This window comes from Pinus tabuliformis, chromosome 5_2 (assembly GCF_031772625.1).
Source record: "Pinus tabuliformis cultivar Carrire ecotype Pingquan chromosome 5_2, CPIR1, whole genome shotgun sequence".
Lineage (NCBI taxonomy): Eukaryota > Viridiplantae > Streptophyta > Pinopsida > Pinales > Pinaceae > Pinus > Pinus tabuliformis.
The window spans coordinates 1,132,760,034-1,132,903,435 of NC_142306.1; the positions used below are offsets into that span (position 1 = coordinate 1,132,760,034).

At 39.4% G+C, this 143,402-nt stretch overlaps 1 protein-coding gene across 2 annotated transcripts; it reads right to left on the bottom strand.

Moving 5' to 3' along the window:
• Positions 1-50,694: 50,694 nt before the first annotated feature.
• On the bottom strand, positions 50,695-102,758 carry LOC149163182 (uncharacterized). Of its 2 annotated transcripts, none has more exons than XM_089437559.1 (3): positions 98,648-102,758; positions 85,815-85,881; positions 50,695-51,495 (listed from the first exon to the last, which is right to left on the bottom strand). In XM_089437559.1, exons 1-3 carry the CDS (start codon positions 102,717-102,719, stop codon positions 51,042-51,044), a joined length of 4,593 nt encoding a protein of 1,530 aa, XP_089293685.1. In that variant the 5' UTR covers positions 102,720-102,758; the 3' UTR covers positions 50,695-51,041. The 2 variants fall into 2 exon arrangements, with proteins under 2 accessions (XP_089293685.1, XP_089293684.1); XM_089437558.1 differs by having other exon boundaries at positions 85,815-85,890.
• Positions 102,759-143,402: the final 40,644 nt, after the last annotated feature.

Sequence of the window (143,402 nt, forward strand, 5' to 3'; positions counted from 1 at the left end):
AACTCTGGAGTCCACATAATAGGTTTATCGAGCCTACACCTTCCTTGACTGTTTTCTAGCTTCTTGATCCATTCGTACAACTTAGAGGGGGAGGATGCAAAGAAAATTTCATGGATTTCCGTAGCAATCTAACCACTCTTCCTTTGATAACCGCGGATTCTTGTTTTCCTGTGCCGCAAACTCGTGAATCTACCTGTCCAACGACTCTTCAATTCCTTTCTTTGTCGGATTCGAGTGATATGACATCAGACATCTCTTATGCAGATCCTAGTCCCGGCAACAGAACCATTTGTTGGATTATTGGGGCCTGAACCAGGTTCAGAGTTAAGTTAGCCAAACAAATCCCAGTACTAATGGCCCTTTCGGCAATAGTCTGCGGAGTGCGGACTGAGGTCTCAATCGAAGTAGTATGGGAGGGTGCTAGAACTAGGTTTTTGCACCCTGGAGATGTCTGATGAGTTCAATTGGTCTGCGGTTTGACCCTGCGTGCAGGTTTCTTCGCGCACTCTCCCGTACATTGCGACTTGATATACTATCTACATGCAACCCTACTCGGGGGCTGAACATTGCACTTCTACATTATTACCCAATACTTTACTAGTATTCCAATGTTAGTTGATTATCTTAGCCTACTTGCATGCTTTAAGTTATACTTAACAACATAAACCATTCATACAGGCGTACACAGTAAATAAACAGTATATTTGAAAATTATATCAAACATGCATTAACCCAAGAATAGATTCACATAATTATGATAAAACTTCTCTTTATTAATTCCTTCCTCAGTTACAGACTCGACTTCACACAGTTGTAGGGGTCTGCGCACTCAGCTACAGACTACTAGGCCTCTACACACTTAGCTGCAGAGCCTTTTCCTACTCTACGACCCAAAGACACACTTCACTTAGTTACTTCAACTCTTTCTTCTCCTCTCATTCATTATCTCCCTTACACTTAGAGCCTCGCTCTATTTATACAATCCCATGGTCCCCGGACCATGGGTAGGTCTATCCAGCCAACATTACATTACAAAACTAGGGCGGACAACCATGTGACTCTACTATACTTTTGCGCCCCGCGCCCGTAATTCGCGGAGCTTTACAACAAAATTCGGTCAAAACTTAGGCTTTGAGCCCCAAAACATGCATTGGGGGGATTCCATGCCAAACATTTGGGTAATATGAAGAGTTGTGAAGACTCCTTCATATGAAGACAGGTTGTCATGAACATAGCAGTGATGCTATAGGTTGACAGAATTCAGTGAAGAAGATACTGGGAGCAGAGAATTACTATCAAACATATCTAGACAAAATGTAACAGTGAGTTGGAGCCCAGAGGGTTGGTGTCTTGAAGGTTGGAGCCTTGAACAAGACAGGTTTGGTGCCTTGACAAGATAGGGTTGGTTCCCTAGAGGTTGGAGCCTCACAAAAGACCAAGTTGGTGCTTGGAAATGGGTTAGAGCCCTATATATATTGTACGTGATATATTATAAAAATTATATTAATAAAAGCATTTATTCATATTGTTCATTTTGTGTTATAAATATAATTGATTTAATTGGTAAAAATAACAATTGAAAAGAAATATTGATTCACCCCCCCTCTCAGTATTTCCAACAATTGGTATCATAGCCAGTACCTTCACTCAAAGCCTAACAGCTTGAAGGTTGATCAATTAGAACACAAATGGCAAAGCCAGGGAAGAAAGTCTCCAATCCTCCTAAAGATGTGTCTTCCTCAACCATCGAAGTTGAAATCAATCAATTTGTAAAGGCTCCATGGTTCAATGGAAACTTTGATATATGGGAAGCAAGAATGAGGAATTTCTTAAAGACTCAAGGCATTGAAATCTGGAAATCAGTGATTGTTGATAGCATGATGGATGGAGAATCCAAGGAGTATAATGCAAAATCAATAAAGGAAATCTTGAATGGGCTACCAAATTCTATAAAGAACAATTTAGGAAAATGTTCGTCAGCAAAGGGTATATGGGACAAACTTCATGACCTTCACTCAAAAGGAGCATTGACCATGAACAGTAGTTAAGAAGATGATGGAAACCAAGAAGGAAATCCAAAACCCATCATAGAAGCTTAAAATGAGAATGATGACATCAAGGCTAAAGAAGACCTAGAAGATGAAGAGAATGAAAAATATTTTGAAGAAGATCTCCTCACTAAACTTATGGCTGACATGGAAGAGATTATCAGTTTGAAAAAGGAAAACAAGGAACTTAAGAAGAAAGCACTAGCTGGTGACCTAGACCAAACAAGGAAGAAAGTTGACCTTGTCAAGCTTCAAGTACAATAAAGGGATGAAGAGATTACCAAGATTAAGAAGGAATTTCATCCAAAGAAAGCATCATGAAGAAGTCATATCCATTACAAATCAATTGGATAAAGAAAAGAAACAGGAAAATAACTTGTCAAGCCACCTTGAACAAAGGCACAATAGCTTGAACAAACTTGAAGCATAGATTAGTCAATACAAGGAAGAGGTCTCCTCCCTTAGATCACAACTAGAAGAAGAAAGAAAACAAGCACAAGGAATTGAGAAGATAATGGAAGCATTGGTAATCATAGAAGGACAGGTTGATGAAGCATAAAAGGAGAAAAACACCATGATATGCCAACTAAAATCAAAGGATGAAGAAATACTCAAACTAAAATTAGACCTCAACCTTCTCAAGGCTGAAATATGTAAAGCTACAAGGATCATGGAAGAAATGGAGAGAAGTCTAGCTAAGGAAAATGAATAAATCTTGGGAATGAAATCAAATATTATCTCCCTTAAAACAGAAGAAAATGAATCAAAATGTATCAAGGAAGAGTTTGAGAAACAACTTTCTACGAAGAATAATTATTGCGAAAGATTGGAAGAAGAGATTGTCTCCCTCAGGAAAAAGGTTGAAGGGATGGACAATTTTTTGAAGAGCTCTCAAGCCTTGGATGACATGCTCAACCATCAAAGATCCCCATTTGATAAATCGAGTCTTTTCTATGAAGGAGAATCCTCAAGAAAGAATGATAATGCTTCAAACAACAAAGATGTGAGGAAGCCAGAAAGAAATGTTGATGGTCCCAGTTCCAGCGAATGCAAGGATAAGAGTCAAGGCAACAATGAAGGAAATCCTATTCCAAGAATAAATGCAGATGATGTCAAGGATGCAAGAAGCAATGGTTATAATCAAAGGATCTCAAGGAAAAAAGACTTTAGAAGTACATCAAGGAAACCTTCTTCTCCCAGGTACCAAAGTATATTTCTTGGTTATTCTTATTCTTGTACAAACTTTGGACATATGGCAAAATATAGTAGGGCATACCACAAAGATAGACATTATGGTCCCCGACAATCTCCGAGAAGCAATTTTGTAGGAAGAAATCATGAATTCTTATTCATTAGCAACATAGAATGCTTCTAGCATCATAACATTGGTCATATGGCATGTGATTGTAACTTAACTTGGGATCCTACACAAGCTAGAACCATGCCAGAGAAGAGAATTACACAAGTATGGAGAAGAAAGCAAATACAATCCGAAAATCTCTTGAACTCTCCAGCCAACAACACATGTTGTTGACTTGATGAAGATATCCTTGATATTCTGAGTGTTTGATGATGGGATTCCACCAAAAAGAGATCATGCATACAGTTAGGGGGAGATTGTGATTCTTGATCATTATTGCAGAAGCTATCCATGAAAGGGTCCTTATGAAATCCTTGATGAGCTATATTAACAATCATTCTTTGATAGATCATTTCTCATGAACACTCCTTTGAAAGAACATGATCTCCTATATATCCAATGGATTGTTGTTAAAGATATTTTCCACTTGATCTCTAAATAAAAACTGGAGCAGCAGAAGGCCATGTAATGCTAATAAGTGAATAACTATGTTGTTGTTACTACAAAAATTGAATATTTCGACTCAGGGATTTTATGTGAGAACAGGTAAATTATGGACACAAATAGAGGCAACCTTCAAACAAACATATACATCTGGGAATGAAGCTTGAAGCAAGAGCAGTTGGCAGCATCTAACAAAATTGAAGCATTGCAAAAATTTGCAAATCAGTAAAAAGAATTCAAAAGACAGTCACAGATTGGATGTCAAATCTGCTAGTAGAAATAACTTGCAGAAACTTTTACTAGAACACAAGGAAAAATGGCTCATCAAAAGTACTATAGAAAGAAGAATGTTGCACAGTCGAATATAAGCTCAGTTTAATGTTGGTCACTTCATAAAATAGCAACAGTGAGGCACAATCTCTCACCATCTCATACAAATGCAATAATGTTAAAATATTGAATGGAAATGACTTAAGTAAAAGAACATAAATACAGAGGAACTCGGATTGGAAGAAAGATAGCGAGAAAGACAATTTCAGTGGTTTTCTATCTTGTTTCAAACTATGAAGACCTCTTAAGTATGGCTATGGAGACAACAGAATACAGACAACAATCCTTCTATCTTGAGGAATAAGAAGATCACCATGAAAGGGGGAGTAGTTTGACAAGAGGAGCAGTTCGACAGGGGGAGTCCTTGTGCACATATTTTCCATTGATGTCAAAGGGGGAGAAAAGAAGAATATTTCCATCAATGGCAAAGGGGGGATTATTAATCTAGGTTGTCACTGATGTCAATATAGCAGTGTTTCTAATGGAAACTTCTTTGATATACGATGTTTCCTATTGATTCAAATTGATCATAATGCTCATAGTGATGAATATTTGATATATGATGATATGATGAGATGGAAGATCCAAGTGGATTAAATACGTATATAGAAACAGAATAAAAGCAGTAGAGCCATCAGAGAATTTTATCGAAAGCCATCAAAGAAAAGTTATCGGAAGAGAAGCCATAACGAAGGAGTTAACAGTAAAGACCACAAAACACATCGGCGGCTTATATCGGTGCTTTATTGAAAACTTTATTATATGCCACTGCACAAAACCTACGATTGTGATTTGAGTTGCGGACCTGACCATTCCAATAAAACAAGTTTTAAAGGAATTTTGCATCTGTCGCATCGAAAGTTTCATATCGCAAGTCTTAAAGAGTTATCACCATGTAAAACCTCGATTGCGATATCACTGCAAACCCGAAATGGGTTATGGTAACAACCCTATACAATATCGCATCCACCGCATCGCAAGTCTTTAAGCCTTGTTACATTCAAACCCTCTGATTGTGATATGTATTGCGGACCCGACGGTTCCATTGCAATATGCCTTAATACAATATCGCATTTGTCGCAAATCGCAAACCATAAAATTTTATTATGTATCACCACCCCAAATCCGTCGATTGCGATATGTGTATTGCGGACCCGTCAGACCATTACAATACACCGTTATGTTATATCGCGTCCACCTTGTCAGGATTCATATCACAAATATTAATAGTTGACATGGCCAAACCTTCGATTGTGATAGTATTGCGGACCGCCGATTGCGATAAGGGCATGGACCCCGAATCACCGATTGCGATAGACCTGACAGATCACCAATTGCGATGAATTTGTGGACCCAACAAATTTATTAATTGTTGTTTAATATTATATCGCGTTCGTTTCATCGGTAGTATGAATATCGAACATGTTACATCGGCGATGTTAAGAGTTACGATTGCGGGATTTCGGATAATTGCGATTGCGATTAATAACGTGCCATGTGGGACCTCCATATGGGCATTGTGAATATTAAAACGAGCCTCTCTGATGCATTGCATAGTAAGAGACCTCCAAAAAGTTGTGATTGCGATTAGCAGTGACATGGCATATGGGGACCGCCAGACTTCTATTATAATATGGGTATAGACTCTCCTATAATGTGATTTCTGTAAAAAGGCTAAGTTATAATTGATTGAATGTTAACAAAAGGCCCACTGATATATTTTAATATACCACCACATGCACAAGTCAACCCCTCCACCAATAAACGGTTCGTTTTGTTTATTGAAAAAACTCATATATATATATACAAGTTGAAACGCTTCACGTGATGTACGTATTTGGGCATCGATTACAGAGAGAAGAAGTAACAGTTCACAACTAGTGAACTTGAAGGAACAGAGGAAGTCGAATATCGAGAAAGAAGGAAGAAAGCCAAAGGTCCAGTAGGAAAGAAGCCGAAGGACGAGAAATTTTGTTGATTGGGTTAATATTTGAAAGGATCGGACCTATGATGAATTAATCAAGTACAAAACAGTTCTCTGAAGGGAAAATAGAGTTTCATCTGTCATCGTTTGAAGGGAGCAGTAGCAACACCAGCATTGAATCGTTTGTGAGTTTGTTTCTTGGAAGTAAGATATCGCGACAGTAAGAACAGTGAGAAGCATTCACTCCTGAAACAGTTACCACAATAGTAAAGAACAAAGGGTTGAAACAAAGAATTATCTTTATGCAGACATTGAGGGCTTAGCGCAACCTATCAAAGATATCATGTTGAAAAGCATCAGCAAATCTTGGAGACATTGTTGGAAATCATGATGGCTATTTAAAATCATCATGAGGTAACTTCTGCAGACTCTGTTTGGGAAATATGAAGAGTTGTGAAGACTCCTTCATATGAAGACAGGTTGTCATGAATATAGCAGTGATGTTATAGGTTGATAGAATTCAGTGAAGAAGATTTTGGGAGCAGAGAATTACTATCAAACATATCTAGAAAAAATATAGCAATGGGTTGGAGCCCAGAGGGTTGGTTCCCTAAATGTTGGAGCCTCGAACAAGACAGGGTTGGTGCCTTGACAAGATAGGGTTAGAGCCCTTGGGGTTGGTGCCTCATAATAGAAAGGATTGGTGTCCTTGGAGTTGGTGCTCCAAAATCCAAGGTTGGTGCCTTGACAAGACAGGGTTGGTGCCCTAGAGGTTGGAGCCTCACAAAATACCACTTTGGTGCTTGGCAATGGGTTGGAGCCCTATATATATTGTACCTTATTTATTGTAAATATTATATTAATAAAATAAATTATTCCTATTGTTCATTTTGTGTTCTAAATATAATTGATTTAACTAGTAAAAATAACAATTGAAAAGAAATATTGATTCACCCCCCCCCCCCAGTATTTCCAACAAAGGATGCCTTCACACTAGGATTGAGATTTGAAGGACTCTATAGGGCCATTGGAAGACCTATCTTTGCATTGGTTCATAATATCAATCATTTGAGCGAATTATGGCACTACAGACTGGCTTATCTTCACTATGATGCACTTCCTAAATTGAAGAAATTGGTCTTTGTTATTCTTGATGTTCAAATAGATCATGTCAGAGCTTTCCCAAGTTGCACAAGTGGAAAGAAAACAAGGGAACCATTTCCCTCGAGTAAGAACAAGACTCATGACATCCTTCATCTCATTCATTCTGATATATATGGTCTGATGCCCATAAATTCTATTGGTGGTCATCTCTACTACATCACTTTTGTTGACGACTTCTCAAAAAAAACATGGATATATTATCTTAAGCACATGAATGAAGGCTTTGAAACATTCAAGGAATTCAAAGCCTTGATTGAAAATCAATCAGGAAAGAGAATCAAAGTATTCAGGTCCAATAATTGAGGAGAATACATGTCCAAAGAATTCATGCCATTTTGCAAGAAATACAGAATCTAGAAGGAAACAATTGTGCCATATACACCTGAACATAATGGTCTAGCCAAAAGAAAGAACAGGTATATATTAGAAGTTTCCTGTGCTATGCTACATGATAAAAAGGTGCCAAATTTCCTTTGGGCTGAAGCGACATCTATTTTTGTATATGTTCAGAACAGGGTGCCTCATTAAGCATTAGAAAACAAGACTCCTGAAGAAATATTCATAGGCACTAAGCCTAATATCAGTGATCTTCATGTATTTGAATGCCTAGTATATTTTCATGTGCCAAAAGACAAAAGGAACAAACTGGAAGCTACTAGCAGAAAAGGTAGATTTGTAATATATTGTGAAAAATCTAAAGCATATAGAATTTATATTCCTGGTCAGAGAAAGGTCAAAATTAGCAGGGACGTAATATTTGATGAAGATGCAACTCTTTGTAAAGCAAGATATCTTCCTCCATCTCCTCCTCCCAAGGAAGAGAATGATGACTAAGATATTCTGAATGGTTCGTCTGCACCTGAGTCTGATATGGTTGATGATCCCATAGAGCCTATGGATCTGTTAGATCCTCCTCCAAGTGATCCTCCCTCCAAGAAGACACGGCTTTGGCTTCGTGATACTTTACAAGATACTAAAAGAAATGTCCCCATTCGCAGATCATTTAGAGAAAGGAAACAACCATGTAGGTATCAAGGATATGTTGTTGCTATGAGTACTATGATTCTAGCCAAACCATCCTCATTCAAAGAAGTTGTAAAAGAACAAGTTTGGAAGGAATCTACGGTTGAAGAATATGAATCTATTATGAAAAATGATGTATGGGACGTTATACCTAGACCGAAAGGGAAGTCTATCATGACCTCAAAATGGCTATTTAAAATCAAACATGGAATTGATGGAAGCATTGAGAAATATAAAGCAAGGTTTGTGGCTCGAGGCTTCTCTCAGTAAGAGGGAGAAGATTATGATGACATATTTTCTCTTGTATCTCGATATAAAACCATCCATTCTATAATTTCCCTTGCTGCAAGTTAGGGATGGACTCTTCATCAGATGGATGTAAAGATCGCTTTCCTCCATGGCATGTTACAGGAAGGAATATATGTTGAACAACCTCTAGGATTCAAAGTGGAAGATATAAGAACACATGTTTGTAGGTTGAAGAAGGTGTTATATGGTTTGAAGCAAGCTCCCCAAGCTTGTTATGCATGTATTGACAGTTACTTAGTGAGGTTGGGATTCACAAGAAGTAATGTCAATCCCAACCTCTACTTCAAGGTTGTCCAAGGTATGCCATTGATTTTGGTTTTATATGTTAACGATCTATTTTTGACAGGTAGTAAGCCTCTAATGATCGAATGTAAGAGGAATCTAGCCTCAAAGATTGAGATGAAATACCTTGGTCTCATGCATTACTTTTTGGGCCTTGACGTGTGGCAAAATTCTAGTGAGATTTTCCTTTCACAAGGAAAATACATTGTAAAGTTGTTGGAAATATTTGGATTGACTAAATGTAAATCTATGGTCACTCCAATGGAAATGAACTTCAAGAAATTATGTGGAGATGTTGCAGGACCATACTTAGAAAATCCATCTTAGCATAGACAATTGATTGGGGCTCTAATGTTCGTTGTGAACACTCGTCCATATATATATTATGCAGTAAACATTATGATTCAATTCATGACCGAACCCTACCACTCACATTGGATAGTTGCTAAACACATATTGAGATATTTGCATGGGTCAATTACAATTGGCTTGAGGTATTCTGCAGGAAATGTTCAACTGTTAACTTTTGGTATGTTCTATTTTAGGTCAATTTATTTAAATTTTCACAATTAGCAATCACATCAGCATTAAGATAAACTGCAGATAGAACACAAATATAAATCGCAGAAGACAAGCCAAGACAAGAGGACACAAGATGTGGCACGAGCAAGGACAAACCCCACAATGTGTGGGGAAACCCTTGATCAATTCTTCTTTTATGTTCTTCAAAGTTCAACAGAGAAAGAGAGAGAGAGAGATAGTACATTTACAACAGAAGTCAACACTTTGAATTATCTAGATCTAGCATTAGATCATTTCGTATAATGATGAGATCAGTTGAATACATTCTACTTCAATTGATTCTCCAAGGTGACAGCTTCACCTATCGTAGTTTTGCATCTGGTCCTCTTGCTGCATCACTGCATACTGCACCATGTTGCACTAATCATGATAATCATCATGCCCCCCATGTCCATGATCTTATCATGATGCCCTTCATGTTCATGATCTTATCATGCTGCCCATACTAATATGCATCATCATCATGTTGTTGTCCTTACAGATGTGTATTATCATCATGTTGTTGTGCATCATGTCCATGTTCTCATTCAACACTGCCCATGTCCATGTTCTCATGCTCCATGTCATCATGCATCACTATTTCTTTGATGAGAGGATTATACACCTTGACTGTTCCTAGAGGCTGAGATGATCTTAGTACCTTGAGATCATAACGGCACCTTACTGTACTGTAAGATTATGACCTTGTCTCTTACCTATGATGAGAATGACATTATTTGAAAAGGTGATCGCTGCATATTGGTGCATCATTTAATACTTTAAGTCACAGCTGTACAGGATGTATGTTACTGTGATCTATATACCGAGATCTTCTTTTTAACGTTTCATAGCACATCAAGACTGTTCTTAGATGTGCCCAGATTACATATCATGTACAACGTATATAGTTTTCATGATCAACATATAAAGTCCTTTATCTATGTATGTGTCATCATGTACAGCATACATAAGCCTCCATGACCTGCTTATAAATACCATCAAATATCTGTGTATAAAGTCCTTTATGAACAATGTATAAAGACCTTAATGAACAACATATTAAGAAGTCTCCATGATTTTCTTATAAATGTCATCAATGATCTGTAGCTAGGGCTGAGTGTCACCATTGACTGCGTATGATTATTTGCTACTGCGGCTAAGTGCGGCTAGGTGACTTCCTTACTGTGGCTACTGCAGTTAGGGCATTACTGCGGCCTTTATTACCCTTACAGCATCTTCATTACCATGACTGCGGCTTTTACGTGCTTCATTATGTTATCACTGCAGCTTCCATGCTTTGGTTGTGACTTCAAGCCTTGACCCATTACATAGACTACTGCGTGTAAGGATCTCTGCCCTGTGTATAATTAGGGCATCACGTTGACTGTATAAATGTCACCATGAACAGCGTAACCATGAACAGCATATAAGTGAGTTTCCATGAACAGTGTAATAGTCCTCTTCTTAGCAATGAGTTAGAGCATCACTTGACTGTGTATATATGTCTTCATGACTGTGTTGGATGAGTCTTCATTGATTGCGTTGAAGGATTCTCCTTGTCCCTATGTTGGATCAGCATACGTTGGCTAGGGCATCATCAAACTAGGACAGTGTATTCTTTTTGTGACTCTCCTTCTCCAAAAACCCAAGACATGGAGAGGAGATCACATCAAGAATGTGTGCACAAATGTCTTCAAGTCCTTGCCAATTTATACTAAAATGTAGATGATGAATAGACATGAATATTGGGCTTCTGAGCCTACTCAAGTTGCTGGTTGGCTTGATAATAATTCCATAATCAAAATAAATCCATACCTCCATAAATACTTATCGGAATCAGATGATCTTTAGATCAATCCTACACCCCTCGACGAGAGGGATCCAATAAAAATATCAGCTACCATAAATAAGCTAACCCACATGGAGTTTGGCCCTAGTTGCCAATTTTAACATCAACTTCATGGTTACACTGATGTTGATTGGGCAGGTAACGTTATCGACTGAAAGAGTACACTGGATGTTGCTTTAGCCTTGGATCTTCCATGATATCCTGGATGAGCAAGAAACAAAAGTTTGTAGCAATGAGTACAGATGAAGCAGAATACATTGTTGCTAGCATGGCTAGCTACAAATAAGTTTGGTTGAGAAATCTCTTTGGAGAGCTACTTGAGCAGGTCCTGGATACTATAGTGATATACTGTGACAACAAAAGTGGGATCTGTTTGGCAGAAAATCCCGTGTTTCATGACAATTCCAACCATATTGAGATTCGATATCACTTCATTCAAGACTTGATATAGAGAGGAATTATCAAGCTCCATCACATATCGACAAATGAACAGATTGCTGACATTCTCACCAAGGCATTACCTAAAGAAAAGTTCTTGGTCTTAAGAGAGAAGCTTGGACTGACGGATGTGGCCCCTTCGGATAAGAGACAGCACTGATCGAGAACACTGAGCCAATTTTTTCCCCCTGTTTGAGCTCTTAGATTGAGGAATTGGGGGAAAAGGTCTCCTGGGGTTGAGGGAACTCTGGACAATAGGGCACTCCCCATAGGGTTGAGGGTTTTACTCCCTTGTTTGGTCTTTGCAAAGTATACCCCAGTTGGCATCATACCCACAAGCAAGGCTTGTTGGGAATTTTACTCCTCGTTTGGCCAACGAGTTGAGGGTGTGCTTGGGGTGTACAACCCAAGATGATTATGATGCAGGTGTTCTACCACATGACTTCTAAGAGTCATTGTTGGGAAGATCGATAGGCAATAGGATTCTGAGTTGAGGGTAAAGCTCCCCGATGAGATTCCAGGGTTGAGGGTTTACTCCCTTGTATGATGAGTTATCCTATTGCTAGATAAGGGTGGAAGCTATTGCTCCCCGATTATTCTTCTAGATCTGAGAAAGTTTCAGCATATAGAGTTGAGTAAAGACAATGTTGACAAGTTGATCAACTAACAAATATTGAAAGGTGGAATTCTTCCTAGTTGAGAGGGAGTGTTAATTTTTGCAACTAGGGTCAAATTCCACATTGGACAATTTAGATGATCAAGACATTATGTGCATTAAATTCCTCTTTTCAAGAGGACCAAAAACAACCTAAAGATCACCTAATTCGGTTAAATAAAAATTAAGTTTTGAATTATTTTATTCATGCATACATTATGGAATGGGTCGGCCCTAACCACATGAGTAACTGCTTGGGTCAATCTTAACCCCAAGTAAACCCTCAAGAAAAACTATAAAAGGAAGAGACCTCAAGCTCATTTGGACACACTCAATCAAGACATGTTTTGTTCTTCTATTTTGTTTTGGCTCACACAGGTTCATCGACAGAAGTTCGTATTGGGTCTAAAAGTACAGGTGTAAGGTTTTCTCTAGGTTTGGGTAATCTGGATCTCAGTCGTTGTCACAAATCGGAAGTTTTTCATCCATGGTCACAGGCACAAAGTGGTCAAGAGAGTAACTTTGGCTCTCTGGTCGCTTGGACATAGTTCAGAGGGAGTGACTCTGAGTTCTGAAGGGTTCAGTCCCTGGTCGCTCGCACCAGGAAGCCCTAGGAGCAACTCTGACAGTATGGTCATTGGCACAGCTCAGCCAAAGAGTGACTTTGGCCCTTCTGGTCGCTCGCACAACTCCTTAAGGGTGCGACTATGGGTTTTTACAATCTGAGGCCGAGGTCGCACGTACAGTGACCTCCTGAGAGCGACTATGTAGTTATAGTCGCATGCATACAGTGTTCATGAGAGCGACCCTAAAGTTTAAGTCGCCTGCAGACAGTGTTTATGAGGGCAACCCAATCCAAATTTAAGTTTTCGGCATCTCGGCTTGAGTTACCTTCAGTGATCCATTAGATCTGAGTTGTTGTGTTGTTATTACAGATCTGTAGATTTGATCTATTGTTTTCCACTACAAATTATATGTATTGGCTTCATTGTACTCTTTGTTGTAAACGTTTCATGACGATCTACTAAGAAGAAGATTTGAAAGGGTTTCCGCCTAGTGGGGTTTTCCCTGGTCTTGAACCAATCCGTTGTCTATTATGGTTGTGTTGTTGTTTTCTCTATCACTTCCTACGTTGTTCTTTCTCCAGTTATGTTTATGATTAATTATACTGCTAACAAATTGGATGCATTTTTAATGAAAAGATAAATTGGGCGAAAGTAACTGATACAGCATTGAACAATCTGAAATTTAGCAATTTATTAGCGTTGCATCATATCATGGGTCATGTTTGAATAAGTGAATTTTCCTAGATATATTTTTTTGAAATCTTATCTTGATAGTCATCGCATATTGTCCGTTGAAGTTTAAATATCTTGAAGCAATTGTCTCATGCCCTAATTTTCATGCGAAATTATTCTAGAGACCTCCTTGATGAAGTGAAACCATGCCAAACATTGGAATCATCTTGACTCCAATTCTCCCAACGGATTAGGCACTGGTCCTCCATAGATGATCACCCTAAAACATATTTTTCTCCCATTTCTCTCTTTCTTTCTAGGTTTAGCCCACATAGGTCACCTACGGCAATAATTATCTCACAATCTAGCCATTCAAACACTTTGATTTTTGGTCCACACATGCGATTTAGTTTTTTCTATAGATCCTCCAAATTTGAAGCAAATACAATCATGGGATCTCAAGATATTACAGGCCCTATCTCAAGGATTGTTTCCTGCCCTAGGTTTCCCTTGGCTAGTGACCTCATTTGGATCATTGCATTCTATTCCAAGAATATTTATTCATTGATCCTCTTATCTTCCACAATTAGGTCAAGCCCCTCCTTGAGTGACCAATCCCTCTTACCTGACCTAATTTTGGGTCCATTAGGTCTCATGTGGTCCCACAACTTTTTGAAGATAATTTCATAAACACCCTTTAGAGACCAAGCCTTCACAACGGTTTTTAGGACTAGATCCCTCCTTTTCAAACATTATTTGAAAAACCTAGCCCCTAAGACCCTCTTGGCCCTTCTTAGAGAGCCTTTCATCTTGCCTCTTGGGCAAGAATGCCATATATTGAGCCTCTCTTGTAAAAAGGCCTCTTCAGGATTCACTCTTTTATCTTTATTGACACATTTATCTAGGTGATTCCCTTCATATCGGGTCTCTTTCATAAGGATCAATTGGAAATTATTGATTATCCTTTTTGGTAAGACCCTATCTTTGATACCAAAAATGATTAGATTGATAGGGCCCTTGCTCAAAGCTACCTCCCTTGTGATTCTCGAAGTATATTCAAAGAACTTGAGCCCTAGAGCTGTATTTTCAAGAGAAGGATCTCATTGAGAATTCACCTTCACCGTTGCCCTTTTCTATTGTTCATCATCTTGAGTCTTTATCAAATGATTCCCTCACCCCTTTTTATATGATCTCAAAGTAACCATGAGCCCTTTCCCCCTTCCGAGTATAGTGTCAAGGAAGAGCCCCTCATTGAATACAACCTCACGATTATGGTCACTCTATAGCCTCCCCTCTCCAATGTGACCATCACCATGAGAAACCTATTTTTTGCACCCTTTATTTCCCTCACCCTTAGTTCCCCTCTCATCAAAACCTTGTGACATCTACAAAGCATAATATTATAAACAATGATTGTGATAAGGAGTTCTTGAGACTGATCATTCATTCCACCATTGTGTACTTAGAAGGAATGCCTGACACTTCTAGATTGACTTATTTTCTTTCTCCTAGGAGTTCCCTTTACCTCGAATGGAGATTGTGTTTTCCCGCCTCCCACCCACTTAATCTTCCATGTGACTACGTCCACATTAGATTTGGGATTTTCTACATGAGTCATCATACTGGCATGCATGTGTATATTGATGTGATGATATGTTGTTTGCATTATTTCTATGATTACACTTAGTTTTAACCTTATTATATGCATGTTAGGATAGGATGAATTGCATGCTAATTTTCTCATTAGAACTAACATCATATGATATTTCTCATGATAGATTAAATTTCATTTAGGTTAAATTTGCATTTTTTTCCTGTTGATTTTTATGGCCTAATACAATGCATGGGTGATCATAAGACACCAAAAAACATGTTTCCACGTGTGCTTAGTCTTTGTTCGTGCAGGTAACAGTTCTATGGTAACCAAGAGATTTTTGGCATTCTCATGACCTCTTGTTTGAGTAGCTTCACGCACTTTTCTGAGAGCTCATGCCTCAATTGGAGCCATATTTTACCCACCACCTGTGGGTAATGTGTATGGGAGAGATTTTTTATCCTAGATGGTCCTAAACTAGTAGCCAATGGCCCCTTGTAGACACCAAATAAATCGATGAGCTATTTTCTCCACCACCTAAGCTGATCTGATGTCGTCCCTCAAACACTTGTCATGAATGTATGTTTGAAGGTCAGCCTTCCAACCCCAAAGGTATAGGTTTTCATTGGTATAGTTGAATAATTTTCCTTACTTTTCATGGCCACTTTTGGACAGAGATTGGTGGGGGGATTCACTGGAAAGAGTGGGTTATGCTTATATTCTTGTCTCCATTGGCCAATTTCATGGTTATCCTTGTATCCTAGTCATGTGGGGTCTCCGTTACTAACCATTTTGATTTTGGGTTGGCACTACACAGGAAATCCCGATTTTGGTTGCATGGTCCCGCTTCCCGATACCACCTACATCACTCCCCTTCCACTAATTTTACCCCCATTCATCTATTTTCCCATCTGGGTTCACATGTGTCCACTGGGTCCACATAAGGTTATCCCCCCCTCCCCTTGTCCGCAGCTTGGGTCGGGCCTCAAACAATGCCCTGGAGGTTGATGCAGCTAAAAATAAAAGTAAAAGAATAATTTGGCCACTTTCAACAAGAAATGTACCACAAAATGCAAAAGATGGTCAAGACATAGAAATTTATCACGTGGGAAAAAGCCAAACATGAGCTTTACCTCTTACCCATGGTCTTCACTTTGGTTCCCATGGGCCCTAGATGAGCCCCCTCTATCGTTAAGGAACCCATGATTGCCCCAACCCCGGTGGGAAATGAAATGCCCCACCTTAAGGGTGTATTTGCTGCTTCATGTCACACATCATTCTCTCCATCCCCTAGAGCCCCGACCAGTGATGAAGAAAAAATCAATAAAAGGAAAAAGGCATATGAAGAACGGTGGAAAAAAAATGGTTGGGGTAACACATGTACCACGATATGCTCCCTCCTACAATTATATACTCAGGTATGGGCTTCCCCTATTATAGCTACCCTTGCACCTTGACATGTGGCCTAGATGTTTCCCCTGATCCCCCCTCCATTCCATTATTATATCATTTTCCACCTACCACTTGAAGGATACACCATGGACATGTCACCCCCTTTATAGGTTGAAACCACCTAATAGGGTCCTTGCCTAACCCTCTATTGATATTCCAGACACTTATACATACCAAAGCCCACTATGGAAGGGAAAGCCACCATGAAGTGCCCCACTGGGTCCATGACTTGTAAGTTATTTTACTTGATTATTCTAATGATTTGTTGTATTGGAGGGCATGGGGGCACATTGGATCTTATGCAGGATTGCAAGTGGATTTCCATTTGGGGCTTGATCTCCCTATACATGGTCCTAGCCCTCTAGAGGGCCACATTGGCACTTGTAGGGTGAGGTTTGAGAGCCATGTGCCTCCACCATAGCCAAGATTACCTCAAAGATCCCTAGCAGTATTCATTGATTTCTCCTATTCCACTTTTTGGACAAGGATGATGCACCCAATTCACCATGCCCAGCCGACTCTACAGATATACCATACACTTGGAAGATGTTCAACAGTCCAAAGGATTGTTCCCTGCTGCAGAGGCATGGCTTATGTCATCATACCAGCCCTTACACATGGTCTACAGGAATTTTCGATCCATTTGGAGACCCATGATGGTGACCTTGTGCCCCACAACCACTTGGGAGCACCACAGGTTTTTTCTTGGAGAATAAGGGGTCACCCCCTCATCCACTATGATGGGAGTCCATTCCTACATTACCGCACCCTTTGGACTTCGTTAGGCCTCCTCAAAGGCCCAATGACTCACTTAGTTGATCATTCAACCCTCTTGAGAGGCTTACTCGTGTATTATTGAGTTATTTGGTGGGCTTGTCACCAAAAGTTTTTATTATGCACATTATTTTATTCTAGGGGTTAAATTAGGCCTAATTAGCTCAATCGAATTCATTAAGAAGTGTATAAATAGAAGTGAGATTAATCATTTGGATCGTCGTCACTTGGATTGATCATTCTCTCTTAACATATTTTTTATATTCTTTTTGGAGGACGAAATTGGATGGATGGATGAATTTTGATGTTTGGGTCTCTTAATTTTTTCCTTGGAGCTTCTATAGTGGCATATGATAATGATTGGATATACTTGTTCCCACATGTAAGTGTTATTTTAATTCTACTTTATCATTTCCTTATGTCGCATGCATGTTGCAGGGGAATTTCGCTATACTAGGCTGAAATTTGTTTTTTTTCTTGTGTGAAAGAGTGGAAATTTTTCATTTATTAGTGTTGCATCATGTTATGGGCCATGTTTGAATAAGTGAATTTCCCTAGAGATATTTTGTTTAAATATTATCTTGATAGTCATCTCATATTGTCCATTGAAGTATAAATATCTTGAAGCAAATGACTCCTGCCCTAATTTCATTGCGAAATTATTCTAGAGACCTCCTTTACGAATTGAAACCATCCAAAACATTGGAATTGTCTTGACTCCATTTCTCCCAAAGGATTAGGCACAGGTCCTCAAAGTGATCACCATAAAACATATTTTTCTCACATTTCTTTCTTTCTTTCTAGGTTTAGCCAACATGGGTCACCTACGACATCAATTATCTCACAATCTAGCCATCCAAACACTTTGATTTTGGTCCACACCAGTGATATGGTTTGTTCTATTGACCCTCCAAATTTTAAGCAAATCTGATGGTGTGATCTCAATATATTGCAAGCCCTAGATCAAGAATTGTTTCCTGCCTGGGTTTCTCTTGGCTAGTGACCTCATTTCGATCATTGCATTCTATTCCAAGAAGATTTATCTATTGATCCTCTTCTCTTACAAAATTAGTTCAAGCCCCTCCTTGAGTGATCAATCTCTCTTACTTAACCTAATTTTGGGTCCACTTGGTCCCATGTGGGACTACAATGTTTTGAAGATAATATCACAAAGACCATTTGGAAACCAAGTCTTCACAAGGGTTTTTAGGACTAGATACCTCCTTTACCAAGATTATTTGCAAAACCTAGCCCCTAAGACCATCTTGGTCCTTCCTAGAGAGCATTTCATCTTGCCTATTGGGCAAGAAATCCATATATTGAACCCCTCTTGTGAATAGGCCTCTTCAGGAATCACTCGTTTCCCTTTATTAACCCATTTATCTAGGTGATTCCCTTCATACCGAGTCTCCTCCCATCAGTGAAAGTTCGTAAAGAGTAGGGAGATTTAGTTGAGGTGACAGTGGGCTATTGCTCCATTGTTTCCCTTGGCCTATCAGTTTCCCCTCTAGGATCCCCTTCTACAACCCATGTTAGTTTTAGCGGTAACAGGGCCAAAACCTCTACAACTGAGAGGAAAACCCACAAGAATTATTCTCTTATAGAACTTCAATTGACGAATTCTAAGACCTATGACCCTTGACCAAGACCCTCCAAGACCAAGTCAATCCTTTATTCCAACAACTTCTGCAATTTCAACTTTCCCTGTAGATTCTTTTAGAACTTTGACCTGCCCAACACATTCTTCTACAACTTCGACCTGCCCAGCGAATTCTTCTGTCATCAAATGTAGAAACCCTAACATGAGAGAGAGAGAGACCCAAAAAAATCGATCTAGTTCTTCTCCTTCCTTTTCATCCTTTTTCTAGCTTCTACCTTGAGAAGATCGAACTTGCTTGAGTAAGTCACAATGAGGTTGAGTTCCTTTTTATTTATAGGCTTGTGAAGGGTACAAAAATCTCTCTTTAGGTTGACTTGATCGTTGTGCCATAAGGAGGTCTTGGAGGGTCTTTTGATTCTATTTTGACTCAAATAATTTTTTTTACAGTATGTAACATGCCCAAATGGGTCTTCAATACATAAAATTGACTCAATTGACCTTATGACAAACCTAGAAGCACTCAATGGGTGCTTGACCTAAAAAAAAAATTTCCCTTGAGCGTGAAACCCATAATAAATTTATTTTTCTCTTTTCATTAAATATATAAAACCACAATTACATATGCCATTATGAAGACCAAACCTAGTTACATATTTCAACACTCCCTCTTAACTAGTGAGGTATTCATAATCCATACAAGCTACTTGGACATTCTCAATCTGAAGAATTATCGTAAGAAGAGTTGGATTGGTAACCCATCTATATAGCATCATATCATCCAGCATTGTCACATAGAAAGGCCTTGACTAGCAACTCTATCTCTCTACAAGATCGAAACACAATGCTAGCAAGGCCAATGATTTATAGACACCCTCATCATTGTCTCTCTCGGAACATACCCCACCCAAGTTCTCTCATAATATGTTCCACCAAGAAAATTCTTATCTTGGATTCCCAATCCTCAAAGAATATCGGTCCTCTATGAATACTCTTATCTTGGATGCCCTACTACATCCTCAAAGAGTATCAGATGTCATATGCTTACTCAATCCTCCATTCTTTGTCCCCAAGTGAAGACAAGAATGATGTGTCTATATCTCCCTCTCACTATGGAGGATATACCCATTCCCATAAAGGAATGTTCTCAAGCTCCCTCTTATCCAGGGACTTTTCCAAGCTCCCAAGTTAGAAACTTGTTTCCAAGCTCCCTCTTAACTAGGGACTTGTTTTCTAGCATCAACGTTTTATTCATTGGTGGAGATCATGGGACCTTCAATTGCTTGTAGTGCTCCTCCATTCGATGTCATGAAATTTATCTTTAATATCATGGAGCCCTCATCTTGTTGGGCATCAGTGATCCATCACTTTCCTCAAGTCAGTCATGTCATCCTTCTCCTTATTGGAAAATGATTTTCTAGTCCACATATAGCTTTCCTTCATACAGCTACCTCTTCCACATCATGTTTCCTTTAGGATCTTCTATCCCACCACATGAGTGCTAGTTGTAGACAACATCCACAACTCTTTTTCCGGTAGCCCTCCATTAACCCATCCAGATGTCATTCAAAAATAAAATAAAAACATCAAATCAAAATTACCTTTAGTGATGGCCCTTCATCATAACATTTGTTTGCTTGCAATATTAACATCTCGCACATATCTTTGACACATCTCCAAGATATACAATGTCAAGGGTCTCCTTCTTTTCCAGACTTCATCAGGGTCTTCATTGTTGAAGAATTTGTAACTAGGTCGGGTCTTCATATAGATGAAATGTATTTTTGATTCTTGTAAAGTGTAAAATGAAAGAAAAATTATTATTATTATTATTATTGGAGAATGGTTTTCATGTTCAAGGTCTTTTATTTTATAGGTCAGGCACCCATTGAGTGCTTATAGCATTTGTCTTAGGTCAAGAAGTCAAAAGAGTCATTGCCATAAGATGAAAACTCCATCAAGCACATTGTAACTTGTAAATAAAATCATTTTTGTCTTAAAAAGTGTCCAGATATCCTCCAAGACCAAGTCAGCCTGGCAGCTGGCAAGTCAGCCTAAAGGAAGAGCCACGTCCACCCTTGAAGAACCTATAAATATAAGAGAACTCATCCTACTTGAAGTACATTCACTCACCACTCATTCTAGCAAAGGAAGAGGAAGGAGAAGGTAGCGAAGAAGGAGGACGAAGGAAAATTGTGCTTGGGATAATTTTTCTCTCACACGTGCTAAGAAGAACTAGGGTTTCTGCAACAAGACCTAGGAATTTTGTCCTCAAGATCGATCTTGGAGAAAAGGAGACAAGTAGGTCAAGCGAAGGTCACCAGGGGTAATCCTCATGCTCCTAAAGTGATGGAAAGTCAAACAAAAGTCGAAGGAGGGCTCAGAAGGCAAATCGAAACTCATACATGTGAGCGCACAAAATTTTGGGGGTCCAAATTTCAGATCTGCAGTGAAGGCCAAAATTTCTACGGCTGGAGTTTGAAGAAGTGCTACTCGAAGAGATTTGACTGGGTTTGACATAATCATGGTTAGCACATCATCCAGATATGTTGGTCTTGGTCTTGGAGGGTTCTAAAGTCAGTCTTAAGGTCCTGGAATTTGTCAATTGAACAATCTATAAGGAAGACAAGAGATTTGAAGGTTTTCCTCTCAAGTGGAGAGGTTTTGGCCCTGGCTTACAACCTATATTCTATGTTCTTGTTCTTCTTGTTTTGGTAGTTGTTTTATGATTCACACATATAATAATAAGTAACAAAGCTAATAATTAATACAACTTTTACACTTCAATCAATGGTTGAAAGGATTTACGAGAGGAGCTCTGGCACTAGGGTTCTGGTAAACCCTACGACGGCGCAGTCTGCGCGACCTACACACTCTCTGCCCCCTTCAGATCGATTGCCTGCCAAAAAGATACAACCCTCCCTTGGCTTACCAGCGCGGTAATGGAGTTTTCCCGGGGGGGCATCAAAGCCCTCCCCTTCGTCCATTCGTAAGCCACCAGCGCAACCAAGCACTCAGTCCTCTGATCCAGTACAAGAGAATGAGGTCAACATGGATTCTCCACTGCAAAACAAGACAAATGCGACCACGCTCCAGACAGAAGAAAGCAAAGAGATACCAGATGGGAAACCAGAGTCAGAGGAACGGCCTAGGGTCACATCGAAGACATGCAAACCAGTGGCGGTTGAAAGGCCCAAGATAGAACTTCCAAGCCACAGGATCAATGGGCAAATCCAGTTTATGAAGGACCACGCGCTTATTGGAAAATTTGTCGGCTTCTGGCCGACGGAAAGGGCACTGCAAGGTTGGATCTCTGCCAAATGGAAGCCTAAAGGCCATGTTACCCTGCAGCTAGGACCGAAGGGGTTCTTTACTGCGATATTTATTTGCATAGAAGATAGGAATCGAATCATGGATGAAGGACCTTACTTCTTCAACTCAGCGGGCCTGTACTTACGAGAGTGGGTGGAAATATTTAACCCAGACAAGGAGGACCTCAGTTGGGCTCCAGTCTGGATCAGGATGTACTCGCTTCCAGCGGAATACTGGGATGAAGATTCGCTCAAAGACATAGGAAATGGGTTGGGGGAGTTCATAAAATCGGCGGAAGAGACGAAGTTACGTAGATACACCTCCTATGCCCGTATCTGCGTCTTCATGCGGCTGGACAAACCCCTCCCGGATTCGGTAAGTCTTTTCCATGATGACTATGAATGGGTTCAACCTTTGGATTATGAACATGTTCCCTTTCGCTGTCGAAGGTGTCATGCTCTGGGGCACCTCTTTAGAGACTGTCCTCTAAATGCCAAAGCCCAAAATTTTGCTCCCTCAGACAAGCCGGATCAAGACGGCTTCATTAAAGTAGCCAATCGTAAAAGAACGCACAAGAAAACCTCCACAGGGAAGAAACCCCAGCAGGGCGCTGCCTCCTTTCCCTCAACAAGCAATAGTTTTGAAGTCCTTGCTAAAACCTCAGATGACCATACTCTGCATTCGACGCCCAGCCCTAAGCCATCCTCCTCCTCCACCATCCCTCATCTTGTCGGATCCCCTTCCATAACCCGACCCCCTATCACTGCTACTTACACCCCAAAGGAGGCCAGCAAGATCTCGGATGGAAAAGCAAAAGAAATGGATGTTGACGGTGATCCCAGTCAGTCCTTAAGCTTAGCAATCATTGCAGATGAAGAAAACCAGGTACAACAAATGGACGAAGAACCTGAGAGCATTGACCTAAATGGTCTTGACATTCTGGAGCTCGAGCAGGTCTGCAAAAAAAAGGACTATGATAAGATACCAGAGCACCAGATCAGCAAATTGGAAGTCATCTTATCTAGGGCCTACCAGCAACAGCAACTTGGCATCCAACCGGGCAGTCTTTGGGATGGCGGCTTTCCCCCTAAGGACTCCAAAAAGCGAGGGAGAAGAACAGATCTCCAGCGAACTATTGCTTTAGGGAAAATCCTGGTGGATTCAGGCAGGTATGCTAAGTTAACTAAGTACTACAAGCCCTCCCCCAGTAGTGAATCATGAAACTTATTTCATGGAATATAAGAGGGCTCAATAGCCCGGGGAAACTCAGATTAATAAAAAACATGATAAAGCAGGAGCAGCCGCAGATTTTCTTTCTCCAAGAAACGAAGTGTAACAGTACCACTCTTGGGAACATTCTTTCCAAGGCATGGCCAGATTGTCACTCGCTTGCAGTGGATGCCTCAGGGGCCTCGGGCGGACTGGCTATCGCATGGAACACTCAAGCGATAGGACTGACAGACATCCATGCTTCTCATCACATTATTCAAGCCACCTTTCACATTATAGGCACCAACATTCATGGTCATCTAACCAACGTTTATTTCCCACAGGAAGCTAACAACAAAATCACAGTTCTAAACACAATAGAAGCGCTCAATCTCAATAGAGTACACCCTCTTTGGATCATGGGGGGCGATTATAATATGATTACCAGGATAGAAGAAAAGCAAGGAGGGCGAGCTAGGCTGGAGCTGGAAGATGCCCACTTCAAAGATTTCATCCAAAATAATTCTCTAATTGACATGCAATTTTGCAACGGCACGCATACATGGAGTAATCGAAGAACAGGGAGGCAACAAATTGCTTCCAAACTTGATAGATTCCTCATTTCGGACAACGCGGTGCACCTTGGAGGAGACCTCTCTGCATCAATTCTCCCTTACTCAGGCTCGGATCATTGGCCTATCTCCCTCCAGTGGCAAAGACCGGGTAATGTCACTAAGCGACCATTTCGCTTCGAAGCATTTTGGCTCTCCCACCCCGCTTTCAAAGACTTCATCAGATCTACTTGGACCTCCTTCCCTCAACCAGATGGTACAAAAATGTTTCAGTTTCAGCAAAAGCTCAAATTCCTCAAAGCCCAAATCAAGTGTTGGAACAAAGAGACATTCAGCAACATCTTTCAAGTGCAGCAGGATTTAAACAAGGAAATGAAAGAGCTACAGCAACAAATTATAACAGAGGGACACAATGAAGAGACCCTTGCTCAGGAACAACACATTCATAATCAATTGGAGGAGAGAAGGAAGCAGGAGGAAATATTGTGGAAGCAAAAGTCCTGGATTAGGTGGCTGAAAGAAGGCGAGAGGAACACCAAATTCTTCCATCGAACCACAATTCAGCGAAGAATGCACAATACCATTTCTTTCATTCAGAACCCGGAAGGGAAGAGAATAGAAAACCATGCAGAGATTGAGCAGGAGTTCCTAAGACACTTCCAGCAGGTCCATCAAGAGCCCCATGCGGATAGGCGGGCGGCTATAGAAAAAATCATTAAAAATGTGCCTAAAATCATTACAGCAGAGCACAATGAACTCCTTCTACGCCCAACTACGCAACAGGAGGTGGATGTAGCTATGAACCAGCTCAAGGAAGGCAAAGCCCCTGGCCCGGATGGCTTCACCACTACATTCTTCCATACTTTCTGGGAGTTGATAAAAGAAGAGGTATGGCTAGTGGTGGAGGAATCGCGCACTCTTCATTGGCTTTTGCCCTCACTCAACGCTACCTTCATTGCGCTGGTCCCTAAAGAAGAGACCACTAGAACCCCGGACAAGTTTCGTCCAATTGCACTCTGTAATGTAATATACAAAGTGATATCCAAGGTCATCGCCAACAGGTTAAAGCCGCTATTGCCCATGCTCATCTCGCCGGAACAATCGGGCTACGTGGAAGGAAGACAGATTCTGGATGGCATCATCCTCACGCATGAAATCATACACTCCCTCAAGCAGTCCAAACAAGCAGGTATGATTCTCAAGCTCGACCTTTCAAAAGCTTTTGATAAGCTCAACTGGACTTATATACAAAAAATGTTAACAGCTTTTGGTTTCTCGCCTATGTGGGTGCGATGGGTTATGAGCCTTATCTCTTCAACTTTTTTCTCCATCCTCATAAATGGCATCCCTTCCCGTCCTTTCAGCCCTTCTAGAGGAATCAGGCAAGGAGATCCTCTATCCCCTTTCCTTTTTGTGCTAATGGCAGAAGGCCTGGGTCGCCACATCAAGCAAGCCCTCCTCTCCCAGCAACTCAAAGGTTTATCCATTCACAATTTGCCAGCTATCTCTCATCAACAATTCGTGGATGACAATATGCTCTTTGGGTACCCTTCAGTTCAGGAAGCCTCTCTTTTCAAATCCCTGCTGAATGACTTCTCTGAGGCATCAGGCACCAGTATCAATAAGGCTAAATCGCAGATCTTCTTTTTCCACACTCCCCCTGTCACCCAATTTTCCATCGCTCGAATCCTGGGCTTCTCCATAGACTCTCTTCCTTCTAAATACCTCGGAGCCCCCCTCATTGATTCGGCCCTAAAGCATGCTTCTTGGCGAATGCTCCTTGAGAAGCTTGAGTCTCGCCTAAATCTCTGGACTCATAGAACCCTGAATATTGCTAGTCGTCTGGTGCTAATCAAAGCTGTCCTTCAGGCCATGCCGCTCTACCTTTTCTCAATCTTGGCTGCGCCCAAATGGGTTATCAAAAAAATAAAGGCCCTTCAGCGCAACTTCCTTTGGGGTGCAACAGGAACTAATCGCAAATGGGCTTTGGTAAGATGGACCACAGTTTGTAAGCCTAAAGAAAAAGGGGGCATAGGTTTAAGGGACCCCAATCACAGCAACACAATCATGTGCGCGAAAATTTGGTGGCAGTGGCTTACAGCTCCCAACAAGCCTTGGGCATCCATTTGGACTGCTAAATACGCCAACAATAGACCGCAGGAAGACCTGATCAGATACACACCCACTGCAAAAGGTTCTCTTATATGGAACGCTGCTAAACAACATTACCTAATGATCCAGCAACACAGTTTCTGGGAAGTGAGAAACGGTCGATCAGCGCGGTTCTGGATGGATGCATGGAATCAGCTACCGAAGCTCTACAGCACTCTTGAACAGCCTCCAAACCACTACAGGGAAGGGCAGCTACAGGAAGAGGTATGGCAGAATTGGATTCAGGAGGCAGAACAAGGGTATAGACAATGGAAGCATAATAATAGAATAATTGAGAACGCGGCTCACCACACTCAGCAGCATCTGGAGAGGGAGCTCCAAAATCGGAGAATCAGATACTCAGAGGACAAGGACATTCTTCGATGGGGCTACTCACCCAGGGGATCCTTTACCACAAAAGAGGCTTATAAAATCATCTGCACGGATCTGGAGCCCCTGGATCCCATCTGGAATAGAATATGGTCTTCAGGCATTTGGCCCAAAGTCTCCCTTTTCCTTTGGCTGGTCGGGCACCAGAAAATCCTCACTTGGGACAATCTCAGACGTAGGAACTTTCATGGACCCTCTATGTGCGTCAACTGCAAATCCCAGGAGGAAACCATCCAGCACCTCCTTGATTCTTGCTCGCTGGCCAATCAATTGTGGGAAAAGGCTAGCTTTCGGTGTCAAAGAAAATGCAGAAGGTCGGAAGACATCCTCGACTCCTTGCGCCAGTGGCAACAGAACCCTTACAAAAGTGAAATTCTCAACCATTTATGGAGAATAATTCCTGGTCTCCTCCTCTGGACTATATGGAAAGAGAGGAATAAGCGCATATTTAAGGATCAAAGCACTCCGCGGGAGATCATATGGGGCAACCTATGCCATAACCTCAAAGAGACCTTGGCGCTTCGCAGCTGGACTCAGGACGACTTTCCCTCCACCGCAAACGAGAAGGCCATTTGGGCTAACTGGAATCTGCAACTCCCGGAGGGAACTCAAATTCAAGCCCAGTCCGTGCGCAACAACAATAAAAAGGACACCTGGACTCCTCCCCCAAAGAACACAATCAAGCTCAATTTTGATGGCGCTTCTAAGGGTAATCCCGGAAATGCAGGATTTGGAGGTATTTTCAGAAACCATGAAGGCTCACCTCTCCATATTTACTTTGGGAATATAGGCTGGGATACTAACAACTCGGCGGAACTGGAGGGACTCTGGCAAGGGCTTCTCATCTCCAGAGATCTCAATTTTCAGCCCCTGGAAATTGAAGGCGATTCCCAAATCCTTATCAACATGGTCAAACATCTTCAAAATGGTACCCATGCGAGGAAAATAGCCAATAGCTGGAGGCTTGAGGCCAGACTGGAGGCCATAGAACAACTTCTCCATAATAATCCAGCCATTATCTTCAATCATGTCAAGAGGAATGGCAACAAGGTTGCGGATCTTCTTGCCAATTTGGGAGTGGATGCGGAGAGCACAATACTCACAGGAACTATAGACATCATTCAAAATCATGATCAAGCCCAGGAATGCACCATTTTGGTCCAAAAGGATGCAGCTCCCCCAGATGCGGGTGACTGAGGCAGCAATCAATATGAAAAGACTGGGGTGGGGCGAGGCAGCTTGACACCTGCCCACCCAATACGCCGCGTTAAATATTGGCAATCGGGTAAGCGCTTGGCATGCGCACAAGGCAGGTTATAGCAGCGCCCCTTCAAGTGGCCCTGGCTCATTCTCCCTGTCCTCTGCAACGGCTCCTCCCCCCACACGCTACAACCTGCAAGAGATGATGGCGATCATCAATGCAGTAGTAATGGAAGTGGCTTTTCAAGAAAGATCGAGCAAGTATAAGGCGAGGCGCTGCTCTGAGTTTGCAGTGATGTCTTGGGAGTTGTCTCTTTGGGCTCATCCCCTCGCTTCGGCTCAATTTACGGCTCTCTCTGAAGTCTCTTGGCCCCAGAGGCAGCGCTTGCTGTTCCTCCCTCTCCTCTGGGGGGTCCTGGATCATTGTCGGGCGGTTTTCGTGTATGTTTATCATCTCCGGGTCTCTGTTCTTACCTTTGGTTTTCGCGGGTGGTCTCTGTGTAGTTTCCTCTCAGCCTATGTCCCTTCGTTCAAGCGTCTGGTCTTAGGCCTGGTCTCTATTACAAGGGGATGGAAGATTGGTCCCAACAATTCTTCAGTTGCGCATTCTCACTCTGGAATTTTTTGCCCTATGCTCAATTGGCTCCCACTAGCGATAGGACTTTGTAGGATCTCTCTCGGGTCTCTGTGTCTTTGTAGCTCCGCGCGCCACTGTCTTTTTCCCAAGTCAATTGCTCAGCCTGTCTACATCTGTTACATTGATCCCTCAAAGATGGCTCGACTTCGTCAACGTATGGGATGCCGTAGAGGCAACCCTGGCGCGCTCCAATAGGCTCGTCTTCGGATTTTCCCACCCCCTCTAGTGAATTATTCACTGGTCGTTACCCAGGCACTCGAAGCAGGAGAGGGCAGCATTGTGCTTCTAGTCAATACCGTGGGCCTCCTTCCTCGACCAGCTCTGCAATCTTCTCCTTCAACAGTTCCCTGCATCGGCCTCGGATAACGGCTCACATAACTGTGGTTTTCTATGAGACCACTCAGATGGAGGACTCAAACTCTCATCCGGGGGGCTCTGGGGCAGTCTCTGGTCCTACTCCTTCGATTCAGCTTGGTATTGGTATGGCGCCGCAGCATGTTCAGAACGATCTGGGTTGCAGCACTCAGGATGTGGAGATGCTGCCTGTTGATCCTGGCCCCTCTAATCAGGTAGCTGCTCCAACTATGGGTGAGCCAGAATTCGGATGGTGTTGGGTTGTGGAAGAACCACAGGATGATTAGTATGCTCTTGCTGGCGACAGTTTTGTGGGTTAAGCCATGGCTATCATTGGGCAAGTTTACCATGTTAACGCTACTGTGGATTTCTTATGTTTTTGTGAAGTTTTGTCCACTATGAAGATCCCCTGCGTGGGTAATGCTTTGGTTTTGCTTACCTGTTTTGTCCTGGAAACGCTGCCTATCACAGCAGTGTAATGACTTCGGTCACATTGTAAATATTTTTCCTCTTTATTAATAGAATTAGTTTTACTCGGATAAAAAAAAAAAAAACAAACAAACAAACAAATCTAATAATTAAAAGGACATCACAAGAAGTTATCAAGTAAAGATAAATCTATATAATCATTTCCCTTTTGATTTCTCAGCATGGTATCAGAGCTAAGGTTGACTAAGGGCATTATGAACATCATTGAAGAAGCTCATCAAAAAGTGTTCAAAGGTAGCGAGCTATATCAAGAAAAGCTTTAAGGAAGCATGGAATCTCCTATTCACTACAAAGGAGGAAGAAATCAAGGCAAAAGATGAAGGTCTCTTCTCGGCACTCACTGGCACATTCCAAGACGAGAGCATTTGGGTAATTGAAAGTGGTGCATCTAGGCACATGATTGGTCATCATAAACAATTGAAGACATTATCAAAGGGAAAATATTCTTACTCAGTGGAACTTGGAGATAATAAGAGTTATCCCGTAAGAGGAATTGGATCAACCTCCATAGAGCTGGAAAATGGAAGCAACATTCACCTCAACAACATCCTATTTGTTCCAGGTTTGCATAAGAACTTACTTTCCATTTCAAGTCTAGAAGATAAGGGTGATAGAGTAGCTTTCATTCATGGAAAGGTTGTAGTATGGATTAAAGACTCAAGCATAGAGAATATTAGAGTAATTGGTATCCGAAAAGGAAGACTCTACAGGTTGATATCTCCTCTAGCACAAGTTTTGGTTCACAATGAAATCAACCTGTGTGAATTATGGCATAGAAGATTTGGTCATCTTCATTTCAAAATCCTTCCAACTCTAAGCTCCATAGTAGACGGAATCCCTGAATTGAAATAAATCACAAAGGAGTATGTAATGGATTTGCATTTGGTAAGAATACCAAGAGATCATTTGGAAGAAGTACTTCATGGTCAAAAGAAATCTTGGATTTCATTCACTCTAATGTATGTAGACTTATGACTCCTAAATCACTTGGAGATCATCTATATTACGTCACATTTATAGATGATCATTCAATAAAGACCTGTGTTTACTTAATGAAAACCAAGGACGGAGTATTTGCAAAATTTCAGGAATTCAAAGTTGAAGTAAAGAACCTTACAGAAAGAAGAATCAAGATACTAAGATCTGATAATGGAGGAAAGTATACATCCAAGGAAATTATAGCCTTCTGTAAGGAATTTTGGATTAAGAGGGAGTTGATAGTCCTGTTTGCCTTGTTGGCGTTTGGCCCAAAAAATGGATCCAAAACACTCCTAAAATCTTCAAGAGTTGATTAAGATCATCCCAAGATCGAAACAATCATATGCCAAAAGCCCTTAGAAGGGAAAAAATACACTATCATGAGGTTAAAATACTCCAAAATAGTGAAAAAAACAGAGTATTGCAGGCGCGAATAGAACAACGCACAGATGTCGTTAGATCTGGCCAATCAACGACCCAGATCTAACCGGCTAAATCGCAATCGGCCAAGCTAAAGGGATAGTTAATCGATGAGTCACATTGGCAGTGGCAGCGGTGGAGAGAATAATCTATAAAGCCCCGGTGTTGAGTGATCAGCGATTGCGATTAGACCGCGTCGCTACATCGTAGCGGAACATTACCAAGGCTCAGGGGGCCCACATCGCATCGCAAGTTCGAAATCGGCAGGAACATACGCAGTGTTATATGAAGACCGTTGGTTGGAGCGATATGTGATTGCGATTAGATCGCATCGCAAGATCACATCAGAATATTGTGAAGGAGCAGGGCCTCTATACAAGTGGTAACACCGATTGCGATGAGTCCCGGACCCGAAAGGGTTTGGGAATGAAATCCATAAGATTTGAAGTCTAGAGGGAGGCCAATTTTCATGTATTTCCCGTGTTTTTAAGTATTTCAAAATACAAGGGGAACAAAGGGACCAGGCTGGCTACAATAGACGACAGCGACCCAGGGGGCGGAACCGATGAGAGAATAGGCCATGTTTAAAGAATTTTGAGGTCCCAAAAGAACAAAGGAGGGCGGGATTTACACAGTTGCAGCATTTATGTATGAAATAGAAAACATTCATGGTTATCATTTGAAATGGACTGTTGCGAGGATTTCATAGGCCTGATAGCCACTCCATTTGCAAGATCAGGTGGCCAACCATCCTTAGAAGAGTTATGCAGGATGTTTACATGCCAGAAGAGGGATTCGGTCGGGATACAGTGGCCAGCGGACAGATCCCGGAAAGGGAAAGAGAGGGGCCACAGCACACTGCAACCCAAATCAAACGAGATCATGGAGCATCAACGGTCCGGCTAGCGCAACAACCATATTAACAAACATTATGGGGCATCTCTGGCACGAGAGAGCTGCCAGGAATCACAGCAAGCTGCCAAAAATATCTGAATATGGTTAGTCTTATGTCAGAAGAAGAAACCTACGAATCATGCTGCCTGTTGAGGGAATCGAACGGTTAAACAAGACAAAGGGATAGATTAAGAGGCCTAAAGCCTCAAAAGGCTCAGGACCATTGTAAACGAGCTATAAATAGCTGAAAACAAGATGAAATAAGGGTTCAACTTTTGGAGACTGTTCCTCCTCTGTTCCTTCAAGCTTCTCATTTGCATCCTTTAGTAATACATGCTTCTTTTGCTGTTATATGTTCAATATCCATTTCTCTTCTGTTCTACGCTTGCACTTGAACAGTCTGTTCATGTTCTCTGTGTATCTAAGGCCAGATAACTACCATCTTATCTCTGCTTTGATATATTAGATTTGTAAGCTTCTTTGCTGCTGTAGCTAGCCATTTACATGTGTTGTCATATATGGAATCTGCTGGTATAGTTAAGCGTTCTCCATCTATCCATTAAATCTGCAAACTATTGAGCGTTAGTGGTCTAAAGCCTTGTGTTGTTAAGAGTGTTCATGCATGTCTTGAGTGAGAATAGAGCTAAAATGGTCATCTGACTTGTTCCAAATCATCATCCATTCCAATAGTCATGAGAACGATATTGAAGATTATATGTTACCAGGCATCTCTGAGTTGCAACAATAGGAGAGTTTCCTAGAGTGATAACAAGTCCCATATGATTGTTATACAGTAAAATGCCCTCCTCATTAGCTCAAAGGGAAAAGACATGATGACTGAAGCAATGACCAAGTTCACAAGCCTTGTTTCCAAGCTAACGCTGCCTATACACTAGAAACCTGCTTTATAAAGCTTCACAGCAAGCCTAAGGGTGTGTTAGTGACCTAAGTAACTCTACTTGTTACCTCGAGAACAGCGTTAGTAAACCCTAATGAGGATCTAAGGGTCAAAGGAACAGATTGACTAAGAAATTTCCCTATATTCTCTCCTAAATCAACTCAAAAAAGCAAGGAAACATCAAAGTTCGACCTATTTGGGGGATTACTAATCCTAATGGAGTATGCAAATGGGAAAGAACTCAAAATAATGGCAACATCATTGCTTTTACCTAAGGAAACTCATGGAGAAACTTGGAAACCCTGACCTCACATGATACATAGGCAAAGTAGGGCTATTGTGAAAGTGGTCAGATCATTTGAAATGATAGCTTACTTGATTGTTGAGCAGAGTCTCAGACTTAAGCATAAGAAGTTGGTAAGAAGGGAGAGAGAGAGGAGTTGGAGGGGTAAGGGAAGGTTGATGCAACCGATGGTTGTAATCACTCTTTCGACATTAATATAGAACTGCAGTTGTACTGTCCACTCTATGATGTTGGTAATATAATTCATTTATATGGTTATTCAATGTCTTTTAGCATGAGTGGCTTAGTTATGTGCAACTAGATGTTTTTTGTATGTTTATGCATTGATTATCAAGGTTTTATGTTGTGATTACGCTTGTCTTTTCTATGTGTAGGACTTGATTTAGAGCCAGCTCAGGGGACTTCCACCTAGCTGCATTGCACTCTCCAAAAACTCCACACGAAGGCTCGAGGTAATGAATCTATTTCGCTTTGATAGTTATTTGTTGAACAAAAATACATGCATCTCCATGTTCAATAACTAACTAACAAATCGAAACAGATTCATTACCTCGAGCCTTCGTGTGGAGTTGCTGGAGAGCACAATGTAGCTAGGTGGAAGTCCCCTGAGTCGGCTCCAGATCAAGTCCTGCACATAGAAAAGACAAGCATAATCACAAAATAAAACATTTATAATCAATGCATAAACATACAAAAGACATCTAGTTTCACATAACTAAGCCACTCATGCTAAAAGACATTGAATAACCATATAAATGAATTATAGTACCAACCTCACGGAGTGGACAGTACAACTGCAGTTCTATATTAATGTCGAAAGAATGATTACAACCATCGATTGCATCAGCCTTCCCTTACCCCTCCAGCTCCTCTATCTCTCTCCCTTCTTACCAACTTCTTATGCTTAAGTCTGAGACTCTGCTCGACAATCAAGTAAGCTATCCTTTCAAATGATCTGACCACTTTCACAATAGCCTAGCTTTGCTTATGTAGCATGTGAGGTTAGGGTTGCCAAGTTTCTCCATGAGTTTCCTTAGGTAAAAGCAATGAATTTTCCATTATTTTGAGCTCCTTCCCATTTTCATACTCCATTAGGATTAGTAATCCCCCAAATAGGTCGAACTTTAATGTTTCCTTTCTTTTCTGATTTGATTTAGGAGAGAATATAGGGATATTTCTTAGTCAATCCACTCCTTTGACCCTTAGATCCTCATTAGGGTTTACTAATGTTGTTCCTGAGGTAACAAGTAGAGTTACTTAGGTCACTAACGCACCCTTAGTCTTGCTAAGAAGCTTTATAAAGTAGGTTGCTAGTGTATAGGCAATGTTAGCTTGGAAACAAGGCTTGTGAACTTGGTCATTGCTTCAGTCATCATGTCTTTGCCCTCTAAGCTGATGAGGAGGTCATTTTACTATATAACAATCACCTTGAACAAAATGGAGTTGTGGAACAAAAGAACCGAGCCATTGAAGAATGTGTAAAGGAAATGTTACATGATCAAGATCTACCAAAATTCTTGTGGGGTGGAGCCACGAAGATAGCAATATATATTCAAAATCGAAGTCCCCACAAGTCACTGGACAACAGGACTCCCGAAGAAGTATTCACTGGGAGGAAACCAACTGTAGAACATCTCTGTATCTTTGGATGTCTTGTATATATTCATATACCAAAAGACAAAAGAAAGAAGCTATATCCATCAGGCATGAGAGGAACATTTGTTGGCTACAACAACTCCTCTAAGGCTTATAGGATCTACATAAAGGAAGGACACCATATGATGTCATATTTGACGAGAGTATTGCATTCAAGAAATCTAAGGAACTTCCCATGGACTTTGATGACGAAGAACTTCTAGTATTTGAAGAAGAAGTTAACAAAAAAGTAGAAGAATCTCATCATCAAGATGAGGGTCCCATTGAACACATTCAACCTATGGTCCTCGCCGAATCAAGAAAGAGACCTAACTAGTTGAAATCTACACTACTTGGTGCAGAAGTTCAAGGGCAGCGAAAGGCTCATTTAGAGAAAGCAAGAAACCCAAGAGATATTCTGGGTATGTTGCATACATGACAAAACTAGTAGAAGCAGAGTGATCCACTTTTGAAGAGGTTGTCAATCATCAAGAATGAAGGATGCCATGAATGAAGAATAAATCTATAATGAAGAATGGAGTTTGGGAAATCGCACCTAGGCCCGAAGAAAAATATGTGGTAACTTCCAAATGGATCTATAAGATCAAACATGTGGCAGATGGAAGTAGAGATAAGTATAAGGCAAGATTTGTGGCTAGGGGCTTCTCTCAATATGAAGGCATCGACTACGAAGAAACATTTGCTCCAACAGCAAGATATACAACGATTCATTCATTGGTCTCTCTGGAAGCATCAATGGGATGGAACATCCACCAAATGGCTATCAAGACTGCATTTATCAATGGCATAATAGATGAGGAAGTTTATATAGAGAAACCCTTGGGATTTGAAGTTAAATACGGGAAGGCATATGTTTTCAAATTTAAGAAAGCATTATATGGCCTCAAGAAAGCACCAAGGGCATGGTATGCTAGAATGGATGCATACCTACAAAGAATATGCTTCACAAAAAGTTTTGTCAATTTGAACTTTTATATCAAGGTTGTAGAAGGAGAAATTGTAATCATTCTTCTATATGTAGATGATCTTCTCTTAACAAGTGTAGACTGTCAAATTGAATAATGTAAGAAGCAACTAGCAGCATAATTTGACATGAAGTATTTAGGGCTGATGCATTACTATTTGGGACTAGAAGTGTAGCAAGGACCTGATGAAATCTATTTGGGTCAACGAAACTACATGATCAAGATGTTGAAGAGGTTTGACATGATGGACTGCAAACCTATGACTACTTTGATGATCACAAAATTGAAGAGACTAAGGAGTTTTGAATCAAGCCTTGTGGATCCTTGCAAGTATAGACAACTGATTGGCTCACTAATGTACTTGGTGAATACTCAACCAGGCATATGTTTTGCAATAAACATTCTCAATCAATTCCAAGTGGATCCAAAGCATGATCATTGGATAAAAGCAAAACATATATTGAGATATCTAAGGGGAACTATCCACTACTGCCTGAAATATGATAGGGGGAATGATGCCCACCTGATTGGATATACAGATTCCGACGAGGGAGCCAGCATGTAGGATGGAAGAAACACCACTGGAGAATGTTTCAGTGTGGGATCCCTTATGATCTCATGGATGAGCAAAAAGCAAGACACAGTTACTTTGAGTAGTGCTTAGGTTGCGTATCTTGCATCATGTGAAGTGAGTAGAGAAGCAGTCTGGTTAAGGAAGATTCTATCTAACCTATTTGAAGGATCGATGGACCCTATAGTGATACATTGTGACAACACCAGTTATATACGATTGTCTGAAAACCTAGTATTTCATGGAAAGACAAAGCATATGAACAACAAATATCACTATATTCGGGAGCTAGTACAAATTGGTGTGTTGTAGCTACAGTATATCTCCATCGATGAGCAGGTAGTTGACATATTAACGAAATCTCTTCCTAACAAGAAGCTTGTAAACTTGAGAGACAAGCTTGGCTTTGTTGATATATCCTCCCTTGATGAGAGGGAGAGATAGGCACATCATTCTTGCTTTCACTTGGGAAGACAAAATGGAGCATTGGGTAACCATATGGCATTCGATACTCTTTGAGGATGAGGTAGGGCATCCAAGATAAGAGTATTCGTGGACCGATATTCTTTGAGGACTAGCTATCTAGGACAAGAACAGTCCAAAGAAGGTCATACTCAATGAACACATGGGTGGAGTACGAACTTTGAGAGACAATGATGATGGTGTCTATAAATCATTGGTCTCGCCAGCATTGTGCTCTGATCTTGTGGAGAGATAGAGTTGTTAGTCAAGGCCTTGTTATATGACAATGTTGGTTGATATGATGCTAAACAGATGGATTACCAATCCGACTCTTCTTAGGAGATCTCTTCAGATTGAGAAAGTCCATGTACCATATACGAATATCTCCCTAGTTAAGAGGGAGTGTTGAAAAATATGTAACTAGGTTCGGTCTTCATATAGATAAAATATAATTTTGATTATTGTAAAGTTAAAATGAAACAAAATTTATTATTACAAGGAGCTCACTCTCATTTCCCTTGGAGGTCGTGAATGGCATGTGTTCAACACTATTATCCTCAACAATGAAAGGATTCTAGGTTTTGATGAATTGTTGACTAGATGTACTCAAGAGGAGACAAGGATGATAGAGAGAGACATGCCTTCAAATGGGAATGATCCTATTGCATTCTCCGCTTATGCTAAAAAGAAGAAAAATGCAGGTTCAAAGACGCAATGTCAAGGAAGACCGAGATTCAAAGATGGAAGAAAGGGAAGATGCTTCATTTGTAACAAGTTTGGCCATTATGCTAGAAAGTGTCCTAATAGAAGGGATACCCCTTGGGATGATGACAACAACTACTACAACAATTTCAGGGGCAACAACAATCAACAGAATGGCTAATTCAACAACAAACAAAAATGGAATGCTCTTGCTACTCAACATGGAAATGGTCGACCTCCCAAAAGATCAAGAAACTCCAGGTATGATGAATCTAATGTTGTAGATAACAAGCAAAAAGAATTTTACCTTATATCTTCCCTCTCTACTGCCTCTCCTCCGAATACCTTGATAAATTGGTTGATTGATAGTGGTGCCTCAAGGCACTTCACTGGGTATAAGGAAGCTCTTTCAAATCTAATAGAAAAGGATACAAATTTGGAAATCATTCTTGGAGACAATGCCACCTATCCCATGAAAGGAGTTGGGAATGTTACTCTTCAATTAAATCAAGGTAGCACCATTCATCTACAAGAAGTATTATATGTACCTGATCTAAAGAAGAACCTGGTATCCATCTCGGCAATGGAGGACAAAGGATTCAAGGTGGCATTCATTGATGGAAAGGTACGTGTTTGGAAAATAAATTTCAAAGAAGCATTTACTCTTGGATTCAGGGTTGATAGCCTATATCAAGTTGGAGGAATTCCATTGGGAGCTATGTCTTGTGACACATCTCTTCAATCCAAATTATGGCACCAGAGGTTTGCTCATCTACATTATAAAGCCCCACCCGATGCAAGGAAGGTGGTGACAGGTATGCCGGAATTTAAAGTAGAATATGAAGGTGTTTTCCAAGGATGTGTCGAAGGAAAACATACAGGAGGACCATTCCCCTCAAGTGATAGCAAGACTACGACATTTTTCAATTGGTTCATTTTGATCTATCTGGTACGTTTCCTGTGACAACTACAGGAGGATATTTATATTATGTTATCTTTGTGGATGACTTCTCTCGCAAAACTTGGACTTATTTCTTGAAGAAGAAGGACGAAGTGTTCACATGGTTCTGCTCTTTCAAAGCCTTGGTTGAAAATCAAACAAGGAATAAGATCAAAATATTAAGGACCTATAATGGAACTGAATACGAATCAAATGAGTTCAATGACTATTGTAGAGAAGTTGGCATTAAGAGGGAAACTACTATCGCATATACTCCTAAGCAAAATGGTGTTGTTGAAAGGAAGAATCGTTCTATTATAGAAGCCACTCATGCCATGCTTCATGATCAAAGCCTTCTGAATTTCCTATGGGCAGAAGCTTCCAACACTATCGAGTATGTTCAAAATAGATGCTTTCATCAAGCTTTGGACTCCAAAACTCCCGAAGAAGTTTTCACCAGTAAGAAACTTGATGTTTCTCACATTAAAATTTTTGGTAGCCCCGTGTATTTTCATGTGCTAAAAGAAAAGAGAAGAAAATTGGATGCATCTGGGAAGAAAGGAACATTTGTGGTCTACAATGAAACTTCTAAGGCAATAGAATCTATGTGCCTGGTCAAAGAGAAGTGGAGGTAAGTCATGATGTCACCTTCAATGAACATGGTGCCCTTGGGAAGATTAGGAACCTTCCTATTCCAAGGAAGGACAATGAAGAAAATACATGAAACTAGGGAGAACCGCAGGGTGAGTCTATGCCCGATGTTGAAGGACCAATGGATCCCATTGATCCACCTCCTCATGAGCCCTCCTCCTCAAAAAGGAGACCCTCATGGCTTAGGGAAACTCTTGAAGATGTCGAGAGACATATTGCACCAAGTGGAACTTTTCGTGAAAGTATGAACCCAAATAGATACCAAGGGTACTTAGCTACTATAAGCATCATTTTTCAAACTAAACCTTGCACATTCGAAGAAGTTGTGAAGCACCAAGTTTGGAAGGATGCTAGGAACGAAGAGTATGAGTGGATTATGAAGAATGATGTCTAGGATGTGGTCCCTAGACCCAAGGACAAATTTTTTGTCACCTCGAAATGGCTCTACAAGATGAAGCATGGAATTGATGGAAGTGTTGAAAATTTCAAGGCCAGGTTTGTTGCTCGAGGCTTCTCTCAAAAGGAAGGTGTGGACCATGTGAGATATTTGCACCAGTTGTCCGATATTCCACCATCTGTTCAATCATTGCCCTTGTTGCCTCTCAAGGATGGAATTTACATCAAATGGATGTCAATATCACCTTCTTGCATGGTTCACTTAAGGAGGAAGTCTATGTAGAACAACCCGAGGGGTTCGAAGTCCAAGATCGAAAAACACATGTATGCAAGTTGAAGAAAACCCTTTATGGGTTGAAGCAAGCTCCTTGGGCTTGGTATGAGAGAATCGATAGTTATCTGATGAAGCTAGGATTTACAAGAAGTGAAGTTGATCTGAACCTTTACTTTAAGGTTGAAAATGATAGACCTCTCATCTTGGTACTTTATGTGGATGATCTCTTTCTAACAGGTGCATACCCTCGTATTTATCAATGCAAGAGGAAATTGGCTACCGAATTTGACATGAAGGACCTAGGATTGATGCACTACTTCCTAGGCTTTGAGATCTGGCAAAAGTCAAGTGATATTTTCCTTTCTCAAGGAAAATACATTGTGAAGCTACTTGAAAGATTTGGGATGGTGGATTGTAAGTCTGTGACTACTCCAATGGAACTTAACTTCAAGAAGTTATGCAGAGGTGTTGTTGGGCCTGATTTGGGAAATCCTTTTGAGTATCGTCAACTCGTGGGGGCCCTGACGTTCTTGGTGAACTCCAGTACGAACATATGCTTTGCAATGAATACGTTGAGTCAATTTATGGTCGAGCCTCATCACATACATTGGATTGCTGCCAAGAATATCTTCAGATATCTCTGGGGCACAATCACCTATGGACTGAGATACACTGTCGAGAATTTGGGGTTACATGGTTATTCTGATGTTGACTGGGTTGGCAGTGTGGTGGATCGTAAGAGCACGTCTGTATGTTGCTTCTCTCCAGGCTTTTCTTTGATATCCTGGATGAGCGAGAACCAGAAATCGATTGCTTTGAGCACCGTCGAGGCCAAATATCTTGTTGCTAGTATGGCCTCCTGTGAAGTTGTTTGGTGAGAAAGCTCTTTAGTGAATTGTTTGGGCATGTGTTGGATAACATCGTGATCTTCTGCAACAACCAAAGTGGGATTCGTCTTTCTGAAATTCCGTGTTTCATGACTGCTCTAAGCATATTGATATCAGGTACCACCTTATCCAAGATATGGTACAACAAGGAGCAATAAGGCTCTATCACATTGGGATTGATGAACAGATCACATATATTCTTACGAAGCCCCTAGGGAAGGTCAAATTCTTAACCTTCCGTGCAAGACTTGGAGTCATGGAGAGATCCTCTTATGAGGGTCCCGTTTGAGTTGGATATTGAGCTCTGGGAGCTCCGGGGGGCTTGGGGTACTTCTTGGAGCAATGAGCGACCATATGGTGAGTGGTTCACCTTCCCCTAGTGGTGCGTTGTGTACAGGTTGAGTGCTTCACCTTCCCCTGTGACACCCCATGATGGTTGATATATGCATAAGATAAGTGGTTCACTTTCTCCTCTCGATACATCCTACCCATGTAGTTCGGGACTCATGGGAAGTACCTCTCATATGGCTAATGAGTAGGGAAATGAGGATAGGGACCATAGTACTACCAATGAACGCTTCGTGTACTACCATACTCCCTATGCTAGGATGTTTGATATTGATCTGGGATCAATGGAGACTGACTTCAGGTCAGTGGAGAGTGGTATGATACACTCTCAATCATTTCTTCTTCATTATTTCTTCATGGTTCAACAAAGTAGAGCAGAGCAAGGATGACAGGGATGGTACAAATTGTCAGATGGTTTGGCAGGTGGAGTTCTCCCTAGTTGAGAGGGAGTGTTAAATTTGGAAACTAGGGCCAAACTCCACCTTGGACAGCTCATATGATGGGGTTGATATTTTTATTGGATTCCTCTTTTCAAGAGGTGTAGGATTGATCTAAAGATCATCTCATTCTAACATGTATAAATGGAATTATGAATTTATTTCTTCTATGGACAAATTGTCAAGGTCGGCCAGCGATCTAATGTAGGCTCAAGAAGCCCAAAAGGCATGTCTCTTCACCCTTAACGTTGCATATAAATAGAAGGAACATCTACCTCATTTGGACATTCATCATCTCACACATATCTCTCTCTCATCATCTGATTGGGTCGTATGAATTTCAGGGCAGCCTTCTTCTCCTCCACATGTGCGAAGGGTTGATTGCGTTTTCTGTTTTCCTGCATTGACCAAGTTGCAACAAGTTTGACCAGTGTTGACTTGGCAGCGTTTGACCTTGTTTGACTGCACTTTTCTTGGGAGAATCTGTTTGGGCAGGCTGCATTCTATGGCACAAATTTCGAGATTTTATGGGTAGGTTGACCAGTGTTGACCACAGGCCCTTTGACCGCAAGTTTGACTATGTTGACCAAGTTTGACCGATTTCTTCAGGATTGTTTTGGGCTAATGTGGATTGTTTTTGGAGGCCAAATTCACTGCGTTTGACTGAGCTGATTTGGAGGAGTAATTCTGTTGATTTGACCAACATTGACTTTCTAGTTAGGGCATCCTATTGACTACAGTTTGACTTGACAGATTTGACTATGTTTGGGCAAGTAAATTTTGCATATTGTACTCTTTCTCTCTCTACTGAACTTTTGAAGAATAATAGGAAGATTTGATCAAAAGGTTTTCCCCACATTCAGGTTTTTCTCTGGCATCTGCCAAATATTGCATCCTCTTGTCTTGGCTTGTCTTCTGGTTATTGTTTATGTCCTATCTGCATTTACTATTGATGTTAATGTGATTTCTAATCTAGAAATTGATATTGGGTTAATAATAAAAGTTGAATTAAATTGCTCTTAAGCATATAACATACCATTTTTATCTAAAATTAACACTTCAACTATATTTCAAGCTTCCCATGAGCTCTTGCTTTCAATCATATGTTATTATGATGTCATCCCCTAAAATGATGCATCACATCATGCTTCTAATGCTTCCTACCATGATAGTTATATTTACATAAACAGAAAAGAACTAGGTGGAGAAGACTTATCTCAATCATAATGGAGATCTTTTACTCCTTCCTTCTTGGATTTCTTATTTTCAACTTCTTCCACTTCTTCAGTGATATGGGATTTTTCCCTTCCTCTTTTTTGTCGTCCTTCTTGAGCTTAGGACAATCTCTCTTATAGTGCCCATATCCATAGCATTGAACCTTCGCCATAGGACAATCTTACTTTTCTGAAAACCAAATTTCCCAAACTTTCCTTCCCTCTTTGCCATGGCAACATATGCTTGAGTTTGCTCGTTTGATCCTACATCACTTTTGCCTTCAACTCGATTTCTTCAATTTTTCATAATGACCGCAGCTCATTAAATGGAGTAGCTTCCTCCTTCCCATAAATGCTTGTTGTAAATTTACCCCATTCCTTTCATAGTGCATCAAGTACTATAGTAGTTATTTTCTTGTTAGATGTTATCTCTCCCAACTCTTGCAGTTGGTTCCTTATTTTGGACACCCTCATAAAATATCATTCCTTCTTCCTTTGATATCATCATCTTATAGATCTTGGTTCTTAATGATATCACTTCTCCTATAGAATTTACAGAGAGTAATTCCACCAGTTTGTCGTTGATGTCTTCAACTTGATGCCTTTTTTATTTTGATGATGATAGAAGGTGTCTTCCTTCAAAAGTGATCCTTTCTTCCTTGATGATGATGATGATGATTACGCTTCTCCTTGCTTCTCTAGAATGTAGACTTTTAGATGCTTCAATGTGTAGCTCTTTTATGGATGAGCTAGGGTTTTCAGGGCTTCTTACAACTTCGTCCCTTCTTCATATTTTAGGCTTATTGTTACAAGACTGCAATTTCGACTTCTCTTGCATAAACCCTAGGTCACATGTGTGTCTGGAATATGGACAGACTTGCACCTTTTGACTTTGCTTGACCTTGACTCCTCTTGACAATTTGACTTGCTAAACAGTCCTTTAACCCAAACTTCGGCTCCTTTGAGTGACTGTAATTTTCGGCTTCTACTAGTGCAAGATGATGCCCTAACCTTCACACATGTGGAGGAGAATTAGCCCAAAATAGGTCAAGAAATGCTTCGCTCTTCTTTATGCTTATTGGGTATAAGGCTTCTCTCTCTTTCTTGATCCAACTCTTCTTGATGCTTCTTAGATGCTTTTACAGTGCTTCGACCCTTGAGTGTCCTTCTTTAAGTTTTATTTTCCTTGTCTTGACACCTTAGCTCTGATACCATGTTGAGAAATCTAAGGCAGCTAGATTAGGTGATTTCTCTTACTTTGATAACTGCTTGTGATGTATTTTTACTTAACTTGGTTAGCTTCTTCTTACACTTGATTATTATTAGTGTCTTGTAACATCAAACAGCTACCAAACAATAAAAACAAAAAGAATAGGACACAAGATGTAGGCGATCAGTCAGAGCCAAAACCTCTCCAACTGAAAGGAAAACCCACAAGAATTCTTCTCTTCTTATAGAACTTCAATTGATGAATTCCAAGACCTATGACCTTTGACCAAGACCATCCAAGACCAAGTCAAATCTTGATTCTAGCAACTTTTGCAATTTCGACTTGCCCAGCAGATTTTTTTGGAACTTCGACTTGCCCAACACATTCTTCTCCAACTTCGATATCCCTAGCAAACTCTTCTGCAACTTCGAGTTGCCCAACAAATTCTTCTACAACTTTTACCTGCCCAGCAAATTATTTTGTCCAGCAAATTCTTCTACCCATCAAATGTAGAAACCCTAACACGAGAGAGAGAGAGAGGCCCAAAAAATTTGATCTAGTTCTTCTCCTTCCTTTTCATCATTTTTCCAACTTCTATCTTGAGAAGATCGAACTTGCTTGAGTGAGTCACAATGAGGTCGAGTTCCTTCTTATTTATAGGCTTGTGAGGGGTACGAATTGCTCTCTTTAGGTCGACTTGTCCCTTCATGTAGGCCGACTTGATCTTTGTGCCATGACAAGGTCTTGGAGGGTCTTTTGATTCTATTTTGACTCAAATAAATTTTCTTTACAATATGTAACATGCCCAAATGGGTCTTCAATACATGACAATGACTCAATTGACTTTGTGACAAACCTAAAAGCACTCAATGGGTGTTTGAACTAAAAATAAATTTCCCGTGAGTATGAAACCCATGCCGCAAGAATATTAAAAAAAATATTTTTCTCTTTCCTTTAAATACATAAAGTCAGGATTACATATGTCGTTATGAACACTGAACCTAGTTACATATTTCAATAGTGGGGGTCCATTTCTACATCATGGCACCCCTTGGACTTCATTAAGTCTCCTCAAAGGCCCAAGGACTCATTTTATTGATCATTTGGCTCTCTTAAGATGCTTCTTCATGTATTATTGAGCTATTTGGTGGGTTTGTCACCAAAAGTATTATTATTATGCACATTGTTTTATTTTTGGGGTTAAATTAGTCCAATTTAGCTAAATCGAATTCATTAGGGTGTATAAATAGAAGTGAAATGAATCATTTGGATCATCTTCACTTGAATTGGGTCTCTCTCTCTTGTGAGATTTATGTTTTCCTTCTTGGAGGATGAATTTGGATGTAATGGATGAATTTTAATGTTTGAATATCTCTCTCATCTTGGAGCTTCATTATTGGCATAATATGATGATTGGATATACTCTTTTTGCACATGTAAGAAATTTTTTCATGCGTACTCTTGTTATTTACTTGATAACATTGATGTTGCTTGGATTTTCACTATACTAGATCTAAAATTTATTGGTTTTCTTATGCGAAATTGTGGAAATTTAGTCTTTATAACATCGCATCATCTTGTGTATCATGTGTAAAGGGGTGAATGTTCTTAGAGATTGTTTCTATTGAACATATCTTGATAACTCATCTATTATTGCACATTGAAGTATAAACTCTTCTAGCAGCTGCTCTCGTGCCCTTATTGCCATGCGAAGTTGTCTAGGAGGCTCCTTGATTGGGTGAAGTTCTTCTAAAACACAAATTTCATCTTGACTCCATATTCCCCAAAGGATTAGGCATTGATCCTTCCATAAGGTGATCATTTTCAAAGAGAATTCCTCTCACCTTCCCCTCTCTTTCTAGGCCTAGCCTCCATAGGTGACATAGGACATCAATTTTCTCACGATTCACCCATCCAAAAAGTTTGATCTATTGCCCACTATTGCATTGTTACGTCTTCTAGAGGCCCTCCAAATTTGAAGCAATTTCGACAGTGGGATCTTGAGATATTTCAAGCCCTAGCTTTGAGATTGATTCTTGCCCTACGTTTCCCTTGGCTAGTGACCTCGTTTAGATCATTGCATCAAAATCACCAAAAAATTTCTCCTTTGATCCCCTTCTCCCCCTCAATTAAGTTAAGCACACCCGTGATTGATCAACTCCACCCCCTTGACCTAATTTTGGGTCCACTTGGTTACGTGTGGTCCCACAACTTATTGAAGTTAATTTCACAAAGACCACTTGGAAAACAAGTTTCACAAGGATTTCTAGGAATGGGTATCTCCTTTACAAGTCTTATCTGCAAACCCTAGCCCTTAAAATCCCATTGGCCTTCCTAGAGAGCCTTACACCTTGCTTCTCAAGCAAGCAAACCATACAATTGAGTCTCTCTTGAGAATAGGTCTTAGGAATCACTCTTTATCCTTTTATTGACTCATTCATCTGGTGATTCCCCTAAAGTCCGTAAAAAACAAGGAACCTTAGTTGAGGTGACAGTGTGTTATCGCTCCATTGTTGCCCTTGACCTAGTAGTTGCTCTTTTAGGATCTCCTCCTAAGACCTCTGCTAGTTTGAGCAGTAACAGAGCCAATTAGATTCTACCTTGAAAAAAAAAAGGGTCCAAAAGATGAGACTTTCCATTAGAATCCAGTGAAATCTACCATCAGAGTGACAATTATGCTTATCAATGGAGAACCAAAAAGGTTCTATACTCGAAGAACATGAGCAATTGCATTCAAAAAATGTCTCATCAAAAAAATCGTACAAATGAATTGTAAAATAATATTTTATTGTAGAAATTTATTTAGTGCTAATAGGGACATTGTTAGGGTAACAACACTCAATAACATGTTCATAGTATACATGTGACCAATGTAAGGTGATGTTAGATGTTAAGAGTTAGGTAATTGAAACACCTAGCTACTTTGAAATAATTACAATTATATAACAAGAGACAATGTGTGAATGTGTGAGAGCTTGTACTGCTCATGCATTTATTTGGGCTCTCCCATTGTGAATAATGTGTGTGCTCTAATTTCATAACAAAAGGAATCATAAGATGACATGCTATTCAGTTCACCATGCTATTAAGTCTAGTGGTTGAGATGGTGCATTAGCAACACCAACGAGCATAAAAGCCCAAATCGATGTTATGATATGGCCAAGTTTGATGCACCCCATGTTATTCAAACGGGTCTACAATGATAATATGGATTTGGAGTTTGCCCATGGGGCTTTGGATTGACGGTGAATGGGTGTGTTGTTAAAGCACTCCTTGCGATAGGTCACCGGTTCAAATCCCCCGTGGGTGCTTAGGTAGTATTATATAGAACAAAATATAAATATATATATATATATATATATATATATATATATATATATATATGGAGTTAATAGATCCCCACGAATCACAAATAAATACCCACCAAGAATACGAGATAACATGCTACTCATAAATTGTGAAGTACTAAGTAACCAGATTCGTTGATATACCCCGACGAACCCAAATCTCGCGTGTCCGATACGATTCGCTGGAAAATCGTATCCCAAAATCGGATTCGACGAGTCCGACTAGGATTCATACGAACCCTGTACGAATCTCGTACATGACCAGCGAATCCCGATTTTAGGATTCGTATCCCAGAGAAGTGCCTGTCGTGGGTTAAAAAGCACGCATTTTTTTATTCTTTCACATTGTTTGTCATTTGTATCTCCATTGTTTGAGCTATTTGCAAGGAGATGAGGGTTTGAAGCAAAGAGATAAGGGTTTGGAGCAAGGAGCTAAGGGAGTAGAGCATTCGGCAAGGAGATTCAAGCACCAGATAAGTGCATTTCAGCTCCAATTTTTTGCATTTATTATTCTATTACAGCAGTTTGTATATGATTTTTTGTTTACAAATTTGTGCATGTTTTGTTCATTTTTTTTACAGTATTCATGGCTCAATCAAAGGCAGCAGTTAGGGAGCAAAGGAAGGCAAGAATGTCTCCATTGGAGATGCCCCTCCTCCCCCAATATCATCAGAGTCTACTGCAAGTAATGTTGAGGGAAGAGGAGGACCTAGAGACAATATTGATAAATATCCATTGTGGAAATATGTCACAAGAGAGGATGGGACAAGCACCAAGGGGAAGGAAGGAGGCAATGTGCAATGAAGATGCAACTTTTGTCACATTGCTTTCAAAAGCACATATTTCCATGTGAAAGCCCATTTGTTGGCTTTACCGGGTTGTGGGATTGGAGCTTGTAAAGTTGTTCCTTTACAAAAAAGAAAAGAATTGGAAAAAGAGTCCACTGTTGGTATGGAAAATGTGGCTTCAAAATCAAAAAAACCCAAGAATGAAGACCCCCTTCCATTTTTGAGGAAAGCCACCACCAAATTTCCATTTGAGAGTTCTATTGGGGAACAAGCAGCAAAAATAAGAACAATTGCACTTGGTCCAATGGACAAGATTTTCCAAAAAAAGAGATGGGAAGAGCTTGATCTCACCATTGCCTTCTTCTTCTATCAAAACTTCATATCATTTAATGTTGCACGCTCACCTCTATTTATTGAGATGTGCCGAGCTCTAACTCAAGGGGCTCCATCAGGGTACGTGCCTCCTGAGTCAGAAAAGCTGAGAACCACATTGTTGACGAAGGCAAAAAAAGAGGTGCAAAAAATGCTTGAGCCTATTGTAGCATCATGGCCAACATCTGGGGTTAACATTGTTTCTGATGGATGGACAGATCCAGCATGACACCCAATCATCAACTTCATGGTGTCTTCCTTGAATGGTCCAATTTCCATGAAAGCACTGGATACACTTGGAGAATACAAGGATACACAATTTATTGGTGAGTTATTTATTAAAGTTATTGAAAATGTAGGTGTTGATTCTTGTGTGCAAATCATTACAGATAATGCACCTGTTTGCAAGGCTGTTGGCATGATTTTGGAAGATAAATATCCACAAGTGTTTTGGACACCTTGCATTGTCCATTCATTGAACTTAACACTGAAATCCATTGCTTATGATGTGCTTTGGATTGGTAACATTATTGACGATGCACGACATATCTGTAACTTTGTGCAAAATCATACAAATGCCCTCACTATCTACAAGGAGTACCCCAATCTATCATTGTTGAAGATTGCTGATAGACAGTTTGCCTCTTCATTCATGATGTTGAAGAGGTTGATGGAGGTCAAGACCGCTCTTGGGTCCATGTTTAATTCCGAGTTTTGGTCTTTTTGGAGAAAGACAGATTAGGTAGCCTCTAAAAGAGTGAAGGACACAATGCTAGATGATGCTTGGTGGGAGAGGGTAGATCTAATTATTTGGATCATGGACCTTATCATTTCTTTGCTTCGATTTGCAGATACAGACAAACCCATCCTAAGGGAGGTTTATGAGGGATGGGGTTCCATAATTGAGTCTGTGAGGAGCATTATTCTACAGAGTAAGTGCCCCGAGTATGAGACATCACGAGAAGCCTTCTGTGATACTATACTTGATATTCTTGTCAACAGATGGGACAAGAATTGTACACCTTTACATTGTTTGGCTCACTCATTGAACCCCAAATACTACAACCATGAGTGGCTGAATGGTGGACCTTCTCGCAGATTCCCTCCACATGGATAGTGAAATCTCACAGGGGAGGAAAGAGGCATTCAAGCGGATTTTTCAGGATAGTGCATTGCTTGATGAGGTGGAAGATGCCTTTGCAGAGTTTTCCACTGGCAGTGGTCGATTTGGAGGTTATGATGTGATTAGAGACAGGGGGGCTAAGAAACCCTATTCTTGGTGGGCAAATCATAGGGCAACAAGCCCTCCTCTTCAACAGTTAGCCATGAGGCTCCTCTCTCAGGTGACTTCATCCTCTTGTTGCGAGAGAAATTGGAGCACATATGGGAATTTGTATAGTGTGAAGAAGAGCAAGCTTGAGCACTCCAAGGCAGAGACAATAGTGTATGTGCACACCAAACTTCGTCTTATTTACAGGCGGAGGGAAGAGTGGTTGAGGGGACAGACAAAGATGTGGGATGTCTTTCCTGATGATATGGGTCTAAACACCAGTGTTGAGTTGGCATTGGCCAACATGGATCTCAATGATCCAGTGCTAGAGCCTGTTAGATTTGATGACTTAGAAGGGTCATCCTCCACACCAATAGATGCAGAGGCGACTATGGATACAGGGAAGGAGGAGGATGCAGAGGATAGTGAGGACCATGATGATGAGGACATTGATGCCGATTCTGATGCTGATGATGAGGATTGATGCTTTAAGGCTTGTATACCTGTAGTTGTTTTATATTTTCTATTTCTATTTGCCATTGGAATTGTACCAGCACTACCTATGTAACACATTTTGATTTGATGACTTAATGAGAAAACTACAGTTGTCAGTGTGTTTATCTTACTATCTTGTAGTTGTAAGTTGTCTTTCATTTATGAATTATGAATCATGATTTATGTGACCACTAACATGTATTTGAATTTTGTATGTACTATGCATGCTATAGATGAAGATCTATGTTTGAAATCAATAAATTTGTATCATTAATTCAAAATATCTCATTTTTAATTAATATATATATATATATATATATATATATTTAATAAAATAATATATAACGAATCCTACGTGTCTTGTTCCGGGGGTCAACGTGTCCGAATCCGACACTACAAATCCCGAATCCCGAATCCCCGTGTCAAGTGACTTAGGTGAAGTATAATAAAAACTGTGCCTGTGATTATTAACTCATTTGAAAACAATGCAGCCAAAATTGCTACGGTAATGCCATAATACAATCGAATATTTCAATCTCAAGTCGTGCTCACACCAAAACTACTTAATATTCCTTAAATAGTACCAGGGTGAAAACTTTAATAAACACGTACATATAAAACTGTTAAAACAGCAGGATTCAAACCATCATAATCTCCTGCAAAATTGCTTAAAACAGACAAAATCACCGTCGAATAGATTTAAAATCATGCAATATGCTTCACCCACCAAGTATGGACTAAAATCTCTTCAAAACAACAGCGTATCCCATAACCACAGAAGTCACTTAACTTTCCTGTACCCCACAATCAACATGATCTAATGCTTATATAAATATTCCTTATACTGAAGATCCTCCAATATTCCTGGGCTTAGTGTGCAGGATAGTTCAACTTATCATCTCTCTTTCTACTTCTCGCAGTAATTTCTCCATGCTGTAATTATGCAGTAGTTTTAGTGGTTCCAGCTTTGTCAACCTACTTAACGGGTTCAATTTGCCTCTAGATCCAGGCTCATCTTTAACAAAATACCCCTGCCGAGGCTGACAACCGTCAACTGTATATGCTACATAATCAGTCCAACTCAAATTACTTCATATCAATTTCACAACAAAATTCCTCACCCAAAGGTTATAGATTTATACCTCGCCACGACTAACAAAATAATTCTTCACATTGCCAGCAAAATGGCATTAGCTTGAGTGTCTACTAGTGCTTACTTGCAGTTCTTTTGTTACTACTAATCCGTGGCTCAACCCATCCGTCACTCTGCTGCATTTGTGGGGTAATTTTCCCAGTAGCTTTTAAATGAACTGAATTACCATTAGGCTTTTCAAGAAGATACGACTTTCCAGATGCTTTTGGGATGCTTTCTAGACAAGATTTTGAGGCAAAGTTAGCCTTAGGTGCTTTGTCCTTCACGACTTTACCAACCCCATTTGTATCAACTGCTTTAACAGGAAATCCGGATGGTTCTTTATGATCATGTGCAGTATGAAGCGGATCAATCTGGCTCTCTTGAGTCTCTAAAACCATGTTAGTGGATGGAGACTCAGTGGACACAAACTGACCACTAAAGCTTTCAGCCTGTGTCTTCTTCTGGGCACTAGCAATCTTAAAGAGTTCACCCAGGCCAGTCTTCTTAGCAAGAAGATGAACAAACCTGATTCAGCATCATCCGGATAACAATTGTAAGAAGAAAACACGAGGCAAGAAATATAAAATTTTCCAATCTAATGAAATATCAAAGGAAAAGCATCATCAACATAGAATCAAAGGTTAGCTCAAATGAAGATGAAATCCATTGCATATTCATATAATCCAGAATCTCAGAGATAATCTAACATGGACAAAAGGTAACATTCAGACAGATCTGAAGTAATGAACACCTGAATTAATTGTATTTGAGATTCTCAGAGCACCAAAAATTGTTATAGAGTGAAGCATAGCCATGCACTCCCTACATTTTCAAACTGGTTAATGGAAAGAAAAATATTAAAATCAAGAACCAGGACCGAGACCAAACTGGAACCAACCCATGAAACAGTTTACTAAAATATACATAAAATATGAAAAATTTAATTACACACATCAATGCAATCCAAACCATTAAACACCAAATATGCAAAGAGAAGGGGCACGCCATCATATAACACTAACAGAGTTTGCGAGGGGTGGGCACCACTTTTTTGTTTTTTCTTTTTTTGACAAAGGTGTCTCAACTGGTCAATCCAATATGTGAACCGCTTGAACTGGTCTGTGAACCAGCCAGTCAGGTTCACAAACTAGTCCAGATTCCCCATGAGGTCAACCAGTCCAAGCTGGCTGGTTCTTGTTCTGTACAACTGGTTTTTAATACACTGATGCAAAAGAGTTTCAGCATATAAGCTGTTGTCTTCATGTTCAAATTCACATCGTTCCTTGCTGTTTAAAGCACTTTAATAACCAAGAAACACAATCTTTTAATTTGCTAAATGAAAAACAAATTCAAAGAAATTGCATTCTTTGTGTTGCCCCATCAAGGGAAACTACTTCCAGAGCACTCTCAGGTATGCTATGATGCTGCTTCGATGAGCTCTCATGTTCATATTTGCCAATTCACGCTTGTTCTTCCAGGGCTTCCATCAAACATATGATCATCCAAGTTTAAAACATCCATGAGTTCTATCAGATGACTCAGCCATGGTATATCAGCACCTATGCCTTACACCTCAAATGTTACATGCAGTCGCAAATGGTCCTTCATGCATTATCTTTACTTGAGTTGGTGTTATGATATCATGTGTAGATTTGTTGCTTAGACTCAGTGTGATGGTTCCTAACCTTGTCATGAAAGTAATAAACATGGGGTATGATCTGATAACACATATTAACAAGAAAGATTTGATTATTTTGTCTCATGTACCTACTACCATGGGGGAACATAATTGTCCTTAGATAATGTTGTTTTGACTTAGGACAAATCATACTATTGGTGATCTAGTTGAGTAGACTACCACATATCCAAACAATACCTAACATTTTCTATCCTTTCCCTTCCACTTTCATTTCATTCATAGAAGGATATTATCTCCACTTATGTTTGACTTATCAAATGTCATCCAACAATGTCTAAATGAAGAAATTGAGGAACAATGTAAGCCAAAGTTAAATAAATCTAAGAAGTTAGAAGTGAAGAGCAACATGTTAAAAAATGAAAAAAAAATAATAAACATCAGCTTATTAAAAAGGCCCCACCCCAAAGTCCTATGCTAAAAATGCATTTCTAAAGGAAAGGACTAAGAAAAATAAAAAACCAAAAACAGGGGATAAATAACGTGCCAAAGTGGTAACTCTATGCAAAGCTACTTGTTGACCACTACATGTCAACGACCCATAACAGTGCACCTCTTATTTTTCGCACAAGGGATAGCGAATGTATCTGTGCCGTCCAGTTATCATCATCACCCTAATCATCATGTTATAATGTAAACCCATTTTGCATGTATATGATGTAAATAATCTCAGCAGAACCATGTCATGTATGTAACAACTTATGTAAACCTACATTTCTAGTGACGATCTCCATTCTAGGAGGTTTTTCCATTCTCGAATGGTCAGGAGAGTTTTTCCCTCCAGTCTTACCCTAAAGCTGGAATGGATTTTGTCGCTAGAATTTTAGACGAGTCCTACTGTTCTAAATCGAGTCAATGTAAAAATAATTTGGGAATAATCCTAACTATTTGGTGAGATTATTTCATTACAAATTGCTTGGTCTGTTGGATTATATTTGTGTCGCAAAAATGGGTCGTCTGTGAGGATCTATTTCAAATGGGTTTTCCCTCTTATGATGCAAAAATATGAAAATCATGATGTAAAGTGTCTTGAGAGTTGGAAATTAGTTTATCCCCTCATAGGTTAATTAATTAAATTTTTTCACCCAAAATTAATTAAAATCCTATGCCAGAAATTTAATTAATTCTAAGTCCTAGATAAATTTAAATTCTCCAAAATCAAAATTCGTCGGTCCTAAAAAATTTAATTTTAAAACGTCCCGGAACTAAAGTAAATTAATTCTTTTGATAAATTTTAAATCTTTGATCCCTGAGGGTTAAGTCATAACCAAAATTTTGGGGAAATTAACTCAAAAATTCTATTTTTGAGTTAATTAAAATGCATTTAAATAAAAATTTAGAATTCCTTCAATATTTAAATATTTCGACGGATGAGATTAAAAGAAATTTTAATCTTAATCAACCGTCGAGATTGATTTGACGATGATCACTCGAACTAGTCATTAGAGAATTTATCTTTAAATAGGACGTCATTTATCAGTTCATCTATCTGATCTCTGAGTCATGTGCTTAGCAAGAAGCTCTGGTGTAATCTTTCTTTTTGGATAATAAAGAAAAACTTTGGGGTTAAATTTTGCTGGTATTACTCTTCATAGGAAAACTGTAAGATGTGTTGTTCTCATGCATAATTTTTTCTAAAGCCATTGATGATAGCTTCTAAAGAGTGATTTGAGTACATGTATCTTGCTCAGTCATTGGAGTTTGAGTAATAACTTAAATTTTGAACGTAATAACAAGTATCTCTATTTGTCTGAATTTTATTATTATTTTCTCGCTCTATTTTTTATTGTTGGATTGGACATTAAGGGAAGTTTTCAGTTGGACCAGCCAACTCCCGATCCGTATTTTCTGAAGAGCTCAACTAAATTAGCTACGGGCTTATCATAAGAATTTTGTTGGTGATACATAAAAGGGTTTCGAGATAGCACCTCCTTTAAAATTTAAAAAATCTTTTAATTCGTGTGCAGTGTAATGATAGATCAGGCTTAGAGCCTTCAACTTGTAATTATTGAAGAAGAACCAAAAAATAAAAATAAAAAAAATTATCATTGTGTATATCGTTTCTAGGTATTTTGTTTTTCTTTTTTGCAGCTGCAAATTTGAAAGAAGATTTTTGTTTCAAGCCAGATCTAGACTTTGGAGGGTAAGATCTAGCCTCAATATCACTTTGCAGGGATATTATTCAAATTTTTGCAATCCAAGGGTTTTAAAATTCTTAGATCTAGAAATTTTTAAAAAGGTTTCAGGGATAAATCTGAAGAAAAGCGATAAATCATTTTAAATCAAAATTTTATGAAATTTTGATTTTAGCTTCTGGGCTACCATTATCTGTTGACTGGGTTTTTCGATTTGCTGCAAATTTCGAAAAAAAATTAAGAAAACTGTTAACATTGGCAACCAGGGCCAAACTCCATGTGGGTCATCTTATTTATGGCAGCTGATATTTTCCCTAGATTCCTCTTGTCGAGAGGTGTAGGATTGATCTAAAGATCATCCGATTCCGACAAGTATTTATGAAGATATAAATTAATTTGTATTTACTTGACAAATTGTCAAGGTCGGCCAGCAGCGAAATGTGTGGCACACATGCCCAGCAAATCATATAAGTACAAGTGAGGTTGATTCATTATCAACTCATCTCATCTCACTCATTCTTCTCTCTCTCTCCTTAGCTTTGGGTTACACAAGGAGCAACTCACACGTGGGAAGGAGGAGGACACAGTAGGGCAAGGAAGACACAGAAAGGACACAAAAGCTGCAGGTCATCTCTTTGACCAGTGTTGACCAAGCATTGACCATTCAAGAGTGCGGTTTTGGTGTGGTTGCCTCTCCTAAGCATGCCGCAGATTTTGGCATGCAAACCGAGGGAATCTAACCTCTGGTTTGACCAGCGTTGACTGCCCTAGTTTGGGGCAACAGGTTGACTTCAGTCAACAACAGTTTGACTGTGTTTTTGGGGTTGTTTATGGGTTGCTTCTTCAGGCTGTTCGAGGACTAGATGGCCGGGAAATTGACCAAGCATATTGGAGGTCAATTTCATCTCGTTTGACTAAGTTTGACTTTGCTGATCTAGGGTTTGTTGCTGCTGATATAAAATTACAGAATTCTGATTTTGTACTATCTCTCTGCTGAACTATTGAAGATAAAAGAAGATTGGATTAAAGGGTTTCCCCACATTAGGGTTTGTCCCTGGCTAGCTGCCACATCTTGTGTCTCTTGTCTTGGCTTGTTTTCTGTCGATCGTTTAATGTTCTATCTGCACTTTACTTAATGTATATGTGATTGCTAATCAGTGGTTAATAAGAAGAAAAGAAGTAAATTGCTCTAAGCATAGAACATACCATAATTTAACATGGTATCAGAGCTGAGGTAAAGACAAAGCCAAAGCAAGAGCAAGAGCAAGAGAAACCACCAAAGGTTGGCAAGGCTATCCTAAAAACGTCATGGGGTCCTCAACACTCTTCCCTGTTGAAGACAAGCTCCATGAGAAGTCTGACCATCACAAATGGAAGATGTCTCTCGATCTGACTTTAGAAGATCAAAAAGTGTTGGACCATGTGAGAGGCAATATTGTTGCGCCTCTATCAAATGCATCCGCCGCTGCTAGAGGCAAGTGGACCAAGGGAGAAGTCAAAGCAAAGAAAATCATCCGAGACTATATCAACAAGCGCCTGGTGACCTATGTTTTCGATCTGACCACCTCCAAAGAAATCTACGATAGACTGGTGAGTTTATTTAAAGTTAATGATGCGAATCAAGTTTTGTTCATTAGAAATAAGCTGAAGGAAATTAAGAAGGGCAAAGATGAGAGTATGCAAGCATATTTCTTAAAGATCACCGAGATAAAAAATGATCTCCTATCTACTGGGGAAGTAGTTCCTGATAGGGAAATGACTATCACAACTCTTGGAGGACTACCACCTGAATGGTATATATTCAAGATTACTCTTCTCAACAATAATGTCATCCCAAGATTTGAGGAATTGATGGCTAGATGTATCCAAGAAGAAACAAGGATGGAAGAGCAAGAAATGCCCGCACTTGAAGGCAATCCCTCTGCCTTTTCTTCTCATGCTAAAAGAAGAAACAATTCTGGGGCTAAATCCAAAGGAAAGGCTGGACCGAAGGGTGGAAGAAAAGGAAGATGTTACAATTGCAACAAAATGGGCCACTATGCGAGGGAGTGCCTTGATAAAAGGGACTCACACCATGACGATGACCAAAATCACTCTCAAGGGAATCAAAGGAATGGCAGGGCCGATTGCAGAGGTAAAAGAAATGTCGGAAATCAAGGAAGAGGACAAACCTTCAAAAGGGCAAGAAACTATAGGTACGAATCTAATGTTGTTAACAATAAGCAAGATGAATATTGTCTACCAGTGGCCCTCTCTAATACTGCTCCCCCGGACTCGCTGGGAAATTGGCTTATTGATAGTAGTGCCTCAAGGCACTTCACTGGTTACAAAGAAGCTCTCTCTAATCTGATAGGGAAGGAGACCAACCTGGAAATTGTTCTTGGAGACAACGCAAAATATCCAGTGAAAGGCATAGGGAATGGCACTCTTCAATTAAATCAGGGTAATACAATTCATTTGCAAGAAGTCCTATATGTACCTGATCTCAACAAGAACCTGGTGTCCGTTTCAGCAATGGAAGACAAAGGCTACAAGGTGACCTTCATCGATGGCAAGGTACGTGTATGGAAAAGGAATTTTAAAAACGCTTTCACTCTTGGGTTTCAAGTCGATTCATTATATCATGTCGAAGGAAGTCCGTTGGGTGCCATGTCTTGTGACACATCACTTCAGTCTGAACTATGGCATCGGAGGTTTGCTCACCTTCATTATAAAGCTCTACCCAATGCAAAACAAATGGTGACAAGGATGCCCGAGTTCTGAGTAGAGCAAGAAGGTGTATGTCCTGGATGTGCCGAAGGGAAGCTCAAAAGGGGACCATTCCTCTCAAGCCAAAGCAAGACCTTCGATATATTGCAGTTGGTTCACTCAGGCATATCTGGTATGATGCATGTGAACTCCTTGGGAGGATATTTATATTACCTCACTTTTACAGATAAATATTCTCGCAAGACTTGGATATACTTCTTGAAAGAGAAGGATGAAATGTTCACTTGGTTTCGTCACTTCAAAGCCTTGACCGAGAATCAAACCGAAAAGAAGATCAAGATCTTAAGGACTGATAATGGGACTGAGTATGAATCCAATGAGTTCCATGGCTTTTGCAAAGAGGCTGGCATTAAGAGGGAGACTACAACACCATATACTCCTGAGCGAAATGGTGTGGCGGAAAGGAAGAATCATACGATTGTGGAAGTTGTTCATGCTATGCTCCATGATCAAAGACTTCCTAAGTTTCTATGGACCGAAGCGGCGAATACTGCTGTATATGTGCAAAACTGATGCCCTCATCAAGCATTGGGTTCCAAGGCTCCCGAAGAGATGTTCACTGGTAAGAAACCTGATGTATCTCATTTTAGAATTTTTGGAAGTCTTGTATATTTTCATGTGCCGAAGGAGAAAAGGAATAAATTAGGTGCATTTGGAAAGAAAGGAATCTTCATGGGCTATAGCGAAAATACTAAGGGCTATAAAATCTATGTGGCTAGTCAAAGGGAAATCGAGATTAGCCATGATGTCACCCTTGACGAAGATATGGCTCTTAGCAAAGTTGACAATCTTCCTACTCAACGGGAATCTAAAGAAGTTGACAGCAGGGAACCGAAGGAAAAGGAATATGAGACGATGCCCAATGTGGAAGAACCTATGGATCCTATTGATCCCCCTCCGCAAGAGCCTTCCTCTTCTAGGAAAAGGCCTTCATGGCTTAGGGGGACACTTGATGATGCTGAAGGACACATTGCACCCACATTGCATCCAAAGGGACTTTCCGGTAAAGTAAGAAGTCGGCCAAGTATCAGGGATACTTGACCATCATGAGCATGATCATCCAAAATTAGAGCCTTCGTCATTTGCAAAAGATGACAAGCATAAAGTATGGAAGGATGCTATGACTAAGGAATATGAGTCCATCATGAAAAACAATGTCTGGGATGTGGTCCCAAGACCCCAGGGACAAAGCAATGGTCTCTTCGAAATGGCTTTACAAGATAAAGCATGCAGTTGATGGAAGTGTTGAAAAGTATAAGGCTCGTTTTGTCGCTCATGGCTTCTCTCAAAAGGAAGGTATAGACTATGACGAGATATTTGCACCTGTTGCTCGATATACCACCATCCGCTCGATCATTGCCCTTGCTGCTTTGCAAGCATGGAACCTACATCAAATGGATGTCAAGACCGCGTTCTTGCATGGTTTGATCAAAGAGGAAGTCTATGTGTAACAACGCAAAGGATTTGAGATTCATGATCAGGAATCTCACATGTGCAGGTTGGAAAAAGCCCTCTATGGGCTGAAGCAGGCACCCCGAGCGTGGTATGAGAGGATTGATAGCTACCTGATGAAGTTGGGATTCACTAGGAGTGAAGCTGACCCTAACCTTCACCTATAAGGTTGAAGATGACAAACCTCTCATACTGGTGTTGTACATTAACGACCTCTCTCTAGCAGGTGCAGACCCTCTCATTCACAAATGTAAGAGGGAGTTGGCTTCTGAGTTTGAGATGAAGGACCTAAGATTGATGCATTATTTCCTAGGACTGGAAGTTTGGCAAAAACCAGGGGAGATTTTCCTATCTCAAGGAAAATACATGGTGAAGATATTGGAAAGGTTCGGTATGGTGGACTGCAAGACCGTCACTACCCCGTTGGAGCTTGACTTCAAGAAGTTAAGCGGTAGTGTTGCCGGACCTGTTTTACGAAATGCTACCGAGTATCGTCAACTCATCGGAGCATTGATGTTCTTGGTGAACTCCCATCTGGATATATGCTTTGCAGTCAACATATGGTTGAGCCTCACCACACACATTGGATTGGTCCCAAAAATCTGTTGAGATATCTTCGATGCACAATCACACATGGTTTAAGATACACTGTCGGAGATGTGAGACTACATGGATATACCGATGTTGATTGGGCAGGCAGTGTAGTGGACCGAAAGAGCACTTCCGGGCACTGTTTCTCTTTGGGGTCTGCCTCGATATCCTGGACGAGCAGGAAGCAGAAGTCGGTGGCTTTGAGCACTGCCGAGGCAGAATACATTGTTGCTAGTATGGCCTCTTGTGAGGCAATCTGGTTGTGGAAGCTCTTCAATGAGTTGTTTGGATTCCCATTGGATACCACCGTGATCTTGTGTGACAACTAGAGCGGGATTTGTTTATCAGAGAATCTCGTATTTCATGATCGCTCCAAGCACATCGATATCAAGTACCACTACATCGGGGATATGGTACAACGGGGAGCAATAAGGCTCCAACATATCGGTACAGACGAACAAGTCGCCAACATTTTGACGAAGCCCCTGGGAAAGGTCAAATTCTTGACTTTCCGAGAACGACTTGGTGTTGTTGAGAGACCCTCTTATGAGGGTCGTGTATGATGCATATATTGAGCGCTAGGAACTCCAGGGGGGCGCAAGGTACTTCTTGGAGCAACATGCGACCACAGGGCAACTCACCATCCCCTGGTGGTACGCTATGTACAAGCCGAAACATTCAACCTTCCCCTATGACACCCTGTGGCAACTGTTGGACAGGATGATTAGTTCTCCTATGGGCCAAGATGATTAGTTCTCTCGTGGCAATTGTGGGACAGGATGATTAATTCTCCTGTGGACCAGGATGATTAGTTCTCCTATGGCGACTGTTGGACTGGACGATTCATTCTCCAATGGACGAGATGATTAGTTTTCCTATCGAGGCATCCTACCCATGCAGTCTGGGACTCATGGGAACTACCTCTCATCTGATCAATGAGTAAATGGGGTTAGTGACCATTAGTAGTACTAGCAATGGACGCATCGTTGTATCTATCGTACTCCCTATGCTAGGATGACCTCCATTGGTTTGGTACCAATGATACTGATCTGGGATTAGCGAGAGTAGTTGACATACTCTGACACTGACTTTAGGTCAGTGGAGGATGGTATGATACATCCTTGATCATCTCTTCTTCTTCATGGTTCAGCAGAGCAGAGCCAAGCAGTGCAAGGCAGTGCATTTGATGGCTGGGACAGTACCGACGGTCAGACGGATTAGCAGATGGAGTTCTCCCTAGTTGAGAGGGAGTGTTAAAATTGGCATCTAGGGCCAAACTCCATGTGGGTCATCTTATTTATGGCAGCTGATATTTTTCCTGGATTCCTCTTGTCAAGAGGTGTAGGATTGATCTAAAGATCATCCGATTCCGACAAGTATTTATGAAGATATGAATTAATTTGTATTTAATTGACAAATTGTCAAGGTCGGCCAGCAGCTAAATGTGTGGCACACATGCCCAGCAAATCATATAAGTACAAGTGAGGTTGATTCATTATCAACTCATCTCATCTCACTCATTCTTCTCTCTCTCTCCTTAGCTTTCGGTTACACAAGGAGCGGCTCACACATGGGAAGAAGGAGGACGCAGTAGGGCAAGGAAGAAGCAGAAAGGAGGACGCAGAAGCTGCAGGTCATCTCTTTGACCAACATTGACCAAGCATTGACCATTCAAGAGTGCGGTTTTGGTGTGGCTGCCTCTCCTAGGCATGCCGCAGATTTTGGCACGCAAACCGAGGCAAACTAACCTCTAGTTTGACAAGCGTTGACTACCCTAGTTTGGGGCAGCAAGTTGACTTCAGTCAATAGCAGTTTGACTGTGTTTTCAGGGTTGTTTATGGGCTGCTTCTTCAGGCTGTTCGAGGACTAGATGACCGGAAATTTGACCAAGCATATTGGAGGTCAAATTCATCTCGTTTGACTAAATTTGACTTCGCTGATCTAGAGTTTGCTACTGCTGATATAAAATTACAGAATTCTGATTTTGTACTATTTCTCTATGCTGAACTATTGAAGATCAAAGAAGATTTGATCAAAGGGTTTCCCCGCATTGGGGTTTGTCCCTGGCTAGCCACCACATCTTGTGTCTCTTGTCTTGGCTTGTTTTCTCTCGATCGTTTAATGTTCTATCTGCACTTTACTTAATGTATATGTGATTGATAATTAGTGGTTAATAAGAAGAAAAGAAGTAAACTACTCTAAGCATAGAACATACCATAATTTAACAAAAACCCTTATCCCTTCATTACTCCAACTTTCATCTTCCTCTGTTGCCTCCAGTTTTCCAACTATCTATTGTAAATTTCGAATATGTTGCTCTTCATCCTCGAGCTCCCTTCCTCGTCGATCTGTGTCGCCATCACTGCTCTTCCTCCCTCACTCACAGTTTCTACTGCAGCCACCATCAAACGCCATCTTCCCTCGCTGCCTGCAAAACGCTGCTCGAGATCCTTGCTATCCTCGCAGATTTCTAACGTTGCCCCTCTCCTCTTCTATTCGTTGCTTCTCACTTCCCTCTGCCCGCAATCCCTTGTTGCCTCGGCTCCATTCCACAGTGATTTCTGTTTCCTCCAAATGTTGCTACAACTCATTGCCTCCATCGACCTGCAACTTACCCTTTCTCTCTCGTTGTCAACCTGCGTTCTCCTCTTCTTAACCCGCGCAGCTCCCTTTCCTTCGCTACCAAAACATCGAGCTTCTCACCCATCCGCGTCCCTTGGCCCTCCGTCACTGCCCTCATCTCCTTCCCGCGGACCTGCAAAAAACGCGTCAGCGTCTCCTCCCTTCCGTCTGTTGTAGCATTTTTTGCTTTTGATAAGTTAGAATAAATTAGTCCAAAAAATGAAAATATTTTTCAAAAAATGTTAAGCTAGGATATGGACAAAAAGAAAACTGAATAAAAATGTTAGGAAATATTTTGATAAATATGTCCATATCAAAGAAAATGTTAAAATAGATGCCCTAAAAAATGAAGGCAAAAATTAAATGTTAGGTTAGAGAGAAAAGCAAAAAGCAAAAAACAGATCATGAAAGTGTGCAAGTGCCAGTGCCACTACCTTTTACTTTATTATGCAAAATAATGGTTGTGTGCAGCTTATCATAAATGCCACAACCCATGATAGTCAAATAGTTTAATCTTGACTAGTTCATGCTTTAAATTTCATGTTTATAGTTAAAGAAAAAAGATCTAGCGACACTGTTTAATCTTGGCAGATTAGTAGTTAGGTAGATAATAATAAGGAGCTCATCAGTTTAATCTGAGCCCTTGGATGTTATAAGGTTAGAATTAGATAGTTTGATTTTCAAAAGAAAAAGGAAAGAAAAGGGTTTGCTAGCCTAAATGCACCCAATTAAGTGAAGAAAAAATGTTAGGATAAGTAAAGAGTAGGTAGAAGAAAGGTTGCAGAAGTACAAAGTTGATTGAAGCATAGGCACATTTATCATGCTTGATCATGTGTTTCAATGTGCAGGAGCAGTTATGAAAGTGAAAGGATGTTCACTAGTTGATTTGATTAACTTCCCCTCATTTCATTTCACCCCCCACTACATACTTACTAATTTCCTCATTATCATATCATTTCTTAAAAAATACTCTTTTCTCTTCATTTTCACCCTTGCCCCTTGGTTTCACACATTTTCCTAGAAATTTACCCTCCAAAGGTCATTTCCCTACTCAAAACCCCTTTTCCCTAGTGTGAAACCCATTCCCCTCCAATTTATTTAACTTTAACTCCGCCATACGGCTAAAAAACCCTTTTAACCTATAAAGTCCCCTATAGCCTAAGTTTTGTTTCACCCCACATTACTTAACAAAACTCCACAAATTCATGTTACTCGACAAAGCCTTTTAACCCACCCTTGGTAGGGTTAAATAAACCCCATCATGGTTAACTCCAATCCCACTCCTAAACCCATCGCGATATGTTTAATCACCGCTTTATTCAATAAATTAATTACAAATCACTTGTGATTATTCCCCTAGCCCCGCTAATCTCCACCAATTGCCCTTCGTGCAGCTTTATTGCGTGATAGCCGTTAGATCTTTCACCCTTAGATCTAACGGCGCGCATCCATATCGCGCGCTCTCGATCTCTGACTTTTACCCGCCCGAGAGCACGTGAGATTCGTGGTTTTGCTCGGGCCCTTGTGGTTACATGCCAGCTCTACGTTAACTCACGTGTCCTCGGAGAAAAACCACCCCACGGCCAAAAGCAATGCAATAAGCAATGAAACCACCCCCCCCCCCCCCCCCGCATAGGCCAAAACCACTCATTGTTCACAATTATGAATTTCCGCACCAAAGTTAATGGTTAACCATTTAAACACAAAAACCCTCGTTTTCACTCTTTTCACTCGTTTTTCCAGTGAAACATGTTTAACCCTGCTTGCTCCACCCTCAGCCTCTGCAACCAAATTGGGCCTCCGATTACCTTCCAAACATTGCCAGGACTCCGTCCATACACTATCTTGTTCCCTGAAGCCATTGCGGCCCTCTCTGTCAGCCTGTGTTTTTCTTAACAATTGTTGTATTTTGCAAGTGATTAGCAGAAGGCCAAAAGTTCGGATAAACAGTTTGATACTAATTTAAAAACTTGTTTGTTCCAGTTTCTCGAGAAATGAATTCAAATGATCTTCCTGTACAAACAGAAATCAGGGTTAAACCAAAAACAGAGCAAAATGAAACATTTACACAATAAATGTTAAAACAGAGGAGGCAGATAAAGACAAATAGATGAAAGGTCATAAGTTAAATGACATCCAGCGTGAAAATCAAACAGCGTTCAGCATTTGAAGGAATAGTCAGCCAACTCCAACAATTTTCATTTCTTTCAGTGATAGTCACCAACAGCGCAGCATCAAAATAGTGCCAGATCAACTAGCAGTCTTTATTTTGATAATCTATTTTTGTAAAAATAGTTTAGGATATTTTCTTAGTTCTATTGTTGTATAAATAACTCTCTTTACGAGTTATTATGGGTTGACCATTGAAAGAGGGTTGCAGTCTTGAGGAAAGGTTGCACCATTGAAGAAAGGTGGACCATTGAAGAAGAGTTGCACCCTTAATGAAGCATTTGTAAACATTTGATGTACTTAGCTTTTCTGGACCCTTAATACAAAGCAAAGGATTCTGAATTCAGTTTTACACAATTTGTGTTTCCTGTAAGTTTTTTCAGTATTACTCATTATGTTTTTCTTCATATTCTTATGACTTTACAGAGATAACTAGGTAGGAATAATTGTGTTTCAATCTATTCCTATAAGCTTTTGAAGTGATAATCTATAAAGGGAATGGATTAATGGACTCTCTGTTTAATTAATTCCCTTTGAATCAATAAATCATCAGCATCTTGTTGTAAGCATAAGCATATTCTCTTGAACCTTCTGAACATCGGTCAGAGATTTTCATACTTATGATTACACAATTTTCTGTTTGAAAATTGTGATAATCATATTATTTCTTTGTTTCTGCTCACCACTATTCAAGCTATTTCATTGTGTGCAATTTTATAGCAGCCCTCCGCTTTGGAATTAATATTATTCAAAAGGTTAGGCATTACAGTATTACCTCTGCCTTGATAGCTAACCATTATCAACTCAGAGGTACAACATCAATCTAGCGTCGTTGCCGGGGATTCGAATTTCATTAAGTTTTCCTGGGGCAACGATATTCATTCTATTCCTTTAAGGTGATTAAAGGTCTAGAAAGGTTAAAATCCTTCACCTGGCGACTCCACTAGCCCAACCTGGCACCTTTTAAGCACACCAGATCTCTTTCAAAATCTGACTTAGTTAATCCTCTGTCAGATCTTGAAAAACTTCTGAGAAAAGCCAGTTCTAAAAGGAGACATCAACCATCTTCTTCTTCCTCTTCTACCTTGCAATATGAAGATTTAGTATCATTTGATCTTTTAGTAATATTCCATCCGATCCTAATTTGACACAAATACCTCCTAGGGTTTCTAAACTATTAGATAGGGGAGTTGACTTAGATTCAACTTTCCTCATTCATTCTTTTGAAAAGCATCCAGAACCCCCACTACTACCAGGATCACCTAAAACTGAGTCTGACTTGGGTGTTCATTTACCTGAATACAAACCCACAGATTTCATATCCCCTACCACTTATTCATTTCCTTCCACTTCTGAACAACCTAAAGAGATCCTCTCTATATATTCAATCCACTCTTTGAAACAAAAGAGGGTATTCATTCACAAGTCCCAAAGTTAGTTCTTAAGACTGCTTTAAAGTTATTCAGGAGATCCCCTCCTTCTTCACTTCCACATAGGCACACACCCCATCAATCACCTTCTTCATCTACCTCTTCTTCATCCACACAAACAGCTCATACACCACCTTCTACTATGGCATTCCAACCTATTGTACAGGCTAGATATGCAGCTTTAGTCTTACCTGCTAACCTTGATGCATTCCCAGCTGGATACTTGAAATACCTTCCCAGGTATAATGGAGAAACTGGTCCCTCAGCTGAGGACCATCTTCAAGCTTTTCTAGACTTTGCAGACAACATGAATATTGAACAAGAAAATGTTTACATGAGATTGTTTGTACAGTCACTTGAAGGAAATGTAAGAATCTGGTTTAGGCAGTTACCTATAAATTCCATTAGAAATTGGGAAGAGCTTACAAACATATTTAAAAATCAATGGGGTGTAAAGAAAGATCCTCTTTACTTTCTGACTGAGTTTGAAGAACTTAAAAGAAACTTTGGTGAACCTGTATCAAATTTTATCAAAAGGTTCAATAAACTTTATCATAAGATGCCCCCTGATTGTAAACCCCCTGTAGCAGCAGCTAAGTCTAGGTTTTCTAAAGCCTTTGACGATGATTTTGTTGTAATGCTAAGAGAGAGAACTTCAAGAACTCTTGAAGATATGCAAACAAATGCTATAGAGGTGAAAGCAAATAGGGTTGCTTCGACTTCCTTGAAAGCTTAAGAGGAAAAGGCCCAAAGAAAACTCAAATCTATTCAAGAAGCCTCTAGCTCCTCTAGTTCTTCTAAGACTAAAACAAAGGATTCTAAAATAGATGAAATAACTTCTCTTCTTAGAAATCTATCTAATAGAATTTCCTAAATTGAGACTCAACCTAGGACAATTCAACAAACAGTTACTAGACCCCAAAATCAAAATCAAGGTCAGTATAGAAGGAATCCACAATTAAAAATTCTTCAGAGACCTAGTAATGATCAGCAAATTCCCACTCCTTTACTGATAGATGACCAACGACCTGATGAAAATACTATGACTATTACTGAAGATATCAATAACATGGATACTTCTTCTAATCAAACAGTTATTATTCCTCTCTCAAATAAAATCAGGTTCATGAAGATCAAGAATCCTCACAGGTTTCTAAATACCATGCCTTCTCTGAATTTTTAATTGCAGAGTTGAACAAGAGATATGATCTTAGGCCTAGACCCGACCCTGGAAGAGCTCCTAAGGAGACTCCAATAATTGAACCTTGTACCAAAGATGCTAAAACTCAAACAATTGTTATTCGACCATTAAATCAGTGAACTAATACTGCTCAAAATGATAAAAATGTTTTAACTACATTTAATGTTGAAAAAGAGTTAGAAATAGTTAAAATCCCAATTCTACTTTCAGAGCTTTCCAAAAACCCTGGGTATAAAAATCAAGTCTCCAAATGGATACAAAACACCTCGGTTGACGCTGAAAGTGATATCATTAGTTTGCAAGATGAAAAAACTGCAGTTGTCTTTGGTCCTAGCTCAGATATGATAGATGAAATAGTGCCTCATTTCTATGTAACTCTTAAGACAAATGATTCCATGTTATATAATTGTATGCTTGATTCTGAAGCATCACATAAACTCATGCCAAAAACTATCATGGACCATTTGAAAGTTGACATAACTAGATCCTATCATGACTTGTACACCTTTGATTCTAAAAGGGTGCCATGCTTAGGATTGATTAAGGATTTAGTAGTCACCCTTGCCCAAATTCCAGTGAAAAGTGTAGTGCTTGATATAGTTGTCACAGATATCCCTCCCAAATTTGGAATACTCCTTTCTAGGTCTTGTTGTGCCAAATTAAGGGGAACTCTTCAGATGGATATGTCTTATGCCACTATTCCAGTTTATGGGGGAGAACAACTAAAGTTATATAGAGAGGTAAGATTTGTGCACACTGTTTGCAAAAACAGACCAACCAAAGAACCATTCCATTTATGCAATTGATCAGGATTTTGGTTGCTTTCAACTCTCTTCAAACCAAATACATGAAACTGAAGTTAAAATAGAAGATGTAATTGAAAGTCCTGTACCAAATCAAACTGATGTATGGAAACTATTTTTTGATGGTTCTTGTACAAAAGATGGAGCAGGAGTTGGGGTAGTTTTAATTTCACCAGACAATAAACAAAAAAAAAAAATCACCCAATCAAGCTAACTCGACTTCAAAGTTACAAATAATGTGGTTGAATATGAAGCTTTCCTTTTGGGACTACAATTAGCCAAAAGCTTAAAGGTTCAAAACTTAAGTGTTTTTACTAATTCAAAACTTATTGTCAAACAAGTGAGAAATATTTGCCAAACTAAGCATCCTAGACTTAGGTCTTATCGAAATAAATTTTGGGATTCAGTTGAAAACTTCTTTGATGTTTTTAATTTGACTTATATTCCAAGAAATCAAAATATTCATGCAGATGCCTTAGTTGTTTCTACTAGTTCATTTAAAATTCATGATCAAACCAATGTACTCTATCAAATACAGGTCAAGTACAGACCATCCATCCCAGACAATCTAAAACACTAGCAGATATTTGAAGATGATGAACATTTGAAATCTTTTCTGCAGATTATAGATGAATTTTCAGTCCTACAAATTGATGAAGATAGAACAGAAATAAATGAAAATGACACTTCAAATTTCAATTCAAAAATTGTTGATCATGACATTATTCAATTGTCTAACAATTTTATTCCCAAAGGCCTCATTCCTTTAGAAAAATTGTTTGAACAAAATGATGTCCTCTGAAATCCTCGGTCCATTTCTTCACAAGATGACATAGAAGAAATTAATATTGGAACAAATGATGATATTAAAAACATCAAAATCTGTGCATCTCTAGATCCTGAGATCAAAGCTCAATATCTTAAGTTACTTCAAAATTATAAGGATGTTTTTGCATGGACCTATGCTGATCTAAAAACCTATGATACTTCATTAATACAGCATAAGATTCCTTTAAAGCTAGAAGCAGTTCCTTATCAACAGAAACTTAGGAGGATCAATCCAGCTCTTCTACCAACTATAGAAAAGGAAATTAAGAAAATGCTAGATGCCCAGATCATTCTCCCTCTTAGATATTCTAATTGGGTTGCAAATTTAGTTCCTATTAGAAAGAAGAATGGAGAAATCAAACTCTGTGTGGACTTTAGAAATTTGAACAAAGCATCATTAAAAGATAACTATCCTTTGCCCAAAATGAATCAGTTACATCAAATGGTTTCAGGAGCACAAAGACTTTCTATGCTTGATGGTTTTTCAGGCTATAATCAGGTAAATGTTGATTCAACAAACAGAGAGAACACAGCCTTTACTACACCCTGAGGTACATTCATGTATGCTAGAATGCCATTTGGCTTAACCAATGCTGGAGCAACATTTCAGAGAGCTATGGATATAGGTTTTGTGGGTCAGGTAAATAAATTTGTGGTCATTTATCTTGATGTCATAACTGTTTTTTCTAAATCTGATCAGAAAAATCTAAAGCACTTGATGAAGGTTTTTGACAGGTGTAGAAAATTCAGAATATCATTGAATCCTAAAAAGTCTCTGTTTGCTATCAAAGAAGGAAAATTGTTGGGCCATATAATTTCAGAAAAAGGAGTAGTGATTGATCCCAAGCGTGTGTCTGGCATTAAAACATTGACCTTACCTAGAAACAAGAAGGAGATTCAAGCTTTTCTAGGCAAGATTAAATTTTTAAGGAGATTCATCCCAAATTATGCTAAGATTGTAAAAGATATAACTGACATGCTCCGAAAAGATCATGAAGTTAAATGGACTGTCTCTTCTAGGCATGCATTTGATCAGATCAAGAAAGCTATCTCTGAAGCTCCCACCTTGGCCAGCCTTTATTACACTAAACCATTCAGTATCTTTTCCTTTGCCTCAGAAACAACCCTTGTTGTTGTTCTACTACAAAAGAATGAAGATTCCCATGACCAACCCATAGCCTTTTTCAGTAAGCTTATGAGAGATGTCGAGCTTAAGTATGACATAATTGAGAAGCAAGCCTATGCCCTTATTGAAGCCCTGAAATCTTTAAGGATGTATGTCCTACATTCTCCTACTACTGCTTATGTTCCTGGCAGTGTTGTGAAAACTGTTTTAACCCAACCAGACACTGATGGAAAGAGAGGTAGATGGATCACTCAAATACTAGAGTTTGATCTAACTATCAAAACTACAAAGCTAGTAAAAGGCCAAGGATTAGCTAAGCTTCTAGCTGAATCCAACTGTAAAGTGCTCGGAATCAATTCTGTTTTAGAGATACAAGGGAAGAATCCACAAGAACCTTCTCAAACTTCAGATAAGAAGAATACACAAGAACCTTCTATCCTTGCAGAAGGGGAGAATCCACAAGAACCTTCCCTTCATCCCAAAGAAAAGAATCCACAAGAACCTTTACCTTCAAATCAGATCCACCCTTTATACATTGATGACAAATTTTTGTTGTCAGATTGGTACCAAGACATTGTAAATTTCTTGATCCATTTTGAATGTCCAACATCATTCTCCAAAAGCCAGTGTAAAACTCTCAAACTGAAAGCAGTCAAGTACTGTATCATAAATGCAAATTTGTATTGGAAAGACCCACTAAATATTTTGTTATTATGTTTAACAAAATCAGAAACTGAAGGAATCATTGACCAGTTTCATACAGGATTTTGTGGAGGACATTATGCTTGGAGAGAAACAACATATAAGATATTAAGGGGAGGATTTTATTGGCCAACATTGTTCTTACAAGTAGGAGCAAAGGTCAGAAGTTGTGTTCCTTGTCAAATGTTTGATGGTAAGCAAAATTAACAGCTCTTCCACTAGTTCCATCAATAGTCTTAGGACCTTTTCTCCAATGGGGATTAGATTTTATTGGAGAGATTCATCCCACTTCAAGTAATCAACATAGATGGATCCTCATTGCAACAAACTACTTCACTAAATGGGTGGAAGCAATTCCAGTGAGAAATGCTACTGATTCAGTAGTAATCAAATTTATTGAAGAGAACATCTTATCTAGATTTGGTTGCCCAACTAAAATTGTCACTGATAATACAGCAGCTTTTTCTAGTGTTAAAATGATTGAATTTTGCCAGAAATATCATATTTTGTTACATCATTCAACTCCATATTACCCACAGGGTAATGGCCTTGCAAAATCCTCAAATAAAAGTCTGATAAAGGTAATCAAAAAGACTCTCGCAGATCATAAAAAGACTTAGGACTCTCATTTAATTTATGCAGTATGGACAAACATAATTACTCCAAAGAGATCTACTTGAAAATCTCCTTTCCAGTTAGTTTATGGGAAAGATGCAATCTTCCCTACCAATTTGGCCTTCCTGTTTTAAAATTCCTGCAGGATTCAACAAATGAACCTAATGATTTTTCAAGGAGAATAAATAAGATTATTGAACTAAATGAAAAGAGAGATGAAGTTCAATACAAGTTGAAAAAGTATCAGAATAAGATGAAGAGCCTGTTTGACAGAAGAGCCAGGGAAAGAGACATCAAGGAAGGTGATCTACTTCTAAGATGGAATTCCAGGAGAGAAGAAAATGGAAAACATGGCAAGTTTGACAACCTGTGGTTTGGACCTTTAACAATCGCTGAAGTGAAGGGAAACAACACTTTTGTGCTACAAAATCTTGAGGGACTATATTCCACTTATCTTATAAATGGAAGGTTTCTCAAACTAAGAAGTTGAAGTAGATTTCATTACTACCATTGTAAAAACTCCGATTTCTTTTACTTTTCAAGTTGTCAGTGTGATTTCTTACAGCAAAAGACTCCATAGCTCGAGAAGAAGGCACATGGATTTGCAGGTTCTCTACATTCTACAGGATAAAGCAGTCCCCAGATGGAGCCAATGTTGTAGCATTTTTTGGTTTTGATAAGTTATAATAAATTAATCCAAAAAATGAAAATATTTTTCAAAAAATGTTAAGCTAGAATATGGACAAAAAGAAAACTGAATAAAAATGTTAGTAAATATTTTGATAAATATGTCCATATCAAAAAAAATGTTAGAATAGATGCCCTAAAAAATGAAAGCAAAAATAAAATGTCAGGTTATAGAGAAAAGCAAAAAGCAAAAAACAAATCATGAAAGTGTGCAAGTCCAAGTGCCACTACTTTTTACTTTATTATGCAAAATAATGGTTGTGAGCAGCTTGTCATAAATGCCACAACCCATGATAGTCAAATAGTTTAATCTTGACTAGTTCATGCTTTAAATTTCATTCTTATAGTTAGAGAATAAAGATCTAGCCAAACTATTTAATCTTGACAGATCAGTGGTTATGTAGAGAATAATAAGGAGCTCATCAGTTTAATCTGAGCCCTTGGATGTTATAAGATTAGAATTAGATGGTTTTCTTTTCAAAAGAAAAACGAAAGAAAAGGGTCTGCTAGCTTAAATGCACTCAATTAAGGGAAGAAAAAATGTTAGGATAAGGGTAGGTAGAAAAAAGGTTGCAGAAGTACAAAGTTGATTGAAGCATAAGCACATTTATCATGCTTGATCATGTGTTTCAATGTGCAGGCGCAATTATGAAAGTGAAAGGATGTTCACTAGCTGATTTGATTAACTTCCCCTCATTTCATTTCACCCCCCACTACATACTTACTAATTTCCTCATTATCCCATCATTTCCTAAGAAAATACCCTTTTCCTTTCATTTTCACCCTTGCCCCTTGGTTTCACACATTTTCCTAGCAATTTACCCTCCAAAGGTCATTTCCCTACTCAAAACCCCTTTTCCCTAGTGTGAAACCCATTTCCATTTGAAAAAACCACTTTCCCCTTGTAATTTCCGTAAAAACCCATAAAACCCCCCTTGTCCTAAGTTTTTATTCCCCCCTCCGCTTTATTTAACTTTAACTCCACATACACCTAAAAAACTCTTTTAACCTATAAAGACCCCTATAGCCTAAGTTTTGTTTCACCCTGCATTACTTAACAAAACTCCGCAAATTCATGTTTTCCCAACAAAACCTTTTAACCCACCCTTGGTATGGTTAAATAAACCCCGTCGCGGTTAACTTTGGTCCCACTCCTAAACCCAACACGATATGTTTAATCACTGCTTTATTCAATAAATTAATTACAAATCACTTGTGATTATTCCCCAGGCCTCGCTAATCTCCACCGATTGCCCTCCGTGCAGCTTTATCGCGCGATTGTCATTAGATCTTTCACCCTTAGATCTAACGGCATGCATCCATATCACAAGCTCCCGATCTCCGAATTTTACCCGCCCGAGAGCACGCGAGATTCGTGGTTTTGCTCGGACCCCTTGTGGTTATGTGATAGCCCGCGTTAACTCATGTGCCCTCGAAGAAAAACCATCCCACAACCAAAAGCAGTGCGATGAGCAATGAAACCACCTCCCCGCGTAGGCCGAAACCACTCACTGTTCACAATTATGAATTTCCGTGCCAAAGTTAACCGTTGACAGTTTAAACATGAAAACCCTCGTTTTCACTCTTTTTGCTCTTTTTTCAGTGAACCCTGTTTAACCCTGCCTGCGCCACCCTGAGCCTCTGTAACCAAATTGGGCCTCCGATTACCTTCCAAACATTGCCAAGACTCCGTCCATACACTATCTTGTTCCTTGAAGCCATTGCGGCCCTCCCTGTCAGCCTGTGTTTTTCTTAACAATTGTTGTACTTTGCCAGTGATTAGCACAAGGCCAGAAGTTCGGATAAACAATTTGATACTGATTTAAAAACCTGTTTATTCCAGATTCTCGAGAAATGAATTCAAATGATTTTCATGTACAAACAAAAATCAGGTTTAAACCAAAGACAGAGCAGAAGGAAACATTTTCATAGTAAATGTTAAAACAAAGGAAGCAAATAAAGACAAACAGAGGAAAGGTCATAAGTTAAATGACATCCAGTGTGAAAATCAAACAGCGTTCAGCTTCTGAAGGAACAGTCAGCCAGGTCCAACAATTTTCATTTCTTTCAGTGATTGTCACCAACAGCACAGCATCAAAATAGTGGCAGATCAACTAGCAGTTTTTATTTTTATAATCTATTTTTTTTAAAACAGTTTAGGATATTTTCTTAGTTCCACTGTTGTATAAATAACTCTCTTTACGAGTTATTATGGGTTGACCATTGAAAGAGGGTTGCACTCTTGAAGAAAGGTTGTACCCTTGAAGAAGGGTGGACCATTGAAGAAGGGTTGCACCCTTGATGAAGCATTTGTAAACATTTGATGTACTTAGCTTTTCTGGACCCTTAATACAAAGCAAAGGATTCTGAATTCAGTTTTACACAGTTTGTGTTTCCTATAAGTCTTTCCAGTATTACTCATTATGTTTTTCTTCATATTCTTATGACTTTACAGAGATAACTAGGTAGGAATAATTGTGTTTCAATCTATTCCTATAAGCTTCTGAAGTGATAATCTAGAGAGAGAAACGATTAATGGATTGTCTATTTAATTAATTCCCTCTGAATCAATAAATCATCAGCATCTTGTTGTAAGCATAAGCATATTCTCTTGAACCTTCTAAACATCGGTCAGACATTTTCATACTTATGATTACACAATTTTTTGTCTGCAAATTGTGATAATCATATTATTTCTTTGTTTCTGCTCACCACTATTCAAGCTATTTCACTGTGTGAAATTTTATAGCAACCCTCTGCTTTGGAATTAATATTATTCAAAAGGTTAGGCATTACAGTGTTACATCTGTTTCATGCATTGGTCCTCCAATTTAAAACAAAAACCCCAAAACAATTATCTTAGATGCTCTGGCTTGATAGTTCACCATTATCAACTCAGAGGTACAACACCGTTGTCGACCAAACCTGCACAACACTCAAACATTCGATATCTTTTTTAGTTCATTTGTATTATGTTTATGCGGTTAGGGTTTTAGTTCTCGTCCTTTCGATTTATTTTTTTAATTTGATTTTTTTTACATTGGATAGCTCCTAGATTTATTTTTTACTTTAAATTCGATTTTTTGTTTTGTTTTTGGTTTACCCTTTTCCTTTTTATTTTTGTTAGAATTTTTTTTATGACTTTGATTTTTATGTTTTGATTTTTATTTTTTTTATTTTAAATTTTTATTTTGATTTTGATTTAATTTAACAAAAAAAAAACATTCAAAATACATTAAAAAATCTTAAAATTTTAAAAATTGTTTGGTGACTCTAGAATTGCTAAGGAATTAAATCAAAAGGGGAATTTGAGCTTTCACATTTAAAAATAAATAAATTTAATTAAGTACTTTAGATTTTTATTTTTGGTCAAATTAAAAAATTGAATTGCCACATTAAATTTGCTTCGTCAACTTAGCATATTAAAGTTACCTAGGGGATAATTAAAATTCTAATCTAAAGTCCCTTGGTGTCTTTTGTGTTAAGTGTAAAATTTTAAATTTTGTGGTAGTCATTTCTCTATTGCCAAGTGCAATTAATGTTTTAAAATTATTGACTATATGAGAGATAAATTTTTCTAGATCTGGGTTATTGAAGAAAAAAAATTCAAATCTAGAATCACACTTAGTACTTAAGTTTCATAATTCTTCATGGGATTTAATTGCTAGAAAATCTTGCATGATAAAGTTTTGGTAGTTTACATTTAATCGTTCGCGATCATCACTTTCAGCACATTTATAAATTTCTCTGGATAACTTGTTTTCATTTACTCTATGGTTAATTGAATATAAGGGCACCGGTCTAAAATCATTTATATCTTGTGGTTGTGTCTTACTTATCTTAATTTCTAGATCTATCAATCTCGATTAACCAAGATTTGTTTCACATTCATCAAATTGTTCATTTTTAAGTCTCCTAAAACCTGTGTTCCACAGGCTATCCTCATTCATTCATCTTAGGAACTACCCCCCTTGACTTGTCTAGGAGAGAGTCTAAACGGAGTGAGTAAGGATTAGAGTGACACCCCTTACTGTGAGCATTGTCGTGGTGCTAGACACTTTGTGCGACAACATTTTTTGGCATCATTGTTGGGGACGAAGTTTTTTTGTCCTTGGTCCTCTCAATCTCTTCTCGTCATTTGATCCTTTCATCTTCACCCATTCATCTTCATCTCATTTTCATCATATCATCTTCTGTGTCTAAGTTAGATTTCTATTTGGGTGGCGACTCCACTTCCTTCATCTTCTATAGGGGCATGTACTAGGAGGAACCAAGCAGCGTGGTTAATCCTGCTCTGAATCCTGAAAGGGCTCTCATAGCTAGATTACACAAGCTCTCTTCTCGTACACTCCTTGACAATCTCGGCCAGGAAGCTCTCTGTGACATCCATTCACTCTTCTTGAATCCTCTCGTTCCAAACATCATGGATATCTATGAGCCTCTTAACTTTGCTAACATCCAGGGTTATCCCCATAACCTTCCTAATAATGGTCTAGACAAGTTACCCGCTTTCCAAGGAAATAATGCAATCACTATTAAAAATCATTTATATGCTTTTCAGACTTGGTGGGCTAAATTCGCTAATGCTCATAATTATGAGGATGTGCAAATGAAATGCTTCGTCTTGACCCTTGAGAAGGATGCTATGGATTGGTTTAGGGATAGGCCTGATCATAGCATTGATTCATTTAATTCCCTCCTTAATGCTTTTAGAGAGAAATTTGGTGATAAGAAAGAAGATCGATTTCTAGCAAAAGCCATTAGTGTCATTAAAAAGAAAGAAAATGAGACGTGTGAAGAATTTAATAAAAGGTTTAATGGTATGCTTAAAGAGATATTTATTGATTACAAACCAACTGAGAAAATGCTTCTAGAATATTATCTCGATGCTTTCAATCCTGACACTTCTTATGAGCTAAGGAGGTCCAAGCCTAGTGACTACAACGCTTGTCAAATCACAGCTGAAGAGCTGGAAAAAGATAACGTTGCTTTTGGCAGATCTGAAATTCATGGGTTTGATAGATCTAATGTTAAATTAAAAGAACCTAAAGGAAAAGAAAAGGGATCTGAAGAAGAACATATGCAAAAATTGCTTAAGAAGTTAGAAAATATGGAGTTAAATCAAGCTAGGATGATTGTTGATCATGCTAAGGAAATACCTACATTACAGTCTAGGTTGATTCAAATGGAAAGAGCTCAAATGCAAAATCATCAACCTAAGGGTTAGGATAATAATAATAATCGAAATAATTGGCCGAAAAAAGGTCAAACCAGTGCGCAGAGGCCTCCCAATCCTCTCGAAACTAATAATCTTGTGGAGGACACCCCGCCTTACTGTAGGACCTATGATGAGCTTCATGAAGAAGCTACTTGTCCTGTTATCAAGAGAATCATGCATCATGAGATGCTTCGGAAAAATAATCAAATAAACATGGTTGGTAAAGAGTATCATCTATCGTAAGAGAATTGGGAAGAGGTCAAGGGAAATAGTCAACCCGTCAGAGCTTTCACATCTTCATATAGCATTAATAGTTTTGGTCAAGAAACTGATGTCTTGGTTAAACTTTTTAGTGAGGAGCCTCCTCCTAAGCGAGTTCTTGAAATTGCTAGGGACAAGGGGCTAACCTATCAAAGAAGAAGTCAAAATGATAATCAAGTTAATTCTTTAAGTCTTAACCCGGAGTCAGCTTTTGGTATGAATATTGATTTAGGAGGTCGATTTAATAACTCTAAAGTTTTGGTTCCTGTCACCGAAATAGTGAAGATCCCCACTCAGAAGGCCACGTTACTAAGTGCTATTGGCAATACCCAGGTGAATGCAACTGAAGAGGAAACTGAGGCTTTCTACCAAGATGCTCCTGTGTATTTGCAAACTATGGAATCCGATAACAAAGGGCATTCTTCTTTTTTCATTACTTTGATTGTTAATAATTATCGGTTATATAATTGTATGCTTGACTATGGTGCTTCCGCTTGTGTGATGACTAAGAGAGTCATGGAATAGCTTAACTTAAGGATATTTAGACCTTACTATAACATATGTGCCATGGATTCAAAAAAAATTGAAGTTCATGGGTTAATTAAGGACTGACAAGTCCATCTGTCTGTCTACCCTGATATCATGATTGTCATGGACATACTTGTGGTTGATGTGCCTAATGCTTGGGGTATGCTTTTGTCTAGGAAATGGGCCTCTGATTTAGGAGGAAGCATTCAAAAGAATTGATCATATGCTACGATTCCTTCCCCTAATGGTCAAGGATTTCTTAAATTAAACAGAGAACCCGAAAGGAGATTCCATGTCAAAGATCCTAAAAGTCCCCATAATGAGATAATATGTGAACGACCAGACACTGGGAATCATGCTATTTTATCTAATTCGATCATTCCCGTAGAGGTCAAGGTTGATAAAAAAGAGGGTGACTTAAAAAATAAAGTTTGGATTTTGTACTTTGATGGTGCAGCATCTAGGCATGGTAAGGTGTCGAAATTGTCTTAAAATCTCCCCTTGGTCATATTTTCAAATTTGCCTATTGGTTAGAATTTGAACCAACCAACAATGTGGTTGAATATGAAGCCTTGTTTTTGGGTATTGAAATGGAAAAAACTTTGAAAGTCAAATTGCTGAGTATCAAGGGTGATTCAGATTTAGTTATCATGCAAATAAAAAATAAACTTACATGTAAAAATCAAAGGTTAAGAAATTATATAAATGTTGTGGGATACCATGGAGTATGTTGATGCCATCAATCTTGAAGCTATCCCAAGAGAGCAAAATTGTTTCGCTGATGAGTTAGTTGTTGTTGCTTCTACCATGCAGTTGTCTGATAAATTTATTGAAGATAAAACTAAGACAGATATCATTTTTAAACCTTCTATCCCAGATAAATCTGAACATGGGCAGGCCTTTGATAATGAAACACATGTTATTCACTTTTTAAATAATTTGGATAAGTTTCAGGGTTTTCAGGTAAATTCTGTGGAAGACGGATCCAAACGGCTTAATTTTCAGAGACAGAAGAATCCTACCATATGCACAATTGAACATGGCACATCTGAAAAGCAGCCTACAAATTTGCCTGAAAGCAAGCAAATGCTCAGCATGTACTGCATTGAACGCATTTGAAGCCATGGGGCATCCTTTGCATTGTATTCCTAACCCTACACCCTTTTATTTCGGTATTTTATTTTGTAGGTAGATTTATGTTTTTCATGTTATTAGGATAGTTAATAAATGAAGAGCTTATATCTTTCATGTGCTTAATATTATATGATGATTTTTGGATGGACGCTACTTATGTTATCTTGTGTGTTGCGTGGATGCAGATTCTGGATTCTCACATTCCTCCGGTGCAGCAACATGTCCCCAAGTAGAGCCAGATGTTGACCACTACGTGTCAACGACCCATGGCAGTGCACCCCTTTTTTTCACAAAAAGGATAGCCCGTGATCGATGTGTCTGTGTCGTCCAGTTATTATCATCAACCTAATCATCATGCTATAATGTAAACCCATTATGCATATATATGATGTAAATAATCTCAGCAGAACAATGTCATGTATGTAACAACCTAAATAAACCTACCTTTCTAGTGACGATCTCCATTCTGGGAGGTTTTTTGTCTCATCGATCCATTCTCGGATGGTCGGCAGAGTTTTCCCCTCCAGTGTTACCCCAAAGCTGGAATGGATTTTGTCGCTAGGATCTTAGGCGAGTCCTAGTGTTCTAGATCGAGTCTATGTAAAAGCAATTTGGGAATAATCCTAACTATTTGGTTAGATTATTTTATGACAAATTGTTTGGTCTGCTGGATTATATGTGTCGTGGAAATGGATAGTCTATGAGGGTCTATTACAAATGGGTTTTCTCCCTTATGATGTAAAAAATATGACAATTATGATGTAAAGTGTCTTGAGGGTTGGAAAAATAATTTATCCCCTCATAAGTTAATTAATTAAATTTTCTGGCCCAAAATTAATGAAAATTTTAAGCCAAAAATTTAAATAATTCTAGGTCCTTGGTAAATTTAAATTCTCCAAAAGCAAAATTCGTCGGTCCTAAAAAAATTAAATTTTAAAAGGTCCCAAGACTAAAAGGTAAAATTAATTTTTTTATAGATTTTAAACCTTTGATCTCTGGGGGTTAACTCAAAGTCAAAATTTTGGAGAAATTAACTCAAAAATTCTATTTCTGAGTTAATTGAAATGCATTTAAATAAAAATTTCGAATTTCCTCAATATTTAAATATTTCAAAGGATGATATTAAAAGAAATTTCAATCTTCATCAACGGTCAAGATTGCCTTGACAAAGATCACTTGAACTAGCTATTGGAAGATTTATCTTTAAATAGGAAGTCATTGGTCAGTTCATCTATCCGATCTCTGAGTCATGCGCTTAGCAAGAAGCTCTGATGTAATCTTTTTCTGGATAATAAAGAAAGACTTTAGGGTTAAATTCCGTTGGTGTTACTCTTCATGGGAACACTGTAAGATGTGTTGTTTTCATGCATAATTTTTTCTAAAGCCATTGATCATAGCTTCTGAAGAGTGATTTGAGTACAGCGATCTTGCTCAGTCGCTGGGGTTTGAGTAATAATTTAAATTTTGAATGTAATAGCGGGTATCTCTATTTGACTGAATTTTATTATTATTTTTTCGCTCTATTTTTTATGGCTAGATTGAGTTTTGCAGGGAAATCTTGATTTTAGATCATCGGGTGTTAGGGGATGTTTTCAGTTGGACCAACCAACTCCCAATCCGTATTTTCTGAAGAGCCCAACTAAATTAGCTCCTGGCTTATCATAAGATTTTTGTTGGTGATGCACAAAGGGTTTCGAGTTAGCACCTCTAAAATTTAAAAAATCTTTTAATTCGTATGCAGCATAATGATAGATCTGGCTACTTAGAGCCTTCAGCGTATACTTTTTGTAATTTTACTGTGTTTTGGTTTTTTTTAATCATTGTGTATATCGTTTCTGGGTATTTTGTTTTTCTTATTTGCAGCTGCAGATTTGAAGGAAGATTTTTGTTTGAAGCCAGATCTAGGCCCTGGAGGGTAAGATCTAGCCTCAATATCATTTTGCAGGGATATTATTCAAATTTTTGTAGTTCAAGAGTTTTAAAATTCTTAGATCTGGGAATTTTTAAAAGGGTTTCAGGAATAAATCTGAAGCAAAGGGATACATGACTTTAAATCAAAATTTTCTGAAATTTTTTTTTTGAGTTTCTAGGCTACCATTTATCTGTTGACTGGGTTTTTCGATTTGCTGCAAATTTCGAAAAAAAAAAATTAAGAAAACCTTCATTGCTCCACTACTTCAACCTTCATCTTCCTCTGTTGCCTAGGATTTTCCTATGTTGATTTGGGGTAGCATCGAATGTGCTATAGCCACGAAAATTGGTGGAGAGACTAAAGCACATGAGATCTCTAATACCCAAAAATGATTTGGGCAGATTCTAAACAGTTGGGGAGATATTAAAGTAATTAATATTTTTAATGGAGTCCGTAAGTCTAAACTTAGGGAAAATAAAATATTAATGTGAATTAATATAAAACTGTGTTAGAAAGGTCCAAAATTCATGGATCAAGCCAGAGTCAATCTTCACCGTTGATTAGGGACTTAATCTCGGTCGTTGATTTGTCAATGAGAAAAGTATAAGAGAAGGCTTGAGATTCACCTGGAGAATACACTAAGGGAGACCAGTCAGTTCAATTTCTAGAGCAGGGTTAGCTAAGAAATCCGAACTAGTGGTCTGGTGAGCAGTCAAGAAGCAACGAGTACGAAACAAAGAGACGGGATCAGCCACTGGAGACCAACGCTGAGGCAGGAAAGGCAGATGCAGGGCATTTCAGGCAGACACAAAGGTAGCAGGAGACTGCGCAGTCACTAGAGTGTCTGCGTGGGTGACGCAGAGAGGCCCAGTGCTGACACAGTCAAGCAGGGGCTGACACAAAGTGTCTAGGAACCACGCAGATGTCAGCCACATTGATGCTGGGACTGGAAGAAGTGTTGGAGAGTTTTTTTTTTTCTCTGTGGGTAAGCCAGTTTGGCACTCTGTTGTACTAAAGAATTGTTGAATAAATAAAATCCTCCCTTGTTGCACCAGTTTTCCCACATTAGGTTTTTCCGGGGACTGTTGTCCAAAATATCTGTGTCAATGTGTTGATTCTTGTACATGTGTTTGTTTCTGTATTACGGTGTGATATTTGCAGCAAAATTTATTTTAATGTTCATTGAAGGAATTTCATAAATTATTGAAGAATAAGTAGGAAAAGTAAATCAGATGTTGCAGTGATAGAATTTTCACATGGTATCAGAGCAAGTAATCAAAGACAGGAAGGGAAAATCAGTTATGGGTTGAGACCACGATGCAGAGGCATCCACGTCAGGGGACTCGCACAGATTTTCAGAAGTTTACACAAGAGAAAGAGACTTTGATTTCTCTATGTAGGTTTCCAGGCTAGAAGAAGAAGTGGCTTGTATGACTAGTTCTGCATCATCAGAAGTATGGTATAAAGATAGTGGAGCCTTGTGGCATATGACGGGAATCAAATAATGTTTCTCAGAATATCGAGAGGAGAAGATGAACTTTCAGATCACCATGGGGAACAAGGCAAAGTGTACTCCAGTAGGGAAGGGTACCATAGTTTTTCAAACAGAATCGGGAGAATGGTTCTGTGCTAGAAATGTGCTGCATGTACCAAGATTGGGGATGAACTTACTTTCTGTGTCGCAACTTCATGGCAAGGGCTATGATGTCTACTTCATCAAGGAGAAGGTATACGTCAAACACCCGAGCTGAAAAAAGAAAGTGCAGATCGGGATCAAAAGTAACAAGTTGTATAGATTACAACTAAAATCACCAATGGCACTAATAGGCAGTCATGGAGACAAGGACTTGAATGAACTATGGCATAGAAGAATGGGTCATTTGCACCATGGAGCTCTAAGAAATCTCAGGAGCACTGTAACAGGAGTTCCGGATCTGAGTACAGAACGAGATTATGTATGCAAAGGATGCACTCTAGGAAAGTATGCCAAGGCATCATTTCCTAGGAGCAAACACAGGGCCAAAAGTGTACTAGGATTGATACACTCAGATATCTCCAGACCTATGTCCGTCAAAGCTCTCAGTGGTGCTAAGTATTTCCTTACCTTCATTGATGACCACTCAAGGAAAACTTCGATTTATTTTTTGAAAACCAAGGACGAGGTTTTTTGTTGATTCAAAGAGTTCAAGGCTCTAGTGGAGAATCTGACTGGGAAGAAAATAAAAGTTTTGCACTCAGACAATAGTGGAGAGTACGTCGATAAGGACTTCACTGGTTTCTGCACTAAGGAGGGCATCAGAAGAAAATGGACAGCTCCCTACAATCGGGAGCAGAATGGAGTAGCAGAGAGAAAGAACAAGACTATTGTAGAAGCAATTAGGGCCATGATGTACGATCAGGATATGTCGAAATTCCTGTGTGCAGAAGCATGCAACACAGCAGTCTATGTTCAGAACAAGACTCCCCATCAGGCGTTGGGCAAGATTACTCCAGAGAAAGTTTTCACAGGGAAGACACCTGAAATCAATCATTTCAAGATATTTGGGAGTTTAGCATATTACCGCATACCAGAGGAAAAGAGGAAGAAGTTGGATCAAACTGCGGAAAAGGGATATCTGGTGGGATATAGCAAGAACGCTAAGGCATACAGAATCTACCTTCCAGGGAGCAAGAAGGTAGTAGTTCAATGAGATGTAAAGTTCATGGAGGACAGGGCTTTCAGAAAATCTCGTGAGGTGTCTTCCAAGGAGCAGTCAAAAGAGGAGCCGAAGGTTAAGCCTCTTCAACCAACGGAAGTAAAAAATTCTTCCTCGAGTCAAGAAGATTCTCAAGATGAGGAAAAGGAGCTAACAGAAGCACTTGCTGGCAAAGCAAGAACTAGCAGGGAATATCTGCTATGGTGAAGACCCATGGCTCTCAAAGCTCACCCTACAAGTGCCAATGTGACCCTCTGGAGATCTAGCACCTCGTATAGGGAGACCAAGACATAAATGAAGACCCACTTGCAATCCTGCATAAGATCCAATGCTTCCCATTGCCCTTCAATACAACAAATCATTAGAATAATCAAGCAATAATGCTTACAAGTAATGGGATTAATGGGGCACTTCATGGTGGCATGCCCTTACATAGTCGGCTTTGGCAAGTACAAGTGTCTCCAAGCTCAAAAAAAGGGGTTAACCAAGGACTCTATTAGGTGGTTTCAACCTCTAAAGAGGGTGGCATGTCCATGGTACATCTTTCCAGAGGTAGGTGGCAAATGATATAATGATGCAATGCAACGAGGATAAAGGGAATCATCCAAACCACATGTCAAGGTACATTGGGTAGCTATAACAAGAGAAGCCCACACCTAGGTATATGAGTGTAAGAGGGAGCAAATTATGGTACACGAGTTACCCCGGCCTTTGTTTTTCCACCCTTCTTCATATGCCTTTTGCCATTGATTGATTTTCTTTTCTTCACAATTGCTCGAGACTCCAGGGGATGGAGAGCATGATGTGTAATGTGTAGCAGGGGATACCCTGTTGAGGTGGGGCAGTTCATCGCCCACCAGGTGTTGGGACAATCATGGGTTCCTTAAAGATGGCGGGGGCTCATCTAGGGCCCATAGGAACCAAGGTTATGGCCATGACTAAGGGGTAGAGCTCATGCTCGGCTTTTGACCACGTGCTAAATTTGTATGTCCCAGCCATCCTTTACATTTTGTGGTACATTTCCTGTTTGAGAGTGGCCAAATTATGCTTTTCACTTTCTTTTTAGCTGCATCAACCTTTGGGGCATCATTTCAGGCCCGACCCAAGGTGTGGACAAAGGGAGGGGGAGGCTAACCCTATGTGGACCTAGTGGACAAATGTGGACCCGAACGAGAAAAGAGATGAATGGGGCTCAAATGAGTGGAAAGGGAGTAATGTAAGTGGTGTCAGGAAGCGGGACCACACAACCAAAATAAGGATTTCCCATGTAGGGCCAACCATAAAGCTAATGGCCAATGAAGGAAATCCCACAGGACTAGGATACAAGGGTAACCACGAAATCAAGCAAATGGAGACAAGAATACATACCTAACCCACTCTTTCTGCCGAATCCCCCCACCAATTCATGCCCAAAAGTTCCCATGACAAGTAAGGAAAAGTACTCAACTATACCAATGAAAAGCCATACATTTGGGGTCGGGAGGCCCACCTTCCAACATACATTCATAACAAATGGACAAGGGACCACATGGCTGGCTCAGGTGGTGGAGAAAATGGCACATCGAGCTATCTGGGGGCTGCAAGGGGCTGTTGGTTGCCAGCTAAGAACCATCTAGGAGAAAAAAAAAATCTCCCATATACACTACCCACAGGTGGTGGGTAACAAGGCCGACTTGGCCAATTGGGGCCAACTTTAGCATCTTAAAATTAAATTAAATTTCCTTTCTTGGCTGACATAGGTAGCTGTGGAATACCTCTTGCAACTACTCAAAAATGAACACCTGCACCACCAGAAAGCAGCTTTTCTAATGCATGCTCAAAGCAAACCCCTTAACTTGCTTCAACTGCAAGCTTTACTGTAACAAGCACACTTGTGATATACAAAAGTATCACAATATCTATGATGTATTGAACAATGATTGAATGATGGGTTTACAATAACTCTCTTGACAGTATATATGTTCATTGACTAGTCACAATTGTGAAGGGGTAGCACCCTTCATGTTTTTTATTAGTATTATTATGATTATTAATTACTGGTTTACCAATATTAATATTAACTTATGATTATTGTCTCTATACACAACAGCCTAGTAAGACCAAAAGCAAGCTTAAATCCATAAATGAAACAAAGCATATTGGAAATTAATCCACTAAGCATTAGGAACAGAGTATATCTAGTCTGAAAACAATGTCACACGAGGTACAGCAGAAATACCTTTCCACGACAATACTAAGGTTCTTTACGAAAATTATTCTGGATAGTTACCTGGATTGAATGGGACCACCTCCTTCAGTGTCTTGTTTTCTTCCAGTAGCAGTTGATAACACTGGCCCTGCAACCACTGAAATCATCAAAAAATTTGTTCCTTGTCACAAGTATCTGACCCAAAAACAGGACATACCTAATGCAAGGGCTTACACAATTTCAGAGAACTTTCACACACAAAACTCTTTTCTACTACACAACTTGGAAGGAAAGGTCAAACATGGGCCGAAGTGTATTATTTCAGTAAATAATATTATAATAACCATGCCACTCTTCTCCATAAATGCATCAAAAAATAAATTAAAAGAGCTTTGCACACATACAAGTAAGATAGTAACTCCATATGGTGAGTAAATATTTTGCTAATGAGAGGGAACAGCAACAAGGGTTGTAAAATGTAGTATTGTAATTCATCAAAAATCAACTTAGGATTCTCTGTGCCATATGTTAATCCTTTATTCAGCGAACAGTGTGTTATCAGTGCAAATCTTGAAAATTGGCATCCTTCACGAGAAACATGACTAACAGTTAAAATGTCAAACTCACATTTAAAAGATTGTAACCAGCATTCTGACATTCAGTATAGGACACTATAATCTCCACATAAATGAAAGGAAAATTTAATGTACTTTTCACCACTCATATTGAAAACTGTACAACAGAGTTACTCATATGCAATGGTCACCAATATTTTACTGGTTTTATTGGTGATTATATTTTATTATCTCCTAATCTTGACTTATTAAACTCATACATAGCATAATAAATCAAGTTATTGATCATCAGCTATGTTACACTCTAAAAAGACAGACAAGATCCTAAATCAGTGGATCTTGTGAGAGGTTCACTCCCAGATAATTAGGAAGTTGTTTAAAACTGGAAGACCTCATTAAAAGAGGTTGCTACCCACAACTCCTATACATTAAGATCATTAAAAGCTAATCATGACACCAATCAATCATGGATTGGGAGCATTTACATAGAGGGGTTTTATGACCAACAAGCGATTCTCCACTTTACACTATGGTGTCAATGATGTGAGTGACATGTGCAAAATGTGCACTGCAACATGTTTACAGTGTTAATTTAACATTACTGATCATGTCTGATAAATGAATTCAATATTTTTATATTTTTCATAAATGTAATTCTATTGTTTTAATCCTGCCATTTAATAATTGTAGGTCTTTTTCAAACTAAATGAGTTGAGAATATGTGAAAGTCAAGAGCAGTGATAAGATAAAGGAAGAAATTTTATCAGATTCCAGATTCAATATACGCACAAAATTATTCAGTGGGGTTGTCAAGCTTTGAGCCACAACCATAACTTTCATGCCACATCATATATCATCATGATTGAAGATTATTTGTAAAGCTCACCAATGAATTCGAAAAGGACTCCCTCAGTGTTCATAACTGTCCCCAAGGTTTTCTTCAAGGATCCTTACAGTCCTTTCATTCGCAAACTTATAACTTCGCTAGTCACTTTATAGGTCTGAGTTCTCAGGTCTCATACTTCATTATTGAACAACCCATCACTGTAATATCTTCCGCATGGAGACCTTAGAATTCTTCAAACTATTAAATAGTATGACTAGTATCTTTTATTGGCTCTAAAAGCCAGAACAAATCTCAAAGAGAACTTAAGCATGAGGTACTTCAAACTTGTCATAGTTATATCAGTTCAGTGCCTTCCATAAACTTTTAGTAAACTTCACAACTGGCTTTTCATCAGATAGAGATATTTTGGATTCCTTCAGGCCACTTCCTGAAATTCCTGGACTTCCTAAAGTTTCTCGGTCTACTGTAATAGATTATGAGACATTTCGACCTACTGCAACAGGGCCTGAGGTCTTTTTGAACTTCTGTTCAGATTCTGAGGTTCGGTCTGAAGCCCTTCTTGAATTTCAGTCCTGAGGTCTTGGAACTTTGGTTATACAGTATATATTTCTTGTCCCTCTGTCTCAAGTTCTGAGGTCGTACATAGAACAATCATAGAGCTCCTTTTTCATTGTTTGGATAGACCCTTATTAGGGCACGGATTACACAACACTTTGATGTCATTTCTTCCTAGACTCTGCCTAAACAGTAGTGAATAGAATGTAAATTTTCTTATGCAGATCTTGACCTTAGATTCACAGCCTTAGTCACAGAGACTTCGTATAGTGTATCTTTCATCACAAGATTATATCCTTATAAACAAAATAAGCTCCACTGATCCTTGTAGACATGATCAAAACCTTAACCTGATTGTATCACAAGAACAAATTATAAATCAAAACAAAATTGTAGGCAGGTTCTCCCATCATTTCAGATTTTTCGGATTCTCTGAGGTCATTCACAAGGACTTTCTACCTTTAATGTTGGGACAGAGACTATATTTAGATCTGCAGCCTGATCCTTAATGATCCTCATTCTTTTTGAGATAGGCTCTGAGGTTTCCTCGACCTGAGGTTTAAACCTTCGGCTGTCCTTAACACAGACAGATATTTTGCAAGTACCAGAATTTCAACCTTCTATGACTTGGCAAAATGTAGCTTTTCTTCAAACAGGAGGTCAATTCTTGACCTTTGATTCTTGAACTAGGGCATCTAGGGCTAGTTGACAAGAAGATCCCTAGAGATGGTTTAGATGACTCTTTTTCAGGGCTGTTTTTTCACCATAGCTTTGATACCATGTTGATTTTTCGAAGTATTCTCTAAACTGATAATTACTTCTTACGATTTCTACTTAGGTTAATTCTTTCATGCATTCTTATTTATCATAAAGCAATTACACTGAGGATATCAACAGTAGAACAAAATGCCAGTAAGATCATAAAGAGACAGCCACACAAGAACACAAACATTTACCCCGGGAAACCCCACATGGGGGAAAACCCAGCAGCCTTTTCCTTGGGGAAATTCTTTAGTTCAACAAGACATATACCTAGATCATCTAGTCATTAAGAATGCTTGGTGAAACCTGGTCCACTACCTCCTAGTCAAGTCATAAGTTTGCCCATTCAAAAATTTGGTCCTGTACTTTCCTCAGAAAATCCAGTCCCGTAATATGCCTCTGAAATTCGCTCCTGCAACATGCCTCTCAGATTTGGTCTTCTAACATGCCTCTGAGATTTGGTCTGCATCATTTCAGAAATTCGGCCTTCATCATCTCAGAAATTCGTCCTCGGATTCATCCTTGAGATAAATAGAACTCTGCCTCAGAGGTGACTCCTCTGCCTCAGATCGACTTCTTTTCTATGTTAGATCAGCTTCTTCTTTGCCTCGGAGAAATCCTTTCTATCTGCCTCAGACTTGTCTCATCTTGTTGCCTCAGGAGATCCGAATTACTTGCTTGAACAAAAGATCCAAATTGTGTACTTGAAGGGAGGTTGAATGCCTCATATATATAGTAGACTGGCTATCTGAATGGGTGTGTCTATATTGGGGCCGACTTGACTAGGAGGAGGGCTAACATGGCTAATTTGGAACCAATAAATTTAATTTTCAAAATTTAAACTTTTCTATTTTGCAAAGGACATGAAGAACATGACTTTAATTTTTCTTTCAACACAAACATGAAGAACATGCTTTGCATCTATCATTATAAACATATCAAGAAGAAAAATATAAATTATGAAGACCAACCATAGCTACAAAATTCAACACTCCTCTTAGCTAGGGAGGTATTCATAATGACTATCTAGATGCTTATGTAGATTTACTTCCGGATCCATCGCATTCAAATTCTTATCTAGATGCTCTCATGTTTGTTGAAATTTCTAAGTCTAAGACATCAGAAATCACTACTGCATTATCTGGTTTATTTTCTCCTACTTGTTCTTTCCATTAACAAGTTATTTATAAATATAAATACCGAAATAAACGCAAATGCAGCCTTAACACATATACAAATCAGCAACTAAAATAACTGAGACAATCACACAAGGGACACCGTTATTTTTGGACATTCGTCCCCGGAAAAACCCAATGCAAGAAAACCGGTGCAGTAGATATGCGGGTTTTATTATTATGCAGTTTTCTGAATACAACTAGAGTGCCAAAAATGGCTCACCCTTCAGATAATTTCCTTGGCAGAAGTACCTCGAAGACAAATATTTCGGCTGATCAGCAACCAAATGATTGATCCCACAGCAACTTCGACAGTTCTATAGCTGGACAGCGAAATCTGCTCCAAGCTTCTCTCTCGAACTGCATCACCCTCCAGGGACTGTGTCACCCCCTTCTGCTCTACGTCTGCCTCTCAGCTCCCAGTCTGCCCCACGAAAGTTCCTCAGCGCTGCCTCTTCAGCCTAGCGTTAGCTCTGCTAGCCTCTACGCTGCCTCTGCATCTTCTACATTGGCCTCCTCAGCCTCTGCGTCAGTCCTGGCTGCCTCTATGTCAACCTTCCTAGGCTCTGTGTTGTCTCTCCGACACTTTCTCTGCCTCTCTGATATGTATTCTCGGCCTTCTGTCGAACTGCCCCTCGCTGCAACAGATCACTAACTCGATTTCTCAGCAAACCCTACCCCAGAAAATTGAATTCTTGATCAACTTGGTGTGTCTCCAATTGACCCTCAAGCCTCCTCTTATACTTTTCCTGTTGACGATTCAACAGCCAAGATTAAGTCCCTAATCAACGGCTAAGATTAGATTTGGCTTGATTCTCGTTATTTATAACTTTCTCACCCATATTATATTAATACACATTAATATTTTAATTTTCCCAAGTTTAAACTTAGGAACCCCATTAAAAATATTAATTATGTTAATATCTCTCTATCCGGGTGGAATTTCCCCAAACGATTTCTAGGACTTGGAGATCTCATGTGCCTTAGCCTCTCCACCAAATTTCATGGCTAAAGCACATCTGATGCTACCACAAATCAACACTCCCTCTTAGCGAGGAATGTGCTCTAGTAATGCTCCACCACTCAAACATCACACTGATCCTCCGCACCAGTACCTATGTTGATGCTTGGTCTGTTGCCTCACATCCCCTACACTGTTGCTCCCTATACTACTGCCCATGACACTGCCACTGCCACTACTACATCTGTACTCCAGCTCCCTCTCAACATGTTGCCCATGTTGCCCCTAGCACTACCACTGCTACATCTGTACTCCAACTCCCTCTCAACATGTTGCCCATGCTGCCCGTAGCACTGCCAGTGCTAACTGCAACTTAGTTACCGAGAAGTAGGTAACTGACTTCTCCCAAATACTGACATCCCAGTCAGTCTAGAAGCCTCGTGATATTGAAGCTGCCTCTGCTGCTATCTTGTGCTCCTTCTGTTGCCACTGCACTGCTGCATACACCTTTGTACCTCTCGCACTCTGCAACCTCCATTGCGCTGCCTCAAACTTCTGCACCTAAGCACTGCCTTGCTGCTCCACTACACTTTGCTCCACCCGACACCTGTCATCATGTTATTGTCGTTAAGGGCTCCCATAGTCAGATGTGATCTAAGAGTTTGGGTACCTCAAGGATCTTGCCCCTAGTATGTAGTCCTCCTGACTACAACTCGATATCACCCCACCTCTTTTCTAGAGGCACATGAGCACTCATGGCACAATCGTCATCAATCTCGACCTCTTTCTCCGCCTTAGCTAGAGCTGCCTTTGAATCGGAAGCCTCTCCCTTGTTTTTCTTCTTGGGACCCTAGGATGCATAATGTCCTAGCTCCCCACAATGGAAGCACTTAACCTTGGAGATGTCCTTCTTCTTCCTCTTGCCTTGTTGTCTCGCAGATGCTAGAGCCGCATCCTCCTCCTCCTCTTTCTTAATTTAATCTCCCTTGCCACTACTCCCCATCTTGGTTATCCTCCTGATCTCTTCTTGGCGAAGAATTGCCAACATCTCCTCCCAACTGGGAAGAGTAGCCCTGCCCAAAATACTTTGGACAAATGTCTCCCACTCCTCGGAGACTGCATTCAGAGTAGTCCTGACCATAAACTCTGGATCTGGTGTAAACCCCATGAAAGTAAGTTGGTCGCAAATCTCTTGCAACCTGAGAAGGAACGGATCTATCTGCTCTCCCTTCTGCATCTAATATGACTGCAGCTAATTCTCCAGCAGCATCTTCCTCTGCACGGAAGAGCCGGGTATAAGGTGGTCAACACTTCCCACATCTCCCTTGTTGTATTCTTCCCAGCAATATGTGGTATGACATGATCTTTGACCCCATATAGGATCAATCATTTTGCCTTCGGGTCAACTGGGACAGCTATGGTTTTCAAGGCGAAGTCCTTGATGCGATGTTTGTCCAAGTTTGTCAAGATCTTGGCCTTCCAGATGACAAAGTTGGAAGCCCCGTCCAACCTGTCATGATCCCTTAATATGTTCATTGTCATTTCAGCTCCTCTTCTGGACTCCCTCTGAGTCTCCACTCCCCTCCTAGAAATCTCCGTCTAAGTCCTGATTTCCCTCCTGGAAATCCTCTGGCCAACTGTCGAACTACTCCTCTCCAATCCTTGTTTGCCACTGCAACACAGATCTGGATTCCTTGGCTAGAAATCCGTCGAGGTAGTGATTCCCTCTACCTTGGTTCCGTCTCCTTAGACACTATTCTGCTTCGACAGAAACAGCGTCCCACCAGCTCCTCAAATCACAATCTGCCCATAGCTCCCTAAATCCCGGCAACTAATGAAACTGAGCCCTTCAGGCTCTGCACAATCCCAGCAAAGGTTGAATCTTCCCCTCTTGGCCACAGCATCAATCCTTCCTGGCTGAGAAAGATGATCGGGCACTACGTAGGTCTGATCTGCCCCTCTCTGCCTCTGCACTAGCCCTCCTCCTGGCTCGAAATGATGACATAGGCTCTGCATCACTTCTTCTCTTGCTGCTTCTGCTCTAGAACAACATTGTCTCTTGGGACGGCTGCTACTGCTGCAAATTTCAAATTTATGTTGGTGCCTTCAGTCCTCCTGTGATCTACAATGTTTTGATACCATGTTGAAATTTCTAAGTCTGACACATCAGAAATCCCTACTGCATTATCTGGTTTATTATCTCCTACTTGTTCTTTCCATTAATAAGTTATTTATAAATATAAATACCGAAATAAACACAAATGCAGCCTTAACACATACATATCAGCAACTAAAATAACTGAGACAATCACACAAGGGACACTGTTATTTTTGGACAATCGTCCTCGAAAAAACCCAATGCGGGAAAACCGGTGCATCAGATATGAGGGTTTTATTATTATGCGGTTTTTTGAATACAACTAGGCTGCCAGAAATGGCTCACCCTTCAAATAATTTCCTTGGCAGAAGTACCTCTCTTCAGAGACAGATATTCTGGCTGACCAGCAACCGAATGATTAATCCCACGGCAACTTCGACAGTTCCTTAGCTAGAGAGAAAAAGTTGCTCCAAGCTTCTCTCTGGAACTACATCACCCTCTTCTACTCTGCATCTGCCTCTCAGTTCCCAGTCTCTGCGTCAGCCTTTCGCCCTCTGCGTCTTCTACGCTGGCCTCCTCAACCTCTACGTCAGTCCTGGCTGACTCTGCATTAGCCTTCCTAGGCTCTGTGTTGTCTCTCCAACACTTTCTCTGCCTCTCTGATATGTATTCTCGGCCTTCTACCGAATTGCCCCTCGCTGCAACAGATCACTAACTTGATTTCTCAGCAAATCCTGCCCCAAAAAATCGAATTCTTGATCAACTTGGTGTGTCTCCAACTGACCCTCAAGCCTCCCCTTATACTTTTCCTGTTGACGATTCAACGGCCGAGATTAAGTCCCTAATCAACAACTAAGATTAGATTTGGTTTGATCTTCGTTATTTAGAACTTTCTCACCGATATTATATTAATACACATTAATATTTTAATTTTCCTAAGTTTAAACTTAGAAACCCCATTAAAAATATTAATTATTTTAATATCTCTCTATCCAGGTGGAATTTCCCCAAACGATTTCTGGGTCTTGGAGATCTCGTGTGCCTTAGCCTCTCCACCAAATTTCATGGCTAGAGCACATCCGATGCTATCATAAATCAACAATGTTGACAAATTTCTTTAACAAAAGGTTATAACGAATCCAAATACCATAATCGGGTCAATAATTGTGACACGCGGTAAAACAAGTTACCATAATCTGATCAATAATTGTGACACATGGCACATCGATAGCATCAAATGACTACCATAATTTTGATCAGTACCTCTAACACATGGTGTATCCTCACCATGATTCTGGTCGGTACTCCTGACATATGGTACATCATTAGCATCAACTAGTCACCATAATTTTGGTCTTCCTGACACATGCTATAAAGACTAAGTCTTAGTTCACCATCATTCTAGTCGGTATCTAACACATGGTGAATCCCCAAAGGCCACACTCTATCTAAGTAATTTTGGGCTTGATGCTAAATGATCTTGATGTTGAAAGGCCACACTCTATCTAAGTAATTTTGAGCCTTTCAGATCATTCTTTCTAATTCTAATCAATATACTTGACATAGGAAGAATGATAGTCCTTTTTCGGATCATTCTCTCTAATTTTGGTCATATATGACACATGGAGAATCTCATTCCATGATGCTATTGTTGAAAAGTGTGACTAGGTTTGGTCTTCATAATGACATGTGTAATTATGATTTTATGTAATTGATGTAAAGAAGAAAATAAAATTATTTTTGTAATGCTTGTTTCATGGGTTTCATGAGCAAGGAATTTACTTTTTTAGTTAAGGCTCCCGTTGTGAGCCTTTAGGATGAGTCATCATGTCATAAAAGTCTATTGAGTAAATGTCATGTATGGAAGACCCTTATTGGGCATGTTACATATGTATATGAGTCATTAAAAGACCCTCCAAGGCTAAGCTCAAGCACCTCCTTCAAGTCGGGCCAAAGATATCTCTAGAAAGGCTTGTCGGCCTTGTCACTAGTAGAAGCCCGCTTATTTGATGGGCAGACCACTATATATAGGCAGCTCGGCCTTCATTTGGAGACGAGATTTTCGGTCAAGTAATCTGAAGTGAGAAAAGAAGTAAGAGAGTCAAATTAGAAAAGCCTCTCTCCAAGCGAAGAAGGAAGGACTAGAAGATGAGTTGTTTTAGGCTTGTTGCACTCAAATTGTCAAAGTTCCAGGGAAGCAAAAGTACCAACTTTTTCAACAAGGATCGGGTCGCATATCAATAGTCCATGTGTCATGGTCATCCCATTCTGCAAGTTATATATTGTAAATGATCTTAGTAAAACCACGAGTCTATGTAACAACCTAGGTAAGCCTATAATTTGATAACGAATTCCATCCTAGGAGGTTTTTTAACCTCACTAATTACCTATATTTTTCGACACGACTAATTAAAGAGTTTTTTCCCTCGCTTAAACCCCTAAAGCTAGGGTGAAATTTATTGTCGGATTATTAGGTGAATCCAAGTGTTTTAGACGAGTCTGATGTAAAAGTGGTTTAAGAATAATTTAAGCTAATTGACTTAATTATTTTATTACAAATCACTTGGTTTACTAGATCATATTAAGTCGCAGATAGGTTATGTGTCTTAAGAGTTTAAGACAAATATGTATTCTCTCTTTGAGTCTTGTAAATGAAAAATCATATGTATTAGAGCATTGAAAAAATAATTAATCCCCTCGTGTAAATTAATTAATTTTTCTGGCAAAATAAAATTAAATCCTAAGCCAGAAAATTAATTAATTAGAGTCGATGTTAAATTGTCTTAGGAAAGTAAATTCTCCAAATGGAAAAATTTGTGGGTCTTAAAAAAATCAATTTTTAAAGATCCTCCACCAAGGGAGTATTGTCTTTTTCAAGAAAATTTGGACCTTGTTGGTTAAGTCAAAGTCAATTTTTTGAATAAATTAGCTCTAAACAATTAATTTTGACTCTTGAGCTAATTAAAATGGAACTAAATGATAAATTCGAAAATCCCTTAAAAATAAGAAATCAAGAGCCAAGATTAAAAGATCTTGAAGTGTTTATCAACAACCAAGATTATTTTGACAAAAATCAAAAAAATTAGCCGTTATTTTTCCATTTTGAGGATTTATCGTTTATCTATAAATTAGAGAGTCAGTTGAGTCTCTACTCATCTTGATCTCTGGCTAAAATTGTTGCTGAAGCATTTTGTAAACTATTGTCCCATTGGGAACTATTTTTTTTACTATAATAAAAGACTTTGGGGTGCAACTCGAGGTGTTCTTGTCACTGATCTGTGGTATGTATTGACGACAAGCTTCCTATGTGGTGTTTTATATTGTTATTTGAGATAATACTATTAATACATAGTATGTGCAAGTACTCAATCCTTGGTCTCCAAGTTCACAAACGATGGGCAAGGGTTACTTTGCTTGGATCTCTAATTTTATACGGTGGATTGAATCTTTGCTTCGCCTATAGTGGGCATTAGTTTTTCTTAAGTGTTTTAGCCATTCTTTCAAGGAAAAAAATATCATAAAAATTATTTTCTTAAAATCTATTTGAAAACCCGTGTATATTTCGTAAATAATTTTGTAAATTTAAATTTGTAATTATTTGTCTAATTTGGGTTGGGGTTTTAGTTTTATTTTTTGTATATATTGGGGTTTGGGTGTTTCTATTTTCATTTTTGCAGGTTAGATCAAGAAATCAAGTGGGAGAAGAGCTAGATCTGGTCCTTGAGGGTAAAATCTAGTCTCTTGAAAAATTTTGCAAGTTCCTATAGAAAAATTTTGGGAAAAATCCAACTAAAAACTCCAAAATTTCTAAAGAAAATCAGAGGTTTGTCAAAGCGGAATTTTACACAAATCCCTAATCTCCAAAGTAATAGAGGGCTAGGATTAAATCTTAACCCACTTAGATCAATAGTGGAGATTAAATCTAAATCACTTAAATAGTTAGATTATTTATCCTTAGAAACTTTAGTCCAAAAGCCAATATTAATTAATAAAAGTATTAGTGTTTTTCCTAAGTTAAAACTTAGGAAAGAAATAATAATACTTGCTCATCTGAAACAAGCACCTAAAGAGGACACTTAAAGCCTTCTGCAGAAGACCTGACTGTTAAAATTTGCAACTAGGGCCAAACTCCATGTGGGTCACCTCATTTATGGCAGCTAATATTTTTCCTAGATTCCTCTTGTCGAGAGGTGTAGGATTGATCTAAAGATCATCCGATTCGGACAAGTATTTATGGAGATATGAATTTATTTGTATTTACTTAACAAATTGTCAAGGTTGGCCAGTAGTTAAATGTGTGGCACACATGCCCAGTGAATCATATAAATACAAGAGAGGTTGATTCATTTTCTCATCATCTCATCTCCACATCTCTTCTCTCTCCTAGTCTCTTGGGTATGCATAGGAGGAAGAAGACTCTCTCACGTGGGAAGAAGAAAGAGGACGCAGTTAGGGCAGCAAGTTGTGACGTGGAAGGAGGACGCAGGAAGGTACAGCAACACGTTTTGTGTGCTAGAGGATTGTGTTGACCAGCGTATAGGCTCCCTTGACTGCGGATTTGTGTGGGGAGTCTCTCTCTTGCTAGCCACAATTCAGATCAGCATTGTTGACCTCTGTTTGACCACTGTTTTGGGGCAACGTTGACTGGTTAGGGCTGACCGCAGGAGCTGATATATTGACTGCTGTTTTGACCATGTTTTGAGGACTGTTTTGGGCTGCTACTTATCGCTGTTGAAGACCGAGTTCTTCAATTTGACTAGAAGTCAATCCGGAGCTGTTTGACCAAATTTGACTTCGCTGATCTAGGGTTTGCTGTTGCTGATATAAAATTACAGAATTCTGATTTTGTACTATTTCTCTCTACTGAACTATTGAAGATAAAAGAAGATTTGATCAAAGGTTTTCCCCGCATTGGGGTTTGTCCCTGGCTAGCCACCACATCTTGTGTCTCTTGTCTTGGCTTGTTTTCTGTCGATCGTTTAATGTTCTATCTGCATTTTACTTAATGTATATATGATTGCTAATCTGTGACTAATAAGAAGAAAAGAAGTAAATTGCTCTAAACATAGAACATACCATAATCTTAACCCACTTAGATCAATGGTGGAGATTAAATCTAAATCACTTAAATAGTTAGATTATTTATCCTTAGGAACTTTAGTCCAAAAGCCAATATTAATTAATAAATTAATTAATGTGTTTTTCCTAAGTTAAAACTTAAGAAAGAAATCACAATACTTGCTCATCTAAAACAAGCACCTAAAGAGGACACTTAAAGCCTTCTGCAGAAGACTTGATGCTACAAACATAAAGAGAAAAGGGGTCCCTTGTTCCACAAAGAAGGGGTTCTCATATGTCAATTTGGTGTCTGGCTTGACGGTGACATTAAATTAGATTATTATTATTATCAACAACAGAAAGAAACCTACTGATAATCAAAGTATTTACAATATGGTGAATAGTGGTATAAATGCTAGCTGGTTAGGCACTTCAGTTGAGAAAAAAAACTTATAATAAAAGTATTTACAATATGGTGAATAGTGGTATAAATGCTAGCTGGTTAGGCACTTCAGTTGAGAAAAAAAAACTTACTTCAGTTGAGAATATTACCATTCTTTCCTTCAGATTTTACACTAAAAATTTGGAGAACAGCAGATATTCGATAGACACTAAGTTTCTTAGAGTTATATGCAATTGTACTATAAGCTTTTAAAAGTTTCAACTTCACCTTATTACTCTCTAGGCAACAGAATCATGAGATTTCATATTCTTCCTTTTGCTTTACTTTTGGCCTTTAAGGTAAACTTGAAATTTGAAAATATGGGTGATATATCATATTTTGTCATTTTCCTTTGAAAGCTTGCATGGCTGGGTAAAAGATAATGAGCATGTATAATATAGTAACAGAACAATTTCTTTGTGCATAAAGGAAAATACCCACCACTTGTTGAAGGGCCCCTGTCTGCCTGAGATTTTATCGACCTGCATTTTGAAACCTTCTCTCTGCTTTCCCCATCTGAATCAAGGGAATCTGAGGAATTACCAGAAATACTCTCTGAAGATGAGTTTTTTGAGGAGTCAAATTCATTTTCTTGCTCGGTACTCTCATCACTGGCACTCTTAAAAAGTGACTGCAAATTCTTCGTAAAATGCTTATCACCCTTCCGTTTCTCCAAAACTTTTTCCTGTTCACGACTAAAACTGTCTTTATTTTTTATTTTGTTCACACTAAATCCATCATGAGTTTTCTTTGGTGTTTGAAGTTTTCTACCTGTACCATTATTGCCATCTTGCTCTCCCAGAGATTGTCTATCCTTGTAGACATTTTGAGTAACAAAACCTGTTGCTCTCTTTTGTGGCTGACAATTGTCAGCAGTGTTGTTTCTGTTCCAAACCCCATCTTCAACTTTGTGTTGAGGCTTCTTAGTTTCAAAATCATCATCTTGCTTCTCTTTTGAAGATTGAATTCTATCCAAACCATTGGGAGTAGCAGAGTTCTTAGCCTGCTTTAGTTTATGACATGAATTTTTATCAATATTTCTTTCAGAGGCAACCTTTTGATTTCCAGGTTGGATCTTTTGAGTTGAATTAGCAATGCATTGACGTTCTTTTAAAGCTTTCCTTGTATAAGGTGTGTCATCAGTGACCAACTGTGCTACGTTTGTTGATTTGTGATGAGAGTTTTCAGCTGCAACTTGGCATTTTAGGCTCCCACTGTTATTATCTTGCTTTTTCCCTGAAGAAGAAACATAAGTGTCCTTTGGTTTCTCCATTTCATCCTTTGAATGTTGGCATGAGTTACCAATTTTTGCAACTACTTCATCTATCAGTCTATTGTCAATGCCCACACACCTGTCTTGGCTCTCTTTTGACGGGCTTGTTTTTGGCAGTTTGACCTTCTTCTTCCCACTGCCATACTTATCGTTATTTCTAATACCCATTTCGGTATCACTGTTAGCATAAGCCTCCTTATTCACTATGGGTGTCATTCCTGTTGCCTTTGCAATGTGTCCAGGATCCATGATAGCATTCTTTTTCAGATTCTCTGTACTCAAATATGCAATTCCTACATTCTCACCTGAAGTATCTGTTCTTTTTTCTTTTCCATTATCTGGTGTGCCTTCATCTCCCTCACAACTTACAGATTTAATAACTGTATCATCTTTTGGTACCTGCTCTTTGGTGATTCTTCCAGGCCTCAATAAATCATTCCTTGACCGTTTGTTTTTCTTCTTTCCTGTACTATTACAGGGCTGATTACCATCCATGTGAGTTGAGATGTCTGCATATTTGACAGGTACATTCATGGGATCCTTTCTCTCACCATCTTCCTCCAATGCAATTGAAACCTCGTGTGTTTCCTCTGTCATGAGACATTTGCTTTCTAGAAGAGGATTGTCCTCAATAATTTTTGGTTTGCCATTCACATCTATCGCAGAATTTTCTTGCTCATAATCAGAAACAGCATGCTTGGATGACATTTTTCTTCTACGTTTGACCTGTTTTTCTATATCATATTTCTGAGCATCATCTGTTTTGCTTTGCAAGTCCTTTGATTCCTTTCCAACTGTTCTTGGTGAGTCTTGCTCAATGGAAATCTTTGAATTGGCCTTTTTTTCTATAACACATTCCCTAGCATCACCAGATTTTCCTTGTAAGTCCTTTATCTCCTTCCCAGCTCTATTTGGTGGGAATTCATCATCAAAATTCATTGAACTAGTTCCATGCTTTTTTCCTGAAGTATCTGTTCTTTTTTCTTTTCCATCATCTGGTGTGCCTTCATCTCCCTCACAACTTACAGATTTAATAACTGTATCATCTTTTGGTACCTGCTCTTTGGTGATTCTTTCAGGCCTCAATAAATCTTTCCTTGACTGTTTGTTTTTCTTCTTTCCTGTACTATTACAGGGCTGATTACCATCCATGTGAGTTGAGATGTCTGCATATTTGACAGGTACATTCATGGGATCCTTTCTCTCACCATCTTCCTCCAATGCAATTGAAACCTCATGTGTTTCCTCTGTCATGAGACATTTTCTTTCTAGACAAGGATTGTCCTCAATAATTTTTGGTTTGCCATTCACATCTATCGCAGAATTTTCTTGCTCATAATCAGAAACAGAATGCTTGGATGACATTTTTCTTCTATGTTTGACCTGTTTTTCTATATCATATTTCTGAGCATCATCTGCTTTGCTTTGCAAGTCCTTTGATTCCTTTCCAACTGTTCTTGGTGAGTCTTGCTCAATGGAAATCTTTGAATTGGCCTTTTTTTCTATAACACATTCCCTAGCATCACCAGATTTTCCTTGTAAGTCCTTTATCTCCTTCCCAGCTATATTTGGTGGGAATTCATCATCAAAATTCATTGAACGAGTTCCATGCTTTTGTCCTGTACTCAACTGCGTACATATTATATCCTCATCCTTGAGGTCTGTACTAGCATTGCAATTTTCTCCATGAAAAGCCATGGCAGGGTTTGTTAAAGCTGTAATACCATCCTCCTTTCTAGACTTTGAAACATTCACCTTCTTCAATCCACTTATCTGTCCTGAAAGAAAGTCAATAGTTTCAAACTCCTCCAAAGGCTGCTTAGATGAGCACTGCACAATATTGTTTCCTTCCATTATCATCTTCCTTTTATTTTTTTCATGAATTTGTGATAAGCCACATCCAGTTGAGTCTTCATTGACATCACACAGTTCCTTCCTTTTCCTCTTACTTTTCTTCCTGCCATTTGGTGGCAATATTTCTTCACCGATGCCTGAAGAATTGGATTCCTTTCCAAGTACATCTTTTATCACAACCTTTTCATCTCTTGCTGCAACCAAATCTTGGGAGTCTATGTCATTGCTCAACTGGCCGCAGACTTCCTTGACCTGGCTCCACTTGTCAACTAATTTACCCTTTGTATTTGTCACTGTCCCAGATGCTATATCAGAAGCATTTCCATTGGAATTCCCATCAAACAGCCTCTCACCTTCACCTTTCTTATTTACTGTTGATATTCCAATATTTTCGTCTCTTCCACAGAATATTTCACATTCCTCTGCAGGCCTACCATTATTCAGTGCATTTTCTTCTCTTGCCGTACTTGTGGTTTGGCACTGTATGTTATTGCTCAGTTGGCCACAGGCCTTCTGGACTTCACCGCACTCCTCAGCAGATTTGGCTTTTATTATAAGAATTGGTGATTCTTCAACTTGTAAATCAGACACCTTTCCATTTGATTGCTCATCAAAACATTTCCGAACTTCACTATTTGAAATAGTTGTAGGTATTTCATGTTGTCCCTCTTCTGGTCCTAAATTTTTGGATTCCTTAAAAATCCCTGTGTTTCTTACAGCAACACCCTTAATCTCTTTATTTGCGTCTGGCAATTGCATACTCTTGCTTAGCTGACCACAATCTTTATGGACATGACTAACGTCAGAAACTGATAGAATCTTTTTCTGTTTTACTGATCTCCAATTTGATAAGTCGGCCACAGACTGATTAGATTGCTTATTAGAATGCGTCTGAGTATTCCACCTTTGAGAGGTATTTGGAATTCTAGTTTCCCCATCAATACCATTTAACAATAAAGGAGGTGAATTTATTGTCTCAATCTTTTCAGCAGTCCCCGCTGCAAGTTCTGGATTAAGAGATGGTTGTGGACTATGATCTTCCATGATGCAGTCCTCATAATCATCCCCACTTAGAAGTTTGCCATTGTGCGAGCCCACCCCACAAGCTTGAGTTGCATCCATTCCGCCTGTGAATAAAGAAGGTTTCTCACAAATCATAGAATCTGACATGCTCTTGGTGACTGCCTTTACTGAACCATTAATTGGTAGCCTTTTGTCATAAGCTTGTAGTCCATTTGAATGATGCTTCTTCAAAAGGATATTATTCTCAAGATTGTTTATGTCTGCTCTGGGGCCTCCTTGATCAATATGTAAATCCAGCTGAGATATTTCAACTAAAAGAAACCGGGTCCCTTTTAACCCGTGAAAAGCGCTTCCAATGAGCATTGAATCAACAAGATGATAGAAGAAGGATTTGCGTTTGACCTGCAACAAGATAAGATGAGATAATTTTATTAAATATCCAAAAAATTGACCACAAAATAAGGTCAATAGGACCAAAAGAATACATCCAGTATAAATACAATGTGGGAGAGCAAAAGCAACTCCTACTAAAATACTGAAAGCAGCAAAGACAAAGAAATAAGTGTTTAGCTATAAGCCAGAAGCCAAATATCTAGCTAAAAGAAGATACAAGTGCTTAACAACATGAAAAGATGAACTCCAATAGACCAATAAAACAAGTATAAAACATGAAAAGAGGCGATTGTGATGAAGAGGTAACCAATCACAAGATAGTAAACCATTTAGCAATTTAGAAACTCAACAATTGATACTATATACAAAGCAAGAGAAAGTGCATCCTATTTGAAGACTTGGTTACAGTAGCTCCATTGATTGCTCTTGTATATATCAGAGCTTCAGTGAAAATCGGAATATTGGAATGAAAAATAAGGGCAGGTTTTTCAAAAAATTGTTGCTCTTTCTGAAAAATAAACATGCAACCAATTGCATTAGAGAATAGAAGCATGCACAGTAGCCAGCTAAAAAGAGTCGAGTTTAAACAACAGCAATTTATTACATAATTAAAATAATTAAACTGAAATAAATATAATAATTAAAATTAAAATTAAAGAATTCATATATGTAAGGGTCAGCTTCTATATAAAAATTTATCATTTTCTAGGTTTATATATACTCTGGTCGGAAGATTCTTCTCTCAAAAAACTATCATTCATATTCTATCAATTTTGGTCCTGATGATGGACCCCCTTTGGGGTTCGAAACGTCGACATAATGAACATAATACTGTGGATAATCCAGATCATGCTACTCCAAAAAACTACCACAGAAGCTTAAAGTCTAACAATTTATTACATATTAAGTGTCTTGTAAGCAATGTCTCGTGTTGCCGCCTCGCTTGCACACCTGGGTTAGTGTTGGAAAAATCCTCAACCCCACAAGGTGTGAACTTGGTGGCAAACTAAGAGAAAGGGTTGTCACCTAATCCCTTCTCTCTCCATTAAAGCTTTTTCCTAGTTAAGCTAAGGAGGGTGGTCCTTAAAGAAGTTTAATTAAAAGATATGTGAGTTTCTAGGAGACTAAAGTTAGAAAGAGATACTTATCAAAGATAACTTGATTTCAAATGTAAACAAGCATATACATATATGAGCAACATTCAATGATATATTCAAAATATAGACCAGTGCCCCAAGGTAAATGACAAATGTTTGCTCAAAATAAAATTCAAGATACAATTATAGATAATCCTGCAAAATCATATTATTAAACCAAGATGAGCATATAAATATCACTTGCAACTATAAAGGAAATAGTATTTGTAAAAAAAGTGCTCAAGTAACAAAAGATAATGACATTAAGTAATCATGAGCTAAATAACAAGTACATGAAATAGCAAAATTGTGAGTAAAGTAAAGATCCACAATACTTGCGAAATAGAGAAAGTGCTACTTGGAAGAAAGATAATGCTTGCAAATGAGATTCAACAAACCCAAGATAGCTTATGAATGTAAATAGAGATTGTACTTGCAAATAAATGCTCAAATAACAAGAGATAATGACATCAAGTAACAATAAGACCATTCATCATTGAAGTAACAAGTACATGAGACAAATAATATTGCAAGTAGATTTTAAGTGCTCCAAGATGACTAAATTGAAATGATGTGCAACCTATCTAATGTGAAATGCAACTATCTTGGTTAGTTTTAAACTATATGCCTATCCTAAGTGATAAATTCTCCTATCAAGTTCTTACCAAGGGGTAAAGATTGGGGTGACTTGCAAGAAAGAGCAGTCGAGGAGGCACAAGGCGTCATTAAAAATACCCTTCCCCTAATCCTTACAAATCATGTGTGTTGTCATTCCGACAAGGGAAGAAAGCCACCTTCATAACTGTAGTGTCCCACGCTTTACCTTACTCTGTACCAAATGGAAAAAACTTTCAAGGAAAATTTTGTCCTATTGTGTCTATACAACCAAGTTTATGCTTGGAGGTGAGTTTTAAAGATGCAAATTAATACTAAAAATGCCTAAATGAGATGTTTGAGTGAATATTACTGCTTCCCAAGAAAAGTATTGATATCAATGCTTAAAAATGAGAGATAATGCTCAAGTAAATGGTACCCATATCTTTCAATGCAAAATGAAAAGTGAAACAATTAGCTCAATGTAGCTCCACAAGTTCCAAATGTATTGTTTGCAAGTAAAATGAATTGCTCCAAATTTACTTCAAATGAAATGACATAAAAAATGCTTTAAGATACACCAACAATAATCAAAATGCCATATAAACATAAGATGATGAAGCAATGTATTCAAGATACTTGTGAAACCAAGTAAATAAATAAGTAATTTAGTCTAAGTTTTCCAAGTAAATCTAAAGTACTTGCTTTGCTCAAAAGAAGTATTGCATGTAGATTGCACAATACAAGTATTTAAGAAATGGAAATGACAAACTTAACCAAGATTATTTTATGTAAAATTAAATATGAATGTTGTGTTAAGAGACTAACCATGCATGAATGAGATTAACAAATGAAATTAGCAAAGAGAATGTCGAAAAAACTATACTAAAGAGATTAGTCCACCCACAAGCAAAGATCCTCCCTCTAAATGGGGAGAAAGAGTACCATGGGAAAATTCCCAAGCTCCCTCACAAGAAAATAAATCTTTTATTAAAGAAAAAAGTACATTGATGAGCCTCTTTTTATATGTGAGAGGAAGGCTTCAAATTTTGGGATCATTTTTCCAATAAGATTTAATTTTTGGGCACTAGGATCCTTCTTTTAGGAAATAGGAACCAAATTTTACAAAGGGGAGATGGCTACAAGATGCCAATGATCCTTTCTATTAATTTGAAACTAATTTCTGAATTCTGTCCCAAAAATTGCAGCCTTCAACAATCAAGAAAAATGTGCAAGGAGGAGAGGGTAAGCCTCCCTCAAGCCCACGATTTGCTTGGGATAAATGGCAGCCTTTAGGACCTTTTGGACAGCAACAAATGAAACTGCAAACAACCACAAATAGAGCTGCAAATAGTCACAAAGAGGGCTGCAAATATTATGTCAATAGGTCCTGCAAAAAGTGTATTAGATGTCTCAAACAAATCCTCCTTCAAGCTGCCACAAAAATGAGTTAGTGGGCTGCAAAACAAATCAAAAGTTAGCTGAAAAATTAATCAAGAAAATGAAATATATATACAATATAATCTACAAGGGCTAAGCTAAAGAGTATGAGTAAACTCTCCTCTTTGCTTAGCCATCATTCAAACTCTTAAATAACAAATAAACAATTATGAGCACAAGAATTTGAAGTAATGTATTAAATGAATTATTCTTGTAACACGAGTCAAGACCAAAATTCCCTGCCAGATGAATTGAAAGATAAGGCCTTGAGAATTAACAAATGTGGGTTCTCCTTTGAGTGTTTTCAAGAATGGGTTGGTTCTTCCAAGAACTTCCCCTCACGCTTGAAGCTTGATCCAAAACAAAATCTTCTACACAACTTTACATAAACAAATTAGATCCATATGGGTTTAACAATATGCAATGATGAGAAAACTTTAGAGATATATTGGAAAATCAACTAAAATGTTCTCTATCTAGAGCAAATCAATAAACCTCATGCCAATGTAAGATAGCTCTACATGAACACAACTCTAAAAGCATAATGGAAATAATAGCATAATGACATGAGTAGAAGAATAAAAGCAAATGATCAAGATATTACCATACTCAAGGAGAACAACACCTCAAATGTAACCCCAAAGTCTTTATTGATATTGAAATTGTACAAAATAGCAGAGCTTCTGCAAGCACAAGAGCTCGTTTCAATGATCAATGAGAGAACCAAAGCTCATCTAAATAGGAGAAATGGGAACAAATCCCAATGAAAAACCATGTGATAAGTGGAATGATGACAATCCCAAGGCAACCTTCTCCATGCCAATCGAACTCCACAAGTGGCAATCGAATTCCTCAAGCAGCCCACGCAATCCCTTGTTGGAATAAATTCGTTGAGGTCAGGGGACAAGTGGATATTGGAGTAGAGTGGTGAGAGACCACTCACCACTCATCTCTAGGTGTAACTTAAGTCAAAGTCCACCAAGTGGGTGACTCACCCATGAAACTCGAGCTATCTCCCACAAAAAATGTGATTTGCCTTGAGAAACTCGTGGCCCCCTCAAGAGAATTTGGTTTCCTTGTTTTGTGGCTTAGGTGGGAGTCCACGTCACTTAGTAACTCAAATTTAACTCGACGAGTTTCCACCTTGTCGCACAAAATGTCTAGACACCGCGACAACGGCTCAAATTGGGGGTTGTCACCCTGTGTTGGAAATAATACTGAGAGGGGGGGGGTGAATCAGTATTATCTAGTTCTTTTTAATAAATCTTCCTTATTTATACTTTGAATTATTTTTGCATGTCAGTACCATAAAATAATGAGCATGAACAAGAAAAACAGATAGTCACACCAAAGAACACCAGATATAAGGTGGAAACCCAATGTGGGTGAAAACCACCTGCTACAATATGTCTCTATCTTCTTTCAAATTAGAAACTCCTTTTACAATGGCTTTGTACTGGTGCAGTCCTTTACCAGTACGCAGGCTGCAACCTGCAGAGAGCTACAACTCTCTCTCGTTTTCCAGTCTCTCCTGGAAGGGAGCTACAACCCCTTACTTCTTTTCTTTCAAGGACCACTTTTCATAAATTTTCAAACTGGATCTAAGAATATCAAATAATCATCAAGTGCATGCAAATTACCCAAACTCCTTATACAATCAACCAAGAGTCATCCAACTTCTCAGAATGCTGTAAACAGAAAGACAGTACCAGAAATATAAACCCAGAACTCTGCAGCAATAGATAAAAGATAATCAACAAATGTTTTTAAGACAGATCCGCAGTTTTTCTTTATCTGGCCTGCGTGGCTCCGCACTACACCTTCTGCTCCCCTGCGTATCCCCGTAGAGAGCCTTCTGCTGCACTGCGTATCTACGCACCTGCACCTTCTGTCGCGCCGCGTACATATACTGTAGCTCCACACCTGTGGCTTCTATCGCGCCGCGTACCTCTACTGTAGCTCCGCACCTGCGGCTTCTGTCGCGCCGCGTGTCTTTACTGTGCCTCCGCACCTGAACCTTCTATCGCACTGCGCCTTCTTTTGCTGTGCGTACCCACGCACTGCGCCTTCTTCTTCTCTGCGTACCCACGCACTGCGCCTTCCTCTGCTGTGCGTACCCCCGCACTTGCACAAGTAATCACCTGCGAGCCTCTGATTAGGGCCAAATTGGCAGTCCACTAGTGTACCACAGATAGTCAGATGCCCAGATCTGATCATGCGCCCGAGAGATCACACTTCATAGATTCACTTTCCACTTCACTTTTATATAGATCAAGCTTTTAAACCGATAACCCAATATTTCAGATCTTAAGATATTCAATTTGCAAAAGATACTTTAGCCATGTGATCTCCTTCCCTATTTATAGTCAAGCCCTTATTCACACCATGGGACAAAACCATCAACAACCAATACAAGGGATCCAAACCGGGGCTAAATTTGATCCTATACCACAGGCCAAAACCATAGAATCAAGAACGGCGGGCTAAATACCACGGGCCAAACATAAGAAACCCCACGTGAGCGCGCTTCTCTGCCTTGAAGTGAGTGAACTGGGGGTCCGCACCTCATGAACGGGTAACCTGCGGGTATGTACCCACTTTATCTATGATATTCCTGCGGGTCCGCAGCTTTTGTACGGTGTACCTGCGTACCTCTTATTTTTCAACATTTTAAGAGCCTGAACAGAGCATTGCCACTTTAAGAGAGTTGCCATCAAGTACAACACCTGGAACATAGAGCCATACCAGAATCATAATGCCAACAATCTCCCCCTTTGACATCAAGGGCAAAGGGTTATGCTCCCCCTAAGAACATGCTCCCCCTGACTATAAACCAGATCTTCAAAGAAGAACCATAATCCACCAAACACCATAAATGACCATGAAAGAGATAGAGACATATTGCAGCAATATTCAGACCAGCATCCATGATGTACTTCCTCCATAATGCCAACAATGCATTATATGCTCCCCCTGAACCTGTGCCATTCGATCTTCGACCAATCCGCAACCCAGCAAATGTACGCATATACCCCAGATGAACCTTGCGTACAACCATCAATCAGAAGAGATTCAACAACATGATGATGCATCAACAACCCCCAGCTTTTGCCTGAGGTATTCAAAGGTCTCCCTGGGCAATGGTTTGGTGAGTATATCAGCAACTTGTTCCTTAGAAGGAACATACTCCAACTTGACCTTTTGTTCAAGTACTTGTTCCCGGAGAAAATGATACTTGATCGGTATGTGCTTGGTCTTTGAATGCATGACTGGGTTCTTTGAAATGCTGATTGCACTTGTGTTATCACATAAGATGGAGATAGGTGGTGTACAAGTGATTTGAAAATCCTGCAAGGTCTGCATCATCCAAAGGAGTTGAGTGCAGCAAGATGCAGCAGCAACATATTCTGCTTCAGCTGTAGACAAGGCAATCGAACTCTGTTTCTTGTTGAACCAAGATACTAATCTGGAACCCATAAAGAACGCACCACCACTTGTGCTCTTCCTGTCATCCACGCTTCCTGCCCAATCTGCATCTGTATAAGCATGAAGTGTGAGATCTGTATCTCTAGGATACCATAAGCCATAATTTTGAGTCCCTTGAAGATATTTAAAGATTCTCTTCACTGCCTGAAGATGAGTTTCCTTTGGATTTGCTTGAAATCTTCCAACTATTCCCACTGCATGCATGATGTCTGGTCGGGTACTTGTCAAATAAAGTAGACTTCCAATAATAGATCTATAGGTTGGTTGATGCACTGCTGCTGATTCATCATTTGCACTGAGGCTACATCCTGTGACCATGGGTGTACATACTGGTTTTGCATCTTCCATGCCATATTTCTTCAAAATCTGCTTGAGATACTTGGTTTGAGACAAAAAGATCCCTCCTCCTTTTTGTTGGATTGGCAAACCAAGAAAATATGTCAGTTCTCCCAGCAAGGACATTTCGAATTCTTTCTGCATTACCAAGGCAAAGCTTTGACTCATAGCTTCTTCATTGCTGCCAAAAATAATGTCATCTACATACACAACAAGTATTAGCAATTTGTCGTTTTCAACTTTTATATAAAGATTGCTATCTGCTAATCCTTTTGAAAAACCTTGTTGATGAAGATATTTGTCCAAACGATAGTACCAAGCCCTTGGAGCTTGTTTGGGACCATAGAGAGCCTTTTTCAATCTGCATACAAGATTTGGATCATTTCCAAGAATGAAACCATCCGGCTGCTCAATGTATACATCTTCTTCCAAGTCTCCATTCAGAAAGGCTGATTTCACGTCCATTTGAAATACTTTGAAGTTTTGAAAGCTTGAGAGAGCAAGGAACATTCGGATGGCCTCAAGTCTTGCAACAGGAGCAAAAGTTTCTTCAAAATCTATTCCTTCTTGCTGCGCATACCCTTTACAAACAAGTCTGGCCTTGTTTCTAATTACTTCTCCATTTTCATTCAATTTATTTTTGAAGACCCATTTTGTCCCTATAACATTCTTATCCTTTGGTCTAGGAACCAACTCCCAAGTGTTGTTCTTTTCGATCTGCTCAAGTTCTTCATCCATTGCTTTGATGACCCAACATTCATCTTTGCATGCCTCTTTCACATTTTGTGGTTCAGTGGAAGAGAGTAATGCCAAATAGCTTGAAGCTTCTGCAATTGTTCTTCTTGTTTGTACACCTGCTTCTTTCTGCCCCAAAATCTGAGATACTGGATGATTCTTTTGAACATATCTGGATGGAGTCTTCTCTTCTATCCTTATCTGCTCCTCTGGTTCTTCTTGAGGTTCTTCTTCTTCATCATTCTATCTTTGAGAGTAGTCTTCATCTTCTTCGATATCTTCATGATTTACTTGCCTAGGAATGTATCCCTTCTCATCAACCACTACATCAATGCTGTCAACAATTCTTCCAAGTCTTTTATTGTAGCACTTGTATGCTTTGCTGTGTGGAGAATAACCAAGAAGAATGCCTTCATCTGCTCTAGGTTCAAGTTTGCCAAGTTGCTCATCAGTATTCTTAATATAGCATTTGCTCCCAAAGATTTTGAAGTGCTTTACCGAAGGAGTCTCACCATACCAGAGCTCATGAGGGGTTTGAGTGTTGTTCACTCGGACATTTGTTTTGTTGAGAATAACAACCGCAGCATATCCAGCTTCACCCCAGAAAGTTGCGGGAGTTCCAGACTCATCAAGCATAGCACGAGCCATTTGTTGGACTGTTCTGTTCATTCTTTCCACTACTCCATTTTGCTGAGGAGTTCTAGCTGTAGAGAATTCTCTCCTTATCCCATGTTCTTCACAGAAATCGAAAAATTCATTTGAGGTAAACTCCCCACCTCTGTCGGATCTGAGGCACTTAATTTTGTATCTTGATTCATTTTCAACCAAGGCTTTAAAGGATTTGAATTTTTCGAATGCTTCATCTTTGTGCTTCATAAGTCTTAACCAGACAAACCTGGAGAAATCGTCAATGAATAATATCAAGTATTCTTCTCCTCGAGGTGTCATTTTCCTGAATGGACCACATGTATCTATATGTACTAGCTCAAGAGGCATGCTAGCTGATCCTTCCTTCTCCGGAAAGTTAGTTCTGGTTTGCTTTCCAAACTGACATGATTTGCATATGGTGTTGTCTGGAATTTTGATATCTGGAAGACCACAAACTGCCTAATATTTGCATGCTTTCCTTATTTGTGAAAAGCTTAGATGCCCCAACCTCCGGTGCCATAACCAGTGTTCATCATCCTTGCTTAGATAGCATTGTTGTTGTCCTTCTTCAAATATGTATAGATTATTTGGAGTTCTTTCACCTTTGATCACTGTTTTACCTGTATCAAGATCACGAACAAGACATCCATTTGATCTAAATATCACCTCGGTTCCTTGATCACACATCTGGCTGACACTCAGAAGATTATGCTTCAATCCATCAACATACAAAACATTTCCAGCTTTGACCTTTTCCTTCAACTGAGCAGTGCCTTTTCCTTTTATAGCTGCAAGAGTATCATTTCCAAAAGAAACTTTCTTTCCCTTTTCTAAAGCAGAATATGATTCAAGCTTTTCTTTATCACCTGTCATATGCTTCGAACATCCACTGTCAATGTACCATAGATTTTCCTGTCCCTCTGCATAAAATGTTATCCCACATCTTTCTGTTTGTGGTTCCTTTATTCTCCATGTTTTGGTGCTTGAGGCTTGTTCCTTTGTCTGCTGAAACCTGCTCATGCATTCAGAATCTTCATGACCAAAGTTATTGCAAATAGAACATTCAACTTCATTTTCAAGAGCCGAAAAGTTGGTCCTTTTTGTAATCCCGGTCATACTTCTTTGTTTTTGAGCTTCTCTAGTCATGATTGTTTTATATGCAACACATTGAGCTGCTTTGTGACCAAAGTTATGACAAGAGAAGCATTGTCCATTGAAGAAACTTCTGCGGTTATCAAATCTTCCGGCCAAATGATTGTAATTTCTATTGTCATCCATTCTTGAAGCAAATTGAGAGGATTTTACCTGTGGCTGGTTGTAGCTTTTGTTCATCCTTAAGACGGATTGCCCCTGGTTTACCTGATAGTCTTTGTTTGTTCTTGATGTAATTCGTCCCTGCTTTACTTGGTGATCTCCATTGTGCTTTTGCTCATTCCTTCTTGCTGCATCAAGATAACTCTTTGAGGTGGATGCTTGAGAAGTTTCTCCATTATACCCCAGACCTGTCTTGTTTAGTGGAGAACGTTGTACATTGATGATCTTATCTAGAGTTTCAGATCCTTTGACAAACTTAAGATTAATGGCCTTTGTTTTCTCAATCTCTTTTCTAAGACCAACAATTTCACCTTCTAACTTTTCAAGATATTTTTCTTTTTCATCAATTTGAAGTTGTAGAGTATCAATGATCATATTCTTTTCTTCTATACATGTCTTGAGTCTAGAAATTTCTTCATGAAAGCTATCCACATCTATAGCATCCATGTAATCATCATCTTCAAATGCCATTAAAAGTTTATAGTCATTACCTCGTTCATCTCCTTCGTAGCTCAAGACAATCTTGTCCCATATTTCTTTTGGGGATTTATATTGCATAACCTTCACGAATTCTGTTTGAGATAAGCATCCCAACAGAGTATTGATGCTTTAGCATTTGTTTCATATTTCTTCTCTTCGGCCGTATCTATAGGAGTAGCTGAAGGAAAAGTGTAGCCTGTATCTATGATATCCCAAACTTCTGTACCAAGAGATTGAAGATAGGCAGTAACTCTTACCTTCCAATAATTGAAGTTTGTCCCATCAAAAATTGGTGGCCTGATTGATGCTTCCCTCTCGTAGTTGCTCATGATGAATGATCTTCCTTCAAGCGATCAAGCTTCTCTGAAGGACCTGCTCTGATACCAATTGTTGGAAATAATACTGAGAGGGGGGGGTGAATCAGTATTATCTAGTTCTTTTTAATAAATCTTCCTTATTTATACTTTGAATTATTTTTGCATGTCAATACCATAAAATAATGAGCATGAACAAGAAAAACAGATAGTCACACCAAAGAACACCAGATATAAGGTGGAAACCCAATGTGGGTGAAAACCACCTGCTGCAATATGTCTCTATCTTCTTTCAAATTAGAAACTCCTTTTATAATGGTTTTGTACTAGTGCAGTCCTTTACCAGTACGCAGGCTGCAACCTGCAGAGAGCTACAACTCTCTCTCGTTTTCCAGTCTCTCTTGGAAGGGAGCTACAACCCCCTACTTCTTTTCTTTCAAGGACCACTTTTCATAAATTTTCAAACTGGATCCAAGAATATCAAATAATCATCAAGTGCATGCAAATTACCCAAACTCCTTATACAATCAACCAAGAGTCACCCAACTTCTAAGAATGCTGTAAACAGAAAGACAGTACCAGAAATATAAACCCAAAACTCTGCAGCAATAGATAAAAGATAATCAACAAATGTTTTTAAGACAGATCCGCAGTTTTTCTTTATCTGGCATGCGTGGCTCCGCACTACACCTTCTGCTCCCCTGCGTATACTCGCAGAGAGCCTTCTGTTGCACTGCGTATCTACGCACCTGCACCTTCTGTCGTGCCGCGTACATATACTGTAGCTCCGCACCTGCGGCTTCTATCGCGCCGCGTACCTCTACTGTAGCTCCGCACCCGCGGCTTTTGTCGCGCCGCGTATCTTTACTGTGCCTCCGCACCTGAACCTTCTATCGCGCTGCGTACCCACGCACTGCGCCTTCTTTTGTTGTGCGTACCCACGCACTGCGCCTCCTCCTTCTCTGCGTACCCACGCACTGCGCCTTCCTCTGCTGTGCGTACCCCTGCACTTGCACAGTTAATCACCTGCGAGCCTCTGATTAGGGCCAAATTGGCAGTCCACCAGTGTACCACAGATAGTCAAATGCCCAGATCTGATCATGCGCCCGAGAGATCACACTTCATAAATTCACTTTCCACTTCACTTTTATATAGATCAAGCTTTTAAACCGATAACCCAATATTTCAGATCTTAAGATATTCAATTTGCAAAAAATACTTTAGCAAAGTGATCTCCTTCCCTATTATAGTCAGGCCCTTATTCACACCATGGACAAAACCATCAACAACCAATACAAGGGATCCAAACCGGGGCTAAATTTGATCCTATACCACGGGCCAAAACTATAGAATCAAGAACGGCGGGCTGAATACCACGGGCCAAACATAAGAAACCCCACGTGAGCGCGCTTCTCTGCCTTGAAGTGAGTGAACTGGGGGTCCGCACCTCATGAACGGGTAACCTGCGGGTATGTACGCACTTTATCTATGATATTCCTGCGGGTCCGCAGCTTTTGTACGGTGTACCTGCGTACCTCTTATTTTTCAACATTTTAAGAGCCTGAACAAAGCATTGCCACTTTAAGAGAGTTGCCATCAAGTACAACACCTGGAACATAGAGCCATACCAGAATCATAATGCCAACACCCTGATCCCCAATCTCTCCATTTGAGTTGTCTCCCAATAGCAAACTAAGAGGATTAGACCCTATGGAAATGGAATGAGAGAAGATTCGTCAGGAACCAACCAATCTAGGAGACACAGCTAAGTAACCAATACTTGTTTAGATTGCGCAAGATTTTGAAAGATTCAATTTGATTTGAGGAAAATGATACCAGTGCCTTGTGGAGTCAACTATCTTGCAAAGGAAATAAAGGCCAAGTAAAGGATGGGAAACTACTGCTAAATGATTTGACTATCTTATATGCAAATGCAAAACTTAAAACTATGTGAAATGCAGGGACTTAATTAATTTCAGTTAATTGTCTATTCTAAGTTTGATCCCTCAATGCTTCTATCAACCAAGCTTAGGCTTGGAAATAAAACTTTAATGTGCAAGTACTAGCTTGGTATGCAAATGCAAAGTGAAATGATGTGATGGCGAAAGGAGGGCCTAAAATATGAGTTATTCTGAGGTATGTCGTGAGCATTGTTTTTTTTAACTTGAGGCTCAAAAAAATGATCTTAATGTGAAAACAAATACTTATACTAGAAATGTAAAATATGAAGTTTGCACAAGTAATCACTGAAAAACAATAGGAAACCAATGTAAAATGCCAAAAATAAAACACTTTATATTCAGAAATCTAATTGTATGAGGTACTCAATCAGAGATCATTAGATGCATAAGTAAAACTAAATTAGTCCTACTTGAATGAGCATGTTAAAAAACAAATGCACTTCAAGAATTAAATTAAGTGTTTAAACTCAAATCACAACAATTAGTTGAAAACTCTGAAATATCAGTTCTAGTAATCTGCTCTTAAAACAAATGGCAATGGCGGTAATTTATTTTAAATCAACTGATCATATAACCATTCAAGATTCAAATTTTTTCTATGTGTAATAGTAGAAACTTCACATGACAAACTGATAACTAACAATTCAGAAAATTTTTGCGTTTAACTATTTCCAATCTAGTGATGTATTTGATCTTAAAACTCAGAAATAAATCACTGAAAAAGTAGTGAAATAATATTCAAAAAAATTTCAATTAGCATGCAAAAGTTTCTGAACATAATTCTATTTCTAAAATGCACTGGAATAAAAGATGCAAACTAAATTTGTTGTCAAACTTCAGCTAATTGAAACTCTATGCCAATATTAGTCTTGCTCTCAATCAGCTCAATGAAATGGGTAAGGGTTTAGAGGATGTGCACCAGTCAGCCCTTAGGGGTTTGAAGATACTTGGAGATAAGCTGTCCAAATCACTGAAAATCTTTAGATCCAGATGCCAACTCAGTTGTCAAAAAATCTTTGGAAATTTTAGGGAAAAATTTAGTGGAAAAAATTATGAAAGAGGGTGAAGGAAGAGAGGTTGCTAGGATGAGGGCCAAGAAGGAAAGCCCTTGAGGCCGAGAGCTAGAGATGGCCAGCGCAAGTAAGGAGGCTGACAGGGAGCTTAGGGCCGAGGGCTTGAGATTGAGGGCCAAGGAGGTAGGGGACCAAGGGCTGAGAGAGGAAGAAAGGGGTCCGAGGGGATAAGGGAGTTGAGGGAGGCCATAACGAGGGAGGTCGTAAGGGAGATGAGGCAGATGGCCGAGGGGAAGCGAGGGAGAAAAGGCAGCGGGAAGGGAGGATGTTGTGAGGGAGAGGGAGAAAGGAGGAGCAGGGGAACCGAGGGTAGAAGCTGGAGGGATAAGGGAGGCTGTGAGCTAGGCAGGGAGGAATGAAAGGGGGCCAAGAGGATAGAAGGGAAGGAAAAGAGCTCGGAGAAATAAGGAGGTGAGGACCGAGAGGAAAGAAAGGGAGCTGAGAGTTGGAGATGGCCAGCGGATAGCCTCTAGGCCCCAAAAAAAAATATGCCCACGATCTTTCGCACGATTTGCAAAAGTCGGATCGAAGGAGGACTACAAGAGGATGTTTTAGTCTGAGATCCTCCATGGTCTCATGGATGAGCAGAAACTAAGATTTGGTTGCTTTGAGTAGTGTTGAGGCTGAATATATTGCAGCCTGTGAAGTAAGCAGAGAAGTTGTCTGGTTGAGGAAGTTGCTATCTGACTTGTTTGAAGGACCAATGGACCCTACAATGATACATTGTGATAACACCAGTTGTATAAGATTGTCTGAAGACCCAGTGTTTCATGGAAAGACAAAGCATATAAACAACAAGTATCACTACATTCGGAAGCTAGTACAAGATGGTGTGTTGCAGCTACAGTATATCTCCACTGATGAGTAGGTAGCTGACATATTGACAAAATCTCTTCCTAACAAGAAGCTTGTGTATTTGAGAGACAAGCTTGGTTTGGTTGACATATCCTCCCTGGTTGAGAGGGAGAGATAGGCACATCATTTTTGTCTTCACTTGGGAAGACAAAATGGAGGATTGGGTAAACATCTAGCATCCGATATTCTTTGAGAATGAGGTAAGGTGTCCAAGATAAGAGTAGTCGAGGACCGATATTCTTTGAGTACTAGCTATCCAAGATAAGAATAATCCAAGGAAGGACATAATCTATGAACACCTGGGTGGGGTATGTGCCTTGAAAGACAATGATGATGGTGTCTATAAATCATTAGTCTCGCCAACATTGTACTCTGAACTTGTGGAGAGATAGAGTTGTTAGTCAAGGCCTTGTTATATGACAATGTTGGTTGTTATGATGCTAAACAGATGGTTTACCAATTAGACTCTTCTTATGAGATCTCTTCAGATTAAGAATCTCCATATACCATTTATAAATACCTCCCTAGTTAAGAGGGAGTGTTGAAAAATGTGTAACTAGGTTCAGTCTTCATAAATATGAACTGTAGTTTTGATTCTTGTATTTTGTAAAATGAAAGAAAATTTATTATTGTCATTTTCGGAGCATGGGTTTCATGTTCAAGGTCTTTTATTTTAGAGGTCAAACACCCATTGAGTGCTTCTAGGGTTTGTCCTAGGTCAAGAAGTCAAAAGAGTCATTTTCATAAGTTGAAAACCCCATCAAACATATTGTAACTTGCAAAGAAAATTATTTGTCATTAAAAGTGTCAAAATACCCTTCAAGACCAAGTCGGCTTGGCAACTGGAAAGTCGGCCTATTTTGAGGAGCCACGTCCACCTTTAGAAGCCTATATAAAGGAAGGAACTCAACCTCCTTGAGACACATTCATTACTCACTCATTCAAGAAAAGGAGAACAGCAAGACGGCTAGCGAAGAAGGAAGAGGACGAAGAAAGATTATTTTTGGGCTAATTCTCTCTCACATGTGTAAAGAAGTGAAGCTAGGGTTTGCTGCTTCAAGGTCAAAATTCCTTGTCTACTGGAAGAGGATCAAAGTCCTTGGAAGAAGGACCTAATAGGTCATCTACTAGCCCTAAACAAGGAAGCAAGGAAAGCGAAGCTGTTGGGAGGCCTTGGAAGGTTAATTTCACTCACATGTGTGGTTGCAATAGCAATCGTTGGGGGCCAGAAATTTCAAACCTGCAATAGAGGCCGAAATTCTAAAGCTGGGGGTCAAAGTTGTGTTGTTGGAAGAGATTTTGATTGAGTTTGACTTGGACAAAGAAAGCACATCATCAAGAAAGGTTGGACTTGGTCTTGGAGGGTACTGGTCTTCGTCTAGATGTCTTGGAATTCGCCAATTGAAGAATCTAAAAGAAGAGAAGAGATTTGCGAGTTTTCCTCTCAAGTGGAGAGGTTTTGGCTCTGGCTTGCAGCCTACATTCTGTGCTCTTATGTACTATTGTTCTTCTTGTTTTGATAGTGTTAGGGTCCCACCCTAACCCCCTTATTTATGTAATGGGATCACGTCATAGTCAAGAGTCAATAAAGCCCATATTAATAATTGTAAGTGGTTAATCCGCAATTAATGACAGATTAGTTGCAAATGGGTCGTAGTATTAGATAGATGGTATTAATAAAACCCACGGTATTGGCCCGTGGTATTGCATGTATGAGTCATATATAAAGGATAGAGACTCCCTGCGAGGAGCATTGTGTCTTATTTTGTAGTCGAGCTCTGCTCTATTAGAGGTTGCCCCCTCGAAGAGGTAAGTGAACATTACTCTCTGAATAATAAAATCATTGCTATTCTGTGTTCTGGGTATCTTTTCTTCCCATATTCTGTATTTGGGTATTATTTTGCAGGTTAAGAGCATAACAAGTGGTATCAGAGCACTTTCCAGGGCCAGCGGGATCTCCATTTCTTAGCAAAAAAAAAAATTTGGCTAGAGACGTGTTCCGGTGTCTTTAAACCACGGGATCTGTCGTTGAGCGCATAAACCTGCGGATTTGGGAAGGCATGCACGCAGGAAATACAAGAGGTGGTCACGTCTGTTGGACTCCCTTGCAACCCCTGTGGGTACCCCTTCGAGTAGTAGCGCATTAGACAGAACCGCGCACGGATTGTCTTCCACGTACCCTCTGGGTATATCGGAAGCCCCCTAGGCTCCCTTGAAACCTCGCCATAGATAAACCGTCGGCCGTCTTGCGGCTACAATACACCGAGAACAGCACTCAGGGAGATTACTCGCCCGTACGATAGGGTAGTCGGGTTGTACGGCTAAGGGTACGGTCGATCCTCCTTAGTTAGAGCCCTGAAACATTGGGCCGAGTACTACTGCCAGACCCTTATATATATTGCGATCTGTAGCACCTGACACTCCTCAAGACCATAGCTCCCTTTTCTATCGAGGGATCACACAGCATCTCTTCCAGATCCGCCTGTGCAAAGGGGTGCAGCAGCAGCAGACATCAGCCCCGCAGTCTCGAGTTCGCAGATCAGCCATTCTAATCTATTAGATCCATCAGATCCGCAGAAGCAGTCTGTTCCGCCATCAGATCCGTGTTATGTAAAAAAATTAGTTAATTTTAGGTTATTTTTTAATTCTAGGTTTAATTAGATGAAAGGGCACGATCATAAGATCATGCCCTTTCCCAAAGGGTGCCCATGGCGGTATATAAGCCAGGCAACCCATTGTAAACATCATCATCTGTAATTTTATCTTTTAATAAAACATTTATACATATTTTCTGCGTATCAGAAGTTTTTTTCTACTTCATTGGTATCAGAGCGAGTTGATTCTCGGAGCGCTTCTCCTGCTACACAACTCCTCATACACGGTTCTGTCATTATTTCCTTCATCTGAATTTGCTTCATATACTCCTCACTGCCTTGTTCTGCTGCCATTTGCGTCCCCTGTCCACACCACATTCCGCCAACTTCTCACCATTGAATTTGGTCAAGGAAGAACAGAGATAAAGGACTCGTATTTGAAGAATATAGAGCTAAAAAAGAATGAAATCTGGTGCAATTTTTTTTGGACGAATCTGAATTTTTATGTGATTTGATCTTTGATTACGTCACTGTTTTATAAAGGATTTCTCAGCAACATCAAAAGTTCAGATTCTGTGATCTCATACCAGCTCAAAAAAAAAACTGTGGTAAAGTTTTCGACTTGTGGAAGTATCTCTGACCATCCTTGGACCCTAGCAGACATTAATTCGGACCTGTAATTCAGATCAGTTGCAGAACTGTGATATTTCAGAACTGACACCTCTGTATGCCTGGTAAGCTATCTTCTGTCATTGGTCGTCGCCGCCAGTTTCGTTGAATCTCGACCATTGCTCTTCCAAACACCGCGGTGGTATCAGCGTGGGGTTTTACTTTTGAAGGTCAAACGAAGGGTGCCTACCAAAAGCCGTAACTATTCTGCGTATCAGAAATTTTCTGTTGACCAGTTGCCAATTTTTTTTTATTCCGTTCGAAGTGTTATCTGCTCAAAGGGTTTCTGCTCTAAGGAGGTGACCCCACCAGCGAGCGTGACGGTCAGGGAAACTATCAAATATACACAGAGCGTATAACATTTATTTGTATATATATATAACGTGAAACATATACACGTTAATTTATATATAATATATAATAACACATATATAATTATATTATATATATATATAATACGTATAATTTAATTAATTAAAATTAATTTAATTAATTAAAAAGTTATATATATTTGAATATATATATATAACATTTATTTATATATATATATATATATAACGTGTATATATAACGTTTATTTATAATATATATAATATATATAACATATATATAATTATATTATATATTATATATAATTTAATTAATTAAATTTATTTATTTATTTATATATAATATATATAACATATATATATATAATTATATTATATATAATTTAATTAATTAAATTTATTTTAATTAATTAAAAGTTTTATATATATAAAAAGTTAATTTAATTAATTAAAGTAATTTTAATTAATTAAAAGTTATATATATAAAATTTAATTTAATTAATTAAATTTATTTTAATTAATTAAAATTTATTTTAGCTAAAAAAAAAAAAAAAAGGAGGGAGGAAAAATATTTTAGCTGGCAAATAAATACACGCCTCCGCAAACCCGCTCAATGTCGACAATGACAATGGCGGATTTCCAAAAAAAATTGGTTGACGTCGAGCATAAGATAAATAACAACCACGACGAGGTCAGTAAAAGATTAAATGAAGTCGAGAGTAAGCTGGGGAAGCAAGCGGACAAAATCAAAAATCTTGAAGATACGACAAATCGAATAGAGATAAAAATGGAAAGTCAACATGTCCAAACAGGAGTAAACTTCAAAGAGGTCTTAACAATGCTAAAAGTTCTGTGTAAAAGGTCGAATTGTACGCCCGAACAACTGCTAAAAGAAGGTGAAGAGAATCAAGAACACCTTTCGTCAGATTCAACTAAGTCCACAGACTCTCATGACAAAGTTGAATCCCCAAAAAAATCAGCGACACCCCACCAAGAAGCGAGTAACACAGCCTTTACAAACAAGCAACTCTGGGATAACTTTACCAATCAACACCCTTTTTTCGCTCAACCAGTAGCAACATACCAGCGACGGGCAAAAGTCGAGATGCCTAAATTCGATGGAAACGAAAAAAACAATGTTGCATGGATAAATAAAGCAGAAGAATACTTTGAGATATATGACATCACTGATGATGACGAAAAGCTCAGACATGCATCCATGAAAATGGAGGGAGAAGCATATAACTGGTATATGTGGTGGAAAAAGACAACACACGTCATTAGCTGGAGGAAATTTAAAGATGCATTCTTCAAAAGATTCCAAGGTGTAAAGGAAGAAGAGTTCTTTTCAAAACTCATCAAACTACGACAAAAAGGAAGTGTCGATGAATACACTCAAGAATGGGAGACCTTAGTAACACGAGTACCTGAGTTATCAGAATCTCGTCGAATTCAGTCATACATCTCGGGACTCAAAACCCATTTACAAGCAGAACTTGAGATGCATGATATTACATCTATAGAAGAAGCAAGACGAAAAGCAAAAACAGCCGAAAAGAAATCCGAACCAATATTTTGGTCAACAGCGGAAAAAGCTTATGCAAGACGAAGGATACCCCAGTATGTGGACTCAAATAATACAAGATATGTTCCACCACATCGTCGTGAAGATGAAAAATCTAATGTGGAAATGCAGAGGATAAAAGAGGGTAAATGTAAACGTTGTGGTGAGAAGTGGGACCCCAAACATAGATGTGTTAAAGGAAAAGAACCAAAGAACCTATATAATTGTGAAGCAACCAATGATTCGAACAGTGAAGATTATGACATAGAAGACACAGAAGACGCCGCAGAATTCTCACCAGAATTAGATGACGGAAGTATTCCGCAAGTGTCATTATCAGCCATGACAGGTATATCACAACCTCAGACCTTAAAGTTAAAAGGACACATAAAGAAGAACAACGTAGTGGTTCTCATCGACTCTGGAAGCACACACAATTTTTTAGATACAACTGTGGCAAAGAGACTCAATATATTTTCATTTCCCTTACCAAACATGAAAGTGATGATAGCTAACGGTAAGAAGATTGAAAAGGTGGGAAAATGCCATAAGGTTAAATTGCAGATTCAAGACTTCAGTTTAGAGTCTCCGTTTTTCACAGTACCGTTAGGAGGAGTAGATGTAGTCTTAGGTATCCAATGGCTACGAACTTTAGGTACTTATGCCGCCAACCATCAAGTACAATTTATAAAATTCAAATGGGGAGGTCAGAAGTACAAACTACATGGATTCCAAGCACCAGAAAATCATGCTGTATCATCATCTCAGATGATGAAGCTGAGTCGAAGAAGAGCACCTGCTTATGCAATACAATGTCACCAATTAGAAATGTTATCTGCAAATATGACCAGAGAAGAATCACCAGAGATTCAAGACCTACCTATGAAGATGCCGCCTAGTAGGGAAATTGAGCGTAGAACAGAAGTTAAAGCAGGGTCAGACCTTGTCAACATCAAGCCATACCGATATCCACATCTCCAAAAAACGGAAATTGAGAGATTAATCCAAAACCTTTTACAGTGTGTGACATTGATTATCTTGGAATATCTGCTCAAGTGGAAGGACTTCCCAAAGAAGACGTTTCTTGGGAGAATGAAGCATTTTGTCAACAACATCCGTCGTTGCGCATGCTTTGAGGACAAAGCATTCTTTCGAGAGGAAGGCAATGTTATGTAAAAAAATTAGTTAATTTTAGGTTATTTTTTAATTCTAGGTTTAATTAGATGAAAGGGCACGATCATAAGATCATGCCCTTTCCCAAAGGGTGCCCATGGCAGTATATAAGCCAGGCAACCCATTGTAAACATCATCATCTGTAATTTTATCTTTTAATAAAACATTTATACATATTTTCTGCGTTATCAGAAGTTTTTTTCTACTTCAATCCGCCATTCAGATCCCCCAGATCGGAGTCTGAGATCTTTCGGGGTGCTTATTGGTGATCTAGCCCATCAGAATCAGGACGACGAGCCGAGCACGATGGTACCATTCACTTCTTAGTGAAAATTTTTTAGGCGGTCCCAATTTTAAAAAAACTCGGTTGGTGTATGGTAGAAACTAGAGCTCAAGCGATGGCCAATGAAAGGATGGACAAATTTGAAGAATCAATGCACAACCTCCACCTTCAGCTTACCGGACTATGTAACATGGTCGAGAAAATAGTCCCGAAGGGCAAGGAGCAAGCCCACGAGGAGTATAATGGCACTGAACACAATGAGGGTGAGTCTAGCCACTCTCCTCACGTCTGGCACACCCACCCACCACCCAGTCAGCGACCTCCCAAGTTGGATATGCATAAATTTGACGGCTCTCACCCGTCGGCATGGATAGCACAAATGGAGCAGTATTTCAAACTGAATCGCATCTTCGATGATGAGACTCAGCTTATGTTGGGGAGCATGTACTTGGACAATGAAAGGTGGCAATGGTGGGAATGGCATCAATGTTGCACTGGACCTTTTAAGACTTGGACCAAATTCACCAAAGCTCTTCAAGACCGCTTTGACCAGGAATCATCTTTTTTGGGTCGTCTTACTAAGCTCCGACAGACTGGTACAGTGGATGAATATATTATAGCTTTTGAAGCCTTAGCCTTCCGCACTTGGGGTCTCTCAGATGTGTTCTACACGGAATGTTTTATCAGCGGTCTTAAAGAAGCTATCAAAGCCCAAGTCCTACTGCACCACCCTCCCACATGGACGGAGGCTTGCAAGGTCGCTCGTAACGTGGAACGTGCATTAGCAGCCCAATACAGTCGCCCAAATTTCTCCGCTAAAGGTCGCCCCCCACAGGCTCACAACACGACTCAAACACTTAAGGTCCAAAAGGTGTCACCTGCGGAAATGGCCGAAAGAAGAAAGCAAGGCCTATGTTACTACTGTGATGAAAAATACTCCCCAGGTCATAAATGCAAGGAGCCCAAATTTTTTCAAATTGATGCCACTGACTACAACTCAACAGAGGAAGACCCACCACTAGAGGAACATGAGTCGCTGGAAGAAGACAACCAAAAGGACAATGTCTCTGATGAACCAGTTATTTCGTTGCATGCTTTGGCAGGGATTTCTTCCCCTCAAACTCTCAAAATCAGAGGTTTTATTAAACATCGCCCAGTAATAGTCTTGATTGATAGTGGAAGTACACATAATTTCATCCATCAAAAAGTCGCAGAAGCAGTGCATTGTTTTGTACGAGCAGTTTCTAACTTCCAAGTTCAAATTGCGGATGGAGGCACAATGAAATGTGAAGGCCGCTGTGAAAATGTCAAACTTCAAATGGGGGATTATCAGTTGAAAACTCACATGTTTGCCATACACATGGGGGGTTGCGACATTGTCCTCGGCGCTAAATGGCTCCGCACTCTTGCGCCAATCACAATGGATTTCCAGGAGTTCTATATGAGTTTTAAGTAGAACAACTACACACATACCCTCCGTGGACTCCAGGCGGGAGCCCCCTCTATGATCAGCTCGCATAGGATGGAAAAATTGTTAAAAAAGGGCAATCATGGAGTTGTAGCTCAATTTAATGCCATCCAGGCAGTCGAAACCAAGCCTCTGCCAATTCATCCTGAGATGCAACAGATTTTAAATAACCATCTGCCGGTCTTTGACAAGCCTCATGAGCTTCCACCCTCGCGAGGGGAACATGATCATAGCATCACCTTGGTTCCAGGGGCCCAACCCCCAAATGTGCGCCCATATAGATATCCGTTCACCCAAAAGAATGAAATAGAAAAAATCATCAAGGAACTTTTGGAAGCAGGTGTCATTCGTCCCAGCATTAGTCCTTATTCATCCCCCGTGGTCATGGTGCTCAAGAAAGATGGGGAGTGGCGGATGTGTCCCGACTTCAGGGCCCTCAATAAGTTGACAGTCAAAGATAAATTTCCCATCCCGGTGGTTGATGATTTGCTGGATGAACTCAATGGGGCTCAATTCTTCACTAAGTTGGATCTTCGCTCAGGCTACCACCAAATTCGCATGAAGAAAGTCGACATCCCCAAGACTGCTTTCCGAACTCATGAAGGCCATTATGAATTCCTGGTCATGCCATTTGGTCTTTGTAATGCCCCCTCTACTTTTCAGAGCCTTATGAACCACATTCTCAAACCATATCTCAGGAAATTTGTCCTTGTCTTCTTCGATGACATCCTCATCTATAGTTGCACTTGGGCCGCACATCTTCAGCATGTAGATCTACTCTTGCAACTGCTCCGCAAGCATAAATTATTTGTCAAGATGTCCAAGTGTTCGTTTGGCATGGCAAAAGTAGAGTATTTGGGCCACATTATGGGGTGTGAAGGTGTCAAGGTGGACCCCAAAAAGATCCAGGCAATGCAGGAATGGCCTCAACCTAAGACCTTGAAGAGCTTGAGAGGATTTTTGGGTCTCACAGGCTATTATCGTAAATTTGTCCGCAACTATGGTCGCATAGCGAAGCCCCTCACCGGACTCCTAAAGAAAAATTCATTTTTCTGGAATGAGGAAGCACAACAGGCCTTTAAAGCTCTAAAAAATGCCATGTGTTCCACTCCAGTCTTAGCACTACCTGACTTCACCAAATCTTTTGTCATTGAATGTGATGCTTCGGGTACAGGTATTGGGGCGGTCTTAATGCAGGAAGGGCGACCGTTGGCCTTCACAAGCCAACAACTCAGTGGGAGGAATCTGGGCCAATCTACCTACGAGAAGGAAATGATGGCCATCTTACATGCATTCGAGACCTAGCAACCTTACTTATTGGGGCGACATTTCCAAATCCGCACAGATCATCACAGTCTTAAATATTTTTTGGAGCAACGCCTATCTTCCCCACAACAAAATAAATGGCTAGCCAAAATGCTGGGATATGATTATGAGATCATTTACAAGAAAGGGAAAGACAATAGTGTAGCAGATGCATTATCTCGCCAATTTGAGGAGGAAAGTACTCTGCTAGCAATTTCCCTCCCCATTCCAGAATGGATTGAAGAGGCTCGCAGGGAATGGTTTTCACACCCCGGGCTCTCCCAACTCATTTCTCAATTGCAGGTAGATCCAAATTCCACCAAGGGCTACTCGTGGAAGGATGATATTCTTCGCTACAAGGACAGAGTCGTAATATCACCAACATCCACCCTCAAAAGTCGCATTTTGGCAGAATTGCACTCATCTCCCATTGCAGGACATTCGGGCTTTCAGAAGACGTATGCTGGCATCAGAAGATCATTTTTTTGGACAGGCATGAAAAAGGACATCCTTACTTTTGTAGCAGAATGCGATGTCTGTCAACGCCACAAAGGGGAAACCGTCAACACACCAGGCACATTACAACCATTGCCCATTCTAGCATCAATTTGGACGGAGGTTTCTATGGATTTCATTACAGGTCTTCCAAAATCAGGGAACAAGTCAGTCATCATGGTGGTTGTGGACCGACTGTCGAAGTATGCTCATTTTTGCGCCCTACCCCACCCATTTACACCAACTTTGGTTGCTCAATCTTTCATGGATCAGATCTTCAAATTGCATGGCATGCCCACTTCTATTGTGTCCGACCGCGACCCGATCTTCACCAGTAATTTTTGGCAGGAACTCTTCAGAATACAAGGCACTCAACTAAAACTCAGTACTTCATATCATCCGCAAACAGATGGTCAAACCGAAGCCGTCAACAAATGTCTAGAAACCTATCTTAGGTGTTTCACTTCAGAAAAGCAACACCTTTGGGTACAGTGGCTACCTCTGGCTGAATGGTGATATAACACTAACTATCATGCCACCACCAAAATGACTCCCTATGAAGCAGTATATAGTAAACTCCCGCCTTCGCCTACTTCGTATCTCAAGGGATGCTCAAAAGTACAAGCAGTGGATCAACTCCTACAACACCGCGCAACCATGCTCGCCCATCTTCGAGAGAATCTTCATCAAGCTCAGAACCGCATGAAGCAATAGGTAGACCAACATCGCTCAGAGCGCCAATTTCAAGAAGGGGATCAGGTCTTTTTACGGCTCCAACCATATAAGCAAACATCACTCAAAGACAAGGGGTGTCAGAAACTCTCTCCCAAATTCTACGGACCATATCAAGTACTTTAGCGCATTGGAGAAGTGGCCTACAAGTTGGCCTTGCCACCTACTGCAAAAATCCATCCAGTTTTCCATGTCTCATGCCTCAAGAAAGTGATTGGGAACAATTGCAGAATTCAGAACAATCTACCTGAATTGGACGAAGAAGGGTCCATCTGGCTTCAACCCGAAGAGGTCCTAGACACACGAGACAAGCAACTACGCGGCCGCATGATTAAGGAAGTCCTCGTCAAATGGAAAGACACCTCTCCGGAAGATGCAACTTGGGAACCAGCCACTATTCTTCAGCAGTTTCCGTAGCTTCAGCCTTGAGGACAAGGCTAGTCTTAAGGGGGAGGGCATGTTAAGGTCCCACCCTAACCCCCTTATTTATGTAATGGGATCACGTCATAGTCAAGAGTCAATAAAGCCCATATTAATAATTGTAAGTGGTTAATCTGCAATTAATGACAGAACCACAGTTAGTTGCAAATGGGCCATAGTATTAGATAGATGGTATTAATAAAACCCACGGTATTGGCCCGTGGTATTGCATGTATGAGTCATATATAAAGGATAGAGACTCCCTGCGAGGAGCATTGTGTCTTATTTTGTAGTCGAGCTCTGCTCTATTGGAGGTTGCCCCCTCGAAGAGGCAAGTGAACATTACTCTCTGAATAATAAAATCATTGTTATTCTGTGTTCTGGGTATCTTTTCTTCGCATATTCTGTATTTGGGTATCATTTTGCAGGTTAAGAGCATAACAGATAGTTGTTTGATGATATACAAACATAATAATAATTGACGTAATGTGAGGTTTTAGGAGGAAAGGGCTCTCAGGAAGTACATGGAGCAAAAGCAGAGTGCAACACAAGAGGAGCAGCAACAGGCTCAACTAGCTCCTAAGACCTTCATCACAGCGAATTATTAGGCAGGCCGAGCAACACGCATATGAGGAGAAAGCGCAAGAAAGAGGAGAGAGTAGAGCGAGTGGAGACCACCCACCTAGTGACTCCTAGCATAAGGAGAGGACGAGTCAAGTGCACAGATGAATTGATCAAGGAGACCCAGGAGACAATTGGAGCCCCCAGTTCCACATTCAAACAGACTAAACATCCACAGAGATACATGAGGTACATGGCGCTAATGATTGAGTTGATAGACTCAGAGCCTTCTTGTTATAAGGAGGCAACTACTTAGCAGGTATGGCAAGATGTCGTGGTGGAAGAGTATTCCTCTATCATGATGAATGATGTCTGGAAGATAGTGCCAAGACCAATTGGCAAATCAGTGGTTGGTTCACATTGGGTGTATAAGATCAAGCACGTAGCTGACGAGAGTGTGGAGAAGTGCAAGGCTAAATTTGTGGCCAAAGGATCCTCTCAGATTGAGGAGATAGACTCTAATGAGACATTTGCACCTATGGCTCAGTACCCATCCATTAGGACCATATTAGCGATTGCAGTGCATTTGGGGTGGAATTTCCACCAAATGGACGTGAAGATTCCCTTCCTTAACGAAGTTTTAAGGAAGAGATATATGTTGAGTAGTCTGAGGGGTTTGAAAGTTTCAGCAAAGGTACGCATGTTTGCAAGATGAAGAGAGCTTTTTATGGTCTCACGCGAGCACCAAGGGCATGGTATGCCCGGATAGATAGCTACCTTCTTGGATGGGGATTCACAAAGACTAAAGTTGATCCTAACGTGTATTATATTGTACTTTAGGGGCAGCCTCTCATTCTTGTGTTATATGTTGACGACTTAATATTGACAAGAGACAAGAAGCTCATCAATGACTGCAAGAGAGAGATCTTGCAGAGGAGTTTGAGATGAAGGATATAGGGTTGATGCACTAATTCCTTAGGTTGGAGGTATGGTAAGGTAATAGGGAGATCTTCTTCAGACAGTGCAGGTACACGCAGGAGATTCGCAAGAGTTTCCACATGGAAGAGTGCAGGCCCATGACCACTCCTCTAGTCACAAACTAGAGGAAAGTGGATGCTACCAGAGCAAAGAGTATTGATGCCACACTTTACAGGCAGCTTATTGGATCATTGATCTATCTGGTGAACACATAGCCCAATATTTGCTTTGCAACTAACTAGTTGAGCCAGTTAATGGTTAAGTTGACCAAAGTGCATTGGGTTGTTGCAAAGCACGTGTTGAGGTATCTTAGGGGCACAACAGATTATAGATTGTTGTACACGCAGGTTGATGGTGTGAGGCTTCGGGGCTTCATAGATGGAGGTTGGGGGTTCAATAGACAGGAAGAGCACTCCAGGTTGTACTTTCAATGTTGGGTCACCAGCTATATCTTAGTTTAAAAGGAAGCATAGATCAGTGGCACTGGGCTCAACTGAGGTCGAGTACATGCCTACCAACCTGGCAACTTGCGAAGGCCATATGGTTGAAGAAGTTACTTGTTGGGTTGTTCAAACAGAAATTGCAGCCAACAGTCATACACTATGACAATCTAAGTTGCATCAAGCTCTCAAAAATTCTAATGTTTTATGACTGCTCCAAGCACATTGAGATTTGGTTCCACCATATCAGAGATTGTGTTCAGAGGACTAAAGTCAGACTCCAATACATCCCTACAAAGGAGCCGACAACAAATATTCTGACCAAGGCATTGGCAAGGGGCAGATTTGTCTACTTCAGAGATAAACTAGGTGTATTCCTCTCTAAGAGGGAGTGTTGAATGGAGTTAGAGGAGGAAAGGTTCAGCCAAGTTTAGAGGTGCACTAAATGTAGCAGAGGGACCCACAATCCACCATTTGCAGTTTTTTCTATTTCCCAACAAAGGGACCCACAGTCCACTAGTCTTGTCAGTTTTGATAATATCGGTATCGGGAAAATATCGGCGAGGGTCCAGAAAATATCTTATCGGCAATATCTGCGAAAATATCGGCAAAATATCGGCAAGCATAAAAAATGCATAATATATTCATTTTTTTAAGATTTTTAAACATATAAAGCAATAACAACATGAAATAAACACATTGGCACATAAATATGAAGAAAGCACTGATATATATGATGTCAAATAGAAATGATATATCAAAGGCGATACCAAATCCTGTTGATCCCTGATAATTGTCCATTGAAGGACTCAAATGTGGAGAACCAATACAAAATAAAATCACATATATAAAAGTATCTCATCATCATGAGTTATATGTAGCATAACAAATAAAACTAGCAACTATCTATCTGAAATCACTTCCCTCTCCCCCTTTTACGGGAAAACATGATGGGTTGTTTGCCAGGCCTGCCCCTAGTAGTAGGAGGCCCTGACCCTGCCTCTGCACCTAATGTCAAATAATGAGTGCTAGGTATGGGGCTATGCTCTCCTATATCTATAGCAAATGGTGTTGATGTTGATGCTCCCGCAGTGTTGCAGGTTGCAGCTTATCTAATCAAATTAAAATATAATTACTTCTCAAAGTTCATAGTTCACTTTAAAAAAAAAATAGAATCAAAATTTACTATTTAGAAATTAGAATGTGATATGCTTGGTCTTGATTCTTGAATATTCAATGTTCATTATTCATGTACAACTTACAAGCACATAAGAAAATAACTAAAGTCTAATCCTATTGATTTCCTCTGCCCCTCTTGCGAGAAAATGCCACAACGTTCCCTTTCCCTCTAGATGTAGATGCTGGTGCTGGTGGAGTTGGCAGTGGAGTTTGCTATGCTCTAGAAGCTGAAGAACTAGAAGTAGGAGTTATAGGAGGTAGACCACGTCCTCTACTGGTGGCAAGGGTAGCCCGGGCAGGTGGTGTCACCTGGAAACATTACAATTTCCCAATCCTGAAATCCTAAAAAACTGATAAGTCTGCTGCATTTTGAATGAAATCTAAAATTCTACTTTCTCCATATGAAATCCAATGAGGCTGGAACCACTCTCAAACATCCTGAGTCATTTCATGGTAATGTTAAAAATTTAAGTAAAAGGATGAAAATGAAGATTAAGGAGAATGTCACTTTTACTTTAAGAATTTAACATTACCATGAATAGCATATCAATACTAGGGCCTAGAACGCTCAAACCCTCCTTGGCACCAACCACATAGCTCTCCCCTTCCTTCTCCAGCAATCAAAAATGAAAATGATATGAAAAAAAAACCAAAATCAGATTTTTATAGGCCATGCAGAAATTTTTTACAGTCACCGGGTGATATTTTTTATCGTCGTGCGATATTTTCCGAAATATCGGCGATATTTCGAAAATCGCGCGATATTTTCGAATATCAACACTGAGTCTTGTGAGCACTTTGTTAGCCTAGGTCCAGCTCTTGAAGAGGAGAGAAAGGCAGCTGGTGGGCAATTCAAATAAGCATCATATTTGTGTGTTCTCTCTTCAACAAAATACCAAAGAGAAATTCCAACACTACTATTTTACCTACAACACAAACCAGCAAGGAAGAAGGTGATCGTATAGCCATAAAATTTTCAGATCCAAGTTTCCGGCTAGTGGTGTAAGAGTGCCTGTGCAAAGGGTCGTACAAGGTTGTACGGAATTAGTACTGGGCAGCAGAGGGACGTCGAGTGGGCTAGATAAAATCTAAAGTGGGCACAGAGAGGTGCTAGTCGATTTCTAAGCAAAGGGAAGTTTTTTCCCTCTTCTATGTAATTTTATGTGATTGCATTAGCAAAAGAAAGCAATAGAGAACACACAAGTTGCAAGGTTTCCCTAGTTGGGGTTTCGTGGGTAAAGTTTTTAGTGTTGAATATTTGACTGTGCTTATGTCTTCAATTTTTCTTTTCCGCTATAAATAGTTTAGTTAGTAAACTCAATATATTTGATGAATACATGTTGAAAGTTCAGTTGCAGTTCCTTTCACTTCAATAAAATTCATTGAATTAATTGTTGGGTTTTAAATGTTTAACAGGGCCAACCCATAAGAGATGATTTTAGAGGGCCTCTACTCACATAATGGCACCCTGAGCCCTCAACGCTTTCCCTAATAAAGCCTACGCATAGATGATGCTAGCACTATCTCTCATACAGCTCACACGTGTGGCTAATTTGAGATTTATTCATTAGCTACTAGGTTGGCTTATGACCTACCTCGTTTCTTGCACATTATTTTATCATTTTAGGTGCTAGTAGGCTAAAATAGGAATTTTAGTTCCTCACAAGTCATTGTAACATTCAACATCACATACTTGAGAATTTCGGCCTACTTGTTGAAGAATCTAGGGCAAATGAAGTTAATGAGATTCTTCTTGACATGATAACTATTTGTGAGGTTCTCTTAACTTTTCCTGATTAGTACAATCTTCTTTCATTATTAGAGTGTGTCTTCTTAGTTCATCAAATAGTTACCAAAATGAAAGAGACAAGAACACAAGATGTTGGCTTTCTGCCAGGGCCAAAACCTCTCACTCTTTGAGAGGAAAATTCGCACAAAATTCTTCTTATAGAGACTCCAATTGACGAATACCAAGACCATGACCCTTGACCTAATAAGCCACTCCAAGACCAAGTCACCAATCCTCTTCTTTGTCACTGTTGAGATCATCATCATCTGAGGTCATTATTATTGCACCACAGAGGTCATTTCAGTTGCATCATTGCTTGTTCACCTAGATCATTGTTGCACTTTAACGGAGATCATCACCATGTCAACTAGGTCTCTATATTGACCTTGTCTTCATCGAGAACATGATTGTGTTTACATGATTACTTCTATGAGAGTATAGCTACACCTAGAATGTATGCCGAGACAGAGAGTATTACTGTAGGATCACCAAGATTCTTATCATTACAATGAGATTGTGACTGTGAGCATGCTGAGAGTGTATTATCCTCTTCATAACAGGTATGTCGAGACTGTGTGTGCTACTGTGGGATCATCATGATCCTTAAACATGTCGAGACAGTAAGACTGAGATTACACTTAGAATGTATGTCGAGACAGTACGGGTTATAGAGATCCTTCTTATCACATATATGCAAAGACTGCTTAGGAGACAAGTCATCCACTGAGATTGTGATAGTATTATTTCCTGCACTGAGATCTTCTTTACACCGAGACTATAATTACTCACTGTAATTACCCATGAAAGTTTCAGAGACATCCGAAATTGTATCCTCCTATAGTGCGGATTGCAGAACCGTGTACTCATCCAAATTAATTCTAAGAATCTGAGTTCCTGTGCTTTCTGTGGTGACCCTAGCCACATATATATAGTGGTTAGCCTTGTATATAAGTTGATATGAACCAACGAATAGATGTGTCACCTTATTTGAGCCGACATGAGAGTATTTAATTCGATTTGCAGGCCGACGTGATGAAGAGGATTGTGCTTGTCATTTGGAGGGCTTCTTCCAAGTATAACATGACTTTATAAATATTACAATGACTTTTATTCATTATGACAAATCCTAAAGACATCAAGAAGAAGTCTTTGACCTATGAATAACACTTCTTGCTCATGAAACCCATGATGCAAGGAATAGAGTAAATATTTTTTTTACATAAAATTACAAGTCATTATGAAGACCGAACCTAGTTACACTTTCTTCAACACTACTTGAGTGATTTTGCCCTCTTTTCTTTGGAGAATTTAGATATATTGATGCATTTTGACATTTGGAGCTAAAATGTAAGTACACTTATAAGATAACATGTGACTAAACACTTACATTCTTTGGATCAATGGATGGAATCTTTTGCATGTTATCTTGTAAGTGTACTTATTGTTGAATATTTACTTTTCTACATGTCTAAAGTATGACATAATGTTGATTCTAGGTTATGTTAATTGTGCCATAATTTGTTGAACATATATTGAATGATATCTAGATGATCTATTGCATGCATTACTCATACATAACATGTGAATTCAATGTCCTAATGGTGAATTTTGATTGAAGTATCCCATGAAATTCCATTTTCCATTGCATAGATAATTGTTTGAAGTATTGTTGCTAAGGCATCAAGATTTTGGCCTCCATAGAAAACCTTTGGGTGATCTACTACTAATGCATCATAGACTCCATAATCCCAAGGAATAAGGAACTGACCTACTTTGTTGGTGATCTAACGCATCATAGACTCCATAATCCCAAGGAATAAGGCACTGGCCTACTTTGTTGGTGATCAAACTCTTTATTACTCCATAAATTCTTCTCTCTTCAATTTCGACCTCTTCAAGGATAAGCTCATAATCTAAGGCTTAGTGTGTGTTGTCCCTTAAGAAACCAATTTCCTGGTTGTGGGGAACTTGTGCTTAAGACATTAATAGATATTACTTACTGTCTCTTATTGTTTGTTGTGTTCTCAAATGAAGGACCTGGAAAACTTAGTCTTTAACTCTTGATACATGTATGACCAGAACATCTCAAAATGCCACTTGTTCCTAGATATAAATGATGAATGAAGAAAGTTTGAAGGGGAAGTTAAAGATAATATGTTGATCTTTCACAGAAACTACTATCTGTAACTTAGAGGAATTATGATAATGAGAATTGAATCATAGACAATATGTTGATCTTTCATAGAAACTACTATCTATAATTTAGAAAGGAAGTGAGGACTTCAAGTATGGGAGCGCTCTTTTAAGGAATTTTAACCTTATCTACATAAGCAAATAAAGACCTGTTGCTTCATTACTATACTTGAAAAGAAGAAAACATAGCCTGACACATGACAAAGAAGCTTACAAAATTATATGCAACAACTCATGGAAACTTCTGATTCTTTCATTAATCAACGATGATATCAGGAATTCTCCGGGCTCACCAAAAAGTCCAACCCTTTCTTAGTAAATTTTCCACTTTTTATACATTGTGGAACAGTGATTGATTTCTGAAACTGCCCAAATTAATCAACTGCTTCTCTAACTACATGAAGTAAAAACTATTACAAAATTTTACAGAGGGTAAACGACACCTCAAAGAACATGAAATAACAGGAACATAACTGAATTTGTAGGAGGATGATAACTGCTGGCTTGCTCTGTTGATCCACTACCGATTCCCTCCATAAGTGCCCTAATCATGCTTAATTCATTTTCTCCGTAATAAAATACATTTAGTTTGTGTAATCCTGGCTTACATGGGCATTCTGATTGGCCAAAATGCCAAGAAATATATTGGATTGTCTTCCTCTTCAGCGTCGGCTCTAACCCTGTTTTTCCACTTTTCATAGCGAAATTAACACGACCTTTGATTAATACGAACTCAAAAGAGTTAATCCTGCTTCATAAACCTCTCAAATCTGCCCATTCAACGCTTCGTTGACTTCCATCGCAAATCGCAATCAACCCGAAAATCACTGTAAAACCTTAACTTATGCACCCTTAGGCCGCGTAACTATGGAAATGTTGGACTTTGGCGTAAAACCTTTATATCTACGCTTTCTTTTGTAAACCTTTTATAATGAAAATATATGATAAAACATGCTTTTTTCACCTTCGCACAATTTTCGAGGTATACTTCCCGCCGATTCATCCCTATCGTTAATCTACGCTTTTCAGATCGGACGATCTGTAAAGGTTTCGGGCAATACATAAGCCCGGAGAATACCTGCCCGAAATGGGCGGTTTCCTCTCTCCGCCTAACTGCTATGTGTTGAATGCTGAGTGAAATCAAGTAAATTCCAAATAAAACCATCTACCGCTTTTGCTCCATCCGAAAACCCGCATTTTCTTCGAATTCGGCTTTAACACTAATTTTCGGTTTATACAGCAAAATCGACGCAAAACACATAAAGCGGAACTGAAAAGGAATTATCGCAATTTAATAAACATATCGAGTCCAGAACCCAATCGCAAATCGCAATCAGCGTTGTGAACATATACATAAGGTGCTTAACGGACCCGTCAGAGTTATTAGACACGTTATATATCATTTCGGGTCCGGCCCACCCATATCGCAATCGGCATAGCCACACATATATATATTAAGAGTTACGCAATATCGCAGACCCACCGAAGCTTATAAATCATAATGTATATATTTCGGGTCCAACCCGCGATCGCAAATCGCAATCAGCGGTGTCCAACATTCATAGTTCTGCACTGCAACGGACCAGATGCGCTTTATAAAGCATAGTGTATATATTTCAAGTCTGGTGTTAATGTTTAACACTTGTTTCCTTTGTAAAACCCGATATATTTCTTCATTTCTTTTATATTTTGATTTCCGATATACTTGCCTTATCTTTTTTCAAAATATTTTTCAAGTGATTTTGAATGAAATAATGAATAAAAAAAACAACAAAATACATGTTACAACATCTGGCTCCACCTGGGGATAGTGCTTTTGCCACGGAAGCACTAAAAACCGCAAATTAGTGCCTTCACCTCGGGCATGGAGTCATATATTGCTTTGCATAAGCTGAAATACTATGGCATTTGTACAATGATTTCACTCCGGTATTCATAATGAAATGATGCTTATTCTTTAGAACTGGAGGTAGTGCTTTAAGTATTGCCCATTAACAGGCAGCTATAGAGTTTCGTCATTAAGACTCTCAAGGATGAACGTATTATTGGATCTCACTTCAGAAATTCTAAAAGGACCATACCAGAGAGGATCAAACTTCCCATGTTTACCCTTATCTTCTCTTCTGGTATCCATCTCAATACTAAATCTACAACTTTGAAATCAATTTCCTTGGCTTTCTTGTCAAAAATATTTTCCATCTTGGATTGATACATGATCAAGTTGTCTCTTACTTTGTCCCTGTTCTCGCTTAGCTCCACCACTTTGTTCATTCTTCTTATCAAAGCATTTGGCTCTTCTTTCGCCTCTTGAATCATTGCAATCACTAGCTTTACAAGTTGACTTGGAAACAGAGCCTGAGTTCCATATACTAATTCAAAAGGTGATTTCCCTGTAGATCTTCTTGTAGTTACTCTATCAGCCCACAGGGCAAAATATAACTTAGAATCCCAATCTCTTTGATTTTCTGCAATGGTTTTCTTAAGGATCTTCATTAAAGTTTTGTTAGTAGATTCAGCTAATCCATTTCCCTGAGGATGGTAAGTTGTTGAATGAGACAAAATAACATTATATTTGTGACTAAAAGCGATGAACTTACTTGAGTTGAAGACTTGAGCATTGTCTATTATAATTTTAACAGGGCATCCAAATCTGTTGAAAATATTTTCTTCCAGGAACTTCATTACTATATGATCATTTTCTCTCTTAGTAGGAATTGCCCCTACCCATTTGGTGAAGTAATCAGTTGCTGTGAGAACCCACCTGTGTTGTCTGCTTGAAGGTGGATTGATTTCTCCAACAAAGTCCAATCCCCATTGCCTAAATGGCTCCTCTATGAAAACTGGAATCAAAGGTAAAGGAGCTAATCTCTTTTTCTCAGCAAAATGCTGACACTTCTGACAACTTCTAACAAACTTATACGTATCACCAAATAAAGTAGGCCAATAAAATCCTGTCTGAATAATCTTATGTGCAGTTACTTTCCAATTGTAATGTCCTCCACAAAACCCCTCATGATAATCTTTGATTGTTTTTGTAAATTCATCCTCTGTTAAACATAGCAATAGAATTCCAGTGCTTTCATAACCTGGATCATGGCCTGCATTACTTCTCCATCCTTCAGTATACTTATCAATGGCTCGGCCACTGATTTTTTTCACTCAGGCAGGGGTCTGAGGCAGGGGTGTCCTCTATCTCCCCTCCTGTTCCTGCTGGTCATGGAAGGTCTCAGTCGACTTATGGAAGCTGCAAAGAGGTCTGGAGATATAGGGGGACTTCGCATCTCTGACCTTTGTTATCTCACTCATCTACTCTTTGTAGATGATGTCCTCATTCTTCTAAATGGCAGTGTCCGAGACTCTCGATCTTTCTCAAGGATTCTCCATCTTTTTTCATCTGCCACAGGTATGATGTCAAATCAGACTAAATCTACCATCACCTGTGCCCGCACATCGGTACAGGAGACACAGATTGGCTTACAATCCTTTCCATATGCAGTTCACCCCCTGGATAGAGGATTCAAATATTTGGGATTTAATCTGAAACCTACCTGTCAAAGGATTGCTGACTGGGTCTGGCTGGCTGCCAAATTGGAAAAAAGACTCTCAGGATGGAGCTTCAGATATCTCTCCAGGGCTGGGAGACTGGTGCTTATCAAGTCTGTATTAGAAGCCACCCCGGTCTTCTGGATGGCCTTGGCATGGATCCCAAGGAACATCCTGGGGAGACTTCAACAAATCTGTAATCGATATCTCTGGAATGGGAATCAGGACAAAAGATTGTTCGCATGGATCGGATGGAAGAAGATCTCTCTGCCTAAAAAGTGGGGGGGATGGGGGCTCAAGGAACTGCCTGAATTTGCAAAAGCACTGGCTGCCAAGATGGGATGGACACTGCTGACCAGACAAAATCTCTGGACACAGGTAGTTTATTACAAATACATTTGGCCTCATAATATTTTGGACTGGGCCCGCTTCCCTACCTGGTCAACATCGGGATGCTCCTCGGTTTGGAAGGCCTTAATTCTATCCCTTCCTCTCATCCGGAACAATCTTGCTTGGCGCATAAATGATGGGTGGACGGGCAGAATTGGTTTGGATCCCTGGATTAACTGTGGGGGTAGGCACATTCTTAGTCCAGACCTTTTACTGCATTTACAGGCCCAGGATATTCGGCATTTTGCACAAATTGCAGACCAACAGCGCTCGGATATCTTTTCACAAGCCTGGAAATCTGCTCAGCAAATGAACCTCCCTATCCAATGGCATCAGGAATGGGATCGATACACGGAGGCCTTATCTGAATCTCATGTTCGAATTAAGCAAGGCCCGGATGAGCTCATTTGGTGCTATGCCGACCATGGTATATATGCACCAAAATTGGGATACACTGCGCTCATATCTCATAGAATGCCTGAGGTGATACAGCCTTGGTGGCATGCTATTTGGAAGCTGAAGGCATCTCCCCGATCCAAACTTTTCTTTTGGTGTGCTCTTTATGGCAATGTGCCCACAGGTGAACACCTCACCCACAGAGCATTATGTGGCCCATCTTGGTGTATTTTCTGCAAAAGTGCATCAGAGTCTCAGGACCATATATTCCTTCTATGCCCTGTAATCATAAACCTGTGGAATAACATATGCAACCAGCTGGGAATTGCAGTAATCTGGAGAGGAAATGATATCAGGAATGCATGGGATACTTGGTCGCTCAGCCACCCGGGAACCAAAGTACAAAACCTTCCACCTGTGGCTACTTGGTTTATATGGCTTGCCCGAAATCGGGCCATATTTGAGGATCGAATTATATCATGGGGCAGGGTAGAAGCCTCCATTGTTTCAGCATATCATGAGCTCCCGGACCCTCCTCCCCCTCGTCCGAGATCCATTCGACCTATGCCCGAATTTGACAGAACCATCCCGTGGGCATTTTTCGACGGAGCAGCAAATCAGGAAGGATGTGGCGGGGGGTTTGTCCTGCACCTCAATGAACACCACCGATTCCTTGTCAAAATAGGCTTAGGCAATGGAACAAACAACTTCGCTGAACTCTCTGCTGTTCACAGCCTCCTCCATTTTGCATTAACACATCAGCATACCAGCATCAATATTTTTGGGGACTCTATGGTGGTTATAAACTGGATCAACAATATCACAAATTGTCATACACACACTCTCAGTAACTTGCTACATGATACTCTCATTCTCAAAGCAGCTTTTAATCATTGCTCATGTTTGCATATTTACAGAGAGCATAACAGCGAGGCTGACAAATTATCCAAAGAGGCCTCGACACTTCCTCGAGGCGAGTGGATAACCGTGGAGCAGAATGGAGCAGAGGTGCATCAGTTTTATCACAGGCCATTCATAGAACATAGAGATCAAAGGGACAACAGTCCCAGCAACGGATAGGCTATGGCGATTTTGTTTCTTTTTTGGATATCAGAAGTACATAGAACATGGAATATGTATATAAATAGAACTTTCTTATAGATATTAAGCACAGACAGATGAATGTACACAGAACAGTTTGGTTGATGACTACAGAACAACACTATGAAAGTTGTTTTTTGTATGAACAATACAAGTAATGCCTCGGCATCTGCTATATGTAATTTTCAAAATTAATGAAAGTTACTGATTTTTCCAGTGGAAAAAAAAGCAATAGAATTCCAGCAGGATCCTTCCAGTACAATCTGCCTTCCACAATTACATGTGGTTGTGCCTTGATCTTTAGTGCCCTATACTTTTTTCTATCTAAGGATTGGGGACAAGAAAGAAAGCACAAATAATGAATTATATGATTATACCATTCTAAACACAAAAATTTGTACCTGATCTTCATACCTGGATCTTTCTCTCCTTCACTTCCTTAAGCTGCTTTTTCATCCACAGGTACTAAAAAGTTAATTCCCAATGCCTGAAAGCTTGATTCTGTCAACATTTTTGCCAATCCTTGTCCTTTCACCAACTTTGTAGGTTTTATGTCCAAATCATATTCTTGGATCTTGGCAATCCACTTTCCTCTTCTGCCTTCTACATCTCCCTATAGTAATACATCTTTCACTGCAACATTTGGCACATAAGCAATGATTTGGGACTGCAGCACATAAGTTCTAAAAGCTTTCAGGGCTTTTACCAAAGCATACACCTGTTTCTCAAGAATATTATATTTCAGCTCAAAATCCCTAAGAATCTTATTGAAGAATGCAACTGGTTGCTCTCTCTCTTCATCATTTTTCTGCAGTAAGACAGCGGTTATTGAACTTGATGATGCAAATGAAAAAATTTGGAAAGGCTTTTGGTAATCAGGACTGATTAAGACTGGAGTTGCCTGTAATGCCTCTTTAATCCTAGAAAATGATTCCTTGGTTTCTTTGGTCCAACTCACTTCATTCTCTTTTTTTAGCATATTAGTAATTTCTTTTAAGATTTCTGCATAGTTGGATACAAATCTTCTCAGGAAGTTTATCTTTCCCAGAAACTTTTGAATATCCTTTTTACTCCTGGGCAATGGTATTTTCTGCACAGCTTGTACTCTGGCTGGATCTATCTTCACTCCTTCTCTGGAAACAATGTGTCCCAATAGTTTTCCTTCTTCCAGAGCAAAAATGGATTTCTTGGGATTTAAGGAAAGTCCAAATCTTCTACATTTATCAAAAGTCCTCTTCAAATGATCCAAATGTTCTTCATCAGACTTTGAGAAAACAGTAATATCATCTAAATATATTACTACAAACTTATCTCCAACAAAAGCAATGTCCATAGCCCTTTGAAATGTAGCACCTACATTCATCAATCCGAAAGGCATTCTGGCATACATAAATGTTCCCCAGGGGGTTGTGAACGTTGTTTTCTTCTGATTCTCCTTATCCACAACCACCTGGTTATAACCAGAAAATCTATCTAGCATTGACATTCTAAAAGATCTCGTTACTTTTTGCAGCACATGATCCATCTTAGGCAATGGATAGTTATCTTTCAAAGAAGCTCTGTTGAGATTTCTGAAGTCCACACACAATCTTATTTCTCCATTTTTCTCTCTCACAGGTACTAGATTAGCCACCCAATCAAAATCCCTAAGTGGGACTATGATTTTGGCATCAAGCAACTTCTTGACCTCCTTTTCAATTGATGGTAGAAGCAGAGGATTTATCTGTCTAAGCTTCTGTTTGTAGGGTTTAACCCCCTCCTTCAAAGGAAGCTTATACTGAATAATATTTACATCATAGGTTTGAGATCTTCGTAGGACCATGCAAAGACATCAACATAATTCTTGAAAAGTTTAATATATCTTTCTTGAAAATTAGGTGAAACTCCAGCATATAATTTGAATAACCTGGGATTTTCCTGAGTTCCAATGTTATGATCCTGAATATGTTCATCCTGTGATATTTTCCCCGAGTCCACAGCTACATCATTGGAATTAAAAAGCCTTTCAAGAGGAACAAGTCCCTTTCGCAGAATATTATCCTTCAATTGAAAGATCTTTTAATTTGCTATTGAATCTTTTAAGCCACTGGCTCCTGCAATTTCTGTTGTCTCTTCTTCGTCCTGATCAATTTCTGTGCCCTGAACTCTTCAACCATAGTCAAAAACTCCTTAATCTGTTGGTCATCTTCAAAAACTTGCCAGTTCTTAACCTTATCAGGAACAGAAGGTTTGTGCCTCATTTCTACCTCATATCATAGTCTTGGATTAATAGGAGGCTTGAAAGTGCTAGCAGCCACAACCAATGAATCTGCCAATCTATTCTCATCTCTTGGAATGAATTGAATGTTAAAAGCTTCAAAGAAGTTTTCAATCAAATCCCATACCTCATTTCTATATGCCCGAAGCCTAGGATGCTTCGTTTGGCAGTGATCTTTTATCTGCTTAATAATTAGCTCCGAATCTCCAAAAGTAGAAATTGACTTGACTCCCATCTGTTTGGTCATTTGTAGAGCAATAATTAAAGACTCATATTCCACTACATTGTTAGTTGTCTCGAACTCTAATTTGAAAGAAAAGGGAACATATTACCTCCAGTTGCAATTAGAAGAAAACCAACGCCTATTCCTTCCTTGGAATAAGCTCCATCAAAGAAACATTTCCACACTTCTTCTGTTTGCC

Excerpts from the sequence above, each read along its gene's own strand:
- LOC149163182 (XM_089437558.1), bottom strand. The coding sequence starts at position 102,719 with ATGCTCATTGGAAGCGCTTTTCACGGGTTAAAAGGGACCCGGTTTCTT. Across the intron at positions 85,891-98,647 it reads CAGGGGCCCTTCAACAAGTG|TGGTTGCAGGGCCAGTGTTA; the intron begins GTGGGTATTTTC and ends TGATGATTTCAG. Across the intron at positions 51,496-85,814 it reads GGTGGTCCCATTCAATCCAG|GTTTGTTCATCTTCTTGCTA; the intron begins GTAACTATCCAG and ends ATGCTGAATCAG.